This window comes from Odontesthes bonariensis, chromosome 11 (assembly GCF_027942865.1).
Source record: "Odontesthes bonariensis isolate fOdoBon6 chromosome 11, fOdoBon6.hap1, whole genome shotgun sequence".
In the NCBI taxonomy this organism is placed as follows: Eukaryota; Metazoa; Chordata; class Actinopteri; order Atheriniformes; family Atherinopsidae; genus Odontesthes; species Odontesthes bonariensis.
This window is the reverse complement of record NC_134516.1, coordinates 35,907,398-36,046,741: the sequence shown is the minus strand read 5'-3', so window position 1 is coordinate 36,046,741 and position 139,344 is coordinate 35,907,398. Positions and strand designations below refer to the sequence as shown.

At 42.6% G+C, this 139,344-nt stretch overlaps 1 protein-coding gene and 1 long non-coding RNA gene across 2 annotated transcripts; both read right to left on the bottom strand.

Annotated features, from left to right (window-relative positions):
- Window positions 1-26,401: 26,401 nt before the first annotated feature.
- anos1a (anosmin 1a) lies at window positions 26,402-120,610 on the bottom strand. Its single transcript, XM_075477034.1, has 14 exons — window positions 120,425-120,610; window positions 102,485-102,532; window positions 80,522-80,587; window positions 75,352-75,574; window positions 70,097-70,281; window positions 69,882-70,011; window positions 69,583-69,788; window positions 67,321-67,447; window positions 54,841-54,948; window positions 52,804-52,892; window positions 52,500-52,671; window positions 50,914-51,140; window positions 50,233-50,368; window positions 26,402-27,264 (listed from the first exon to the last, which is right to left on the bottom strand). Exons 1-14 carry the CDS (start codon window positions 120,608-120,610, stop codon window positions 26,402-26,404), a joined length of 2,766 nt encoding a protein of 921 aa, XP_075333149.1.
- On the bottom strand, window positions 95,502-96,425 carry LOC142391445 (uncharacterized). The gene is made up of 3 exons (XR_012770570.1): window positions 96,096-96,425; window positions 95,873-95,934; window positions 95,502-95,780 (listed from the first exon to the last, which is right to left on the bottom strand). It is a non-coding gene; the product is annotated as an uncharacterized LOC142391445 (long non-coding RNA).
- Window positions 120,611-139,344: the final 18,734 nt, after the last annotated feature.

The window sequence follows — 139,344 nt, the reverse complement described above, 5'->3', positions numbered from 1 at the left end:
AAAAATATAATAAGCAAATTAGATTTACAACTAGAACCAAAAAACAAAAACTAACTTTACAAATAGCTCCTACAACAAAATAAAGAGTTTGGGTGAGCAACCTTTGTCATTTGTCAGCTGACCATCTTTGCTCCAAGTGTTCAGAACCCGTGACACAGCTACAAAACAGACAACATCCAAAAGCGTCTGTAATGTTCAGAGATCTTCCTGATGTTTGTAACTTCTGTTCATTTTCTGGATCATATTTGTCTTTTTTTTTTGCCTCTTTTGTCATTTGGTTATACTATGGGTCATTCTGTGTTCAAGTGGAATCATTTTGCATCATTTTTGAGATATTTTGTTTGTCTAAAAAGATTTTCCATCTACTTCACGTCTCTTTTGAGATGTTTTGAGTGTGATATATATACGGTAAGATGAGAGTCTTCTGTGGCCCAGCCAGAGTTTGGCTCATTTAAGTGCTTGACCTTACTTGTCATCATTAAGAGCTGTCATCCACTCACTGGCACCCAATCAAATGTTATATAAACGGGTTCTACAGAAGGTGAAAAGGTAATATAAATGAGTTACAAAACAAAATGCATATTTCCACAGGTTTTGCATGCCAAAAAGGAGATCGTTGGCTGTGTTCGAAACCGCCTACTTCTCCTACTTCTCCTACTACTCCCACTACTCCTACAAACTTTAACTTTTTTTTAAGTTCCCGGATGCATACTAGATTCTCCGAAATGTTGGGTATGCATCATGAGGTCACTACTCATACTCAAACTACTTAAGATGCAACGTAACGTGACGTCGCCGATTGTCATTTCCTGTCAAAACGGCAATTTCAAGCTAGCTACAACGAGGGTAGGTTCACTTCCTGTTTTCAAAACAAAAGCATTAATTGTAAAAGGCAACGGGTATTTTATTTTGTGAAAATAACCGGAAGTGCGTTGCTCACTACGGCTAGCTTTAGCAGCGCCGAATTCGTGGGAACAAACTTGTAAATAGCCGGTATTTTGTCAGATTTTCAACACGTTGGGGATCTAAACGACTACTTTCTCCCCTGAAAATGTTTCAAATGTTGCTAAAGTTTACAGAAGGTAGAGCTTAAGCGAAATCAGCTTCAGGCCGGCTGATTTTGGCTGGGGCAGGAGCAAAATGCATTGTGGGTAAACGCTCTGCATACTGTCTGATCGATGAGTATGCAGTATGGAAGTATGTAGTATGTAGTAGGTGGTTTCGAACACAGCCACTGACTCGGTTTAGATAAAAACAGAACAGAAACATTTCAGTTCAATCACGAGGAACTATCATGAAGCACAAAAACGAGGCATTGACGACTCACATCCTTGCAGATTTCACTTCTTAAAACTCTAGACTCTGGACTATCTGATGAATGAAAGTCTTTTCTCCTTTGGAGTCCTCTTCAAATTCTGTGTCACAATTAATCCTCTCTTACAAAACGACTTGTGAGCTCGCCACACAGAGCTTCCGCAGGTTAGGCTCAGGAAAATCTGTAGACCAAGGCACGAAACGCAGCATGAACAGAGCCGACCAGAACTGGTTGACACTCAGTGAAACACCACAAGCTCTGAGCTGCTTTGCTTTAATTGGGGAGAACTCAACGGGAGCAACTAAAGTTGGAGGAATCACTAATGGATGAGCAGTGACGGTTTTAAGCATCACACTGTTTGGATCTGAGATGAAAAATGACTAATACAGAACGGCGTTGTTCTCTAATCAATATCTCCAAGTCAGTCTTCTATAAATAATCATTCTAAACTAAACTAAATGGTGGAAGTACCTCTGAAGAAAGCACTGAACAGAGATCATTCCTCTTTTGTTTCCTATATTACTAAATTATCATTATCTCTACAATGTGCTTTTGCATAGAGATTTTTGGTGTATTTCTTCTGTCTTTAATTAGAAAAGCGCTTCTTGTCTGATCACCCTCATTATCCTAATGCAGATGAAGTCCAAGAAGGTCAATTTGAGGGCTTCAGCAGTGTCACCAGCAGGGGGCAGTGTTGCTGAGCGATCCCAAAGGGCGTTTAGAGCATCGTGGGGTCAGGATGCAAAGCTGTGCTGAAGAACAGACATAATCCCTGACCGATGGGCAGCTGTCCACGGATGCGGCTCTTCTTGGACTCGGCTGCTTCAGAAATATTTTCTCACATTTTCTCACGAGTTTAAAATCATGTTACGCCTCTTTCGTGTTGTTAAAACGTACAAAAACATCAGCAACGAGACGAGTAAGAGCTTTGTGTATGGTCAAATATTATATGTTACAAATGTTACATGCTGTTGTCTGCTGCCAGTGAAACACTGACTGAGTCAAAAAAAACAACAACAACAAACAGTAATATTTATAGTATTGTAATATAAGAATGTTAGATTCGGTTCTTTTAGTAGGAAGCTCAAGAACGGACCGGAGTAATTCAAGTGAAAATGAAGTGTTTTTTTGTAGTCACACGTCAAAGCATATCAGCGCTGGGCTCAGTGGAAAAGAGTTCCCGCAGGAAGTCTGTCAGACTGCGCCATGATTTCCGGGTATCATGTTTATTTATAGTCTCATAGGTTGGACTCACATTCGACCGAGTATGATTGGACATGAGTAGGTTCAACATGCTTCGTCATATTCTCTGGATCAGCCCAAAACAATGTGTGTGTGTGAATCTGCCCTCGCTTTCCCAGGCTTTCCTAATTGTTTTGTCTTTCTACTCCTGGATCACTTTAGGTCATATGGAAAAGTACTGAGACTTATTTCATTCATAATGTCTAAGAACAAAGCCAATTTTAACAAGAACAAGAACCAAACCCAGTCATTTATTATGGCCAACATGTTTCCCCTCCAACTGCATTTAAATTCTAAAGCACATTTTCCACGAGTTTATGAACTCATAAATTCAAAAAGCCATGCAAGTTAGATGGGAAATATTTCAGTAATTAATCCATCATTACTGCTGTAGATGTTTTTCTATTAATGTTTATTGCTGGTGAACTCTTCCCAGTTAGAGTATTAAGTTAAATTGAATTTGAAGTTAAAAGCGCTTCAACACTAAATTCCACATTTACCCACACAGCACATCTTAGTCTAGACCAGGGCTATAAGGGGGTCAGTAAGGAGGAGGTAATGACAAATCTCAAGCCAATACAAATATAATGAAATAACGTGTGATGTTTATTTATCATTTCCCCTCTTCGTATTTTTGTAAAACTCATTTCAAAACTTTTAAATGAACTGAGGTAGTTGCAATGCTCTGACTCCTGAAATAACCCAGGCATTAAAACAAAAAGATGAAAAAGTTTTCTCTTTTGAAATGAAATAAACACATCTGACATAAGAACACCGAAAAGTGCGTTAAAAACTTCTATTTATTTAGAGAAGCAATGCTGTTCAAAACGACGCGCTGCCTTGTGGGTTGGTTGTGTGTTGCTAGGCTACGTGGAGTGTTGCATTCACTATCTGATCTACTGTAGGAATTCTGAGCTCCTTGTCGCGGACTGTGTTTTTCATGGTTTTTCTCTGCATTTTTGGCTGAACCACAAGTTGGGCCACTCGGGTATCGCTTCTGGGCCGCATGTGGCCCGCGGGCCGCCATTTGAATGGTCTAGACTATGGCTGTGTTCTAAACCGCATACTTCCATACTGCATACTGCATACTCATTCGATCAGACAGTATGCAGAGCGTTTACCCACAATGCATTTCGCTCCTACCCGAGCCGAAATCAGCCGGCCTGAAGCTGATTTTGCTTAAGCTATAAACTCTGTAAATATACAACTTTAGCAACATTTGAAACATTTTCAGGCGAGAAAGTAGTCGTTTAGATCCCCAACGTGTTGAAAACCTGACAAAATACCGGCTATTTACAATTTTGTTCCAACGAATTCGGCGCTACTAAAGCTAGCCGCAGTGAGCAACGCACTTCCAGTTATTTTCACAAAATAAAATACCCGTTGCCTTTTATCATAGGGAAAGCCATTACGATACAATTGGTGCTTTTGTTTTTCACAAAATGAACCTACCCTCGTTGTAGCTAGCTTGAAACTGCCGTTTTGACAGCAAATGACGATCGGCGACCTCAAGTTACGTTGCATCTTGGGTAGTTTGAGTATGACAAGTAACCACATGATGCATACTCAACATTTCGGCGAATCTAGTATGCATTCGGGAACTTGAAAAAAGTTAAAGTTAGTAGGAGTAGTGGGAGTAGTAGGAGAAGTAGGCGGTTTCGAACACAGCCTTGTTGTCCTTCAGCGTTTGATGTGTCACAGTCTCATAATTCTCACCTGCGCAACTGCGTTAACAGCGAAAAATGGGTTCTCTGAGGACTTTTTTTTTTTTTTTAATAATTTTTTTAGGAATAGAGTTTTCCTCTGTATTATGAAATGAGTACATACAAGGTACTGATATAGTAAATTAAAAATATATATATTTTTGTGTAGTTGTATATAGCAATAATAACATATAGTTGTCACAAAATCCCACGGCACACCAGGATTTGGACTTGGACACCCTATGATCGCGGTCTTCATGCAATATATTGGTATCGGTTCATGGTATCGGTTAACTTTAACAAGTACGAGTATATTAGAAAAGTATTGGCCCCATACCCGATACCAGTATCGGTATCGGTGCATCCCTAGTTTTCAGTCATGCAAAGGAGCAGTGTGCGAGTTAGATGTTACAAAGAAACGCCAACACAAAGCAGAGATTTAATAAGGCGGAAGGATCTTTTCTTCCTTCTTCTCCACGCTGGTTTCTTCCTCTGACTGTGACCACGGCCGGGTTATTTGCATTTAATTCTGCTTTATGCCGGCGTGTTGGTGTTGACTGCACATATCACAGGAGGCAGCCGGTGTCAGATTAATGAGCAGGTTGTGTGGGGCTGGCATTTTGACCAGCTCATCATGTTTGTTTCATTTGACTGTGAAAGGACACTCAAAGGTTAAAAGCTTTCACTTAGAGGCCCGGCTCCTCTGCCAGCACTGATGAACTCAGCCTCCTCTGTCAGTTTCTCTCTCAGCTTTACAGATACGGCGGAAGTCCGGCAACATTAGGGCTGCTGTGAGGCATTATCCAACAGGAGAGAGCGGCAGTGGCATCACAGACACAGTGTGGCAGAGACGTTAATTAAAGAGTGATGAACACTGCATCCGTCTGGCTTTTCCTTCAAGATGTTTCAGCTGATGGTCTAAAGATGTACGGCAACATAAGACTGTGTGACACCCACAAATGTTTGGTCACAATTGTTCGAGTTTCTATGCAAAATGCCAGATTTAAATGTGTGTTTTATATGGGTTTTTAGTAGAGTGTGTTTCCAAACTCCACCATAAGGGGGAGTATCGTCAAAAGTGGCGACAAAACAGGTTGTTAGTGTATGTTAATTTATCACAATATATGCGGAAGGACTTACAAAACCTTTTTGGTGTTGTTGGAATAAAGTTGAGATAGAAGATAGAGTGTAGGAGAACTTTAAGGGACACAGCATTAGAATTTTCTTTACTGTGGGAAACAGTAAAAGAAAATGGCGGCCGTGCTGCCGATATTGGCCGTGTTTGAAACCACATACTACATACTTGCCAACTGCATACTGCATACTTATCGATCAGACAGTATGCAAAGCATTTACCCACAATGCCCGAGCCGAAATCAGCCGGCCTGAAGCTGATTTCGCTTATGCTCTAAACTCTGTAAACTTTAGCAACATTTGAAACATTTTCAGGCGAGAAAGTAGTCGTTTAGATTCCCAACGTGTTGAAAATCTGACAAAATGCCGGCTATTTACAATTTTGTTCCCACGAATTCGGGGCCACTAAAGCTAGCCGTAGCGAGCAACGCACTTCCGGTTATTTCACAAAATAAAATACCTGTTGCCTTTTATCATAGGGAAAGTCATCACGATACAATTGGTGCTTTTGTTTTGAAAACAGGAAGTGAACCTTCCCTCGTAGCTAGTTTTTTTATTTAGTTTTTTTCTATTTAAACATGTCACATTGATAGAACAATGACATACTCAAAAGTAAACAGTATTTGTTTTTTTTTAATTCACATATTCACACCTCATATAGTACAAATTGAAAGAAAATAAATTATTGTAGTGTGGGCTATCTCTTATAGAAAAATAAACATTGAAAGATCTTAGATGCACAAGATAAAAAAAAGGGATAATAAAAAATAAAAAACAAGGAGAAAAGAAAAGGTAAGTCCATTCTAAACAGTTACACGGGGTTAGGACAGGTTAAGATTGGCTATGAGTATGTATAATTAATCTGCATGGGGATTATTTATATGTTTCTCGCTGTAGCCAGCTTGAAACTGACGTTTTGACAGGAAATGATGATCGGCGACGTCACGTTACGTTGCATCTTGGGTAGTTTGAGTATGGGTAGTAACCTCATGATGCATACCCAACATTTAGGCGAATCTAGTATGCATCCGGGAACTTCTCGCTGACTCAAACGTGCATACTAACTCAAAAAGTTAGTAGGAGTAGTAGGAGAAGTATGCGGTTTCGAACACAGCCATTGTCATTTGGTTGCATAGAGCTCCTGAGCATTTCTATTTCATTTCATTAATTTGATTTATTATAAAATCTTTAATTCATTGTATGTTGTTGAGAAGGTAAAAACGTTAAATCTTATATTGTTGTATAGTTAAAAGACTGATGTTTGTTACTGGGAAGTCTGCATCATTAGGTAAAAAGGCTGTAAAAGTGTCCAGGCATACAGTTGAATAAGAAAGCTATGTTGAGCAACCTGTAGAAACAGTGCTGTAGCACTGGTGGAATATCTTTTGTTTCGTTTACAATAACCTAACAGTAATATGTCTGTTAATTTGTGAAGTTGTGTATTGGTGGATATTATGTTTAATATTGTAAAAAGAAATATTAAAAGCCTGTTATTAAAGACAGAGGACTGCCTGTGGAACAAACACAACTGACGGCTCTTGTCTGTACTTTTCCTGTATAAAGCGTACAAAACAGGTAATAACGGAACAAGAAAATAAAAAGAGAAAATCTACAAATAATGACAGACAGACAGAGCTAACTCATTCAGAGGAGTAAGTCTTCAGTGATGTATGATAGAACAGAAAAGAGCAAAATGTTCAGCTGCACATCAGGGGGGTAGTTACCGCTGGGGATCCAGCAGGAACTTGATTAGTTATTAGGAAATATTAATTGCCCAGGGACAGTTATTAATATTCAGTAAAATGATTAATTACCTACAGGGCATCACTGACGAAAGTCAGAAACTAACTAACAAACTAAAACCCATCATCAGTGTAATGTTGGTCTGTAGGTGTGGATCTGGGACAGAAAGGACACTCTGAGCAGATCTGGAGACTATGAATCCGAGCACTGACATTCACAGCCAGCAGTTCTCACAGTTCTCACAGACCACAAACAACTTCTCCTTTAAGTTGGTCCAAATTGAGACTATCCAAGATGTTCCCAGATGTCGGTCCCAAATGTCAAAGTCCAAATTCTTCATTAACCCATATGTTCTAGACGTGTCCCAGCCATTAAAAGTTCTGGAGAAGTGTATTTCGGACCCTCTCACTGACCCTAGACACTGCCATAGAACCTGATCCACTTTGGCCCTTTTTGGTGTTATGAAAGAGGGGGGACCGCCTAAAACCAGCAGTGCTGCCCTATCGTTTGCACTTCTGGCCCGCAGGTCAATTTTGCTCAGGTGGAAAGGAGCTCCCCTTCCCACACACTCCCAAAGGTTAGAGGACCTCGTGTCTTGCCTAAAGCTAGAAAAGATACGATACTCTATTCGTAAGTCAGAACAAAAGTTTTATAGGATATGGGGACTTGGTAGGCTTCTTGCCTATTTTCAAAGACCTGATGTAATAATTGACCCCTGGTAGATCCAACGCTGCCCTTGACGTTTCAGTACTTATCAAGACGCACAGACCAGGCTACCAAAAATAGAACTGTGGTGCCTTATAGCAGCTGCCTTGCTGTGTTCTTGTAGTGTGTGTTTATGCCACTCTTCAGTCTTTTGTGTACTAGTACTGTATTACTTACATATATACACACATGTGTATTATACTTTTCTGTTTGTTTGTTTATTTATTTGCTTGTTTGTCTGTTTGTTTGTTTTTTGCGTGGGGGAGGGCTGGGTTTAAATACGCAACATTGTTCCTACTGTAGTAAATAGGAGGGAAGGTCGCCGAGCCGATGTAGAGATGAGTGGTGAAGAACTCTGCTGACACGGACTTAGTCGAACATAGAAATCTTTATTTCTGTCATCAGGTCCGTCTCGAATTTACAGAAAAGATGCATCAATCTGGATAAATGTGTGTCTCAATTAGCCGCTGGCACACTCTGCCTTTTCAGGGGGGGGACATGCTTTTAAAGGGAGCATTTCAAGGCTAGTGTCTTGTCCAGGCATCTAGCCAAGAGATAGTGTATACATACGGTATAGCTTTGGAATGCCTTTTCCTTCAAATCTTTCCGTATTAGGTTCTGCTAACTGCTTACTTGAAACCTATGTACTCCGTGACTGGTACGGGGACGCGCCCAGCAGTTATGTACTCAATGACCTCCCAGAGGCCTTTTTCTCCATTTTATCCACTGAGCCTCGGACACCTCACTACCTTTAAAGACTATCCTGTACATCTGTCAATACCTGCTTAAAAAACGATAAAAAGACTTTGAAAAGAAAGAAGAGACCACTGGCCAAAAGCACAACTACATTACAGCCGTGCATCCTGCATGGCTCATCTGAAGGCAGAGGCAGACATTAATTATACCAGTGTAGAACTTGATGTGTATTAGTCCTAATAATGTGAAGCTCTGCGACGTGAGCCGGCTCTGACACAAACCTCACCAGTTTGGCCAAAGTGAGGCCGAATGAGGTGGATAGTTAGTAATTCACAGGCCTTTCGGAGAACACAGAATTAGCATTTTGCAGCAGCTGTCTCTTCCCTCCTGACAGTTCTGATGCACTCGGTGTAGCTGCAGAATTCAACTCATTGTGACAGCGTGTCAGGTTCCTACTTCATCTGCAGGGAGGGATTTAAATTGGATCATTCGCTGTCCCTGTTTAATGCTGTGCTCACACTTTGGATTTATTACGTTCATCTACGTATTTACACATATACTGTAACTGAAAGAAGGAAATTCTTAGCTTTTGTCTGTGTAAAGACCTTTTTTTTTAGTTGTAGGTGTCCTTAAAGGGAGGATAGCATACATTTGGTTACTGTGCATGACAACATATTACACAGAAACTAAGGTACATCACAACTTTTAAACCTGGATTCTGCATAAGCTGCTCAGATCAGTGTAAAATACACAATGACATGAAATGTAATGATAATATTCCATCTTCTGCACATGTGTTGTTTGCTTGTTTGTTTTCATCATAGTCTGAAAGGCTTTTCCAGAGACAAGTGTATTTTTTAAACCGGGAGTTATCAGATTCATCTAGTAGAAAAGAACAAATCGTGCCTACTTTTCCGAAACATTGTATTATCCTGGAGCTCTTTGCTCTCCTAATGTTGGATAATTCAGCGGATCCAAGAGACTGGAAACCATGTTGGATCAATCCTAAAGATAAATCAACGCTTTTGTCTGTATCTTCATAGGATTAAAACACAGAACCACGGGGTGTTATTTTCAGTCAATCTTACAGTGCATGTGATCGGCCTCTGTGGACGAGCTCCAACTGCTTTACACATCAGCTAACACAGAGGATGGGACGTGAGGTGCTGAGTGCCACTTTAACTTGTGTGTTTCCTCACATCTTAAATGTAAATGTACTTTATTTATACAGCCCTTTACAGACAATCCTTACGGTGTACCAAAGTGCTTTACAGTAGGTAATAAATAAAGAGAAGAAGAACTAAAACCTAGAGCTGAGCGAGTTAACTCGTTATTATCGCGTTAACTCGTTAATTATTTAACGTCAATAAATATTTATCGCGCATTTATGCAGGTTTGTTTTTTTTAAATTACAAAAAAAATTACAAACATTTTTTGGGGGGCTTTTGTGCCTTTAATGGATAGTTCAGAGAGACAGGAAGCAGAGAGAGGGGGAACTACAGACAGCACAGGGCCGTCCGATGCAGTACTCGAACCGGGGCCAGCTGCAGCGAGGACTATAGCCTCTGTACATGGGGCGCCTGCTCAACCCACTACGCCACGGACCACCCCTGTTTTATTATTTATTTTATTATTGTAAAAGTCTGTTGCTCACAGGCTTTTATTTTGTAAAAGTCTGTTGCCGTCTGCTGTGGAACCAGAAAAGAAAGTAATCGGCGGATCCACCAAACGTGGAGAAGGGTACGGAACTTTTACTCGGCCATTTTCATTTTAAAGTTCTTCCAGACGGCGGAGTCGACAGAACCAAAGTCATCTGTAAACACAGCCAAGTTGAATTGTCTTCTCAGCATAGTAGTTCCAGTCTAAAATATCACTTAAAGGCAAAACACACAACTGATAGCAGCAAGTCATTCAAGGAAACAGACAGTGGAGCAAGGCTTCTACATAAAAACTACAGAAAGATGCTGATGTTAAAAGTGTGTTTGCACAACAAATGTTATGGTACTTTCATTCATATGGCAGCACATTTAAAATAAAGCTAAATGCTAAAAGCTATACACTACTTTTGGATTCATTTTTGGAATTTGCGTACAAATGCGATTAATCGTGATTAATCAGGGAAATTATGTGATTAATTAGATTAAAGATTTGAATCGTTGCCCAGCCCTAGTGAAAACAAATAAAAACAATAAAAGAACAGTGAAAGCAATAAAATACAACAAAATCGAATAAGACAAAATAAGACAAAAGTGTCATCATACTACTGGGTAATAAAAGCCATCCTAAATAAGTAGGTTTTTAGCCTGGATTTGAAGAGGCCCGTGTCAGAAATAAGACGCAGCTGGACGGGGGGCTTATTCCAGAGCCTGGGGGCAGCTTTGGGAAAAGGCTCGGTCACCCCAGGGTTTGTATTCTGACCTGGGCACTTCCAGCAGAAACTGATCTGTTGGCCTCAGAGCTCTACCAGGATTGTGTACTGTTAAACGCTCAGATAAATACGATGGGGCGAGGCCGTTAAGAGCTTTAAAAACAAACATTAAAAGTTTAAAATCAGTTCTATAAAGGACAGGAAGCCAATGGAGGGAGTTAAGAACAGGAGTGATGTGCACACGTCTGTTGGTGATGGTTAAAAGATGGGCAGCAGCGTTCTGCACCAGCTGAAGGCGGCTGAGAGAAGACTGGGAGACGCCAACATAAAGAGCATTGCAATAGTCTGACCTTGAACTCATTAGGGCATGAGTGGCTTTCTCAAGGTCATGACAACTTAAAACACATTTTAACTTTGGCCAGGAGACGCAACTGGAAAAAACTAGTCCTGACGACATTGTTCATTTGTTTGTCCAACCTCAGATCAAAGGTCAAAGGTCACTCCCAGATTTCTGACGGTTGAACTAAGCTTTGAAGACTAGGTGCCAAAGCCAGCCGTCACAGTGTCCCCAAACACAATGCATTCAATTCTGTCATCATTTAAATGAAGAAAATTTTGGGCCAACCACTGCTTAATATCAGCAATACAATTAAACGAAGAACATTGTGCACTGTTACTATTTGGCTTCAATGGTAGATACATTTGTAAATCGTCTGCATAACAGTGGAAAGAAAGGTTGTGCCTGGCTATAATTGACCCGAGTGGTAGAAGAGAAGAGGATAGGGCCAAGAATAGATCCTTGAGGGACTCCACAGAAGAGAGGAGCACTGGAAGAGGAAAGGTCACCAACCATAACGGAGAAGGTTTTACTGGACTAGTAAAACGCAAACCACTTCAATGCAGTGCCTTGGATGCCAACATCTTAGGGACTTATGTGCAATGATGAAGAGCTCGAGAGCAAACAAGGACATAAACCTTCATTCGTCTCTTTTGCAGGACGCATACTGGTTAGAAACGGTTCGAGGTTTGTAATTTAGCGAAGATCGACTCAATAATTTGGTGATTTTACGTATTTCAAAACAGAATTTAAAAACCCAGAAATGCAGTGGAATCGGTGTCCATCTCCAAATGAATGAAGCAAGAAAACCAAGCCCAGGGTGAAGAGCTGCTTTCTGCACCCGCAGATTAGTCCATGATACCGAACGGCCAAAAGCTGCACGTCCTGAGGCCCGCAGAACTTTTTTGTCTTTGTCATCCCAGCTCTGAGCGAATGCAGCTCCCCATCTGGATCACCTGAAGGACATGCAAATCACCAGCAGAGGTTTGTCCTGCTGTCACTGAGTGATTTATTGATGAGGAGGGAAAGCAGAGTGACAGAGGTCGACATCCGTTCACAGCGTGTTACCTTTATCCAGTTACAGCTGCTGCCCATGCCTCTGGTTTCCATCACGGTTCTGTCTCTGCGGTGTAATTAAGCCTGTGCGTGTGCTGTTGGAGGGTGAGTCACTCCTCTATCTGACGCGGGATCTCCGTCTCTTTTCAGGACAGATAGCACAGTTTATCGTCACTGACAACAACTGGAGTGAACGACTGGAACGCATCCTGTAACAGATGATCTGTTCTATCTGAGACGCCCGTTAGCTGAATACCCAGAACGGTGTGAATTCAAGAACGTTTGGCAAGCATTTAAAGGTCGATAAATGAATTTCCAAGATAAAAAAATGAGGTGTCGGTTGTAGTGGTGAGTCGCTTATTGACTCTCTAGTGCCCCCTACGATACTTAAAAAACCCTGACGACCTGGTACGTATGTAAAGGGTATCGTGTGTGGGCGGATCTAAATGGCTCAGTGGCGCCCCCTAGAAATTTTCAAAATAATAACGAGTTAACGGTGTCCAACAAGTACCCCAACGTGCGCACAGGCTCGTTCCTTGCAGCTTTCATTTCTTCATTGTTCTTTCAGTTTCCATCTCATACAAGGCCAGCTTCCAGTTGTGTATTTTTGGGACTGTGAGAAAACACCTAAAAGGGATGATGGGGATCAAACAGGAGCTGTCCTATTGACAAGTGTCCAGAGACAGTTAATCATATTCAGTATGAACGAAACTAAATCCCAGTATCAGTCTCACGATATGATCTATCCGTGTCACCTCGGACAGAATGACACTTACATAACAGATCAGGAGGCTGTTACGGCCCGTGGCCTTGTATGTTTCTTTTTCCTGTAGAAGTGTAGGTTCCTGCCTGCTGTCTCCACGGAGGGAACTGGATGCAGCTCTACTCCTGGCACATCCTGGTTGAGGCTTACTCCTGCTCTGATTGGTTTTATTTCTATTTTTATCTTTATTTTTTTAATATTCTTTAACATTACCCCCCCCCCCCCACCAGCTGAGCTGGGTCGTAACAGAGGCTAAGAACCCGAGCACTGACCTAAGCAACCGGCAGATCTCACAGTGAAACATGCACAATGACCATTTAAAAGAATACAGCTGAATGATTTTTAAAGTTGGAAACAATTAGATTAAACAGAGGCTGTGATCACGTGATGGTGAGGGCACAAGATGGTGGCCATAAACATGTGCTCAGTAAGTTCACAGTCCTTTTACAGACAGCCGTTCCACTTCCTATTCGCCCAATTATAAAAAATTTGGCTGCAGTTCAGTTGATTTTGTCTGGGGGTGCTGGCGAGCGAGTGCAGATTGATCATTGGCCATAGGGCTGGCGCTAATAACTCAAAAAATGTCCCCGCTAGCGGCTGAAACCTGAAAATATTACTCTGATTTCTGACAGAGGGATGTGAATTTATATCGAAAGTACAATAACCTGGGAGTTATAGCTTTCTGTTTTCTTACAGGTCTGGCATTTGCGAGTCAGTCTCCGCTAGCATCTAGCTAACGGAATCTGAAGAACGCACGGCTGATTACGACCGGCTGCTTTACGGCACTCGTCCACTGTGCCAGAGTGCTAACCTGGTGCTGCTAACAACAACCAAAGCTAAACCAGAGGCTAGTCAGAGAGTATGTAAAAGGGCTGTGCTGAAATCTGTAACTATTTGAGCTAACCCCTCTCTGCTAGCTCAGTGCTAGGACTGACCATGCCGTAAAGTGATGCCACATAGGTGACGTCACTCGGGATGCAATACTGACAATAAATGTGTATTTTAAACAAATCTAGTGAGTCTAAAAAAAAATCAAACCAAGTGCCGTTTTAAAGGATAATTTATCCTGCCTTTAGGAAAATTAAAATAAAAAAATATAAAAAATTATATCCAAAGCAATGGCTGCATCTAAGGTGGATCTCATAGTATCACCAGAGAGTTCTGCCTGCTATGCACTGCTTCGTTGGCGCCCCTAGAGTGCAGTACCACCTGGAAAAAGCCGCCAACTTTCCCTCTCCTCATAATAGAGACTCTCTGGTAAGTTGTTGTTAGCCCGATTCTTTCATTGGAAGCCCAAGAACAAGCCGCAGAAATGTTCAGTTCACAGACAAAGGCCCTCATTTATCAAGCCGTCGTAGAAAGCATTGTTGATATGAGCGGAGAACTCGTCGTACGCAGAGGTTCAAGTGAGATTTACAGAACATGCGTACCACACCAATCCCATCGTAAGATCGAGCTAGCTGTTGATAAATCCGGCGGCTGAAATCCATCGTAATGATCCTAACCACGCCTTCTACAAAAGGCCGCACCTCTAGAATTTGCGACATGGATAGACGAAAGGCGGCAAAGAAACGCTGTCAACAGCGTTGACAGCTGGGACGGCTGTCAACAGCGTTGGTGATGTAAATCGCAGACCGGACGAGTTAGGCTATGTATTTTCCCCTACTGTGATGGTCAATAAAATGTGATAAACTCCAGATTAAATGAAATCTAAAATTGAACGATGTTTTACTTTTTCTCCAATAAGATCAGGAAGAAGTGGTCCGATATGAAATTTGCCACCAAAGAAGGTCGCACAGCTCTCCGACGTAGCATGTCACAAACAGGGGGGGGGGGGGGGGAGAGAGAGAGCTCCGATCCAGGTTTGGATTTGAGTGCCTTGGAGGAGAGGGTGGCTGGCCTGATCGGAGCTACGTCTTTTTTCCTTGAATAACAGAATGCTTACCAAAAGTCAGAATCGCTGAATCAGTTCCTCTCTCCTCCTGAGCGCTCTTGGCTGTGCAGGCTGGTGGAAAGAATCTCTGGGTATGGGGTCCTCTGGATGTACATCTGGAAATGGCTCTCCGCATGCAATAATAATATTGCATACCTTATCGGGCGTATATAAGGGTTCCCCCCGCAGCCGAGAGACAGATCCACCTGCCCTTTAGGAGCCCTGTACACCTCTCCACAGTGGCAAGCCTACTATGCGCAGTGTTAAAGCGCCTCTCCTGTATGGCTAATAAGCCATTCATCATTTTCCCGAAAGAAATCCTGCCGGTCCCGGAACACTCTCTCGCGCCTGATTCGCGCGTTCAGGTCCTCTAACAAAGCCAGATCTGCCATCGTTTCGCCATTACCGCGCCGCTAGAATCACCTCTTAAATAGGCGGTTGAATAATGAGCCATCACTCTTCCAATTACGGAGTTGTACTTGTTTAATTTTTTTATTTATTTAATTTGCGTTTATGTTTATATTTATGTTGAAATCAAATAAAACATGGGCCTTCTTTGAAGTGATAAGTCTGTAATTTTAACCAAGGGATTTGTTGCCGCAAGTCAAAATGGAAAAGTGCGTACACGGCTTCAGACCTGTCGTGGCGATTTCATCTTTCATGCGCTCACAATGGATTTGATAAATGCCAACCTTTGCGCAGAAAAGAACGTACACACGACCTACGCATGTTTTTCGTCTTACGCAAGTTTGATAAATGAGGGCCAAAGTGTTTAGTAGTGGTGTAGTGACTATTTATCTATGAAAATAATAGAAAAAAACTTTTGACTTAAGGGTGACCAAACTAAAAATAGTCACTTGACGCACTTCAGGATTTCTGGTTTACGCAGTACAAAAAGGTCCAAAATGTCAAAATGTAGTTCATCATGGATTTATTCCAAGTTTTCAGGCAAAAGCAAACATGACAAGCTTCCCAGGATCCCTTCCTGCCTCTCCTGCTCTGATTCCTGCACTTTCTGCCTGTTTGCCTCACCTGTTCACTGGCTGGGTGACTGACGACTGGTAAAAAACCATGTGACCACCCAAGTGCGTCCAGAGCTCCCTAAAACCCAAGAATTTCTGTGTGAAACACCCATTTCCCAAACAAAAGAAATTAATTAAATTGATTACAAACCAATTTATCCTAAACAACTAAAATTAAACAAAAATACTAATTATCAACCAAAAAATAAGCAAATAATATAAAATAAATCTAAATTCTAAGACTTAACTAAAAATAGAGAAATAGCTCCTACAAGTGGTCACAGGTAGAGTATGGCAGCGCTGGACTGCAGGGCCTCCGTCTGAACGAGCCCTGATCCCTTGAAATGGTTCACATCTATCTTCTTCACCTTCATCTGACCCAGTTATTCAGTCCAGTTACGACATCTTAAAGTCTTAAAATATGACAGAATGTATGCAGAGCGGGATGCTCGTATCCGTGGGCCCAGTTCTGGTCAACACAGACTTCAAGTGTGTGTGTGTGACTTAAGTTTAACATGCCAGGTTAAACAAAAGGAGGATGATAAGTTTATGTATGTATTTTAATGTTTTATTTATCTTATTTAGGTTGGAGTACTGCAGCACTTTGTTTCAGCTGCAGCTGGTGTGAAAGCGCTTTATAAATAAAGCTGATGGTGATGAAAACTAACATCAATGCTACAACAAATCAAGCTAACTGTTTAAACAGGTTCGAAACCGCATACTACATACTTCCATACTACATACTTCCATACTGCATACTCATCGATCAGACAGTATGCAGAGCGCTTACCCACAATGCATTTCTCTCCTGCCCGAGCCAAAATCAGCCGGCCTGAAGCTGATTTCATTTAAGCTCTAAACTCTGTAAACTTTAGCAACATTTGAAACTATTGTGGAGAAAATGAGTCGAATCACGCGTTGGTCAGCCGTCCATTGGGGAGTTTATTGAACAAACTGTCACAGCAAATATGCATACAGAATGTACAAAATGTCCGACGAGCTCATCTTGTGACACCCTTTCATACCGTTTTATCATAACAAGTGTACGTGGCCCTCTCTGGAGGCGCCTAGCTTTCGCAGTTTATCATAAACACGCTCATTCTAACTATCAACAATATTCATATGAACCAGTCAACAAGGCACAGGATGTAACTAGGCCAGAAGTCATGAGAATGTCATGACATCCTTCTCCCACATAGTCCCCCCTGAAATCACTTATCAGTGATTTAATAAAGAAATAATCTAAAATGAAAGAAAATCATCCCACATAGTTAATTAAGAATTAATTAACATAATCAACACTAAATCATCCTAATAACTCTACAATATCAATCAACGGGACCATTTGTGAATAAATGAAAACGATTATATATACGTACCCGTATCACATAAAATAATTAAATGATTAAATTAAACGATATATTCAACAACACTACAAGTTTTACATTGCCATCACACTTGTCCACTGTTTGTAGTGCATAGGTGCGAAAAACCCACCGGCTGCTACTTTCGTAACTCATGTTCTTATCTTGGGAAAACTCACCTACGGCCCCACCCCACTTGGCGACCAACCACTTTACCAAAGGTCGCACTCCGAACAGTTGACCGACACAACTGGCAATGCACATATTAGTGATCAGTTCTGATTGATAATACACAGACTGAATACACCACCATCAAATCAGTAAATCACAGATTTGTACCAAGTACAATACACAAAATTATTGATTATCACCCAACAATAGTAATAAAATGCAATGTAATGCAGCTTTCCAGCCCCGTCCCATCTCCCGTACTCTGGTGTCGTCTGCTCCTGGCCGAACATCCGTCCGGCTGGGTCTGGAACTGCTAAGCTAACTCTAGGAGGAGGGGTCGCCAGTACGTCACTCCCAATCAAAGAGATCTTCAGCATCTCTTCTCCCTGTCAGACTATACTTGGTTCCACACTCGAGGAAAGAATCTTGTGAACCGTCCGTTGGTAACCTTCATTCGTTGACCCGCTCTTCCATGCGTTGGTCCTCAGACCTGGTCTCGCATGGTCATCTGCCTCCAGATTCCCTCCACTGTTCGTTTGAACATCACTTGCAGCAAACGCCTTCTCAGAATGGGTATAATGCAACACACCAATAGGGAAACCATCCTCACTATCAACATTATTGCTATTCCCACTTTAACTGTCATCGCTCCCCCTTCTCCCAAAATCCCAAACAGACCAGTTCACCTCCACCAGCCTCACACGTCAGCTCCTCCCTCCGTTCTCTGAACTTCTTCACGGCTGTTGTAAACGTTCTATCAGCTGCAGTGTTCCCGGGTATAAATGTACAACATTTTCCCCAACCATCTGGCAAACACTATTTTCCCTTCTAATATCCATTCTAAACCTTGCCTGTTCTACCAAGCCATCATACTCGTCTCATGTAGTTGTTCTCCAAAGCCTGCAAACCCTTCACTCGTGTAGTCACGAATCCAATGTTGGTTGTATTATATGTAATTAATCCACTCACCATTTTGTTAAATATGATCCACGGCAAAATAGACTCAAATCCAGCTGCAATCTCCCTGCGTGCTCTGAACTCGAAAGGAATCCCTCTCGGCTGCCCTATTGCATCCAAGTAAACGTGCTTATCCCTGATGTAGCCATCACTAGACCTTTTAACTCTCCCTTTTTCCACATCCAAACCTCGCATCTCGTTTACCTTGTCATACACTAACACAACCGATGGCTTCCTCCTCACCAGTGCCCAAAGACCTATCCACCTGTAGGGTAACACATTTAACAAAACATCCTCTCCACACCTCCAGTAACTCTCAGCTACCGGGTGTGCCTGATCCCCAAAAAGATATAGTGTTAAAATGATCATTTCTATATTTCCACATTATTGATCCAAATAAATAAATCCTAATACATATTGGTTTTATTTAACAGTAGTATTACCTACGTGAGTTCCAAAAGCATTCAAACTCACCATCGTAATCTGCTCTATAATCAGTGGGAGGCCCATCCTGTGATGTACTATGATTAAATTCCGCACAAGAAGACTCCAATTTGTGGCCCTTCCTTATTTTGAAAACAATTATGTAATTTATTTGGCCCAAACATCGATCTGCAATTAATCCCACACCTAGGAAACAATAACCATTTATCCTCTGCCGATGTGAACCCATCTTTCCTGCATTCCCGTTGCTGGACCACTGCACAGTCCCTGAAGATGTGTGGCTCTGGAACAACAACAGGCAACGCTCCTGGAGCGTCTGCGCATATGAGACACTCCGTCGCTGTCAGTTCTCTCGTAATGTACCATGCCCAACTATACCACATATCATGTGCTGCCTTAAACCCTCTTCCACAGTTACACTGTTTTCCTGACTCTACCTGTGCATGTACACTCCGTCTGTTCTTGGGTTAACATGATTATTCTATCCTGTAGTGCTAATGGTATCAAATCCCCCTAGACTTCCACGAGAAATCTTTCTATTCTTACAACCATTGTGAACAACTTCTTCTGACCCGATCTGACATGATCTTACCAGATTGCCCCTTTGTTGTGGCGTCCAGAGGCGGTGATTTCGTCTCCTCCTCCGGACCCATGATCCACACTTCCTCACATCGTTTATTCCCATGAACTTAAATTCAAGCTTAGCAGATACCTCTTCACGACCAGCTCTAGTGTGTATTGCTGGCAAAGTTTGTGGCGTGGCATGGTCTGAGTGGGTGTGTATTGTTGCATCATACTCATTTGACCCAGGCTGGCTACTTCCCCTGCGGGGTGGCTTCCTCACGGGACCCTTCCAGCCTCTCCTGTTTGCGGGATCCCGTCCAACATCTCCAGGCTTCGTTCTCCTGAGCCCATGCTGTCGGCCAACACCCACACCTGGATGCTCACAGTGTCAGAAATCTTAACCTCTTCCTTTCGTTCATCCTTTCCCTCGGACTCGACTCCGACTGTTTCTTTAGCCCGAACCTTAGTGCAGTGATTCAAATGGTACCATGTGTTGCTACCTTCCATTTGAACTGCTGTTGACGTTACTCGCACCATTGTGTACGGTCCTTTCCGTCTTGGCTCAAGCCACTTCCTTCGGAACACTTTGATGTGCACCTGGTCGCCTGGCACCACTGGTCTCTCAACCAACTGTTCGAGACCTGAGTCTCTGGTCTCCTCTTGTAGATAGATTGTTCTGTGGATTGCAGTTAATTGCTTCATATAAGCTGTCCACTCTGTTTGCACCTGCTCAAGTGGGGGCCCTTTAAAGGGACCTCTCAACTGAGGTGCCGGCATGGGTCGACCCGTTAGCATTTAATGCGGTGTTAGGGCGTGACTCTATGAGTCTGCATACGAAAGCTCATTAGTGCAAGCAGCAAAGCATCTAGTTAGTTTAGTTGAAGCACAGATTCAATTCAATTTCACTTTCCAGGTTCCTTTGATCCTCTCAACCATCCTTTGACTCTGTGGATGATAAACGGCCCCACAGCGCTGCTTGATTCGCAGCTGCTGCAGAATGCCTCTTGCACTTTTCTAAACAAACACTTAACCATTATTTGAACTAATCTCTGATGGAATGACAAACAGATGAATCAATTCTCTTACCAAAAAAATTTTACGACTATTTATCCAATATGTATGACCAATATCCTTGTGGTGGCGTGACATCTGGCTCCAGTAACACCATTGGTGCCAAGACAGCAAGCTGGCACTTTGATGCTACTTTCGCTGCCTCATCAGCCGCGTTATTACCTTTATTGACCATTTCTTTACCTTTACGATTATTTGACACTTTAACCCTGCCAATTTTCAATTTTTATGACTGCAATCCGCTCCTTCATTTGGACCTCCTGTCGCACTGGACTTCCGTCTGACCTCCTGAACCCTCTCTGTTTCAAAACTGCTTCAAACAAATAGCAAATATCATGAGCATATGCAGAATCTGTGTACACATTCGTAACCTTACCTTACACCAGTAGACATGCTTCCGTTAGTGCCTTCAGTTCAGCCAACTGTGCCGAACATGGCTGTTCACACTTCTCAGCTTTCACCGTCACAAAGTTTTCCACCTTCCTGTTTCACAACTGCAAAACCTGCATGATTACCCAAATGGTCTCACCCCATGAACCATACACAACATAAGTGACGTCAGCCTGCACAAGTGAAGTTGCTTCTAAGTCAGGTCTCAGTTTAATGTATCTCACAGCTTCTGACACACGCTCATGTGGTTCTCCTTCAAACTCACGTGGAATGACATCCGCAGATCCCGATGTAGTACCCTGCTGTATTCACATCTGGACGTGTCAAAAGATGCACAACCTGCAAACATCCTGTCCGAGTCACAACATACCTTCTCTGATTTATTAGTTCTGAAATCTTATGGTTTTTATTGGAGACATATAAGAAAAATGGCTTCTCATAGACTTGTGTTGGCCGTTTTGGATAACTTTTGCTAATTTCGTTTCAAATTTTCAAAGGCTAACTTAGCCTCGGTTGTCCTCTCCAGTTGTGCTTTAAACCTTTGATCTTTGGATTTTTCATGATTCCTTCCAGAGGAAGCGCATTTTATTGCATAATCCTCCCAAAAGAAGATCATACTTGTTGTATTTTAATTTTATTTATTTATTCATTAGTTATTTATTTATTTATTTTGGACATGGCACTTTTCTTACTCCCTCCAAGTGGGATGGAGAGATATCAGTAATTCCCTATGGGCTAAATAGATACTCTAATTTAGGCTATCAATGCTAAAATTTAAATTAGAAACTTTGTTCCGTTTAAATTTTAGAACTTCGTAATAGTGGCACATTTAAATTTTAAATTCAGAAACTTTGTTTTGTTTTGTCCTAGTAACAGTGACCTATTTACATTTAAGTTTTAGAAACTTAGTCATAGTTTTGTAATAGTAACATATTTAAATTCAAGTTTTAGAAACTTAGTAATCGTGACACATTTAACTTAAAAACTTTGTTTTGTTTTGTAATAATGACACACCTGAGGGCGGTTTTTAAACCCTTTTGAGTACGTCTGATGTAAGTGTACTTCTTACCTCTATATGTCAATGTAAACCAATACTGGGATTCCTCTGCCAGAGGAACGCCTTGGACCTGCCGGGTCACTTGCTCCGCCCCGCAGGGACTGGCCACGGTCCTGCCGAACACTCGGGTTTCTCGGTGCCCTCGGACAGCTGTAAACAAAGTGTCCCCTCTCGCCACAGGCCCAACATGCCCCCGAGGACCTTCGTCCTCCAGGTGCACCTCTTCTTGACCTTTGACAGGGTCGACGATGGACTTGCCCCTGTGATGGCTGTTCAGCGGCCCCGGCTGTCATGGCCTCACATCGTACTTCTTGCTTCGCTTGCAGTTCTTCTAACTGCAACCGTGCAAGTTCCCTTTGCATCTCCTTCTCCTGCTCCTTCCGTTTCAGTTCTTTTCTGTATTTGTCTACTGCATGCACCACGTGGTCTCGGAATTGTCCATGATACATTGAATTCAACCCCACCACATCCTCCAGCCTCCCCTGAACTGGGGCAGGCAGAGCCTCTTTGATGGAAACTCTGAACAATGTCACCCAAGCTGGGCTCTTTTCAATTTCTCCCTCAGACCCTTGTCTCCATTTCTTCAATTGTTGTGCAATGTACACAACCGGACTCTCTGTTTCTGACAGTGGCTCCCCCTTTAATGCTTTGAGGTCCACTCCCACAGGAAACTCAGCTCGTAACGCTCTCCAGAGTGCAGCTCGATATGCATTAAAGTCAGTTCCATCAGCTCGGTGGCTTAACATCCAGTCACTCTCACTGTGTCTCAAAATGCCCTCCATGGTAGAAGTTCCAAAACACAGTGCCCACACTGCCTTAATGTGTCCCACAGACAACAGTTTATTCACAGTCTCTTGTTCAAACGCTCTTATCCATTTGCTTGCACCTGTGTGAATGTCCGGCAATCGAGCAACCAGCCCCCCTAGGTCGAGCGTCTGCCACGGCACATACTGTCCCTGCGTCATTTCTATCGAACTCGGTGCTGACGCTGTTGGACTCTTGTGTTCTTCAGAAGATGCCTTTTGAACTGGAGGTGCCAGTTCTGGTGATTTTTGGTATTGTGGGAGCTGTCCCCTTGCCTGATCTGAATTACAGACGGCGTCTGGCTCAGGAGCTCCATGACTGCTTGATGTCGCTATTTGTGGTTCTGGACGTTCATGAGATATTTTATGATTTTTTATTTCAGAATCTCCTTGTATGTTTACTGCTCCTGGCAGTGTTGGATATAGCTCTGCATTTTCAAAGAAATGTAAAACTGTTAATTCAAGCTCTCTCTTTTCCTGTCTCTTTTTGCTTTTGTCCTTTGGTTTGTAAGCTTTAATCCTTTGTTCCATAATCTTACAGGTAGTTACATTGAAAGTGCAACCTTTTGGCCAGGGTGAGACATTTTTTGTTCGTTTTTCCCATTTTAGAGATATCTTTTTAATAGCTTTGGAATGTTCAGGATGTTTGGCGCTGATGATTATTGTTGGTGTTACATCCATTGTTTCACCTAGTTAGTTCCCTTCTATTGACTTTTGACTTTTTCTTTACTTATTTATTTTCTAAATTTTCCTTATTTATTATTCTTATTCCCCCTTTTTTTTTATAAACAACTCTTGAAAGTCAATTTAAATTAAACTAACTCTAATCAATGCTAATTTATGCTCGGCTAAATTTAGCTTAGATGCAGCTAATTATTGGATTGGATATTGTCAATGCTAATGTTATAGCCTATGTTAGCTTTGAAAGCTTGTGCTCTAGGTTGTTTTTTTAAAATTAAACCAATGTTAATTCAATGTTAGGCTAATTTAGCTTTTTGACTTCTAGTTCGGAGTTCGGTTACTATTATTGCTAATGTTAATGTTTGCTAACCAATGCCAATTGATATTAGCTTCCTAGCTGTTGCTAATAAATGCTAACCTGTTGCTAATTAAGATTTAAACCAATATTTGCCTTGTTGCTATTGCTAATCAATGCTAATTGTATTTCTGATCAATGCTAATTATGGCTAACGAAATGCTACCAAATGCTAATAATGCTAACCAATGCTAACTATTGCTAATCAATGCTAATTATTGCTAATCAATACTAGCTTCCTTGTTGACCAATGCTAATTGAATGCTAATTATGCTATTCAATGCTAATTATGCTATTCAATGCTAGTGATTGCTAATCAATGCTAGTTATTGCTAATCAATACTATTGATTGCTAACCAACGCTAATCAATGCTAAACAATGCTAGTTATTGCTAATCAATACTAATTATTGCTAATCAATACTAGCTTCCTTGTTATCCCATGCTAATCACTGCTAAACAATGCTAGTTATTGCTAATCAATACTAATTATTGCTAATCAATACTAGCTGTATTACTAATGCTACCCAATGTTAATTTATTGCTAATCGAAAGCTCAGTTAATGCTTTCTCTGTTTGAAGTGACTCAGGCTAAAGGCGTTGCCCCCCCCCCCCCCCCCCCCTTTTGCTCACATCCGGATGCTTCCGATCCAAACCATACACAATGTCTCTCAACCAATCCAGATGATACAATGCACGTCACAGCTACGTCAATTCTGACCAATGACATGAAAATATTTTTTTGACCAATGAAAACTGAACACACCTCTAACTCTACCTCCAATGAAACACCTTATTCCAGCAAACTATCAATGCAGCAACTATAACAATGAAGCAAATATAACCATGAAGCAAATCCGAGTGTAAATTAAAATACTACGAATACTCAAAAGTCAAGGGATGATATGAGTTGGGTCAGAACCTTGATTTATCACACAAAATAACTTTTTCTTTTCTTCTTTTTTAGATTCACATAAAACAGCAGGATTTCACACACGTTGACAGACAAACAGAGACCGGTCACACACACTCACACCAAGTCAGTCCATCAAAGTTTTGTGTCAGTCACCGTTCAAATCTTCACAGTTTTAAATTATCAATTTCTTTCATTTAGACTTTTAATTTTTCAGGAGATGTTGGTGTCGGCAATATATGGAATACAAAATGTGTTTTCCCTACAAGCCTTGTGATATGGTTTCTTGACCAATGCAACAAATGCTGACGTGTACTTATCAGCTTCGCTGTGACCTCTTAATAATAATCTCCTGTGGTCAATTCAATATAAACACAAGAAACTTGTGCTAAAGAAAATAAAAAATAAAATAAAATAAAATAAAGGACCAGACTCAGTGAATAATTCCCTACACTCCGTATGATATAGATCAATGAGCAGTGCTGACCAACATATCATTGGGGTCATCAGGTGGGAACCTCCTTTCATCAGTGTTTCGTCAAGTTGGGCCCACGACACCTCCAGGAGGCTAGACAATGACCACTGGCGTCCCAGAGTCACCCCCCTAATGCCAGCCAACACTGCCCCTCACACCACAACAACCATAATCTACCTCAGCCTCTCACCAACTGCACACCAGTTACAGCGGGGTGGGGATGCAAACCCTGGTTCGGGTAGGGGAAGAAATAAAAGAGGTAAGAAAAGCAGGAATGGGATTCAAACCCTGGTTCGGGTAGGGGTAATGAAAGCATAGAGGGTGCCAGAGGTGGAGGCAGGACAAGACACACTAGCAGATTCAGCAGACAAACTCACCTAAATAGTCCTATAATCACTAAAATACCAGCAAAAACAAAGCCATACAACTCACTCACCAACTGCACACCAGTCACAGCGGGGTGGGGATGCAAACCCTGGTTCGGGTAGGGGAAGAAATAAAAGAGGTAAGAAAAGCAGGAATGGGATTCAAACCCTGGTTCGGGTAGGGGTAATGAAAATATAGAGCTGTGGTCGGCAAATAGGGGCCCGCGGGCCAATTTTGGCCCGCCATCAATTCTATCTGGCCCGCAAGATGACGTTGATTTACTGTTTAAAAAATGTGATTTAAAAAAATGTCAAACCCCATGTTTAAAAAAAAAAGGCCTACAACAATTCCATCAATTTCGTAACATTTATTGAGGTATAGACGATAAGTAACGTGACAAAAGCAATAGGTGGAACATCCTTGCAGACAGTTATCCTTGACGCACAGGTCGGAACGGTAATTGGAACGCGAGTGTGCGTAATCGTGGCCGATATGCAAAAACCAAAAGTGTCCTGTCTCCCTCTTGCGACAGACAAGGTAAAAAAAAATAGCCTCATTAAATTAATAACATAACAAAGTCTGCTCAAATATGAAATGGTCTAATTTAAAAAAAAAGAAAGAACAGACGAATACACATTTGCGCTGGGAGACGGATCTGCGCTGCTCCTGAATAAAGACAGAAAAAAGAGGAAATACAACGTCAATAAGATCAAACAATATCACTATGCATAGGCCTATTTTTTTTAAAAAGACTTTATAAAGGCCAGTACTCAATTAGTGGGAAAAGTGACTCCTCCCTCCGGTCACAATTTTGTGGATGTCGGGCGACAGGGATGTCACTTTTATCCTCAAGCAGTTCTCTAGGTTTGTATTGGTCAGACGGTTCCTCTCATGAGTTTTGATTGCATTCATTGACGAAAAGCTTGACTCACACGTGTAGGTAGATGGAAACATCGTCAACACATAAATGGCAAGTTTCTTAATCCCTGTGTACTCCTCTGAGCATCCGATCCAGAAATCCTCCACGGAATGCGCACTAAATGCATCACGGACGAGGGAGCTTGTCTGGAAATCAATGGGCTCCAACTGAAACGTTGCCTCGTCTAACGAGCTCATGGTTTTTTTCGCCAGTGCAGAGAATTCCTCGCTTCGGATGGAGAATGGGTCGCGGACAAAGCCAACAATTTCCTTTGGGACGCAGTGGTGTTGGAACCGTGACTGAAAGTTGGCCCGTAGCTTTTCGATGAATTCAGTCATTATTCCTGTCACTCGCCCCCCTCCCAGTGATTTTAATGTTGCAAAATGCAAGAGCCTTCCACTTGACAGATCAGACTGGAACAACTCCAGCTTCCTTGTAAACGCATCCATCTTTTCGATCAGGTCCACAATGGTTTTCCCTCTCCCTTGTAGCTGCAGGTTCAGCTGGTTCAGCTGGCCAAAAATATCGGTTAAAAACGCGATGTTTGGGATGGACATTTCATCTTCCAGAAAAGCCAGGTGGTCGTCTGAAGCGCGCATCTTGCTCATTCGCAGGAAAGCTTTAACTTGCTCTAGTAGCGCACAGAAGCGCTCCAGTGCCTTTCCTTTGCTTAACCAGCGCACATCATTGTGAAGCAGCAGATCCTCGTAGCAGGCCTCTGACTCAGTAACAAGTTGGCGGAAAAGACGGTGCTGAGTGCTTGATGCACCCCGGACAAAATTAATGACTCGCATCACTTTATCCATAACACTCTTCAGCTCGCCACTGAGTCTGGCGCACAGCACACTCTGGTGAATTAGGCAATGTAATGCGTGCATTTGGGGCGCTATCTCCTTCACTCGGGCCACCAGACCTCTGTGGCAACCAACCATGGCAGGTGCACCATCTGTCACGATCAGGTTTACTTTATCAAATGGTAGTGCATGTAGTTTAAACAATTCCTCCACTTTGGCAAACATAACATCCCCAGTGGTGTTTCCCTCTAATGGAATTAGAGCCAACAACTCCTCCCTGAACTCCTTTCCATCAAAATAACGCACGTAGACACACATCTGACTAATATCAGTGTTGTCTGTACTCTCATCAATGGCAACTGAAAACTAGTTGGCCTGACTCAGGCCACTCATAGTTGATGCGCGCACATCGTCAGATAGGCTCTCTATGCGTCGGGAAGCTGACCTCGCCGAGAGCGGCATTTGTTTCACTGAGGCAATCACCCCATCCATCGACTTATCAGTAGCCAGCTCCTCCAAAACAGCCACCATCACTTCCTTAAAAACCTCTTAAAGTTAAATAATGTTTATTTTAAAATAATAATTAATAATATAAAATAATATAAATAATATACCCCAAATTACAAAAGCCATGGCCCGCGATGCCAATGTCCGAAAAAAATTTGGCCCGGGTCCAAACTTAATTGCCGACCCCTGATATAGAGGGTGCCAGAGGTGGAGGAAGGACAAGACACACTAGCAGATTCAGCAGACAAACTCACCTAAACAATCCTATAATTACTAACAATGCCAGCAAAAACAAATCCATACAACTCACTCCAAGCCAACTCACCCAAAATGGCCGCCTGGTTTCAAAAGGATCACATGTGCCAAACCCTCCACTTAAATAGCTTTAACTTCTTCTTTGCTTTTTCAAAAGTCTGTTTACCCTAAGTGCCCCCCCTGCTGTGGTCAATACATAAACGAATTTGAATTTTCTTCTCAAAATGTCTTTATACTGAGGTCTCGGATAACTCCAAAGAGTTCTAAGCAGATATATAAAATGATAGAAACATATATACTTAAAATGTGCTCCTCATAGAACTGGATTTTTTCATTTCAGAGTTTTTTTGAAAGTCTTATTGATTCAACCGTCAAACTTTAATGTTCGCCAGTCAATCAATTATCAGTATTCGTTTTACTCCTTGACTAGTGAAAATGATTTTCACGTATGTTTAATGAGTCTAGTGTACCCCGTACTCCCGTCAGTATTCCTCCCCCCAATGCATTGAAGGATGGCTGATAGTTGCAAGAGGTACTATTGACGATTGCTCAACAAACTGCCCGCTTCTTTAAAGCTATTAATTAATCCAGTTTGAATTCACCCGATTCACAATTTGCCGGAGCCGGCGACTAGCCCTTCTTAATTACCACAAAAAATACAACACAAGCCAGACCAATTGACCACAGCTGTCTGCTTTACAACTCTCACAAGCTGCTGTTCACCCAATTTTATCTTTATCTTTAATTCAAACATTTGGCTCCCCTTGGCCCACAATTTCAACAATTACAATTTCAGCAGCCCCCCTGCGCAGAGGAAAGCAATGGAAGTGCTTACCGAATGCAAAATCCGTACTCTCTCCTGTGTTCTTTTAAATTTGGGGAAGCCGGAAAAAGCCGTCAGCTGTGCTCCACTAACAGAGATCAGCTGCGTAATGGTAGGAAAAAAATCCAATCTGCCGGCTTGTTACAGCTGATGTCGGTTGTCGGGGCACAGAGGACATGCTCCGCCGGGATCCAGATGCAAACTCTCACGAATTCGGGGTCACCATTATGTTGTGGAGAAAATGAGTCGAATCACGCGTTGGTCAGCCGTCCATTGGGGAGTTTATTGAACAAACTGTCACAGCAAATATGCATTCAGAATGTACAAAATGTCCGACGAGCTCATCTTGTGACACCCTTTTATACCGTTTTATCATAACAAGTGTACGTGGCCCTCTCTGGAGGCGCCTAGCTTTCGCAGTTTATCATAAACACGCTCATTCTAACTATCAACAATATTCATATGAACCAGTCAACAAGGCACAGGATGTAACTAGGCCAGAAGTCATGACATCCTTCTCCCACAAAACATTTTCAGGCGAGAAAGTAGTCGTTTAGATCCCCAACGTGTTCTGACAAAAAAAATCTGACAAAATACCGGCTATTTACAATTTTGTTCCCACGAATTTGGCACTACTAAAGCTAGCCGTAGTGAGCAACACACTTCCGGTTATTTTCACAAAATAAAACACCCGTTGCCTTTTATCACAGGGAAAGCAATTATGATACAATTGGTGCTTTTGTTTTGAAAACAGGAAGTGAACCTAGCCTCGTTGTAGCTAGCTTGAAGCTGCCGTTTTGACAGGAAATGACGATCGGCGATGTCACGTTACGTTGCATCTTGGGTAGTTTGAGTATGAGTAGTAACCTCATGATGCATACTCAACATTTCGGAGAATCTAGTATGCATCCAGGAACTTCTCGCTAACTCAAACTCGCATACTAACTCAAAAAGTTTGTATGAATAGTAGGAGAAGTATGTGGTTTCGAACACAGCCACTATCACAACAAAACCATAGAAGAAACGCTAAATTCAACAAACATTCAGTGGAAAGAAAGAACAAAGATTAGCATGTCGCGCTGATGCTAATGTTAATGCACAGAGTGTTCTGTTGTTATAACGGCCACTGGAAACTGTTTAGTCCTCAGAGAAAGAGGGTTGGTGACGGTTACAGTTATATCATGGACTTTCATAGTAAATTCCAGTCCTCAAATAAATGGTTTCAGGTTGTAAGGGGCCCCAACAATGCTAATCATTCAGCTCTGAGGTTGCTGGGAGCAATCCCCAATCATTGAACCTGTTGCCAATTAACCTGAGGAGTTGTAACATGTTCTTCCAGCACAGAAACGTTTCATCGCTTCATGAACAATCGAGCTACATCTGCGGATGTCAGTCATTCTGTGGCTCCAAACGTTTTCCACTGAGAATCAGCACGATCGTTTCCAGACATTTCAATCTTAATCTTGGGTACCCCTAGATTAGTTTTGTACACCTCGTACCTCCAAACAGTTTGCTGTTACTGTAGATCAGAAGGATGGCAAGCTTTCTCTGAGGAAGTCTCCGCCTGAGAAAGAGAGGAACTGGCTAAAATGTCTTCTCATTGGTCGAATTTATGGAGGTTTACCAGCGGCGGCAGGGAATTGATGACTGACTGGTGAATGTGCACTACGACTACAAGCAACATATAAACAAGAAAACACTTTGAGCAACACGCTATGTTTTCAATAATGAGATTAAATATGAGATCCACTGATACTTGTTTATGTTTCTGTTTCTGCATTTAGCAGACGCTTTTATCCAAAATGACTTACAAATGAGGATATAACATTACAGCTAACATCAAAGCTAACAATTGTCATGTCTTTGTACGTCATGTACGTTTTTTAGTTTCTAAGTTCTTAGTTTTTCTGTTTTAGTTTCCTCATGTCTTAGTTTTGTTAACTTTTAGGTTCAGGTCTTGTATTTAGTTTTGCTATGCTATGCCACTTTTTTCCTCAGTCTTTCTCCTGCCCTGCCATCAGCTTCACTTCCTTCACCTGTGTTTTCCCCCTCAGCTGCACTCCCTCACCAATCACTCACTCAGTATTTAGTTTCCAGGTTTCCTCATTCACTTTGCCAAATCCTCACCCGTCACTGTCACAGTAAGTAGCCAAGCCAAGCCAAGCCAAGCCAAGCCAAGCCTTTTGTTTTGCCCTAGTCTTGTTTTGTTTTGCCCTATTCTTGTTTTGTTTTGCCCTAGTCTTGTTTTTTTTTTTTTGCCCTAGTCTTGTTTAGCCCTAGTTTTGTTTTGCCCTAGTCTGGTTTTGTTTTGCCCTATTCTTGTTTTTTTTTTGCCCTAGTCTTTTTTTTTTGCCCTTGTTTTTTTTTTGCCCTAGGGGGTATTCCTAGAAGCTGGCTTAGCGGAAAGCCTGGCTTATTTCGCTACTTCTGGCTAAATTTAGCGAGAGTTCCGTTCCATAAAGGTGGCTCATTTGAACGCCCGCTGAGTAACCATGGTAATTTATGCTGCTGAACTAGCCTGGTCCTGGGCAGGCTAAAGTTGAAGCTTAGCTTAGCTGCAACTCAAAAAATGTCCGACCGGCTGGAAAAGACTCCCGAAAGAAATGTTCACCAAGAATTCTGTGCTCCCGCAACTCATGTCTTGTCTAAAAAACTAAACAAAAACTGTGGTTATCAAATCACCACTTTCACTGTCTCGAAAAATCAATCAGTCGGTGCCAGTGCAACTAAAGAAACGCAACTATACACACGTATTGAACATGAAATTAAATGAGAGAGAACATGGTATTCATTAAAACTAATCAATACCTAACAAATATCCGATCTACACCCACATAGGACCCAACTTAGAAAAATGGGGGACAGGTAATAATGTTAATGATACAAATTATTGAAAGCTCCTTTCAAAACAGTCAAGGACACTGTACAAACAAGATATTAGATAAAACGCAGGAATTAAAACATCTCCCTCAGGCTTCCCTAATGTTATCGGTGCACTACACTGTACCCATGTACGCGTCCAAGGCATGGCAATTTGTAGAGCACAATTCCTACACAAGGCAATTCAAAGTGCTTTACAGCTACATAAAATCACAAGAAAGGCAATAAAATCATTCCAAAAAAAAACAAATCATTAATTAATTCGTTTAAAAGTGAAGAGTGCAGAAAAAAATACTTTCAGGTGTCATATGCACATCTAAATAGAACTTTCAGTCTTGATTTAAACATTGTCACATTGTCCAGGCCCCTGCTGGACCTGTGGAGGCTGACGAGTAAACCCAAAATTTTTCCATATCCTATCACAGGTACACTTGGGGATAATTGTCCATAGACTCTGAACTGGATTTCTCATTTTGAAAAATACCACATCAACCCCTTTGAGTAATGCTGAGCAATGTTACATTTATGCCCTGTGAAACCTCATCATTGACTCCTTTCCTCCGAGCATACAGATGATCTGTGATGGAGGTCATTTCATTTCCAACATTTTGAGGCTATATGGTCGGGATCAGTTCATGATTCTAGGATCTTCCGAGCATCCTCACTGGCACAGAGGTTTGCACAAGGCACAAGAATTTTACTTACCCGAAGGAGTGTACTTTTGAAGTAAGGTGTAGCATAGGCAGAATTTTGGTGATCTAATGAGAGGTCAGGTGTAGAGGTCATCTTAAGGAATTTAAAGTGCTTGTCATACTTTATTATAGATAGCCATATAAGGTACATATTGCATCAAATTGCCAAGTCTTAACACATGTATATCCATCCAACGTTTCTCTTATTCTGCAGGAGAGTTCAATGGTGTCCTGCTTGGGGACAGAGGCTATGCATGCTGGCCGCACCTCCTCACGCCATATCCTGATCTAGGAACATGCATATGCACATGCACATGCACATGCACATGCACACGCACATGCACATGCACATACTACAACAAGGGCACGGATAGAAATGACCTTTGGCCAAATTAAATACAGGTTCATTGCTTAAAGTTCTCAGGCACCATGGCTGACTTCTGACAGAGCCATCTTAAATTAATAGTATACTTCATATTTGATACATTTTGTCTTGTGGACAACTTTTCTTTTCTTCGTTGAGTCCCCCAAAAAGAGCATTAAACATCTGCAGCTCATCCAGAACGCTGCTGCTGGAGTTTTAACCCAGACTAAGAGATCTGAACACATCACACCAGTTTTAAAATCTTTACTCTGGCTTCCAGTCAGTCACAGAATAGATTTTAAAAGCCTGCTGATGGTTTACAAATCCCAGAACGGTTTAGGCCCAAAATACATCTGTGATATGTTCAGAGAATATAAACCAATCAGAGCTCTTAGATCCAAGGACTCAGGTCAGCTGGTCCAGTCCAGAGTCCAGACTAAACATGGAGAAGCAGCATTTAGCTGTTATGCTGCAAACAAGTGGAACAAACTGCCAGTGGAGATTACTGTAAACTTTCACAAAATGGAGACATTTTTAAATCCAGGTTAAAAACATTTCTGTTCTCATGTGTCTATGCAGGATATCTGCATGGTATCTTTGAACTTATCTGGACTGTTGCTTGTTTTTACATTAATTTAGATTATTTTATTTATTTCGCTTTATATTCTTTTTTGTCTTCCACTCCCTGCTGCAATGCTTTTATTTTATGTAAAGCACTTTGAATTGTTTGTACATGAAATGTGCTATACAAGTAAATTTGATTTGATTTGATCTAATGCCTGAAAGGACTCAGTTTCTCCTGACACAGTGAGGGACCTATACAGGGACACATATTTCCTTTGATCCTTATTGTTGTGACCTTTGAGTTAGAACTTCTTTTCATAATTTAGCATTGACACAGTAGCAGTGTAAGTCAGAGCAAGTGTAAGAAGGCTAAATGGACAGAGATGATTTATAACTTTCCACACGTTAGGTCATGGCACCCCACTGTGAATATAAATGTAAAAAACACATTTCTAACACGTTGCATGAACCGTACAATAATGACAACTTTGAGTTCAAGTTGTGTTCAATTGTTTAATTATTATTTCGTGTTTCTCAAGCTGTGGAGAGAAAACAGAATTAAATACAGTTCACAACACGAAATTCTCCTTTATCTGAATTTATACTAACATCCATCTCCAGTTTCATAATCTCTAGCTTGATCTTTTTTATTTTCAGTTTCTTGTATTCCATATCTAGTTTGCTGCTCTCTTTATTGGACAAACACATTTCTTCAAAGGCTACTTACCACTCTGAAATATGTTCCTGTACTTTACCTTCACCTGCTGACAGGTACGCTTTTGGCTGTTAAGATGGCTCCTGTTGAGATGTAACAGTGAAAAATTAATATGTGGGTCACACACACAGGATAATATAGTCACAAAGTATGATGATGCGTGTCGATTATTGGGTTATTAATAAAGTAAGCAGGGCCAGTATATGTGTGCTGTACATCTCATACAGAGACAATTCAGCATGCTTTATGTAAACAAATTATAACACAAAGAGGAGAGCATAAATACATGAGGACAGTGAAATAAATGTCTAACAATTGAAACTTTCATAACTTACGCATTTAGTCCGTCTGCAGTTGTTTGCCATGCCGTTTCTTCGCTTTATTGTTCGCAGCTGTATTACCATTTCTGGTGATGACACTTTTAAAATCCTCATACAGCTCCATCAGCATTATTAGTTCAGCTGCCGAAAAAATAACAGCGCTTGTCTCGCTCTCATTTTCAGTCAGATCTCCGTTTTTCCACCATCCACTCGTCAGGGCTTCTCACGTTCCTCGTGCACTCGCAGTTAGCTAGGCTATGTAAGCCTCGCTTGGATTAGCTTCACCGAGATGCAGCTAAAATGTCTTTGAGGAACGACTTGAGGCTTAAATGGGAGATGGCGCTAGTTCAAGCGACGCTTACCGGCTATAGCCTGGCTTACTTTAGCTACCTTCTAGGAATACCCCCCTAGTCTTGTTTAGCCCTAGTTTTGTTTTGTTTTGCCCTAGTCTTGTTTTTTTTTTGCCCTAGTCTTGTTTAGCCCTAGTTTTGTTTTGCCCTAGTCTTGTTTTGTTTTGCCCTAGTCTTGTTTTGTTTTGCACTAGTCTTGTTTTGCCCTAGTCATGTTTTGCCCTAGTCATGTTTTGTTTTGCCCTAGTCTTGTTTTGCCCTAGTTTTGTTTTGCCCTAGTCTTGTTTTGTTTTGCCCTAGTTTTGTTTTGCCCTAGTCTTGTTTTGTTTTGCACTAGTCATGTTTTGCCCTAGTCATGTTTTGTTTTGTCACCGTTTAATTTTGTTATCCGGCGGGGTGACTTGTTGGAGCCATAATCGGATCCTGAACGTCAGAGTGAGCGCGATGAACCGTCACACTGAAGATTACAGCCTCTGGGTGGTAAATATAACTAACTTTGTGTTTCTGAGCCGTTTTGGAAACAACAAATGGATCGGTTTCAGTTTCAGTCTTATGTATAAACTTATTAACATAAATTAGCTTCCTTAGCTGCCTTTTCACTCACTCAGTGTATCAATGATGTTCGAACCTTAATGTTGACACAACGCAGACATTTGAAACAGTTGTGGATGTGAATTGTGGTTCAGACTTGTGCCCTTTTAGTGTTGGAATAGCCTCAACTTTCAGCTTAATTCTCCCTGCAAAGCCGGCATCGTACAGGTTATGTTTCATAAAAATGGCATCCGTGAAGGGTAGTGCATAAATTCAGTGGTCAGTCAAGAAAAACAGACCACATCCACCACCAAGAGATGTCTAGTTCTTCAGAGGAAGCTGCAAAGGGTTGACTTGTCCTCACGCCCAAAAATAAATGTTGTTGGCACAACATGTACCTTTTTATCGCTGCAGATAAGCCAGAGAGCATAGAAAAACATCCAATGGGACTTTTAAAGCTTTTCTTTACATCATTTAAAGCTTGCACGTACATCAAACCATTGTCAGTCCAAAATAATGATTAGAGCTTCGGTTTTATTCATAGAGCATAAATTTACAAGGGAAAAACCCTACTCACATGGTCATTTACACAAAGAGAAATAAGCTGTGAAACCCTTTGAATCAGTACTTGTTGACTGTAGGAAAAAAGAATCTCCCTTTTAGCAGGAAGAAAGTTTATGCTGCACCAGACTCTCTATCTTAACCCGTTGGTGTTGAAAGAAGCTAAAAGCATGCTTGCACCCTAGCATGATTGCACATGTTTAACTGTTAGCATTCATTGACCTCAGTGGGCACTGTAAAACAAAAACTCATACTGTATGTCAAATAAGTAGATCATTTAAAATCTGGGAAGCTACTTTCTGGCTGCCACGCTAAACAGACATGGCTTGGCCCACCACACACTGAGTTTAGGGGAGCATATCTGAGGTATTTTCTGTTAAAACTGAGGTTCTGAAGAAGTGCACAAACATGGATTTTCATGTAAAATCTGTTACTTAAAGAACAAAATTTAAAAAAGACAATATAACGTTGTCATGGTTTGATCTTGGAAACTCTAACTATGAATAAAATCAACAAGTCTTCACGTGCCATGTGTTCATTTGACCAAAATACGACTCAGCTTTATACTGTAAAGCAGACTTTTCCGGGCCAAGGCCCCCCAAACAGCATTAGCTTCTGGCTGAGGACCCTGTTAGCAAACCCACCGATATTACAACGAAATATGTAAAGAAACATCAACCTGTGGCATTCTCATGATTGAATGAAATAAACCCGAAAACAGGGGCACCATCCTTCTATAGAAGGAAATAAATCCATTAATCTTAATCAGTCTCACGGTGCTACTTCATGAGTTTGTGTTTGAGTTGACCGAAACTTCATAAAGAAGCATTCAACAACGACTTGTTAACTATATGAACTATTCGTTGAAAGATGTAACCACCAACATGAACCTTAAGGTCCAAACAGGAGAAATTATTTGACTATGTTTGGTGGTATATGGAACACTTTATGGTTTTGGAGGGGGGCAAGAGAATGGAAAAATGTACCGGAATTTCTAAAATTGAGTCTTAATTTTATTCAGTATTTACAGTTAAAGGATAATAAGACGCTGTGACGCTTTGCGGTAAGACGTGTTGCATCACTTCCTGTTACCTTGCTCGTGCACTGTGGAATTTCTTGCTCCGCTTGGAGTACTGATAATCACTTTATTTCGATCTATAACTTACACAATTTTGCATAGTTAAACTCTATAGCTTACCGTTCTGTTCTAACACACTCCTACAGATCTTTAATCTTTATTCTCACTTTTTAGCGGTGTGTCTGGTTCTCTAGCGTAGCATGGCTACCGGTTCTCTTCCTCCTTCTCCTGCTTTCACCTGCTCCGTGTGTCAGATGTTTAGTTACTCCTCTGCCTCCTTTAGCGATAATGGTACATGTAACAAATGTAGTCTTTTTGTAGTTTTGGAGGCGAGGTTATCTGAATTGGAAGCTCGGCTCTGCACTGTTGAAAATCAACCAATAGCGAGCCAGGCCCCTTTTGCCAGTGTGGAGCCACCTAGCGTAGCTAGCTCCATTAGCCGCCCCCAGGCAGAACCCGAGCAGCCGGGATTACATCGTGGCTGGGTGACTGTCAGGAAGAGGCATAGCTCTAAAGTCAAGCCCGTTGTTCACCATCGACCTGTCCACGCTTCTAACAGATTTTCCCCACTCAGCGACACACCCGCTGAGGACAAAACCCTGGTAATTGGCAGCTCTATAGTCAGAAACGTGGCATTAGAGGCACCAGCGGCCATAGTCAAATGCATTCCAGGGGCCAGAGCGGGCGACATAGAATCCTATTTAAAACTGCTGGCTAAGGATAAACGTAAATATGGTAAAATAGTTATTCACGTCGGCGTTAATGACACCCGGTTACGCCAATCGGAGGTCACTAAAATTAATGTTGCATCGGTGTGTAATTTTGCCAAAACAATGTCGGACTCCGTAGTTTTCTCTGGACCCCTGCCAAATCTGACCAGTGATGACATGTTTAGCCGCATGTCGTCTTACAATCGCTGGTTGTCTAGATGGTGTCCAGCAAACAACGTGGGCTACATAGATAATTGGCAATCTTTCTGGAGAAAACCTGGTCTGATGAGGAGAGATGGCATCCATCCCACTTTGGAAGGAGCAGCTCTCATTTCTAGAAATATGGATGAATTTATTTGCCACCCTAAAACATGACAACCCAGGGCTCAGACCAGGATGCAGAGTTGTAGTCTTACACACTTCTCTGCAGCTTCCCACCTACTGCTACCCACCCAATCAATTAACACAAAAGGAGCAAATCCTCTTGTGCAAAAAGAAATTATTAAAACAAAAACTTTAACTGAACAAAAACATCAAACTATTAAATGTGGTTTGCTGAATATCAGATCTCTCCTTTCGAAGTCTCTGTTAGTGAATGAGTTGATTTGTGATCATCATATTGATATATTTAGTCTTACAGAAACCTGGCTGAAACAGGAGGATCATGTTAGCATTAATGAAGCAACTCCCTCTGACTGTTTAAATGTTCACATTCCTGGAACCACAGGCAGAGGAGGAGGAGTGGCAGCTATTTTCAGATCAGGGTTACTCATCAGTCCCAGACCCAAGATTAGTTTGAGCTCTTTTGAATATCTGATTCTCAGTTTTTCCCACGCAAAGTGGAAATCCCAGAAACCTCTTGTGTTTGTTGTTGTGTATCGTCCACCTGGCCCTTATTCTGAGTTTCTGTCTGAATTTTCAGAGTTTTTATCCCAGTTAGTGCTGAGTACAGATAAAGTCATTGTAGTGGGTGACTTTAATATTCATGTAGATGTTGAAAATGACTGCCTGAATATGAACTTTAATTCTATATTAGACTCTATTGGATTTTCTCAGAGTGTTCACGGACCGACTCACTGCCTTAATCACACCCTTGATCTTGTTCTGACTTATGGCATTGAGAGTGAACAGTTAACAGTGTTCCCTCATAACCCTGTCTTATCTGACCATTTTCTGATAACCTTTGAGTTTACATTACTTGACTATACAGTTTCTGAGAAGAAATTTACATATAGAAGGTGTCTATCAGAGGATGCTGTAACCAGATTTAAAGAATTAATTCCATCATCCTTTTCTTCACTGCCATGTGCAGATATGACAGAGGACGACTACATAAACTTTACTCCAGCAGCATTTGACTCTCTTGTTGACAGCACTATAGTTTCAATGCGTACAGCACTGGACAATGTTGCCCCTCTGAAAAGGAAGGTAATCAGTCAGAAGAGGTTGGCTCCTTGGTATAATTCACAGCTGCGTGCTTTAAAGCAGACTGCAAGAAAGCTGGAGAGACAGTGGCGTTCCTCTAATTTAGAAGAGTCTCAGTTAGTCTGGAAAGATAGTTTAACAATGTATAAGAAAGCCCTTCGTAAAGCTAGAACTGCTTATTATTCATCATTGATAGAAGAGAATAAGAATAATCCCAGGTTTCTTTTCAGCACTGTAGCCAGTCTGACTAAGAGTCCGAGCTCTGCTGAGCCAGTTATTCCTTTAACTCTCAGCAGTGATGATTTCATGAGCTTCTTTATTAATAAAATTGTTTCTATCAGAGAGAAGATTGATGGAGTCCTTCCCACTATTATTAGTGATGTATCATCAAGTACAGCAGCTTTAGAAGTATCTTTAGAACCTGATTTGTATTTAGACGGCTTCTGCCCAGTTGATCTCTCTGAACTAACAACAGCAATAGTCTCTTCTAAACCATCAACTTGTGTTTTAGACCCAATCCCAACCAGACTGTTCAAGGAGGTTTTCCCATTAATTGACACTTCCATATTGGATTTGATCAATCTGTCTTTGTTGACAGGATATGTACCTCAGACTTTTAAGGTTGCTGTAATTAAACCTTTACTTAAAAAACCTACTCTTGATTCAGAAGTGTTGGCTCATTATAGACCTATATCCAATCTCCCTTTTATGTCTAAAGTTCTTGAAAAAATAGTTGCAGCTCAGCTTTGTGATCATTTACACAGAAATAATTTGTTTGAAGAGTTTCAGTCAGGATTCAGAGTGCATCATAGCACAGAAACAGCACTGCTGAAAGTTACCAATGATCTCCTCTTAGCCTCTGATAGCGGACTTGTGTCTGTGCTTGTCCTGTTGGATCTCAGTGCTGCATTTGATACGGTCGATCACAGTATCTTATTACACAGACTTGAACATGTTATTGGGATTAAAGGAACTGCATTAGGCTGGTTTAAATCATATTTATCTGATAGATTTCAGTTTGTTCTTGTAAATGAAGAATCTTCCTCACACACCAGAGTAAGTCATGGAGTTCCCCAGGGTTCTGTGCTTGGACCGATTCTTTTTACTTTATACATGCTTCCATTAGGTAACATTATTAGACAGCATGGCATAAATTTCCATTGCTATGCTGATGATACTCAGCTGTACTTATCTATAAAACCAGATGAAACCAATAGGTTGGTCAGACTACAAGCATGTCTTAAAGACATAAAGACCTGGATGACTCAGAACTGTCTGCTGCTAAATTCAGACAAAACTGAAGTCGTTATCTTTGGACCTGAGCGTTTCAGGGAGAAATTGTCTAGCTATATAGTTACTCTAGATGGTATTTCCTTGGCTTCTAGTTCTACAGTGAGGAACCTTGGAGTTATTTTTGACCAGAACTTATCATTTGACTCGCATATAAAACAGGTTTCTAGGACTGCCTTCTTTCACCTTCGTAATATTGTTAAAATCAGGAACATCTTGTCTCAGAGTGATGCAGAAAAACTAATTCATGCATTTGTTACTTCAAGATTGGACTACTGTAATTCTTTATTATTGGGCTGTCCTACATATTCTCTGAAAAGCCTTCAGTTGATCCAAAATGCTGCAGCCAGAGTTTTGACGAGAACTAACAGGAGAGATCATATTTCTCCAGTTTTAGCTTCTCTTCATTGGCTCCCTGTTAAATTCAGAATAGAATTTAAGATTCTTCTCCTCACATATAAAGCTCTTAATGACCGAGCTCCATCATATCTTAAAGATCTCATTGTAAGATATTTTCCTAACAGAGCACTTCGTTCCCAAACTGCAGGTTTACTTGAGGTTCCCAGAGTTTCTAAAAGTAGAATGGGAGGCAGAGCCTTCAGTTATCAGGCCCCTCAATTGTGGAATAAGCTGCCAGTAAATGTCCGGGAAGCAGACACCCTTTCCACTTTTAAGACCAGGCTTAAAACTTTCCTTTTTGATAAAGCTTATAGTTAGGGATGGCTCAGGTGATCCTGAAACATCCCATAGTTAAGCTGCTATAGGCCTAGACTGCTGGGGGGCCTCATCTGACACACCTTTCCTCACTTTACTCTCTTTATGTATATGTGATATTATTGTGGTCATTAACTCGTGTTTCCCTGTTCCAACAGATATCCTTTGAATGGTGTTACAGTGCCGCCGTCGCGGTGGCCCCCTGCCCCCTTCCCCCCCCCCCTTTTTCTGTCTTCTCAAACCCCAGCTGGTCGAGGCGGATGGCCACCCTTCCTGAGTCTGGTTCTGCCAGAGGTTTCTTCCTGTTAAAAGGGAGTCGTTTCTCTCCACAGTCGCCTCAGGCACGCCGCTCAGGCCGGGAGATTGGACCGAAAAACAAAAAGTTTTCAGTGCAATCTGTTGGTTTTCTTAGCTAGGAAATTGTTTTTGAATTGGCTCTATATGAACGAATTGGATTATTTTATGAATTATGATTATTATTAATTAATTGAATTCCAATTGGCTTGAATTGGACTTACTATCTAAGTGCCTTGAGATGACATTTGTTGTATTTGGCGCTATATAAATAAAAATGAATTGAATTGAATTGAATAATAACTTTGGAGTAATTTCTGATTTTTAATAATGAATTCTCTTGACACCACCGAACCGTCTGAAAATGAGAAGAAGATGGCAGACCGGTTGGCACTTAGTCTAGTTAGTCAGCCGCGAACACACCGGTTACATGCCGCCATTCTGACATCCCAACATGGGGGTCAAATTGTTGGAATGGCGACACTTAATTTTCTATCAAACGTCCCGTCATTCCAACACTTTTTTCCTCCTGTGGTCGGAATGGCGGGACGTTTTATTTTTCATAAACATCCCGCCTTTCCCACAATTCGTTTAATAGCCTATTAAAGCCTTTTTTTTTTTTTTTAAGAGGAACTCGACAACCTCTCAAACCAACTATAATAAATTATTATCAGAACCCCCTTAAATTTCAAATATCTGAATACAGGTATTAATGTAAATCGGGCGAGTCTGAAACTGTTAGATTAAAGGATAAGACCGGTTTTTTGACATTGGGCCCTTGATTTCACATTATAACATGATGTTCTACTCACCCCTGCTTGTTGTTGGTCATTTGGAGCTGTTCCGAAGATATTCGCGAGGCGTCTGGCTGCTCTCTTGAGATATTCGGCCATGAAACGGTTTCCTATGGGCAAGCTTATACAGGCACAAACTATGCTGTTTATAATTTATTAATTACTCTACACTAGCACTGATAACGTGGAGGTGCGTCGCTTACTTAAAAAAATCCGGGTTACTAATTTTGAATTTTAGCCGAATGAATAAATAGGCAGCAGGTCTGTGGGCTGTCTGTGGCAGTAGCACGACGATGACGTCAGTTACACCCACTTTACGACGAAAAAAATCAAAATTACAATAACCCGGATTTTTTTAAGTAAGCGACGCACCTCCACGTTATCAGTGCTAGTGTACAGTAATTAATAAATTATAAACAGCATAGTTTGTGCCTGTATAAGCTTGCCCATAGGAAACCGTTTCATGGCCGAATATCTCAAGAGAGCAGCCAGACGCCTCTCGAATATCTTCGGAACAGCTCCAAATGACCAACAACAAGCAGGGGTGAGTAGAACATCATGTTATAATGTGAAATCAAGGGCCCAATGTCAAAAAACCGATCTTATCCTTTAAGCAGAAATGCAGTATCAGTGACCTGTCACAGCAGCCAGCTGGACATTAATAACTGCAATTACAGACATCAATGACAGCGCTCCAGTTACATACCTGAAATCACTGACTAATTCAGCGGGAACATGTCACCTGGTACAGAGGTGGGCATCATTAACATGCAGAGAATAACTGAGATGTCCGTGCATGCGCAAAAAGTTGGTTCCTTCTATTCTAATCTACTATTCTCTGGATTTTTACTTTTTTTCTTTTGGATTTTTATCAACATTATGGAGGTGCAACAAGGGGCATCGGAGTGTCTTATTGAAAACCACCACGGTCTGCTTCCCGTTCAAGGCGTGTCCTCCTTCGGATGCTGAGACTTTGTGTTTTTAATTACACTTTTAAAGACTGTATCACATCTGTACACGTCTTCAAACAAGTAAAATGCATGAACAGAAAGAAGGGACTCACCTGTTGAGTAAAGCACATTTCCTTATATGGAAAGCCTTGTTGGAATGGTGGGACATTTGCATGTAGGAATGGTGGGATGTTGGAATGGTGGGACGTTTGCATGTTGAAATGGTGGGATGTTGAAATGGTGGGACGTTTGCATGTCGGAATGGTGGGATGTTGAAATGGTGGGACGTTTGCATGTCGGAATGGTGGGACGTTTGCATGTCGGAATGGTGGGACGTTTGCATGTAGGAATGGTGGGATGTTGAAATGGTGGGACGTTTGCATGTAGGAATGGTGGGACGTTGAAATGGTGGGACGTTTGCATGTCGGAATGGTGGGACGTTTGCATGTCGGAATGGTGGGACGTTTGCATGTAGGAATGGTGGGATGTTGAAATGGTGGGACGTTTGCATGTAGTCAGTTACCGTAGTGACAGACTCGCTGAACCTAACCTGGTCGGGACCAGGTTTTATTCAAGAAACCTCGAGTTTCTTTCTGTCTCCGCCCTCTTTCAGCCACACACGACATTTGATTTCCTCATTCATTCAGTCAGCAGAGCGAGTTCTTCTACTTCTAGAAGTCCATTAGGCACAGTAGGAGGCGACTTTTTTCACGAACATGTCCTTCTGACAACGATCCCGTGGATGAAGGTGCAGCAATATTGCGCAGAGAAATAAATATTCGTCGGAGATGGTTATGAGACCGCGCATAGATTTTTACATTTACAGAAAATTATCTTTTTGAGCGGCACCATCAGAATTTTGTTGGGACAAAAGAAAAAAAAGACATAAAAGACAAATAAATATTTGTATGAATAGGCTTAAAAAAGATATCTATAGGCCTATTATATTTTATAAAGGCACTCGTGTCTTGGGGGTGGATTCCCTCCAGGGATTCCTTCAGCCACTGGCCTTCCGTTAGAGGTGGCGGTGCTGGGCACCACCCGTTTTACGGGCATCTGCCTTCTTTCTGTTGGCTCAGTAGAAGTCTGTGTTAGTTTAAATAGGCTTAATTATTTAACAGAACATGATATAGATGAGAAGACATAGTTTATGTGTATGAAAACAGCATTATATTGGGAATAAAATAACTGCACAGTCAAATAGCCACTTAATATTTACTTTACAGTGTAAAACATGATCAAAATGAGGTACCTCCATGCCGAGTGCGCTTCTCCCACGCGAGATTGCACCTAAATGAAATAAATGAATGGGATACCATTCAAGCAGTTTTCCCCTGTAATATTATTGTGATTGCAAAGGACTATATTTAAACTTACACTTTTGTAGCTGCAGCTGTGTTGCACTTATTTCTAAAAACGTATTGAAACTCGCCGTATGAGCGCATTAAGATTTCCAATTCGAGGTTGGTGAAAAACGTAGCCCCTCTTCTTCCCCGTTGCCATGGTGACTCGTCGAATCGGGGCTCCATTGATGCTGGCTTTTTAAAGTTGTGGCGCACACGCAAAACTCAAGGTGAACCTACTAAGAGTTGATTAACCTCACTCAAATCAGCGTTTCTGGAACCGAAAACTCAGGGTTTTCTATCTCAGAGTAGATCAACTCAGAGGTCAGGAATAGACTCAGAGTTGGTTGAACCTGCTTTGTGAAACGGACCCCAGGTCATGGCCTTCGGTGTCCAAGTGGGCCTCTCTCAGTAGTCAGCTGGTTGTGGATGATATTCCATAGACTTTCAAGGTGCCTGGGAAGTTGTGTTAGGTCTCTCTCCTCCACCGGGGGCTTCTCATTGCCAAGGAGATGGAAGGTTGAGACTTCACCATCAAAAATAACACAACTGTAGATGTTCACCTGAGTGTTGGAGTTGGTTGGTCAAATAACTGACTCTGATGAACTTCCATCCACAAAAATCTGAACAAAGAGTTGACAAGCTTACTCTGGCTGTCTTTAATCTTGAATTCCTCTCTAATTCAGATGGATGTCTGTAAAGTTACGACACATGAATAAAGAACCAAACAATGATATCTTCCTGTGTTTAACAATGGAGCACAAAAAGCAGCAACGGGGAACATCGGCAAACAGTTGAGTGACTTCATATAAATGTCTAATTACTTATTTTAGGTTTCCCTACTGTTACAGACCACAAGATGGCAACGTGGCTCCATTGGAAAACTTGTCATTTTCCTAACTAATGATTTCTTCCGTGCCCTGTGATGGACTGGTGGCCTGTCCAGGGTGCCTCTAGCCCTATGACTGCTTGCATAGGCTCCAGACCCCCCGCGACCCGACCGACGGATTCAGCGGGTATAGAAAATGGATGGATAGATGATTTCTTCCTTATCATACTAAGCTCTATGTTGCTTGAGATGTCAATGAAAACCTTAAAGAGCCTGTACAAAGGTATAAAATCCATTTAACATGGTTTTAATTATACAACTGAGAGTGAATCTGAAGACAATAGTTGGTAGAGGTGTGAGAGGTCTGTTTCTTGTCCTGTTAGATAAAAGGTGGATTTACATGTCCAGATAAGAAATATTTGGTCTGGATTCTCCCTCCATTTGATCATAAAAAGGTTTCATTTTTTTGCACACAGGAAGCTTTCAACTAGCTGATTACCAGCTAGTTTAAAGCTGGGATTTAATTGAATGTATTTAATGTCCTTCAGATAAGTTATGGCACAGGTTTGGTGGGAGAGAGTCCCTCAAATCATCTCTAAAGGACAAGTGTTGTGTAAATAATGGATAGTTTCTGTCTCTTTCTGGGATGGAAATCCCCCATCTGTGTCTTTGGAACAACATTACCATACAGTACTCTGTGCAGAGAGCTACAGGTGTGTTCATGGTCGAAGTCATATATATTTGAATATATATATATATATATATTGACATTTATATTCATTTATTTATTATGTTAGTTAAGGTGACAGGCGTGTGATGCTTAGGCGGTTGCCAAGTGCTGGACATACCTGGTGCCAGCAAAGTTAGTTAGCTAGTTAGCCAGCTAGCAGGAAAATATTTGCTAGCACCGCTAGCTGCTTTCAGTGTGGAGAAACTGACTTCAGTAGGTGAGCCAACAGGAACGTACAAAGTTTCACTTAAAAACCTTCATGGTTCCATATTCACGTTCTTCCCCGTCTCAGTCAACAAAGTCCGCCAACCTAGTTGAAATGTGGACCACGGATGTAGATTACGTGTCCGACGAAAGGCCGCTCAAATGTGGGGCGGGGCGGGGCTTTGATGTCATGCTCCGAATGCAGAGAAGGTTTCCAGATTCACTGATGTCACTCAGCTACATTTTACTAGGAAGTATCAACTAATTAAGGAACTAATTGGATCGAATGATTCAATTTACCTTCAAAACTGAGGACACATAATAACAAACAACTAAACGCACTGAATTCGTATTTTTTTTGTAGAATTTATATAGATAATTGAAATAATAATTACAGGGCCAAAAAAGTATTTTTTTTCAGTGTACCACCCAAAGATTAGGTTCCACATTAAATCCACAGTTGAGTTCACTACAAAGTTTTCAATGTATTTTCTTACTTTTATTCCTGCAATAACTAATAGATTTGTTTTTTGATGGGCACTGTCTTAACAACATTCACAATCACCAAAGAAATTGCATTCCTGTTTAAATAGGATAATACTGGCATTTATTCTGCTGACGTAAGAACATGACTTATGTTCCAGATTCACAGATTAACACTGAATAATAAATTGATGGCAGATAAGAACACAACAAAAGAAGACAAACATTTATTGACTGTGTGTAAGTGTGTGTCCATTTCTGTCTCCGTGCAGCTGTGTTTGCTGTATGCTATATGTTTTGTTTGAGGTACTTTTAAAGTTGAAAAGCCAGACTCACACAGGTAGGTTGTTGCAAATGGAAAGAGACATTTAAGAGCCCCCTCAGCCAAGATGGGATACTCTGTTTTTACATGGAGCCAGTAGTTAGACAGGGAAAGAGCCTTAAATTTCAGTTTTAAATCCCCTGAGTTTGTCATCTAAATCAGCTCTTCTTGTGACTTTAAGACCAGGCTAGAACCGACACCTGGGGCAAAGGGGTCCCAGACCCAGTTTAAATGGGTGTGTTCAAGGTTCGGGAAATAGTCTCTGAAATATCCCTGGTAGATGGAACCCAAATCATCCCATGAAAGCAGCTCCTGGTGAAGCAGTGGGAACATGTCTCCTTGTGGGGCTTGTTTGACCACAGCATGATCTTTCTGGAAAAAGCATGCGCTTTGTCTTGCATCTGCAGTATGTGTGTGTCTCACCCTTACATACTCTGATTCAGTGCATTTAGAAGCTGGAAAATGCCTGACATGTATGCAAGTTTGCGAATCCAAGCTGCGTTGGCTCTCGCCTGCTCCAAACGTTGAGCAGATACGTCCTGAGCCATGTCACCAATTCATTGGCTTATGGAGTTGTCAGAGAGTGGGACAGCTTCAAAAATAACTCCAAGGTTTCTCACTGTAGAACTAGAAGCCAAGGAAATGCCATCTAGAGTAACTATATAACCAGAAAGTTTCTCCCTGAAGCGCTCAGGTCCAAAGATAACGACTTCAGTTTGTCTGAATTTAGAAGCCAAAAGTTCTGAGTCATCCAGGTCTTTATGTCTTTAAGACATGCTTGTAGTCTGACCAACCTATTGGGTTCATCTGGTTTTATAGAGAAGTACAGCTGAGTATCATCAGCATAGCAATGGAAATTTATGTCATGCTGTCTAATAATGTTACCTAATGGAAGCATCTATAAAGTGAAAAGAATCGGTCCAAGCACAGAACCCTGAGGAACTCCATGACTTACTCTGGTGTGTGAGGAAGATTCTTCATTTACAAGAACAAACTGAAATCTATCAGATAAATATGACTTAAACCAGCCTAATGCAGTTCCTTTAATCCCAATAACATGTTCAAGTTTCTTTAATAAGATACTGTGATCGACCGTATCAAATGCAGCACTGAGATCCAACAGGACAAGCACAGACACAAGTCCGCTATCAGAGGCTAAGAGGAGATCATTGGTAACTTTCAGCAGTGCTGTTTCTGTGCTACAATGCACTCTGAATCCTGACTGAAACTCTTCAAACAGATTATTTCTGTGGAAATGATCACAAAGTCAATTTTTTTCAACAACTTTTTCTCACAAAGACAGAGTGGATATACTTAGATAATTAGCTAACAGTGCTGGATCATGAGTATTTTTTAATAAACGTTTGGTTACAGCAGCCCTAGGAGTCAGTAGCCCATAGCCTGTAAACATAGATTGATGGTCACGTCTAATACTGAAGTGTTGATTAAGGGAAAAAACAACTTGAACAGTCTGGTCTGGTCTAGAATACAAGTTGATGGAGGTTTGCAGGTCTGACTACAACAACTATGTCAGAATTCACATTTATCTTTTTTTAGCAGCTAATAGGGATTTTTTTCAGGGATTGTATATAGTTCCACCGATATCCTCAGATAAATCCAATGCATGCACATCAGGATGCTCCGAACCAAACTGTAATGAAAATAATTCACGATATTTCGGTACAAAGTTTACTTTATTGGATCGAGTCCATCACTAGGGACTGCAGGGTTTAAATCAGTCAACATCAAATAGAAAGGTATAGGCTTCTAAAACCGGACTCTAATGCTCGGTCTGGTCTGGTGGCTTCGGCTGGAGTGAGCACTCCTGGTATATATCCAATAACACTGGTATACCCTTGCTGACATCTCAAAGTTCGGCGCATGTTCTGACGTTAGAACAGGGAAATGGATGTTCAATGCTAAAACGCTTTGTTTTCTAGTCTAAACGAGTTGGTAAAAATCTTCACCTATGAACCCGTTACAGAAAGTTTGGTTAAAGTGACCAAAACTGTGTGACATGAACTGTATTTTCAGTTGAAGAACATTTTGTACTTAGAGGTTTACAGAAGGTAGAACACACAGACAGTGAAGAAATGTTATATCTCCAGTCCAGACACAATTCCACCACAGCTAACAGACCAATGGTATATACAGAACTCTACACAGTATAGAGAAGCTCGTATCATTTAGGGAACAGCAAATGTCATGTGTGAATTGGTAGCAGGTAAAGATTTTTAGGGTTTCAAAATGCAGCAGACAACACACATCTATGTATTTGCATGCAATTCCATCAAAATGACTGAGTAATGCTAAAGAAAGGAGTTTGGGATCAACCAGGACTTCCTTAGCACAGAATGAATTAAGTCAGAAACTGAAGCTTGCACTATGAGGGTGACCGGGTTCCCTCAAAATAAATAAAACTTTTAATAGCCATTTTCCCTCAATTCTACCAGAGAAATGAAGTATGAAGTCCATAAATCTTTTGTTCTACAGGATGTGCTCAGAAATCTGTGACACTTATCAAGCCAGTGCTGAAACTGTATTCCAGTTTACTTTTTATAAAGTTTAGCCATTAAACACAATGGTATCCACATGATTTTATGATGCACTGCTTAACAAATGACTCAGTGTTGGACTAACTGTGCCAAATCTAACCTTTTGGCTCACACTGTAAAATAAAGAGTGGACGCCAATCAAGGATGCCAGTCTTGTTATTGGTGGTTGCAATGACATAAGCTTCAATAATGAAAGCCCCAAATTTTGGAAGAGGGTATTGCAGACAAAGATGTTTGCTTGTTGCTGGATCTTGTCGGTGAATCCAGTGAAGTTCTCTTTCCCGGTCATTGCTTCATGGATTCTTGATCATGGTGAGTTTGGGAGGCTTGGTTCATACAGGCTGCAGGGTTTTCCTCCATGATGCTTCTTAGGTCAAATGCCTGAATCGGGGGGGGGTTCATTAGTTAGAAGTTCATCTTCCATATCTTCTGAAAGTAAAGAAGCTGTATTTCACATTCTTAATGCAAAACAGGATCACATAAGTCAAGCTTTGTCCTATGACAGAGGACAGTTCAATTCTTCCACAGACACTCTCCCATCTTGAAATCTTGACTATGCTTGTAGATTCATTCGGAAGGTTTAATAGATCATTTTCATTTACCTCTTACCTTGTTTTTTTGTGCTTTCAGGAGTCTGGAAGGTCCTGCTGGCTGTAGGACCCTCACCCTCTGCTGTGATGGCACAGACCTCCAGCCGGTACACGCTGGCAGGGTGTAGGCCTGACACCAGCAGAACATTACCATCCTGAAAGTGTGGAAATAGTGAAGACTGAATAGCACTGAAGCAGCAGGCTAAAAAGGGTTTGAAAATGGCGGAAACTGAACACGAGCAAGGGTCCCTTACGTTGGTAAGTCCATCATAAGGCTAACACAGAGAGCTTAATGCTTTGACACACCAACGGCCGATTTTGAAGATCCAAAATATATATGTCCCCATGATAAGTGCTCTTATATAAGTCTAAATGACCTGCAATTAAGTTTGAGGAATATGTAACCTCTAGTAATCATAAGAGCAATTGTGTGTGAAATTTAATCCATCAAGATAAAGTTCATGTAGTAGAATGAATTCAAGCCCCAAGAATTATCATTTTCTAAATGAAACCAAGTGGTTTATATTCCTAATCCTAAACAATTCGTGTTATTTCCTAAACCCAACCAGGAAGTGACAAAATATTGTTGTAAAGTCATATTTCCCTCCTGCCACAGGACACCATTATGGGTTGCATTTAAGGGTATGAGCAAACCCAGCTTGAGATTTCTATTCTACATTTTTTAAATGAGTTCACTGACCGGGGGCAGGATCTGGGACTGGGAGATGAGGCTGTGAGGCCGCTTGTTACTGTTGTGGTGGTTTGATAGGACGACCTCCACCCAGGTCACCTGGTAACCAGTCATCTGCTGGTGGGGCTGGGTCATGGATAAATCCCAGCTGAAAATGGCTGACACGTTGCCCCCCCGAACGTCAAAGGATGCTGTGAGGTTGACCGCCTTCGCCGAGACTATCTGAGCGGACACAACTGAAAGAAGTGCAGTTAATGGTGAGCAATTCTTCTTGCTGTCATCATTCCAAAATTGTTTTCATGGAGAATCAACATCTTTCCCTTGTGTTTGTATTTCTATGGTCATTCTTCTCCTCTAGGTACGAATTTGAAGTTTTAATTTCCTCCGTATGTATTTTAAAGTGTAGGTGAAAAGACAAGTTTGGTAGTGTGTAGCGATATATGGTATATAGTAGGGCTGAGCAATTATATCGATACTGTGATATATATCGATATTTTGGGAGTATCGATTATTTAAAATAATTTTTTATTTTATTTTTATTTTTTAAAGCAAACGTTACAATTAGTGAAAACACAGAACATTAAGGTAATACAATACAATGCCAGGGAGTCACATTATACAAAACAGTGATAAATTAGTTGATAAAAATGTTGTATAAAGTGCACAGCTCTCACGTTTGTGACATGTTTGTTTGTTTCTGTTTGTCTGGCGGTGTTGTCCTTCCGGTTCAAAGGTCGGACCACCAGTCCAATCAGCGACAATTCATGTCAAATCACACTGTCGCTTTTTTCCCCAAAAAAAATGATGTAAGTGTATCGCATCGAATCGTATCGTTGGCTGAATATCGAATCGAATCGTATCGTTGGCTGAATATCGAATAGTATCGAATCGTATCGTTGGCTGTATATCGTGTATCGTATTGAATCGAATCGAATTGAATTGTATCGAATCTAATCGTATCGAATCATATCGTTGGCTGAATATCGTGTATCGTATCGTGAAATTAGTGTATCGCTACAGCCCTAGTATATAGTGACCCTAAGAATGAGGTCATGGATTCAAGTGGATGAAATGAGTTTCCTTCAGAGGGGGGCGGGGCTCAGCCTTAGAGATAGGGGGAGGAGCTCCACCATCCGGAGGGAGCTGGGAGTAGAGCTGCTGCTCCTCCACATAGAAAGGAGTCAGCTGAGGTGGTTCATCTGGTTAGGATGCCTCCTGGGAGGATGCCCCTTTGAAAGTTTTTTGGGCACCTCCAGCTGGGAGGAGGTGGGATTATATATCTCGTATGTTCTGGGAACACCTCGGGATCCCCTAGGACGAGCTGAAAAGTGTCACTGGGGAGAGGGATGCCTCGTTTTCGCTCCTCAACCTGTTGGCGCCGCAACTCGACTTTGGATAAGTGTAAGGTGATGAATGGACGGATGAACTGACAACATTCTTATCCCTGTGCTGCGTAAACTAGGTCAAAGTGGCAACATCTCCAACAAATAACAGCAGAAGTGGAATAGCTAGAGATGACTGTATGTGACATCACTTTGACTGAAAGCTAAATTCTCATACGTTGCGTTTCAAAGACCAGGAGACATGCTTCCCACCTGTTTCTCTAGGACAGGTGAGGGGTTTGGGGCTTTTAGCCTGAATGGTGGCACAAGAAGGAGTGAAGAAGCTGGTGCTTTCTGCCAGAGGACGACTCTTCTTGCTGACCGGCTGCAGTAGGACTTTGTACTTACAGGAGAAGAGCAAGCCCTGCAGGCTGATGAAGTTCTCCTAAAACAGACAGAAAATGTTACGAAGTCCAATTCTTAAGTCAAGATAACTGCAAATCCTTTCTTACTACAAACAAAATAACATTTGTTAACATTTGCAAAGCGGGGATGATGTTTTGCTCGAAGAGATTACCCGTGTTCTAGTCTTCTCCACGGCTTTGGTCTGGTTGTGTCCACAATGTTCTGGTCCCCACTGGACTCTGTAGAATTTAACTGAAGGATCTACAAATCAAGAGATTGCAAGACTGTCTCATTACGAACAGGTACCGGCAGCCGGTCAAAGTGAAATGTATCTCTCTTCTTCCACAGAAGCAGTAATTATTGCCGTGTCCCAGGCAGTCCCAGGTATTTAACTTGCAGCTCTATCAAAAGACATTTTCATTTGCCAGACAAATCTCCAAAGCAATTCCCAGCGTAGCTGCTTTGAGCGTATGATTCGGCTTAACTGACAGTTGCTATTACAAAAGCCTCCCGCAGCATGAGATGACTCTTCAATCTGTCTGAATGTAACCGACACCAGCTAAAGATTAAAGTTTTGTGTGGGAGCACACCACTCATCCCTTCACCCTTCGGTCATGTGTGACATGTCTTTTTAGTAGGGCTGGGCAACGATTAAAATTTTTAATCTAATTAATCACATGATTTCCATGATTAATCACGATTAATCGTATTTGTATGCAAAATCCAAAAATGAATTCAAAAGTAGTGTATAGCTTTTAGCATTTAGTTTTATTTTAAATGTGCTGCCATATGAATGAAAGTGCCATAACATTTGTTGTGCAAACACACTTTTAACATCAGCATCTTTCTGTAGTTTTTATGTAGAAGCCTCGCTCCACTGTCTGTTTCCTTGAATGACTTGCTGCTATCAGTTGTGTGTTTTGCCTTTAAAGCTGCAGTCTGCAGGATTTGTTGTTGTCATACGTAAAGTCCTAATTTTTGGCATTTTAAGAGTTTACATGATCTATCAGAATGCTTGAAGTTGAAAACGGTGACCTCTGTAGTCGCAAAATGCAAGAAATGCTTATTTTTTAACCGAAAAATAAAAAGTTATTCAACTTCCTAGCCGCCCCATCAAAACACATGAGAACTCGTGCACGTCTACGTGCACGCCAGATGCGCGTACACGACTCCTCTTTCATCAACTCACCTGTCATTTGCGATCATGGAAGACACAGTAAGTAGACTAGCCCGTAATGAAGTTCAATAGTCTAGATAAATAAGCGTGGGGACGAGCCTACCTTGTATCGCGCGTGCACAATCGGTGATTGACAGGCAGCAGAGCCCAGCTCGTAACTTGATTGGTTACCTTTTACCGGTCCGGTCTGCAATTTTGTAAACAAACCTGCTGGCTTTGGAGGGACCTAGCGGGACATATAGGGGACCAAGAGAACTCGTTTTTTTTTTTGTATTGTTGTATTTAATGTACTACTTTCAGAATCCCTGGACAGTTCCAGGCATTATGCTTGAAAAAGAGTTGCAGACTGCAGCTTTAAGTGATATTTTAGACTGGAACTACTACGCTGAGAAGACAATTCAACTTGGCAGTGTTTACAGATGACTTTGGTTCTGTCGACTCTGCCGTCTGGAAGAACTTTAAAATAAAAATGGCCGAGTAAAAGTTCCGTACCCTTCTCCATGTTTGGTGGATCCGCCGATTACTTTCTTTTCCGGTTCCACAGCAGACAGCAACAGACTTTTACAAAATAAAAGCCTGTGAGCAACAGACTTTTACAATAATAAAATAAATAATAAAACAGGGGTGGTCCGTGGCATAGTGGGTTGAGAAGGCGCCAAATGTACAAGAGGCTATAGCCCTGTGCTGCATGTTGTTCCCCCTCTCTCTGCCCCCTGCTTTATGTCTCTCTGAACTTTCCTATCCATTTAAGGCACAAAAGCCCCCCCCCCCCCCCATTGATTTAAAAAAATGTTTTTAATAATTATTTTTTTTAAAACTGCGTAAACTGATAAGATATTTATCGGCGTTAAATAATTCAATCGATAATAACGAGTTAACTCGTCCAGCCCTACTTTTTAGTTATTCTTATTAGTTGTGCGCTCTTGTGAAAATGCATTATTTTGCACTGTGTCAGAAGACTGGGTATCTATGCATCTATCTCCCAGAAATGCATTTCTTATGAGTCGCGTGTCATGCTCTTCCTCTGCATACCTGTGCTGCTCTGCCAGTAAACATGAACCCGGAGCTGTCCATCCTGGTAAAATGGTGTCCCGACATCCAGAACGTCACCAGTAGGACTTTTTGGAGCAGCATCGGTGGCTTGAAAACACACAAAGCATCATTTTGACACACTGTGTAAGCAACTTGCAGCGTGTAAAAGCAGATTTCCCAACATGCTTTCTCTTTCTTGGTGCCAGAAGAAATGCTTAATTCTGCGAAAAAGGAAATATGCTTTACAATACCAAGTATTTCGCTCTGTTTGTATGTTGTATCATTGATCAACACGACTTGCATATGAATCCATACTGCCTGGTCAATATCTTGCATGAGACTGAGACCCATAACTGGGTATGATTGGAAGGTTTGGCACATCTTAGATGGCTCCGGTTCCAAAAAGCTTTGGTTTCCAGTGGTATTTAGCAATCTTTGAGTCATATTTGTCGGGCTAAGGCCTGGGCACTCAACTAAAAAACATCCCAAGTGAATGTGAATGAATATTAATGTGAATATTTTCTCACGAATGTCTTGAGTGTTGCTTTAAAAGTTTGCTTAAGGGTCATAGTGAAACCTTCCACCCAGGGGCGAGGCTAGGGTATTTTTAGTGGTGCCAAGGCACCACCGTGAGATAGCTCGGCACCCCCCGGCTCAGCACATTTTTAAAATATTAAATTATGCAAAAAACTTGCTCTGCCCCTGCGCAATACTTTGGTGCGACTGGCCAATCTGGCAACCTTGTGTGTCTGGCAACCCTGCTTCAAAACGAGGCTTGTGACCAGTCCACTTATCAACTACATCTGTTCTGATTGGTTGGCAGTGGGCCCTTCTTAATCCACACAGAAAGAGACCTTATTTATTTATTTAATTTATTTATTTTTGTGTGTTTTATTTATTTATTTATTTTCAAAAGGCATTCTTAATATTATTAGCCTTGGGTGATTACAAAGTGTTTTTTTTTTTTTTTTTGCTCAAGGATGCATTATTTTAGTGACCATTTTATTTATTTTCTAGCATTTGTTTTTGTTTTAACTCTTTACTCCCAAAATAAATGTTGAGTTGACTGTTATCCCTGTCAAGCGTCAGTCTTTTGAAATGAAGAGGTCATAATTGAATGTTGTAGGGGAAAACACTACTCAAAGCAAAACTAACACGGCTCCAAAATTTATAAATGTACTAGTTTGCCTCAATTAGTGAGAAATAATGTGCCTCTGTGAGCACTGGGGGCTGGGCACCCCTAAAGACCAGATCCTAAAATCGCCCCTGCTTCCACTAAAGTCTCAAATGTCTAAAATCCTTTGGAATATCCTGAATAATCTCTGTACTTGGTGCCACCTTTATTTCCTCGAAAACTGATCAATTTGACGATGACATCCCCACAGCATGATGCTGCCACCACCTGCTTGGTGTTCTCAGGGTAAAAGATTTGTGCCACTACTGCCATTTTAATTGAGGACCTAAAGGTTAATCTCACTTTTGAGTCTCCTGCAATATGTAATCAACTCCAAATATACTTTCCTTTGTGTCCAAAAGGACCATTTTTACTGAAAGATCTAATCTCTGCCTTGTAACTGTGCAGCCTCTTTATTACCTTTCTGATTTAAGCCGTTGCTCCCTGAAATGTGGGTTTTGGGGGTCGGCCCTATCCAGTTTTATTCATATAGAGCCAAATCACAACAACTGTCATCTCAAGGCAAGAGAGGGGCCTGATAACTGAAGGCTCTGCGTCCATTTCTGCTTTTAGAAACTCTGGGAACCACAAGTAAACCTGCAACGTATTTACATGGACAAACTGAAATCCGTTGGATGAATATTGTTTGTTGTTCGTTTCTCTTATTAAATGAAGACGCACACACAGTACTGCCTTTGTGTCATTTTACCGGTAACTTCAGACAATTGTTTACATCCTGGTGCACCCCTTAAATCCCACCGGGTAAAAACACATACATTGTAACATCTCCCCTTTTTAATTTCTTAAACAGCTGCCCAAACACAAAATCAGTCAACAAAGGGCTTATGCAGTACGAACAGCACAACAGGAAATTGAAACACATTGGTGTGAGGTATGCTGGCAGTGTTCGAATTATCCACCGGGCTTCGGGGGGGTCGGACTTTTTGCGGATCAATTGATGACGTCACCCCCCCCCCCCCAAAAAAATATCATGATAATATCATGATATGCAAACACAACAATACGTTATCATTTGCAAACTCCCTGCTAGAGCCTCATATGAATCAAGTGACCACATTCGCGGGAAGATCACATCAAAGCACTCGGCTCCGTAAACTCCGTGTTGCCAGATTGGGCTGTTTTGGATGACCGTCTGCGGGTAAAAATGGGTATTGGGCGAGTTTTTCTGTATCTGTATATGGCTCTGTGGCCCTAGAAATAAATAGAATTCAGTTTAGACTGGTTTAGTTTAGATTTAGTGCCTCCAGGCGGGGTTTGAGCATGTTTGGAAATCATCTGGCAACCCTGCAAAATCCGCGCTGCGCAGGTGAATTCAGCTCAAATCTGCACGCAGCATTGTCAAGTTCAACCACCTAGCCAAAGTTTGTCTCACACACGTTGCTGCAGCAGGACGTTGCTAACTTTCCAGTTAGCAACAAGCACAGCAGCAGAACCAACACATGCAGAATAATACATAAATATTAAACCTAGCAACGACCCAACTTCAAACAGCTGTATGGCTTACCAAAAGCCCACTAGCAAACTAGTAACTAGCCTACATTATGTAGTGCCCATAAGACGCAATCAAGAAATGTCAATCAGCAAAGTGAACCCAATGACGCATACAGAATCAAGCTGTAAATTATCAGACTACAACTGCCAAATTCAACATAGCTTGTAATGTCCGCTGTAAACAGTGTGCGCTTTTCTTGAGATTGAAAAGTGCTATCAGACAGCCCCGTGGTGCTAGTAGTCATGGTATACTGCTAGCTGCTACATGAAATGGCTTCAAACACAGTCAAAATTATGATTAATCCTTTATTTGTCACGGCGGACATATGGTAAGGAATCCCATTTTTCCTACCTCTTTGTGGGCATGCTATCCTTTTTGCCTCCTTGCTAGACACAGCTATCCTTGCTTCTTGCTTGGTGGAGTCACACTATCCATTTGCCTTCTTCTAACTTAGTTAAATGATATTATTCCAATTGTGCTTTAAACACATGATAAGCCTTGTACTTTATTTTCTGACATCAAGTATGTTGGTTGGTGTATTCTGGATTAGAGCAGTCCGCCTCTGTCTTTGAACTGAGACTACTTGTGCATGTTGACTTGATGGAATTCCTCTGATGTTGTCCTAGGCTAACTTTTTTCTCATGGGAGAAAGGGAAGGGCGGTCACCTGTCTTGAGTGTTTGTAAGTTCAGTGCTTTAAAGTTGAAATAATATTAGTCTGATTTGTTAGTTTCATTTAACAAATCACGGGAAACCTCCACCTTGACACCTTAAATCCACGCGCTCGCATCTCAAACATCATTTTAATGGGCATCAAAACCATGCATCTCAGTGCTGCCGATGTTTTGGACTATGCGCGAGCTGCCTGCGAACATGCGAAACGCCCGCTGGTGGTACAGTCCATTGAAGGGGTGTTCCAAAACGCATTTTATTTGGTTATTCATAGTACACACTGAAAAATACTAAGTAACAAGACATTTTCAACACCTGATTTTAATAATAGATCAATTTTTTCAGTACCCCCCAAAAGTGTAATTTAGTCCCATTTGGGGGGTATCAAGTCTCAATCGGGGGGGTCAGACCCCCCGGTACCCCCCGTAATTCGAACACTGTGTGCTGGCCTCCTAACAACTCTGCCGCATCTGGTGGTGACACCAGCCTGCGTCATCTGAGGCTCTGGCAAAGCTGGTGAGCAGGGTTGTGGAGTGACGTGGTCACCTCCACCGGAAGTTGTGGTGGGCAGGCTCCCCCTGTTTGTCTCTGCTGTTGGTGACACCCCTGGTGATGGTCTTAGGTGTCTACGGTTGCATCTCAGCACAGTCCCATTCTCCAGTTTGACAGCATAGGACCTGTCCTGGTCCTGTCGCACCACAGATGCAGGTGCCCAGCATGTATGTCCGGCCACTTGTGACTGCACTCGCACCCTCCATTCAGCAGTGGCCTCAGTGACTTTGCCCCTCTGTTGTAGTAGCGAGCCTGCCTGAGCTGGTTTTCCCGTACAGCTGAGTCAGTGTCCACTACAGCAGGCTTCAGTAGACTCTCACACATTGGTAGCAATGTCTTTGTTCGACGGCCTTTTAGCAGTCTTGACAGCAGACTTTGCTTTCCCATTGCTTTGAGGATAGGTTGGTGACGATGTTACGTGTTCAAATTCCCAGGACTGGCTAAATCTTTTAAATTCTTGTGAGCTATACTGTGGGCCATTGTCAGAGAACACCACATCAGGCACACCATGGTGGGCGAAATGTGCTTTAAGTTTACGGATAACCGTGATAGACCTGGTATCAGGAAGATAATCAACCTCCCAAAAATTGGAGAAATAGTCCACAGTCACTAAGTAGTATTTGTTATTGAAGGTAAAGATATCTGTGCCCACTTTTGCCCATGGTCTTAGCGGGAAGTCATGGCTCTGTAATGGTTCCTTCTGTTGCCGTGTATCTACTTTTCTGCAAACTTTGCACTTTCCAATGTATGTCTTTAGCTGTTCATGCATACCCGACCAGTACACACATTCTCTTGCTCTCCTCAGGCAGTTTTCTATCCCTAAATGTGACGCATGAATCTTTTCTTAGAGCAGTTGGGATAACAGCCCTCTCTCCCCTAGAGATGACATCGTTCTGCACGCTTAGCTCATCCCGCATAGAAAAATACGGCCTCACCTCGACCTCAACCTGTCCTTTATCTTCTGGCCATCCCCGCAGTATCCTTCATTTCAGCACCTGGAGGGTCTGGTCCCGTACTGTCTCACTTTGGATTCTCTGCTGTGTAGCATGCTCTCAGGGAGAGAGAGAGAACGGAGATGTTTACTTAAAAAAACCATCCTTTCCGACATCAAGAGACATTCCCTTTTTTTACGACCCTTTTAACGGATTAGCTCAAAGGAGATAACGGAGCCAGATGTGAGTTGGCCAACTGGGGTTCATTGTTTGAGTTGCTCTCCCCCACTCCAGCTACGCATAATAAATTATGCAAACCGACACCTTCTGATAAGAAAAACCAGCAACATCTACCTCCCTTTCTCTCACTCAATCCCAGGAATGCGCCGATCCGCTATTTTCAGAAAGTGAAAATAGACCACAAACCTCACTTTTCCTGGACTAAAAGTGTGAAAATCGTTACTGGACAAATCCACAGGTCATTTTAAGACTTTCCATATTTTTCTACGAGGGTTATTCGAAAAGTTATAAAACATTATTTTTATAGAAATTCTCCGGTGGAGCCACAGCGCCACCCAGAGGACATGGATGACGGACACTTTTCACCATGTCAGCCTAATAACCAGGGACACTTAAACTATGGATGTTTTAATGTTCTCATTATGTGCAATGCATAACCCAATGGTGTTAATTCTACAGGTATTAATCAAAAGAGCTGTAGTTACTCTCATTAACAAGGTTCCCCAAATGTTGTCATACCATTTTTATCCTGATAAAATGAAGTATTGTATGCTGATAACTGTTCCATGCTCATATTTGTGTTTATGCTGATCTCATGCAAACATTATCAATTGCTATGAACCGTGTACCTTTTTAAATCAATGCAATATGGGTTAAATGCGGCTATTAGGAAAAAGTAGTGATTCTTCCCTTTTGTCTCATGAATTCAGCAGTTCCCTCCTCCCTTTTTACCTTTGGGTCAAAAGCCAGCTGAACGCTGATTGGACGAAAGCTGACACGTGACCTCAGCCTTAAATGCAGAGGCGCGCATGAAATCGCTCTCTTGTCTTCAAACCCGCAGCTCCCAACCATCTCTCTCTGTTTTACTCCGTAACCATTACTTCCCATTTTTTTAGACTTTTTTTAAGTCTGGTTCCGATACCCGCGAGTTTGGCGAAGCTAACGGCCCGAGCTCAATCACTCTACACCCAGGAAGGAACAAAGGAAGAGTCGACTCGACGTCACTTCGCTGGTCACCAAGGAAACATGGCTCCAGCAACGATGCTCAGCAGGACAATCACGCGATCTTCTACCCCTACCACCAAGTAAGGCGCTGAAATTCAAATCTTTCAAGAAGCCGGAGAAACGGGATCCGTTCTCTGAAGAGTGGTAAATGTGCAGGAATCCTGAAGAGTGTATAAGCCAGATTAACTAGCCGGTTGGGATCCAGACTTTAACATATTAGCCCCAGGTTACTACTCATCCCTTTTCGTTAAGTTAAACTGCTTTTTCCTTCCCTCTGTATGCCCGTCTAAATACTGCAAATAATTCTAAATTCTGTCTCTTATCAACTGCTCATACAATTATACCTGTGGAATGTTGAATAAATATGTGTAAGTAACTCATCAGAGCGTCACGGACAGTTATTAAGCCGGTTGTCACTTCAATCAGAACTTATTTTCAGTGAGAGTGCTCATTTTATTGTCTTAACAGTTTTCCTCTTTGGACTGTAACTTAAAACAAGTTAAAACAACATAAGAGGTGGTGTCCCGTATTAATTAATAAAGTGCTTAGTGCTACAGCTGTCTCTCCTCTGAACAGCCGCCTCATATTACAGTGGAAACCGCTTATAGTGATCACGTTGGTCCAGAGCCAATTTGAACACTATAAGCGGTTGATTACTAAAACCGAATTTGTATTACAGTACAGGTATTTCATATATTTTTTCATGCAGTATATCATCTAAATGCCATTTGTATCGTTTTTCAATGAGAAAAATTAAATGAAACGGATAGCTTCAGCATTTACTGAATTTTATTATCATGCAAGTTTAATTACAGTACTGCGCAGTGCGCAGACATACTGTAGGCTAACTCAAATACAGTACGTAACTTATTCTCTGCTGTGCCGCCGGTGCATTTTTTTTCTTACAAGTCAGAAAAAAAAGTTTGAATTCAATCCGCCTTTCAGCACCCCTGCTCGGATCTATGCTCCTCCGTGCCGGTGTTCTGTCGATTTGTGCTACTTGGCGTGAAAACGAAACTTAGAAAATCGGCTCGGCGCATGCGCAAAACCACGAAGTAGCAATTCTCGACAAGTAGGAGAAATCGAATGAACACCGGCCTCCCATCTTACAAGAACCAGCCTGGAGCTTCCAGCGGTCACACGCGCATTCAATCCGCTCTCCAGCACCCATCCTCGGACACATGCTCCTCCATGACTTCCTTTTTCCAGCCATGATTTGCGCGCTTGCTGCCCGGTGTCAACTCGTTACGTTAGCTAGCGAGGCAGAAGCAGACGTCCAGAAAGGAATCAAGGGAGTAAAAAATAAAATAGCTACACGTAGTTTTAAAATTATTTTTGTACATGTTTACATTCATAAAATGGCCAAAAATGAACATTATAAGCGGATTTCTTGATCACTATAAACGAATTATTTAAACAGCATTTGTATAGAAACGATTCCGTCCCAAGCCTTTTGATCTATATAAGCGGTTGATTACTATATCCGTGACCACTATAAGCGGTTTCCACTGTAACAGTTTCAACTTCCGCTTCAACTGACCCCTCAGCTGCACATTCAGGTAGATAGTGTATCTGCTACAAGCATCAATCTGCCTGGGAACAGAGTTATTAATTTGAGTTATTAATGTCGAACAGAGTTATTAATTTGTCTAATGTTTCCTCTCGTTGCTCCTCTGGTTTAAGTTTAGTCCACAATGTTTTCCCCAATTCTCTGCCGGTTTCTCCTATGAAGTATTTGAACACTTTTACGTTTGTCTTGTCGTCAGAATCTGCTAACGTTATGTCCACATACAGTGAAAACTCCTCTTTCCACGTCTTCCATGTTTTCGGCAGGCAGGTGGAGTTCCAATCCAATGTGGCAGGAGGTTTCAAACCGAATACATCCATCGTCCTATTTCGTTGTATCACGCTGTCTTCAGCTTCCTCCTTCACCTCCACTTCTTCATCTGACATTTGTTTGCGTTGTTGAGTTCGAATTTACCGCTGCCACCATGTTTGTTGTTCGTTTCTCTTATTAAATGAAGACGCACACACAGTACTGCCTTTGTGTCATTTTACCGGTAACTTCAGACAATTGTTTACATCCTGGTGCACCCCTTAAATCCCACCGAGTAAAAACACATACATTGTAACTAGGGATGCACCGAAATGAAAATGCTTGGCCAAAACCGAAAACCGAAAATGAGAAAACCGAATGCAATTCAAAGAATAAATAAATCACGATATTATGAAAATATTTATTTAACACTGACATTACAACAATGCACAATATAAAATAAAATGTTTAACTTGACCACACTCATGAGTACATTAAATAATAATGTACAGGCCTGTAACTGACTGGCTTACTGAAAGATTGTAAAATTAATTATGTTCTCTCATAAAAACACAAAGTGCATTTAAGTCAAGTGCAGTTTCTTCTATTGCTTTTGTCATATTTCTTGCATTGTCACTGACTATGGCATGGACTTTAGATCGATCGATATGCCAGGTGTCGAACATATTGGCGAATGCATCAGAAATGGCTGCTGCTGTATGTGACCCTCTAAAGTCTAATGAATTGAGCAGAATCTTTTGCAGCTTGAAATCTGTGTCGATCCACTGTGCAGTTAGACTGAGCATACTCGTGATGCTGACGTCTGAGCTCCATATGTCGGATTGTGAAACTGATTGCTGAAATATCAGATGCTATAAGCTCATGGACGTGAGTTGCAACAACATTGAACAGCTCAGGTAAACATACGTCTGAGAAATGTCGTCTGCTCGGTATGGCATAACGGGGCTCAATGTGCTCTATCAGCCTACGAAATCCCACGTCCTCTACGACAGAGAACGGCTGATCATCTAACGCAATGAATTCCATAATTTTTTTGTGTAATGCCCTTTGCCTTGGCACCATCACTGGAAAACGTTTTTGCCTTTTCAAAAACGTCCGCCACAGACGGAGTCGGCGTGCTCGGATTGACTTTCCTTTTCTGTGCCGCGTTCTTCTCATATTCTGAATGGCGATCGGGATGTTTAGATTTGAGGTGATAAATTAAACCCGACGTGGAGAAACTCTTTGAAGATGTACCCCCTCTAGAAATTTCAGCTTTACATGATTTGCAAATTGCTATCTGTTGGTCTTTCTCAGATACACTGAAGTACGTCCACACCGCAGACATGTTGGCCCGAGTGCTGTTCGCGGTTTTTGCTTGTGTCATCACAACATTCTGTTTCGGCCTAGTTGTTTCGGTGCTAAAAGTCTTTCGGCCGAAAATTTTCGGTGGCCGAATTTTCGGTGCATCCGTAATTGTAACAAATGTGCCTTAAACCGGCCTGATGCAGTTCCTTTAATCTCAATAACATGTTAACCCTCTGTCATAGAATGCTACGAAGTCCTGGATCAAGAGCAGTTTTTTTTAAGTAAAGGTTTAATTACAGAAATCTCAGACTTGGAAAGGAGAGATCTAGAGGTAACAGGAGGTGTGAAGCTGCAGAGAAGTGTGCAAGACTACAACTCTGCCTCCTGGTCTCAACCCTGGGTCGTCATGTTTTTGGATGACTAATAAATTCGTCCATATTTCTAGAAATGAGAGCCGCTCCTTCCAAAGTGGGATGGATGCCGTCTCTCCTCATCAGACCAGGTTTTCTCCAGAAAGATTGCCAATCATCAGAGATGGGGACTCGAGTCGACTCGAGTCGCTGTTTTGATGACTTCTGACTTGACTTGAGAAAAAATAAAAGACTTGAGACTCGACTCGGACTTGGAAGTTAAAGACTCGGCACTTGACTTGAGACACGATGACTTGAATGAATGACTTCAGTGTTATTCAGTTCATGTTTTCAGTTTGAATATAAAATTAATAAATTGATTTAAAAAATAATATGGATTACCCAGTAGGAGCGCAGGCTGAGAATGGCGTCATGATTGGATCCCTACCCTGTCAATCAGCCATGCCCTCTCTACATACCTTACGTGTTTATTGGAGAGAATAAACTCATATCAGATATGCATCAACATGTCAGGCATGACATGGGGTGGACAGGTTGGACACATTGGCCAATGATGTTTACTGACAGTTACTTATATCTTGTCTTTTCACTTTATTAAGATCAGATTCTGCAGGTAAAATTGCAATAATAAGGTGACTTAACTTGACCTATTACAGGACTTGACTTGACTTACCCAAGAAACAATTACTTGGGACTTACTTGAGTCTTGAAAGCTAAGACTTGAGACTTGCACACGTGTGACTTGGTCCCATCTCTGCCAATTACCTTTGTAGCCCACGTTGTTTGCTGGACACCATCTAGACAACCAGCAGTTGAAGGACGACATGCGGCTAAACATGTCATCACTGGTCAGATTTGGCATAATCCCCAAAGAGAATCTATACTGCTGCAGTATTAATTATTATTAAAGTTATGCTGTTGCTATAGACAGATAATAAACCAAAATATAAATCAGCTGTAGAAAGTTAAGGTGTAGCAGAGAGGAAGGTGTGGTAGAAACCTTTAAAGGTCTCCATCAGTGGGTCGGGGTGTTGTTTCTGTAGCTTAGCAACAACTCAGCTGATGATGTCACTCACAGCGTCAGCAGGTAACTCAGGTGAACTCTCTCAGTGGACAACATGGACAGAAGCTCACAGCCAGCAGATCAACACCTTCCTGATATTCCTGCTGTCATCAGGGCTCATAGCTCATCCATTTTATCCGCCATTGATCTCACATTTCCCATAATGATCAGGGGATTAAATGATTGAAACTTTTTCCTCCCTTTTCCCCATTTTATTTCTGCTCTGCATCCTAGATGTACACCTACAACCAATGTTCCCTCTAAGCTGCGCGTCTGTGCAATCGCGCACTGCTCGCACATTCTCAGCGCACAAGAAAATCTATGCAGCGCATAAAATGAAATTCACCATAAACGGATTAATTAATATCTAATACTAGACCTAATGTAATCTAATTAATTAGACCAATAATGTGTTTTTCTGTACCATTTTTCAATGTAACGCAGTGAGTGACAGGTGTTCAGCCAATGATACGATACGGTTTACTTACGCAATGCAGCCAATCATAGCATTGATAGTGCTTGCATATGTGTCCTGCCCATACGCGCCGTGCAGGTTAGCTAGCTAACAACAGTGCGGTGGAGTTAGGAGTTAAGGGACGCAACCCCTTATCATGGCGAAACGAACGGGCAGCGCCAGCGACACATCCACTCACCAAGCCAAAGTAAAAAAGAAATGCGGTTATTTTAGGATGGAATGGCTGTCTGAGTATGTGCAAACAGAAGAACAAGCGGTGAAACTGGGTGAGATTTTTTCTTTTTCGAGTAAGAAAGGTCTACTTTGCAAAACATGCAGGCTGCATGCAGGCAGCAAGCATGACTCTCACATATAACATACTACACATCTCATGAACAACAAGATTCATGAACAAGATGAAGATTTTTGTCTTTTTCATTTTAAGTGGGCCAAATCGCTTATTTTAAAAGTAAACTAAATTGCTGCTGTGATTTGATTCTCTTAATAAGCCATGTAACTTGCTATGATCCAAGGTTTTGAACAGGTGTGATACTGGTGTGTGGCCACAGCGTGCACATCTGATGTTGCTCACAGTGGTCCTCAGTGGGCTCAGAGAGCTTGTGTGTATGCCCAGACACATGAAAAATTAGAGGGAACATTCCCTACAACTCTGATTTGGGGTCTTACTCCAGGCATTACTCGGACTTTGGAAAGCTCAGTTAGCTGCAGTTTAACAACGTTTTCGTTACCACGGTTGTCAAAACAAATTAAAAAAATTGCCAGAGTTAGCAGCAGAAGTCCTTTCTGCAGCACAGCATCCAAACCGACACAGAAAATTGTCTTAGAAATCTGTATTTTTATTTCAGTAGAAATGTCCCAAGCTGCTGCTGTAGCAGGCTGCTGCTTGTAGGGCGGCGCCATTCTGGAAACCTTTTATGATACTTTACATTTTATAATAGATTTACTGGTTCTCCATGGGACACCTTGAGTTTCAAGGAATCTTTATCTTTATATCTTACATTATCAAACAACATATCCCCCTGACATGTTTTAACAGCTCATTTGTCTTCACCGCAGATAGACTTGATTTAGCTTAATTTTACCTCTTCAGCTAAATTTAGAGATTTTAAAGTTCCATTTTTTTAAATTTAAAAAAATTATTTTCTCTCAGGCTGGGGAGAAGGCAAAAGAAAACAGCTACAGTAATAGCTCCTGCTTGCTGAAGTATGTAGAGGTCGAATGTGAAGGAAACTTTATGATAGCATTCCTTGGACATTTTTTTTGCTTTGCTGCACACACAAAGACATTTTCCCCTCATTCACAACAAGGTTGTAAAGTTAAAATGCCAAAGCATCATGTCTGACTTTGCAATTAGACCTACGGGGCCGTGTGGTGAAATGGAAGACGGCTCGAGGGCCTTTCAGCTGACTTTGTCCCCAGTAGGACACGGCTTGGACCTCCACACTGTAGCCCCGGTTGGGTCGCATGTCCTCCAGCTCCACCTGATTCTGCACACACAGAAACACAGAAACCAAGTCGTCTTTTCGATGTCATACAGTGAAACTGCAGAGTCATTTCTGCATATGGGCTGCTGGGCAGAATAACACAGTTCGTTGAGCAGAGATACAACCTGAAGAGTTCCTTTCACATGTAATCTTTGGGGAGCTGTTTCTGTATAAAAAAAAACACTGCTTATGTCAGACAAGCCTCGTGGTTGTTTTGTTTCCTGTCAAATTCCTGTAAGACGACTATAAGGAAGGTATTACATGTTAATAACTGACCGATGGGGATTTGAACAAGCGGTGAAGTATTTGTCTGCGTTTATTTAAAACATTACAACAATACATGCCCAGTAATATTGTTGTAATGTTTTAAATACTTGAACGCAGTTTTTCTAGAGAAGATAATTGTTTTGTATATGTGATTATCGTCCATTGACTCTTTTGGGCTTTCACATGCGCGAGCGTACAACTAACCGGTGAGTTACATGCTGTTTATAAAGTTGTTTTATAACGTCCACATGCCAGTAATGTGAGAACCATGCATATGGTTTTGATGGTAAGGCTTGTGACTTTATTGTCGGATGGTTTATAAAGTGGTGTGACGTTTCTGCAGTGTGCAAGTTGTTGTTTTACGTGGAAGGTTTAGCTCTTGCCCCTAGCCACCACGTATTAGCCTCGCATGACAGGCTGAGCGAACAGCGCTATCTCCACACAGGGAGCGCAGATTTGCACCTGTCTGTGTCCTCCTATCAGTATTTGACAACCTCTAGCAATGGAAATGCGCTTCAAATGCCCCGGAGTTCTCCTTTAAGGCGAGACACTACAAGGTGAATAGGGTGATATTTTAAAATAATAGATATCACCATGAAACTTCCTCAGTTGATTACCTATACAAGTATGAAAAAAAATGTATTCCAAGTTTTAGAAATTTGTATGTTTGATTATGCAAATTAGGCATTATCTCATTAAATATGCGCACATTTGCGTATATTTCCGAAAGTTAGATCTGAACATATGATAAAGCCAGGTGCAAAATTCTTTTTTCATTTTGTTTACACACAAAATGAAAAGAAAATTACTGAGGGGTTTCAGGATATCTGCTTTCATTTCCTAGGAAATCAAAATATACTGTCCATAGCCTAAAAAACATAGATTTTCGCCATATTTCAAGTTATTTCAAGAGCACCAAAGTACAGTGGCTTGCAAAAGTGTTCAGCCCCCTTTTCTCTGAGTGCAACCAGCTGCCGGATGAAGGCAGCTGGTTGAGTCCACCTGTGTGTAATCTAATCTCAGTGCAAATACAGCTGCTCTGTGACGGCCTCAGGGGTTTGTTAAGAGAATACTGGGGAGCAAACAGTATCATGAAGTCCAAGGAACACACCAGGGACAAAGATGTGGAGAAGTTTAAAGGGTTAGGCTATAAAAGGATTTCCCAAGCTTTGAACATCTCATGGAGCACTGTTCAATCCATCCTACCAAGACACGGCCATCCACCTAAACTTACAGGCCGAGCAAGGAGATGCAGCCAAGAGGCCCAATGGTGACTCTGGACGAACGGCAGAGATCCACAGCTCAGGTGGGGGAATCTGTCCTCAGGACAACTATAGATGGTCAGAGCTGATGGGACGATGGATGGAGCCAAATACAGGGCAATCTGGGAGGAAAACCTGTTGGAGTCTGCAGAAGACTTGAGACTGGGGCGGAGGTTCGCCCTCCGGCAGGACAACGACGCTGAACATAAAGCCAGGGCTACAGTGGAATGGTTTCAAACAAACCATATTTATGTGTTAGAATGGCCCATTTACAGTCCAGAGATCTGAAAACTGCCGTTCACAAACGCTCTCCATCGAATCTGACTGAGCTTGAGCTGTTTTGCAAAGAAGAAACATTTCAGTCTCCAGATGTGCAAAGCTGGTAGAGACATACCCCAAAACAGTTGACTCGCACAAAGTATTGACTCAGGGGGGCTGAATACTTCTTTTATATGTAAAAAAAAAAAGGTTAAATCATGTATAATTCTCTTTGTACCTCACAGTTGTTCCACTTTGTGTTGGTCTATCACATAAAATTCCAATAAAACGTATTTATGTTTGTGGCCGTAACGTGACAAAACGAATACTGTGTGTTGTAACATTCTTCACCTCTCTGACCGTCTTCCTCCTTCTGGCCGTGGATGAAGCGAAGGGATGTCCATCTGCGGTCCAGCTCCAGCCGACCTTGTAGTGGTGGATGGGAACATCCGGGTCAGCAGGAACACTCCAGCTGATCCTGGCTGACACTACCCTGCCGGGGCCGAAGCTCATATCAGCCACTCTCAGCTCAGTGGGAGCTGGAGGGTTGGAGGGGTCTGAGAAGAGAAGGTGGACGGCGAGGCAAAAGGTGTCACTAAGCACTGACAGGTATCCCACACATGCACAAACACGCTGGATGCCCGTCTGACCTCTGCTGGAGAGGATGTGTCTGCTGGGCGTGGTGAAACCTCTGGTACCGTGGATGTTGACAGCAGCCACTCTGAACTGGTACCAGCGACCGGGCCGGATGTCGGACAGCCTCACTCCCTGCTTTGTGGTCTACATGATGAATGTAAAACAGACAGCCACTGTCTTTTTATCTCCACATCTTTGAAAACACCTAGAACAGCGGCAGAGGACTAACCTGTGCAACCACCTGCCAAGAGGTGGCAGCGTCCTCACTGGGCTGGATGCCGAAGTTCCACCTCCTCTGCAGGATCCAGACCACTGGTTCGGCTGAGATGTTGAAGCGTGAGGACCAGCGCACCTCCAGCTCACCAGAGGAGTCTTCCTCAAAGTCCAGCTCCTTCCTGGGCTTCAGAGGAGCACCTACACCAGGACAACCAGGAAAATACATCTGAAGCAGTGTTTCTCAGAGTCTAATTATCCTCCAGAAAACATCTGTTACGATGCATAACCATGGCAACAGGAGAGTTCTTCTGTCAGGATCTGTATTCTTGGTTATATTTTGTACTTGGTTATTGGTGTCTTTATTCAGTACTTTGTGTTTTCTGTATTTAGATTTAGGCCCCGTTTACACGATAGGAAGACGCAGATATTTTTCTGCGGTTTGGCCTCTCATTTACACCAAAACCCCGTTTTTATCACAGAAAACGATTATTTCTAAAACCTCCAGCCAAAGTGGAGATTTCTGATAACGCCGGTAATGTGTTGCCGTGTCAACTGGGAGAAACGGCATTTTAGGCTCTTAAATGTCACATTATGCGCCAGAAAATGCAAACGTCATGCGAGCGCCTTATGTTTACAGTTTCTTTGGCTACTGATCAGGATTATCATGGATGATGTTAAAGTTCTACTAATTTTTACGTTTGTGGCCTTATTGCATTTCCCACCCCAAACCTGCTCGCACAGTTCAAAATAGAGGAGCACCACTCTTCCGTGGCCGCTCCTGCATCCAGTATCCACTGACTGTCTATATTTCCCTCTTATTGCCTTCAGTTTTGTTGTGATATTTGCTCGCGTTATCTCCTCCTTCACATGAGGAAAGTCCTCGATTCTGAGGATTTTTATTGGCTTGCATGGCTTTATTCCTTTCCCTACACTCCCGCCAATAGGTTTGGCATAGTTATTATGGCGCTTGACGGCGTATTTATGCGGGTTGATGTAAATGACAAGTATTTTGAAAACGATGTTGTGTGCAAGATGTCATTATTGAAAACGGAGGGGGGGAAATATTCGTTTCTCTAAATACCCGGCTATGTGTAAATGTGGCCTTAGTCTTTGTTTCATTTTAGTTCTGTTAATTCGGTATTCAGTTATGTTTTATTTTCTCCTTGTGTATTCCCTTGGTGTGCTCTCTCTCTCCTCAGTCTCTCTCTCTCCTGCCCTTTGCTCTCATTCACTCACCTGCAACCCGTTTCCAATCAACCACCAGTTCCTACTCCAGTAATCACCTCCCCATTATATATGTCTGTCTTGTCCAACCACTCCTTGCCGGATCCTCTTCATTTCCTTCTCAACTTTGTTCTTTAGTCTTGTCATGTCCCCTGGTCTTGTTTTGTCCCCCTGGTCTGTTATTTCTAGTCCGCCTTCCTCGTCTGTCCTTTTGGTAGTATTTTGTTGTTTTCCAGTTTCATGTCCAGTTTAGTTTTTGATATTCCAGCTTTGCTGCGCTTTTGGTTTATATTCCTTTGTCAAATAAACCCTTTAACTTTATTTTGCCTCCCATCGTGTCTGCACCTGGGTCCTCCCCGAAACACATCATGACATCTTCACCTGTTGGAGCAGCTAACTGAGCTTTGTAAAGGCCAAGTAATGCCTGGAATAAGACCCCAAATTAAGATGAGTTGAAGAGGAGACGTCTTAGGATGCTGAGCAGGAACCAAAGGGAGAAGGAAGTTTAAACCATTTATTCTCTTGATCATCATGGGAAATGTGAGATCACTGGTGGATAAAATGGATGAGCTATGAGCCCTGATGAAGAGCAGGAATGTCAGGAGACCTGGCTGCAGGAACAGCTCTAACAGCTCTCTGCTCAGCTTTAAGACTATCCGGGCAGACAGAGACTGCAGACAGAGCGGTAACAGGAAAGGAGGAGGATCACAGAGCTGATTAACAACAGATGGTGTAATCCTGGACCTGGCTGCAGGAACAGCTCTAACAGCTCTCTGCTCAGCTTTAAGACTATCCGGGCAGACAGAGACTGCAGACGGTAACACTAAAGGAGGAGGATCACAGAGCTGGTTAACAACCAGACCTGTTTTTCCTGTTTTGCTGAAAAGTGATATATAAATAAATTTCACTTCACTTCATTTCCTCAGCTTTTTGTGATCCCTTCTATACAGACAAACTCCACCTGACTCCGATTTGTAACATAACACATTTTAATGTAACTGAAAAAGTGTATCCAATAAAAAGTGGCCCCAAAGTCAGAAGATGTCATTTTAACAGGAGGATGTTTTCACATTAATGCTTCATTTAGGATTTCAGTTGCTTTTTTATCATTATCTTTTTTACGATGCACCAAACGTTTGAACAGTTAGCTTCACATATATTGATGCTATGTATCACCTATGCTACCTGGGGCCACTGCCCTGCATGTTTTTATGTTTTCGTGCTGTGATGTACCTCATTTAAATTAAATTTACTGTTCTCAACAGCTTGCCCTCACCTTCTGCACTAACCTGGTAATTGACCTTTTAGTTTGAGCCTGGTGTGTCTAGGCGGGGCAGCATGCAGGTCAGCGGCCCCTGAGCACCAGAGTTGAGGAACACTTTACCATACCATAAGACTGGTATGGGACTGGCACAGAAAGGGGAAAACTATTGTCCTTAGATATTGATTTTTTTTATCTTATTCCCAGCACAGATTGGTCCATATCATCTGAACTGAGAGTCTTAAAGCCTGGGCTGGTATCAAGGACACTGCACCTAGCTGGTCTTACTCCTACCTTTTACACAGAACCCATACTGTCACCATAAGTAAATACACATCCCATACAGCTCATATTACCTGAGGTGTACCGCAAGGCTCTATTTTAGGTCAGATTGTATTCTCTGTTTATGGCTGTGTTCAAAACCGTATACTACATACTACATACTTGCAAACTGCATACTTCCATTCTGCATACTGCATACTCATCGATCAGACTTTATGCAGAGCGTTTACCCACAATGCATTTCGCTCCTGCCCAAGCCGAAATTAAGCTCTAAACTCTGTAAACTTTAGCAACATTTGAAACATTTTCAGGCGAGAAAGTAGTCGTTTAGATCCCCAACGTGTTGTATCGTAATGGCTTTCCCTATGATAAAAGGCACAAGGTATTTTTTTTTTGTGAAAATAACCGGAATTGCGTTGCTCACCCTTAGTAGTGCCGAATTCGTCGGAACAAAATTGTAAATAGCCGGTATTTTGTCAGATTTTCAACACGTTGGGGTGACGGCCCACTTTACGACTACTTTCTCGCCGGAAGTGAACCTACCCTCGTTTTAGCCAGCTTGAATTTGCCGTTTTGACAGGAAATGACGATCGGCGACGCCACGTTACGTTGCATCTTGGGTAGTTTGAGTATGAGTAGTAACCTCATGATGCATACCCAACATTTCGGCGAATCTAGTATGCATCCGAGAACTTCTCGCATACTAAGTAGGAGTAGTAGGAGAAGTATGCAGTTTCGAACACAGCCTATGTTTCCCCGAGGCGGAGTCATCATGCATCACAACACGCAGCTATACCTTCAGCTGAGACCTGATGACCAAAGAAGTCCAGCTCCTGTAGTTTGCAGTTATCCACACATTTATCTTCTAGCCAAGATTACTGTAACTCACTCAGGGATTTCCTGCTCCAGCTGGACCAGAAAGCAGCAGCTCGGCTTCTTCCTGATTCTAACAGACATCCCATAGACCCTAGTCCTGGCTGCCCTGCACTGCTTCCCTGTACGCAGAATTCTCTCATCGGTTTTAAAGCTCTTATGGTTCTGACCACCAGCTATATATCAGAGATGTTGACCCCATACGGTCCACCTCGCAGTCGTTAGTCGGGGCTTAGATCTAGAGGTTAGCCGGGCCTTTGCTATCAGGGCCCCTCGGCTTTGGAACAACCTGCCTGAGGAAAGTCTTTTAAATCACTTCTTAAAACCCATTTTTATAGACTGGCATCCCAATGACCTTTATTTATTCGGGACCAAGCAGTGAAACTGCAAGGACCCTATTGTTTCTGTATGAGTTATTCTTCTTTTTCCGTCTTCCGTCTTCTTATTCTTTGCAAAAGGTACTCGAAAACTCATGAAATTTTGCAGGCACCACCTGCCAGTCGACAACATGAAAAAATCTGGATATTATTTTTTTGGGAGTCACTCATTGACTCTGTAGCGCCCCCTACGATACTTAAAAATGGTCCCCGCATTGGGGTTAGTTTCACGTGGGATGACAAAATTCGGTACACTCATTCATCATGCCCAGACACACAAAAAAGTCTCTTGTCGCCATGGTCCCACGTTCACAGGAAGGCGGCCATTTTGAATGGAAGGTGTGTTTTGGTGCCATTTTTGGCCAATTCCACGCCTTGCATATGATTGAACTTGTCCTACATATTTAATGCTACAGACTTCAAACTTGGCCAGGTTACTCTTAAGACATGGGGGGAAAAAATCATGGAGAAACCTCAAAGTTCGATGACTCGCCATCACTCACCACAAAAAATGAAGTTGCTTATAACTCCCAAATACATTATCCAATCTGTCCCAAACTTCATACGGTGAATGCTGGACCCAGCCTGAACGCGTACATATTATTATAGTGCCATCCACCTATAGCGCCACCTGCTGGTGGTTGGAAACGTCTTTTTTCCCCCACACCTCGCATTTGATCGAACTCCTCCTACAGATTTAATGGTAACAGTTCCAAACTTGGCCAGGTTACTCTTAAGACATGGGGGAAAGGATCATGGAGAAACCTTTCCAAACTCTGAACGGTGTGGGCGTGGCCAGGCGGTGAAAATCGTGTGATGGCGTTTGTGGTTTGAAAGCCTTATCATCATCGCAAGGTCATGAAACTTGGCACATATGTCCACCCTGACGACCTCGTACGTATGTGGGCGGAGCAAAATGGCTCAGTGGCGCCCCCTAGAAATTTTCAAAAACTGTTCCGCATTGGGGTTATTATGTGCTCGTACGTACGCAGAAGGTATCGTGCGTGTGGGCGGAGCTGCGCGACTACGCCCTCCAGCAAATGCCCCAACGTGCGCACAGGCTCTCTCCCGCTCAAGGCTGCTTGTTTTTGAAATTTTCAAATTTTCTTCCCATTAATGTTGTCCTTTTATTCCTCGCTGTTTGGTTCTCATCTTACCCTGAACTGGTAATGGTTTGGCTCACAGTTTCCTCCACCTGGTCTGTCACTGCGCCTTTTAAACTCTGTTTCGGTCCCTATTGACTGAACTTACCCTTGTAAAGGTCTTTGGGAGACTGGCAGGTGTGTCCACAGCCGTTCGAGCAGCATTTCTTCTGGGCAGAACATTCTCTGTCACGGTCACAGCTCTCCACACAGGCGGCTGCAAAGCCACCGGCTCTCTCTGGAGGCGGACAGCCGCCCTGTTTCACTGGGAGCACCGACCGAAGGAACTCACAGCTGGTCACACACTCCCAGTGCTTCTTGGGAAACACCCGCTTGAAGAGACAGATTAGATTAGAGTTCATGATGTTCTTTTTTAATCCCAAAAACGTTACTAATATCAACATGTAATGTTCCTCTGAATGGAAATAATCCCATTTGCACCCAGATGGAATCTCTTAAGCGTTGCCTTCACTATTTAGCCTCCCTTCCCCCTTTGTTACTCTAAGTCTAAAGCCTCCCAACTATCAGTGTTGTTTTACTCAGCATTCAGAAGACTCATTGTTTAATTATGAACACTTTTCAGTTAGTTACGGATTATCGATGTGGTGAGCGCTCACATTGCATGTGTATTACAGAAAATAACCAACAAACTGACAGCAGTAGAGACTCTCACTAAGCTGCAGAACACATAAAGTGGATATTAGGGACCTTTAGTGTGAGAACACAGCTATAACCAATTCTACACCCTTTTCTCTCCGCATAGACCTCGGCTTGTTACAACCAAAAAGGTAAGTTTGAATTTAATCAGGGCTTGTGTTCTAAATGCATCATGCTTCTTTAGATGAAGTTGGTAAAACAGTGGGATGAAAAGTGGTTGCTGCACATCCACAGTCTTTAGCTAACTCTGCTGGAACATTAGCCTCAGATAGAGTTTATCCACTGATAGAGTTTATTGATGCTGGGAACCCTGCTGTGCTGCTGCTTCTGGATCTCACAGCGGCCTTTGATACAGTAGACCATGCAGTCCTTGTATCCCACCTTGCCCAGTATGTAGGCATCCGTGGCACCGCTCTCCAATGGTTTAGGTCATATCTGGCAGGCAGGAGTTTTGCTGTCATGATTGGTGACCTCTGTTCCTCAGACTCACCCTTGTCCTGTGGGGTACCACAGGGTTCTATTCTCGGCCCTATTCTATTTTCTTTATATTTGCTATCCCTGGGATCACTAATCGAAAAACACGACCTGTCCTTCCACTTTTATGCTGACGACCTTCAGTTATACTTGCTAATGCGACCAAATGATGACACTGCTTTCTCCAAGCTTCTGGACTGCATCTCAGACATAAAGCAGTGGCTTGCACAGAACTTTTTACTCTTGAATGACGACAAGACTGAATGTATTTTATTTGGTACTTCAGTGATGTTAAATGCTTTTACTTTAAATTCTGGTTCTCTGGCCCCGCATTTTAAATCTCACGTGAAAAATCTTGGTGTTACATTTGATAGTGGGCTGAAGTTTGACAGACAGATCAGCTCAGTCGTCAGCACAAGCTTCTTCCAGCTCCGCCTGTTGGCCAAAGTGAAGCCCTTCCTCAGTCGGCAGGACCTTGAAAAGGCAATCCATGCTTTTATCAGCTCCAGACTGGATTACTGCAACGCTCTCTATGTTGGCCTCAGTCAGACCTCTCTGTCACGTTTTCAACTTGTGCAGAACGCTGCTGCCCGATTTTTAACAAACACTTCTAGGCGCAAACACATTACTCCTGTGCTATCGTCTCTCCATTGGCTTCCGGTACGATTCAGAATCGATTTTAAACTCCCGTTGTTTGTTTTTAACGCCACTAATGGCTTGGCACCTTCTTATCTGTCGGACATTTTAACTTTTCGCAACTGCGGTAGAACCCTGCGCTCTTCGGGTCAGCTTCTTTTAGAGGTCCCAAGGTCGAGATCTAAACAGTGGGGTGATCGTTCCTTTGCCATTGCTGCTCCTAGACTGTGGAACAAACTGCCCCCTGATATCCGCACCATCACTGATCTCGGCCTTTTTAAATCGAAGCTTAAGACCCACCTTTTTAGACTGGCGTTCAAACTCTGATTAGGGCCACTATGCATCCATTCTATCCGCTCTTTTTTAATTATCTTAATTTTATACAAATTTTATTCAATTAATTTTATTGCACTTGTGGAAGGCGTTTAATGCCCTGCAGCACTTTTAACACTTTTAGCACTTTTACCATTTCTGAATCGTGTTTTATGTTTTGTTTTATGTATTGTTGTTTTTATCCTGTTGTAAAGCACTTTGAGTACCAGTTGGCTATTGTAAAGGGCTATATAAATAAAGTTTGATTGATTGATTGATTGATTGATCCACTGGGCTCTGATATCCTCTGAGGCTGCTGCTGGATGGAAGATGCATGCTCCTCAGTGCAGCTGACAGCAGAACATTTCCACCAGAAGCTGGCTTCATCCGTCCAGCAGGGTGGATGTTAGTGGGCGGGTCTTAGCAGAGGAGGCGGAGTCAACTTAAGGAGAAGTAAGTACTCAAGTAAAAGTACTGTTACTTCAGAATAATATGACTGAAGTAAAAGTAAAAAGTAGTCATCCAAATAATTACTTGATTAAGAGTAAAAAAGTGCTTGATGAAAAAAACTACTCAAGTACTGAGTAACTGTTGAGTAACGTCTGATTTATTTGTTAACACAAGGATTCAATCAGACAGACAAAAATACTAAATAATCATCTTCAGGCAAATTAGAGTTCTTCCAATTGATAAAATGAATTAAAATGAATTAATTAATTACAAAATAGCTTAAATTAAGATAATCCAGGTAAATTCAAGAACTTCAATAAAAAATAAAAGAGACTTAGGAAATGTTTAAAACATATGTAACCCATATGTAACCTAAAAAACAAACATTCACCTATCCATGGGGGAAAAAAACTAATTTAGGAAATTTACCGCTACATGTTTCCTCAAGTTAGATGTTGAGTTTCTGCTGAAATGTGCGTTTGTTTTGGTTGACACAGAAGACACATAATGTAGCTGCTGTTTGGCACTCTTTGTAAGGTAAACATGCTTTCAGTATGAGGCTTCGTCTGTGTCTTCATTTCCGACCGTTAATTCTGACATTTTTTTATCTGTTTCTTTGTTTGTTTGCTACGACTGCTAATGCTAAAGCTAAACCGTCCCGCAGCTGAGATTGAGTATTTTGGCGGAAGTCTCTCTCTCTGTTAGAATGAAACATTAAAATGAGGCGTACGCGGGGGAATAAAAATAATGAGGCGTAGAATACCAAATAGGTAAGAAGAAAAGTAACCAGCTTATTGTAGCCTAATGTAGCGGAGTAAGAGGACAGTTTCTGCTGCACACATCTACTCAAGTAAAAGTAAAAAAGTATAGAGATTTAAAACTACTCCGAGAAGTATAATTTTTTCAAAAACTTGCTCAAGTAAATGTAACTGGTTACTACCCACCTCTGGTTAAATGTACATTATAAATAACAATAAAAGATATAATAACACGGGGCCAGGAGCAGCACTACACACCAAGCCTCTACCACTGCCAAGCTGGAGCGTCGACAGCTTGGCAGAGTCCTGTTTCGACCTTTTCATTGTTGCATTTACCTGCTGTTTTGTTGCTGTTGTACACATTTCAAACTAAGCTTAAGGTTAAATGTAAAAGATTAAATGGGTAAAGTTATTCTGGTTAGGCCAACATCCTAAAACTCACCCTGTTGGACAAGGTTTTGCATAAAAACATCATTTTCCTGGTTTACTGGCTGCTGAGTCCTGTCTCCTCAGCCAAATACCAAAAAATGTTGGAGAAACAAACCAAGATTGTGTCCTCATTTGCAAGAGTACAGTTTTATGTTACATAAGGTTTTTTCAGTGTGACTGGGCTGAAGTCAGGGGCGGTTCTAGGGGCAGGGCCACAGGGGCATTGGCCCCAGCTGAAATCTGATTGGCCCCCTGACATGCCCCTGTCCTGTCACTCATGTGTCTTTTGTCCGGTTCAGTTCCCGTCACAAAAACCAAAGAATAATGCTGTTTTAGAGGAGTGAAATGTACAGTAGTCACCCACATGCAACTTTGTGTATGTTTGTGGGAGAGATGATGTGTCACTTTACCATCATTAAAATTGCACTAACGAAGCTGCACTGTTGTTGCTCTGTATATTGGTTACTGTGTATTGTTGTACACACCTTGTACATTTTATATACATATATTTTTATTCTTTATTTTTTATCATTATATCCTATGTTACATGTTTGCATCTTACGCCGCAGCAAATTCCTAGTTAGTGAACACTGTTCACTAACAATGGCAATAAAACGAATTCTGATTCTGATTCTGATTTTGAACTGACAGTATTTGTGAAAAAGTAAAAAGGTTTTAAAAAATGAAATAAAGTGCTGGATTTTCTCACATGCTGTGTGTGTTTGAGAGCATTTTGTCTATGTACAGTAAAAATGCATGTAAAATTGGTTAGGATTTTTTTTTTTTTTAATTACGTGTTTAATTAAGTGTTTGGACATGGTGTGACTGGTGAAATATATATATACAGTACCTTACTAAAACAGGGAATTGTGTGCAAGGGTGTTGGACAAATTCTTGGCCCCTCTATGAACACTGTGGCCCCTTAATGGCCCCTTACTCAGAAATATCCTAGATCCGCCACTGGCTGAAGCATGATGTATTATTAACTTCACTTCTTTTACAGAATTAAGGCTTTCTTGCTTTGGTTACTGGATGCAAATGTACAGTATGTTACTGTAATATATGTGAATCATCCTTGCAGAATATGAACAGATATGATATCTGACACATTAACGATGACTGAAACCTCTGTTGGCGCTGAATTCATTGCAGAGATGTTGTTTTAAGTTACTTGAATGTGATTCTGTCAGATGAGGTTATAGAATCAGGATTTTATTAGAGCAGAGCGACAGTCTGGAAAGGCTTTAAGTGACCGTGAGGTGCCACGTATGGGCCCTAATGGGCTGATTTTCACTCCCAGTTTCTGACTAAAGAAGCTTCAATGGGAATTCAGCTGTATCAATATACACTTGTGATAAAAATGTGCAAAAAGATGAAATCTCGTCCGATTTTGGATTTGAAAGTCCAAGTTTTTTCAGACTAACACCAGAATCCATTTTTTCTTGAGTCATATAAACACACTTATTGAGAAATGCTCATGTTCTTAATAACCTGGCCCACAGAAAGTGCTCACAGAAGGCAGAACACACAGTTCATGGCGACTGATTGTGTGTCACGGTTTACCTCACACAGCTCTCTGCAGTTGTTTTTCTTCTTCAACCTCCAGGAGTCTTTGCACGGCTCCAGGCACTGTGAAAGTGAAAGCAGGGATTGTAAATATGATCAACAACTAAAAGTGAAAGGAAACATTCTGATAATCAGTATTTACAGCTTCCCTTACCACTGAAAGTGTCTCAGAATGTAATCCAATCAGCATCTCTATTAAAACTATTACTCCTAAATGGTAGAAGGAATTATTCCGACGGTGAGTTTCATCATCAAACAGGAAAGATTAGCTATTCCTTTAGATTATCTAGTGCTGTTGAAGGAAGCTTTAATGCCAGCAGTCTGTCTCTTAATGCAGATTAGAAGCGGTTGGCGAGCAGGGAGGAGTCTAAACCATTTGAGGAGTTGGTTACTTCCTCCATCAGGATGGACGATTGGTTTTGTGAGAGAGCAGTTTACCAAAGGAACCCAAACTCGCAGCAGATGTTTCGGCAGAACAGAATTCTAACTCGGATACTGTCATGTCCATGGGGGTTTTCCCCATGTTTTGAGTTCTTAGTTTTGTGTTTTATCATGTTTTAGTTTATTTCATGCCTTAGTTTTCTTAGTTCAGGTTTTGTATTTAGTTTTGCCCTTGTTTTCCCCACAGTTTCTGGTTCCTGAGTCCCCATGTTCAGGACATTAGTTCATTGTTCACCTGTCGATTTTTCTCAGCTGCATCCAGTCATTCAATCAAGCCACGCCACGCCACGCCACGCCACACCACCTCACGCCACGCCACCTCACGCGAAGCCCAGCCAAGTTAAGTGCTTTCATTCAGAAAATGGCGCCAAGCGATTGTGAGGTCTGACTTTTTCTGGATAAACGATTTTGTGATGCAAATGTATTACTCTGTTGACCGCATATTGTTTTGAGAAGCAAGACGCTTTATTTTTGTGGCCCCAGCCAACTAGCCGGACTACCTTTCGTCAACGCCAAAACTCAGCTGGAACTCGGCTCACAGGACGCAGCAGGGGGTAAGTCAATGTTCATAAATGATATTGCTAATATGGGATGTCATACAGCTTCATGTCAAAAGAGGCGAACTATCCCTTTAAGGCAATTTGCCCGAGTTATTTAGGGGTAAAACGTGCTAGAAACGGGAGAAACGGGCCGAGCTCGTTTAGGTCAAGCGCTTGTTAACGAGAGTTTGTGCGGTTTATACACTTGAAAACCACGGGTTCATTTTGTATCTTTCCTGTTAAAATGTATTTTGTTGAGATGTGAACAAAACTGTGTATGTAAAGAAATGTGGTGATTAGATAAACTGAAATGGCTTAAAGAGAACACATTTCACTGAGGTTGTGGAATAGTTGAATGTAAGTGATGTGAACAAAGAACCTGCCGAATTGTATAGTGAAGACTCATGTTTACTGTTTACATAGCTTTTATTTTGTGTAAAATAAATCAGACTCGGACACATTCTGGAGGAAAACAGAGACGCATCGTGTCTTCATTACTCCGCTCTTCACCTGCTTTTACAGGTAACATATTTGCCATCGCGGTCCCCATCCTCGGGACCCATAACAATTACATCCTTCATCTAATTTACAGTTCGGTAGAATTCCAATTTCACGTGCACGCCGTACCTTTTAAATGGAAACCTTTGATAGAGAACATTTAATGGGAGAAGGGCTGTGTATTCGTGCATGAAGGTTTATTCTTCTGCAGTGGTTCGTTCACAGACCTTTTGAGGTTGGTACCCAGTAGAAGATGCTGCCTGTTAACAGTGAAGAACTTCAGTGAAATTCACTTCACCAAATCATCTGAACCGATAATTGTTATGAATTATATTCATTACTCAGGACATTAGCTCTCCCTCACTTCAAAGTGTGCGTGTTTTACTGAAGGCAATCTTTTTGGCTGTTGACTGTGCTCTGTGCAGGTTTTGATGGGAACAGGTTGATGCTTGTGTGCTCGTGATTCTGCAAACAAAAAGTAAAAAGTTAATGGACATCTTCCTGTTTTCTCTGGCTGTTTCTGGAGCATGTCAAATGTTAACAGCATGGCCCTCTATAATATGAAACTCAATCCTCTGCTGGTAAACGGAGGCCACCCGGGGGAGCCAGTCAACGCTGATTGTAATTTCATGCTGTCATGAGAAACAGTGGGGAGAAGAATGATGTACAATAGCATCACAAGGACAAGAGTAAGTCGCAGAAGCACTTTAAATGCTTGGGAAACTTGTGCTTACTTTGGTTTGTGGAAACTATGTCTGCGTCTGGAGCTTGGGTTGATTCTGTTGTTGTTTACTTCACTTGCCGACTAAACGTTACACAAAACTAATTCAATTCAATTCAATAAAACTTTATTAATACCCAAAGGGAAATTATTTAGCTAACGAAATAAAATATAAACCAGCTGACAAACATGTAGAAAGTTGAAGTGTAGCAGAGAGGAAGGTGTGGTAGAAACTTTCAGAAGTCTCCATCAGTGGGTTGGGGTGTTGTTTCTGTAGCTTAGCAACTACTGAGCTGATGATGTCACACACAGCGTCAGCAGGTAACTCAGGTGAACTTTCTCAGTAGACAACATGGACAGAAGCTCACAGCCTCAGTGACATGTCCAGGATTACAGCATCTGTTGTTAACCAGCTCTGTGATCCTCCTCCTTTCCTGTTACCGCTCTGTCTGCAGTCTCTGTTTGCCCGGATAGTCTTAAAGCTGAGCAGAGAGCTGTTAGAGCTGTTCCTGCAGCCAGGTGTCTTCCTGATATTCCTGCTGTGTCCTCATCAGGGCTCCAAGCTCATCCAATTTATCCACCAGTGATCTCAGACTTTTCCATGATGATTAAGGGATGAAATGGCTTTTTTCTCCATTTTGTTCCTGCTCTGCATCCTAGATATCTCCTCTTCATCTAATCTTGATTTGGGTTCTTATGCCGGGCATTATATGGGTTTTGGAAAGCTGATTTAGCTACTCCAACAGGTTAACAACTTTCCTGTACCACAGTTAATTCATAGCCTTGATCACAGCTGTCATTTGGATTCTTTACGATTCCTCCCAGAGAGAGATTTTGAGTTGTAAGTTTCACATCTTAGTTTGGTTAATCTCGTTAATGATTTCACAGCCTTTTGTTTCCTCCGTGTGGAGCGATTCTTTGTTTGCATAACTTTTCTTCCTCTTCCATGTTTGGAAGACGTGCATGGGATCATTTCAAAGCCTGCATTGATTTCTCTGTCTCTGATGTTTGACCCTGTTCCCTTCAATAAAGATTGTTTATTGAAGAACCAGAATCCCTGCATCTGCATACTAGGTTCCAGCCTGGTCCTGACAAGTTTAATAATGTGCTTCAGTGGTTACCAAGTACTGCCAGTGTACAAGGGCAGGGATGGAGTCGAATTGTGTCGATTAGTCCTAAAATAGGCCATGTTGCTATCCACTGTTATAATAATTGTATTAAAGCAATGACACACACTAGCTTGACCCTATTCAAACATCAAAAGACAGCAGCACAGGCACTTTATCAGAATCAGAATCAGAATCGCTTTTTATTGCCAGGTATGTGGACACACACGAGGAATTTGACTCCGGTTACACCTCACTCTCTTTAGTGCAACAATTACAAAAAAATAGACAAAAAAATAGACATAGAACAAGATTAAATCAGAAGTGCAAATTGGTGCATGGTGCAAGGATGAAACACTGAAGTCCGGTTTTAGCTGTTTAACACAGAGACAGCCTGAGGGAAGAAACTGTTCCTGTGTCTTGTTGTTTTGGCGTACAGAGTTCTGTAGCGCCTTGCAGAAGGGAGGAGTTTAAACAGTTTGTGTCCAGGGTGTGATGGGTCTGTAGAGATGTAACCTGCCCGTTTCCTGAGTCTGGACAGGTACAGATCCTGGATGGAGGGCAGGCTGACACCAATAATCTTCTCTGCAGACCTTATTGTCCGTTGCAGTCTGTTTTTTTCCTGTTTGGTGGTTGATCCGAACCAAACGGTGATGGATGAACAGAGAACAGACTGAACAATGGCGGTGTAAAACTGGATCAGCAGCTCCTTAGGTAGGTTGAGCTTCCTGAGCTGCCGCAGGAAGTACAACCTCTGCTGTGCCTTTTTGCTGGTAGTGACTGTGTTGGTCTCCCACTTCAGGTCCTGAGAGATTGTGGGGCCCAGAAACCTGAAGGATTCCACAGCAGACACTGCGTTGTTGGTGATGGTGATGGGTGGCTTCTCCTAAAGTCCACTGTCATCTCCACTGTTTTTAGCGTGTTCAGCTCCAGATTGTTCTGACCACACCAGCAGACCAGCCATTCAACCTCCCGTCTGTATGCAGACTCATCACCGTCCCGGATGAGGCCGATGACTGTTGTGTCATCTGCAAACTTCAGGAGTTTAACAGACGGGTCTCTTGAGGTGCAGTCGTTGGTGTAAAGGGAGAAGAGCAGTGGGGAGAGTACACACCCCTGGGGGGCACCTGTGCTGATGGTCCGGGTGCTGGATGTGATGCTCCTCAGCCTCACCTGCTGCTTCCTGTCAGTCAGGAAGTTTGTAATCCACTGACAGGTGGAGGAGGGCACAGTGAGCTGGGTGAGTTTGTTGCGGAGGATGGCTGCGACGATGGTGTTGAACGCCGAACTGAAGTCGACAAACAGGATCCTGGCGTACGTCCCTGCAGAGTCGAGGTGTTGCAGGATGTAGTGCAGTCCCATGTTAACGGCATCATCCGCTGACCTGTTCGCTCGGTAGGCGAACTGCAGGGGGTCCAGCAGGGGGTCTGTAATGTCCTTCAGGTACCCCAACACCAGTCTCTCGAAGGACTTCATGACTACAGATGTGAGGGCAACAGGCCTGTAGTCGTTCAGTCCTGTGATGGTGGGTTTCTTGGGGACCGGGATTATTGTGGAGAGTTTGAAGCATGAGGGGACTTCGCACAGCTCCAGGGATCTGTTGAAGATCAGGGTGAAGATGGGGGCCAGTTGGTCAGCGCAGACCTTCAGGCAGGAAGGTGACACACCGTCTGGGCCGGGTGCCTTCCTGATCTTTTGTCTGTGAAAGACTGACAGAACATCCTCTTCACAGATCGTGAGTGCTGGTGGGGGGTCAGAGGGGAGAGGTGGTAGAGTGGCAGGTGATGTCAATGGGGGGGGGGAGGTGGAGAGGTGTGAATGTGTCAAACCTGCAGTAGAACACATTCAGCTCGTCAGCCAGTTGATGATTCGCTGCAGTGTTTGGGAATGGTCTCCTGTAGTTGGTGATGGACTGCAGACCTCTCCACACTGACGCTGGATCGTTGGCTGAAAGGCTGTTTTTAATCTTTTCAGCGTAGCTCCTCTTGGCTGCTTTCACCTCCATTGTCAGCGTGTTTCTGGCCTGGTTGTACAGGACTCTGTCCCCACTTCTGTAGGCCTCCTCCTTGGCCTGACGAAGTTGCCTGAGTTTTGCAGTGAACCAGGGTTTGTTGTTGCTGTATGTGCGGAAGGTTTTGGTGGGCACACACATGTCCTCACAAAAGCTGATGTAAGATGTCACGGTATCAGTCAGTTCATGCAGGTCTGAGGCTGCAGTCTCAAAAACACTCCAATCAGTGCAGTCAAAGCAGGCTTGTAATTCCATTTTGGCGTTGTTGGTCCATCTCCTCACCGTCTTGACCACAGGCTTAGCAGATTTCAGCTTCTGCCTGTAGGTCGGGATAAGATGAACCATGCAGTGGTCAGAGAGTCCCAGGGCTGCACGGGAGACAGAGTTATATGAGTTCTTAAAAACAGTGTAACAGTGGTCCAGAGTGTTTGTGTCCCTGGTGGGACACTTAATATGCTGTTTATATTTTGGCAGTTCGTGGCTGAGGTTTGCTCTGTTAAAGTCCCCCAAAACAATGAGCAGAGAGTCCGGGTGTTTTTTCTCCACGTTATTAATCTGGTCGGCCAGGTGTTGTAACGCCTCAGTAACACAGGCCTGAGGAGGGATGTAGACTCCGACCAGAACAAACGAGGAAAACTCCCGCGGCGAATAGAACGGTTTACAGTTGATGAAGAGTGTTTCTAGTTGAGCACTGCATGATTTGTTTAGGACTGTGACATCAGTACACCAACCTTCGTTAATGTAAAAGCAGATTCCACCTCCCCTCGTTTTCCCCGTAAGCTCCGTTATCCGGTCCGCTCGGTGCAGGTGAAATCCAGGCAGGTAGAGAGCAGTGTCCGGGATGTGCTCACCGAGCCAGGTTTCGGTGAAGCACAAGGCAGCACATCTGTTGAAGTCCGTGTTGGTTGTATTGAGGAGCTGCAGTTCGTCCACCTTGTTCGCCAGAGAGCGGACGTTGGCCAGGTGAATAGACGGGAGCGCAGTGCGAAACCCCCGCTGCTGCAATCTGACAAGTGCGCCGGCTCGCTTCCCCCGATGTGTCCGGCGTCTCCAGCGGAGACCACAGAGAGCTGCTGCTCCTCCAATGAGTAGTTCTGTTAAGTTTTCCGGATCGATGAGAACCGAAGAAAAAACTTTGCTGGTGGTTATACCAATGTTTAGGAGTTCTTCTCTGGAGTAAGTGACCAGAGAAGGAGCACAGAAAACACGACAAATGCACAAAAACGTAAAAAACACGAGAGAGCGAAGTACCGAGGCAGCCATCCGCGGCGCCGTCTCCATGGATTTCTGGATTTTGGACTCTATTTATGAATAGATATAAGATGGAAATAAAATAGAGAAGGTTAGCTACCCTAAAGCTGATACACAGACTGCTTTAATACAATGTAGATGCAACAGTTATCAAGATACATTTTTGCAGGATGGTCACTTTCAGGACGACTTTTGTATTAACTGGGAGAATACAATTGATATAGTTATGTCTGACATGTGTAACTGTGGCAGTGTGGCAGCTATGCAGAAAATAAAAAAGTATAAAGCAAGAAATATAATCAGAACAGAGAGGTTTCAAATCGCCATGCAGATTCATCTGGCTTAGCTGAAAACTATGCATCCATCCATTTTCTATACCCGCTTAATCCAATTTAGGGTCGCAGGGGGCTGGAGCCTATCCCAACTGTCATTGGGCGAGAGGCGGGGTGCACCCTGGACACGCCCACACTCACTCCTAAGGTCAATTTAGAATCAGCCGTTAGCCTAAAATGGATTTTTTTAGCCGGAGTACCTGGAGAGAACCCCCGCATACACAGGGAGAACCCTCTAGCTGTGAGGCGATGGTGCTGACCATCACACCACCATGTAGCCCTTTTATTGAAAACTAGGGCAAATCATTTTCACTTTAATGCATGACCTAAATCGCTGGTTGGAATTTAGAAATATAACTAGGGCTGGGCGATAACTCGTTATTATAGCGTTAACTCGTTATTATCGCGTTAACTCGTTAATTATTTAACGCTGATAAATACTTTATTGGACATTAATGCCGGCTTTTATTATTGTAAAATTCTGTTGCTGTCTGCTGCGGAACCGGAAAAGAAAGACCGTTACAGGTGCTCCTCGGTCTGTGTATGAAGCTCACGGAGCTAACCAGCGCTACTTCCTGTTTTACTTGTTTTACTTATTTAAAAAGAAATTTAAAAAGAAATTCCTGCATTTACAGCCAAGTTGAATTGTCTTCTCAGCGTAGTAGTTCCAGCCTAAAATATCACTTAAAGGCAAAACACACAACTGATAGCAGCAAGTCATTCAAGGAAACAGACAGTGGAGCGAGGCTTCTACATAAAAACTACAGAAAGATGCTGATGTTAAAAGTGTGTTTGCACAACAAATCTTATGGCACTTTCATTCATATGGCAGCACATTTAAAATAAAACTAAATGCTAAAAGCTAAAAGCTATACACTACTTTTGAATTCATTTTTTGATTTTGCATACAAATGCGATGAATCGCGATTAATCAGGGTAATCATGTGATTAATTAGATTAAAAATTGCAATCTAATCGCTGTCAGTTTCCCAAAACCTAAAGTGGTTGGGATGATCTGGAGACGCCATTAGTTTGTCTCCGATATGTCTCATTAGATGCCTCACACCATTAATAAACTCCCAAAGCTGAGCAATGACAGGGGAAGTTTCGTTACACCCAATTGAAGTGGTGGTCAGTTGTATGCACAACCTTTGCCATACAACATGCTTCTGTGTGATTGTCTCGCTTTAAATAGGATGCATTGTAGTTCTTAGCTATGCATGATTGTGCTTTGTTGCTGTAAAGTCAACATTACATCAGAGCCCACAATGTTAACCACTACAGGGTAAGAATAGAAACAGGGAAGGAAAAGTTGTTTTCGCATCACCTACCGAGCACACGTGGACTACATGTCTCGTTGCTATGCAATGAAGAACGTCTCGAAGCATGCCTGATAGCCCTTTTCCAGCCCTGCCATCTCCAATCTCCCCTTCTTGATCTCCACAAGTGGGCTTTCCCACTAATCCAGAGTGACGTTCCCACTCTCATGCCTTTCCCTCTGTGCCTCAGTGTCATTTAGTTTTCTGCTCCATTTCATCCTCATATCAAGCATTCTCCTTCACGACAGTGGAAAAAGGCTGACGGGAGGGAGCTTTGTGATGAAGTTGAGAGAGATCTGAGGAAAGCACCAAAGCCTCCACTGCCGGCAAAGACAAAAAAGATATTTATGTCTTGGCTGACGAACATATTAATATATATATATGTAGATATGGAGTCCAGACTGCCATGATTGAAGTCACCGCTTATTGCCGCAAAGTCCTCGGGGTGCTGCATCTGTATCCTGGTAATAAAAGCAGGCATTGTTTCACCAATCGCCCAGTCACCCCCATTGACACTTGATGTCAGTGGGGAAGGACTTTTAAGATTTCCAATCAAAAGACTGCAGAAATCTGCTTTGGTCAGACCCCAGAACTACTGAGAAAGACAAGTATGGTTTGAGTAAAAACAGTAATAATCTAAAGCACAATTCTACCCTCTGTTCCAAGCTTCTCTTTCAGTTTCTGGATTACCACAAAGATGTTTCATGGATGTCTCTCTCAAGTGGTTCTTTTCTCTTTTCATCCCCATTTTCTCTCACCACAGCTGGTCAAACCCCTAACCCTAACCCGATGTCCAACCAAGTCTGGATCTACTATAGATTTTTAATCCAGTTCAACGGGAGATTCTTTTTCTTCATTGATACCAAGTGCTCATTCAAAGGGAAATCGGTCTGTTTCAAGAGCTCTGAGATAAGTTGGCACCATACTATAAACGCTGAATCAATCAAAGTGAAGCATCCCCAGCTTGCTGTTGTAGAACATTTGGCAACAGTTTGTTTCAGACGCTGACAGACTTCTGCTTTATTAGACTATCTTGCATTCAGACCATCTTGTGTGTTAAAAAAGTATGCTACTTGGTACTCGCTCCCATACCATTGGTCCAGACAAAGCATAAGTTGGAAGTTAAATGTTTTTTTTTACCTAGATATAGTGTAATGAACAGGGGCGGTTTGTCCATAAGGGCGATTGGGCGACGCAGCATCAAAGGGAAAATATTGTTTTTTTTCTGTCATATTTTTCCACAGCGTTACGGTGGTTGTGACAGTTTCAGCTGCTCTGTTTGTCAGCGTCCAATCAGCGTAAGGCCCGGGCTCCATGAGGTACCGCCCCTTTGTCACTGTCCAATCAGCGTAAGGCCGTTCTCGACGAGGTACCGCCCCTTTGTGCTCCATGAGGTACCACCCCTTTGTCACTGTCCAATCAGCGTAAGGCCGCGCTCCATGAGGTACCACCCCTTTGTCACTGTCCAATTAGCGTAAGGCCGTGCTCCATGAGGTACCGCCCCTTTGTCACTGTCCAATCAGCGTAAGGCTGTGCTCCATGAGGGGCCGCCCCTCTGTCACTGTGCAATCAGCGTAAGGCCGGGCTCCATGAGGTACCGCCCCTTTGTCACAGTCCAATCAGCGTAAGGCAATGCTCCATGAGGTACCGCCCCTTTGTCACTGTCCAATCAGCGTAAGGCTGGGCTCCATGAGGTACCGCCCCTTTGTCACTGTCCAATCAGCGTAAGGCCGGGCTCCATGAGGTACCACCCCTTTGTCACTGTCCAATCAGCGTAAGGCCATGCTCCATGAGGTACCGCCCCTTTGTGGCGATTTCGGTCAGGTTGAAAATCGCCCCAACTGCTCCCATTGACTCCAATGTAAAATCAGTTTTTTTCAAATTTCTGGCGTTACAATACATTTCCCAAACATTCTCTGGCTTTCAGTCAAACATGACAGGGCAGTAGGGAGGGCTGAGGTCCACTGGTGACTGCCAAGAGTTACTGAAAGAGGATCGTTACACCACATTTGATGCCAACTGTGAAGGATACAAGTTCGAACAGACATCAGTTGTAGTGTTGGAGCATGATGTCTCTCCATGGTCACAGTGCTATGGTGCCATCTCAAGCCATTTCATAAGAGCTGCAGGGTGGGATCGTCTTCCCGATCAACTCTGGCACATGGCAATATGCCGAGAGGAAATATGCATAGAGAGATTAACATGCCAGCAGTAACACTAGAGTCTGTGAGAGTGGCACGATCTCAAGTCAAAGCTATAGGCCTTCTCCCAGCAGCAAGCTTATAATTCAATTCAATTCAATTAATTTTTATTTATATAGCGCCAAATACAACAAATGTCATCCCAAGGCACTTAGATAATAAATTCGAATTCAAGCCAATTGGAATTCACTTAATTGTAATCATAATTATTCATAAGTAATCCAATTTGTTCATGTAGAGCCAATTCAAAAACAATTTCCTAGCTAAGGAAACCAACAGATTGCACTGAAACTCAGGAAATCAGACCTCTCTGGTCAAAAGGTGAGCCACAAGCGGGTAAATCTAACCTAATCTAATCCAAAGTCATGTTTATATATGCAATTTAGGAATTAGGCAGTGAAAAATGTGCTGTTTCCCTACATTTCCCATACAGGAGTCTGAACTGGAAAAGCCAAGCTTTTTGTGGCGGAACTAATTTGGAATCTAATTTAATGTGATTATGATTGTATTCCAATGATTTTGATTGGACTGACACCATTTACAGACACAACATCTGATGTAATTAATTAGGGAACATGACAAGGAGCAGGGGAAAGCATTTTAAACAAACATCAAAGTCTTCCTTATCTCTCCCGTGTTATCTGCATCTTCCTGCGTGGCAACATCTATGAAGCTCTTCTTCCAAGGTGCATGCCCTGATCGTCCAAACCCAGACAATTAGAATTCTGTCAATTCTTGCCACCCCATTGCAGGTCTTATTACTCAAACACAGCCAGAAAAAGCTCTGCCTCCTGTGCTTTCAATGTAACTTGTCAAACAAACGTCTTGTAAACCGTCTCCTCCCCTGCTGGTCCTGTTTCAGCACATATCACTCCTTATGTTCCACTCTTCCAACTCTATCTGGTCTACAGTTTAATTTTCTCTACAACAGCCCGAATGCTTTGAACAGTTTGCCTCAGCTGTTTAAACTTACCCGTCTGCACCAAGTCATCCTCATCACCAGAGGGACGTGAAGACAGCTTATGACTCACGCTCCCAATAGCATTTTGCTGTGGCTGGACTTATGACAGTTATTATTAGGGCTGGGCAAAGATTAAAATTTTTAATCTAATTAATCACATGATTTCCCTGATTAATCACATTTAATCGCATTTGTACGCAAAATCCCAAAATGAATTTAAAAGTAGTGTATAGCCTTTTGCATTTAGTTTTATTTGAAATGTGCTGCCATATGAATGAAAGGACATTTGTTGTGCAAACACACTTTTAACATCAGCACCTTTCTGTAGTTTTTATGTAGAAGCCTCGCTCCACTGTCTGTTTCCTTGAATGACTTGCTGCTATCAGTTGTGTGTTTTGCCTTTAAGTGATATTTTAGGCTGGAACTACTACGCTGAGAAGACAATTCAACTTGGCAGTGTTTACAGATGACTTTGGTTCTGTCGACTCCGCCGTCTGGAAGAACTTTAAAATGCAAATGGCCGAGTAAAAGTTCCGTACCCTTCTTCATGATTACTTTCTTTTCTGGTTCTGCAGCAGACAGCAACAGACTTTTAGAAAATAAAAGCCTGTGAGCAACAGACTTTTACAATAATAAAATAAATATGGCCCTGTGCTGCGTGTTGTTCCCCCTCTCTCTGCCCCCTGCTTCCTGTCTCTCTGAGCTTTCATATCCATTAAAGGCACAAAAGCCTTTAATGGCCTTCAAAGTTAAAAAAAAAAAAAAGTTTAAAAAAAAAAATTGTTTTTGAAATATGTGCTTTTATGTTGAAACAAGTGAAACAGGAAGTAGCGCCGGTTAGCTCCGTGAGCGTCACACAGAGACCGAGGAGCACCTGTAACGGTGATGTTACCTGCTAGTTTATCTTTATTTTATTACTCCATGCTTTGTGGTGTTTGCTGTAATTCAATTCAATTCATTTTTATTTATATAGCGCCAAATACAACAAATGTTATCTCAAAGAACTTAGATAATAAAGTCCAATTCAAGCCAATTGGAATTCAATTAATTGTAATCATAATTATTCATGAAATAATATGTGTGAATGTGATGCATTCAACAGACATTTACAATAATAAAACCTGCGTTAATGGGCGATAAAATATTTACCGGCGTTAAATAATTAACAAGTAATCGTGATTAATCAGGGAGATCATGTGATTAATTAGATTAAAAATTTTTGTTTCATCTTTGCCCAGCCTTACTAAAAACATAAGGAATCAGAAGTTCCATCCTTCACAACCTGCCTGTATGTTATATTGCCTTCCTCCTTTATGTTTTAGCCTGTTAACTGCTGTAATGTAGAGGATGTCAAAGAATTACGAGCCGTTACAAGCTGTGAAATGAGTGCTTTATTGTTGCAAATGTATTTCAATCTTTATGGTCATTAGATTGCAAAAATAATAAGACAAAATGCAGCAAACACAATTCTGGAGGGTTCATTTGCAATCAATTGATAAAGTCAACATGGGGGCAGGGGGCTTATGGGACGGAGGTCTTGCTTCTGATGAACCCAGACTGCTTTTCCTCATCTGAGCTACAGCTGATGAAGCTCGGTTAAGCTCTGAAAACCCTTGGTTTGGTTCTTTTTAACTGAATTTAACGAACTTTTGTTGTCCATCATTAAACTGGAATAGGTGATAATACTGGGAGGCTGATGATGCTTCCTGTCCTGCGGCTGCTGATCTCATCTCTATCACAGAGTCTTTTGACTTTAAGCAACATGCTTCAGGCCCCACTTATTTTATGATGTTTGTGTGGAGGATGTGCATGTGAGGGACCATAGCTGTATATTTATACCTCCTAACTAATGATTCAGAGGTGAATTATAAACCAAGCTGCTGCTGGAAGCTTCTCTGTCTTGTTTGAAGCTAACGTGGCCCACAGTAATGGTGATAGATTTGTTTTATCCTTTAATAATGGATGTAAATCTGTTTTAGACTCAGGGGCACCTCTGAAACAAACCCAAGATAAATGAAAATATTGATGATTTTAGGAGAAATTGTTTCTGGAAGCTCGATGTTCACAGGTTACATCTTAAAGAATCCATTTCTTCTCTAAGTGACATGTTGAAAAATGCCAGAACACACAGAAGTATTTATTTATTCATTAGTGTCTTTGACTCTGTTGGCCCCAGTATAAATAATTCATACATCTCTTCATAAAGCCCATCTATCTATCAGGCTGTTCAGAATGCTGCAGCAAGACTTTTACCTGGCACCAGCAGAAGGTCCAGTTTTGACTTCTCTTCATTGGTTGCCAGTAAACTGGTTCAGAGCGCGTGGAGATCGGGCCTTTCGGGCTGTGGAATTCTGTTCGGCTGTTTTTATGCTGCACAGACCCCGTTAACTCTTAAAAAGCAGCTAAACACACGTCTATACAGACCAGCTTTTAACTAACCCGGGGTTTACGTTGCATTCTGTTACGTTTCATATTGTTAATACACTTTTATCTCTGAAGCACTTTGTGATCTGTGAAACAGGCTACATAAATCCATTTTCACTTATGAGGCCACGTGATGACATCACTACGTGCAGGCCTCTTCGATTCGACACACTACATGAAAAGTGGGATTTTCGTCCCTGTAAACGCCCGAAAATCTCCCTAATTTTCGGCAGTTAACGACAATTTACAGGCTGCGAACGTGGCGTTTGTCGGTGCCACAAATTGTCGGGAACGAACCATGCTCACGGCTCTAATTAGCATATGAATGCAGAAACCGTGCGCCTGGCACTGAATGTCCTTACTCAGGATTGGATGAAACCACTACTTTTCAAACAAGTAAAATCACTTGTGATTGGTTGGCAGAGCTACCAGTAGGCAGGCTCAAATGTAAACCCCAATAATAAATTATATTTATTATTATAATATATATATTTATTATATTATTATTATATATTTATTATTTAATTTATATGCTATTATGCTGTATATCATTGTTCTCTTATGTAGGCTACTACACGACATGATTGAATTTATTGAGGCAAGGAATATTTACCAGAAACATGTTTATGCAAAGAAAGAGCTTTATTTAAAAAAAAAAAAAAACACACACACAGGAGATCTGCCCACACAACATGTATGGGTAGCTGACACAGTCAAAAAAGAGTACCCAAAATCCTGGCTACAACTGTGTGAACTGCCGCTCTGCAGCCTCGGAGCAGTAGGTGGCGTTCTGTGCGAGGGCTGGCCGTGTTGCAGACGCTTATGGTGGGTCGCTCTGTACTTCAGAGTCCCCTCCAATCGCGACTGCAACGTAGTACAGAGTTCGGAGAGGTCCTGGCTACGGAAGGAGGGAGAACGAACTATCCATCCAGACACCCCGCCAACAGTGCCGTCTTCCTCGTCGGACATCAGGTCTACTGTAGCGGACTTCCAGAGTTCCTCCTCGGCCGCTACTAGCACACTGTGTCTCGCTTCCAACAGCTGTAAAAAACAAATAAATAAAGGCAATAAGCACTGTGCTATGCACTGCGTATGGACACAACACATATATAAATGCATCTGAAAAATAGTCAACAAAAAAGTCTTACCCTCTTTCTTCTCGACCTACTCCGAGCTGAAATCTTCGCAGCTTCCGCCTGCTCTGCAAGTCTGGCTGGTTATATCGGAAACTCCGGCGTATGCTTTCATAGTACGTCTTACAGGCCGCTGGAAAACAATTAAAATAGAGTGAAATTAATAAAAATCAAACGTAAGTCACAGTAACATCAAGCAAGGAAGGAGAACCAGTAAAAAAAAAAAAAAGAAGTTACTTACACACAATTTCGTCATTATCAGCATCGTGTAAATCTGGACAAAAAAGAGGTGACGGCCTCGTTGTGAGGAGAGTTTAGCCTGTGAAAACAAATTATACAGTTAAGATCGGTATCTATTAACGTGTCCATTTCCTTTTACAGAAGAATGAAAGCATATTATTTCAATCTTACCCTTGCTCCGGATCGTAGCGCCTAGTATTGGTCTCCGAGTTGTGAAGTCGGCGTACGGCTTCCTGTAAATTACAAGACAAAAAATACACTTTAATAAAGAAACTTACACTGCTTCTGTTGTTCTTTTGCAAGGCTACTAGGCTACTTTTAGCTTGGGCTACCAACAAAGGCATGGTTTTATAGTACGTTTAGCTTAGCTAGCAGTCATCAAACATATTCTTACCGCAATCTTAGGATTGTGCACCCGTCTTCTTTTCTTGGAGTTAGCCTCTGGACAGCAACCTGGAGTTAACGGCACTGAACTGCTCGTTCATGCCAGTAGCAACCCGACTCAACTGACGAGACAGTCCGCTGATGGCAACCAACAGTTTCTTGTGGTCGGTCTGCGGACTGGCTGGAAGTTGGTCGCGTTCAACCAGAGGAGTTGAGGCGGGAGAGCTAAATGCGAGACGCCGTCCAGCCATTGTAGCAAAAATCCTTACTAGTGTGTAGACAAGGCAGCAAAACCACAGGAACTGGAGATGAAGGTCTGAGAGCTAGCTAGGTACGATAATGTTTGTGTATATGCTAGTCGTGCAAGTAGCCGTGGTCATGACCTCTCACATGATGAGGAGTAGAAGGCTCGTCGGGCTCCTCCAATCACATGCAAGGTTATTTTTATACGGAAGGACTTGCGAGACAAGCTCGCCCTGGCTCGCGTCTATGATATAAAAAAGGTGTGCCTGTGAAACTCTTGTTTGTTGAAAGATGGAAGTCCCAAGACGGAAGGAAAGACCTCGGCGCTTCTGTGAACATTGCAACTATGAACTCTCTCATTCATAGTATTATGACCACAGAAGGCACTATTTCAAAAATGGAGTTTGGGAGAGAAAATCCAAAGGCTTAATATTGTGGATGTTAATACATCCACTGTGCATTTAAGTAAGACCAAAGAAAAGGTCACTGTAGTCATGCCACTATGCACAGTGGTTGAGCTCTAGGATGACAGGGACAACAAGAAAGCAGACATTTCCAGCTGCACTCCCCCTCCAGGCAATTGCATTCCCACCCATAGCGTCTTATTCTTATGTGTAGCCTTAATTCTATTCTTACTGTTCTGTATTTTTTATTCTTTTTTATGTTATTGTTGAGTGTTGTACTTTGAGAGCAAAGATTAACCAGAGTCAAATTCCTTGTTTGTTTAAGCCAACCTGGCCAAAAATGCTAATTCTGATTCTGATTTTGTGTATCTTTTTTTACATAACATTTGCCATTGCTAATGACATACACAGTAGTTAATCTAGCATACTTTCATTAAATAAATCTATTCAAGCTAAAATGTAAGAGTCTATAATTAGGCTATACTTAGCCTGATCTATTTGTACCAGAGATTTTACCTTTTAGAAAAATCTCACCTGGGATATAACTCCCCCTGCAACCCTGATTTGCATTTGTATAGCCTCCCCTAGAATTAGGAGCAGGGGGGCATAGGGGGATGACTGCCAAGCCAGGCCCACGTCAATTTCCGGCAAATTCACGGCAGTTTTCTGCATTGCCTGCAAATTGTCGTAAACAGCCGTAAACCTGAAATTTCACGACAATCTACAGTGCCGCATACTGACGAAAATCCCACTTTTCATGCAGTGACAACCTTTAGTGAACATTGGATTCTGAACACATGTTTTTCTTTTATTTCTTCCTTTTGATACCAGGCGGCCATTTTAGGTGAGTTGGCCTGTTTTTGGGCTTTGTTTTTGCTGGCATTGTTAGTGATTGTAGGACTGTTTAGGTGAGTTTGTCTGCTGAATCGGCTAGTGTGTCTTGTCCTGCCTCCACCTTTGGCACCCTCTATACTTTCATTACCCCCTACCCGAACCAGGGTTTGTATCCCATTCCTACTTATCTTTACCTCTTCTATTTCTACCCCCTACCCGAACCAGGGTTTGTATCCCATTCCTACTTATCTTTACCTCTTCTATTTCTACCCCCTACCCGAACCAGGGTTTGAATCCCATTCCTACTTATCTTTACCTTCTCCATTTCTACCCCCTTCCCGAACCAGGGTTTGTGGAAAAAAAGATGGTTGTTGTGGTGTGAGGAGCAGTGTTGGCTGCCATTAGGGGGGTGACTCTGGGACGCCAGTGGTCATTGTCTAGCCTCCTGGAGGTGTCGTGGGCCCAACTAGTCGAAACACTGATGAAAGGAGGTTCCCACCTGATGACCCCAATGCCATGTTGGTCAGCACTGCTCACTGATCTATATTAGTGAGCAGTTCTAGAATGCGCTGCTGAGGGTGGCAGCACGTTGGAGTAGCTCTGTACCTCACGTTGAGATTTTTCTTTTTTCTAAATTTCATTCCTGTTATTTCTTGGAAGAAATTGCATTTTTTGGACAACTGTTCCTTCCTGCCTTGGATGCTGTGCAGCTGGATTGATTTTTCCCAATACTTTTGTATATTTTACTCTTTTGTTATGATGCATAACCATAGCAACAAGGTGGTTTACAACAGGGAGCAGCTGATTAACATTGGAAAAGCAGAAAAAAATCGACAACTGAAGCCAGAAATCCCACTGGAATTGAAAAGGAGGCGTCATGGATGCAGAGCAGGAGCAAAGAGGAGAGAAAGAAAGAAGTTCAAACCATCTCTGCCATCCGTCATCATGGGCAATGTAAGATCGTTAGCTAACAAGTTGGATGAACTTCTAGCCTTGACAAGGACTCAGCAAGAATATCGGGAATGTAGCATTATGTGTTTTACTGAGACATGGCTGCAGGATCATATCCCCGACTCCAGCGTCTCTCTGCCGGGCTTCCTGACTGTACGAGCAGATCGAGATTTAAAGAGTAGCAGGAAAAGGAAAGGGGGTGGATTGGCAGTGCTTGTCAACAACAGATGGTGTCACCCAGGACATGTTACCGTGAAGAGTCGTCTCTGCAGTCCGGACATTGAACTATTGGCAGTAAGTTTTCGTCCATATTATTTGCCAAGAGAGTTCACCAGTGTTGTTTTGGTGGCTGTTTACATTCCACCCTCAGCTGTTGCCGACACTGCATGTGATGTCATCAGTTCCGTTGTTGCTAAGATACAGACACAACACCCCAATTCTTTTGTGGCAATATCTGGTGATTTTAATCATGCCTCACTCTCTGCTACACTGCCAACTTTTCAACAGTTTGTCAGCTGCTCTACCAGAGAAAACAAGACATTGGATTTGTTTTACACAAATGTCAAGGATTCATACATTTCCAAATCAAGACCTCCCCTGGGTAAATCAGATCACAACCTTGTTTTTCTCTGTTCAGCATATAAACCCCTTGTTCAGAGACTACCTGTCACAAAAAGGACTGTTAGAAAGTGGTCACAGGAAGCTGAAGAAGCCTAACAGGGTTGTTTTGATGCAACCGATTGGATTTCTCTTTGTAAGCCACATGGAGAGGACATTAATGCCATGACTGAGTGTGTGACTGACTACATAAACTTCTGTGTGGACAACACCATCCCCACCAGAACAGTGAGATGCTTCCCTAATAACAAACCCTGGATCACCAGTGAGCTAAAGGAACTATTGAACAAGAAAAAAAGAGCCTTTAGGGAGCGAGACAGGGAGTTACTGAGGAGTATACAGAAGCAGCTCAAAGTCAAGATCAGAGAGAGCAAGGAGGTGTATAGAAAGAAGCTTGAGAGTAAACTGCAGAGGAACAATATCAGAGATGTGTGGTCAGGAATGAAGAAGATCACAGGCCTCAAGCAGAGGGAGGATCGGATGGATGGAAGTCTGGACAGAGCAAATGAGCTGAACACATTCTTCAACAGGTTCAGTTCAGGAACAAGCTCACCATCCTCCCCTCCTGTTCCCAGCCAAAGAGACATCCCACCCTCCTCTGACCCACAGCTTTCCTGTAACATCTCCACCTCCACCTCAGTCATGGATTCTTCTGCTTCCACTAGTTTGTCTTCAACCAAATCAGGAGATGCTGCTGGTCCTTTGCCTCCCCCTCCCACTTTTCTGTTTCTAGAAGTCAGGTGAAGAGGCAGCTGGAGAGACTGAACCGGAACAAGGCTGCAGGTCCAGATGGTGTCAGCCCCCGAGTCCTGAAGGCCTGTGCAGAGCAGCTCTGTGGGATTCTGCAACACCTTTTCAACCTTAGCTTGACCCAAGAGAAGGTACCACTGTTGTGGAAGACATCCTGTCTGGTTCCGGTACCAAAGAAAACTCATCCTTCAGTCATCAATGACTACAGACCTGTTGCCCTGACATCCCACATCAGGAAGGTCCTGGAGAGACTCCTGTTGACCCACCTGTGTAAGCAAACCAGCACATATCAGGACCCCCTGCAGTTTGCTTATCGCCATGGAGTTGGAGTTGAAGACGCTATCATACACCTGCTTCAACAAACCCACTGTCATCTGGACAAAGCAGGCAGCACTGTGAGGATCATGTTCTTTGATTTCTCCAGTGCATTTAACACAATTCAGCCTGATCTGCTTCGTCTGAAACTCCAGAAGACTCAGGTGGAGGCCTCAACAATCACCTGGATTAATGACTACCTGACAAACAGACCACAGTTTGTCAGACTAAAGAATTGTGTGTCTAACCAGGGGATCAGCAGCACAGGAGCACCACAGGGGACTGTACTCTCACCATTCCTTTTCACTCTGTACACTTCAGACTTCCAGTACAAGTCAGACTCCTGTCATCTCCAGAAATATTCAGATGACCGCTTTGTGGCATGGTGTGGGAACAATCATCTCATCTTGAATGTTAACAAAACAAAGGAGATGATTGTAGATTTCAGGAGAAACAGGGTCAGATCAAACCCTGTTTCCATCATGGGAGAAGAAGTGGAGGTGGTTGAGGAATATAAATACCTTGGTGTTCATGTGGACAACAGACTGGACTGGAGACACAACAGTGAAGCCATCTACAAGAAAGGACAGAGCAGACTGTACTTCTTGAGGAAGCTAAGGTCCTTCAAGGTTTGCAACAAGATGTTGCAGATATTCTACAAGTCTGTTGTTGAGAGCGTCATTTCCTCTTGCGTCATCTGTTGGGGCAGCAGCATCAGAACCAGGGACCTAAAAAGACTCAACAACCTGATAAGGAAGGCTGGTTCTGTTCTGGGGACGACTGTGGAACCTCTGGAGACAATAATGCAATGAAGGATTTTGCATAAAATCAAGAGAATTATGGACAACCCTGAACATCTTCTCCATGAGACTGTTATCGGAAAACAGAGTCTCTTCAGTCAAAGGCTTCTTCAGTTTGGATGCAAAACGGACCGCTACAGGAAATCATTCCTGCCCACAGCCATCAGCATCTATAATAACTCCTTGATTTAATTTACATCAACATTTAATTTCCCTCTGGGATAAATAAAGTATTTTTGAATTTTTTTTTAATTATAGGGATTATAGGGAATTATTCACTGAGTCTGGTCCATTTTTTCTTTAGCACAAGTTTCTTGTGTTTACCTTAAATTTGCGATCCTTTTCTGAGCTCATGAACACAACTATGAGCAAAGCCGTTCCAACTTCTGATCTTTTTCATGTTTTTCCGTCATTTTATCCACATAAAAACAATAGAAAATCAGTAAAATGGACGTCAGTAAGAATCAGTAAAACATCTGTCCATCAGATGTGGATTCTTCAGTGTTTGAGTGGCCAAGAACTGGGGTTCATCTCTGTTAGTTTCATCTGTTCGGAGTTCAGAGTCCAGAAATAATCTGTCTCCTCGATAGCCAACAGTCCTCATTATTACCGGCATCATTCAGTCCCATCTACATCCATCCCCCCCCCCCCACTATCGTTACCATCCCATCAACCTCTGCAACCGACCATTAATTTTAGTTTAATCTTTGAGATAACACTTCAAATTCAAATGGAAATACACCTTTATATCACTTCAAATAGTACATCTTCTGCAGTGAGCAGAGACACAATTTGATATATTATGTGTTCTTTTTTCAGCGTGGTGGCGATTAAGAGGTTAAAGGTGCCGACAAAAAAGAAGAATATCCTGCCCACAGAGGACCAGAGCTGTCCCAGCCTTATGCAGAGACTTTTACTACATCATTGTCTTCGGTGCTGTTCTGCCTGAGGGCAAAGAGATCAGAGCACATTCAGAACTGCTCCTCAGCATTGTCCCTTGTGCACAGAGATGCTCTGGATTTATTAATCCTGTCAGGATATTACTAATGCACACACAGTTGTTCAGAGAGTGCTGAACTCCTCCCTGAGATGCTCTTTCATGCCGCCGTATATATTCTTACAAGCATCTAAATGTTTTGGGAGCAGGTTGTAGTTTCACTCCGAACGGCATATCATGGAAATGTTCTTCTGTTGTTGGGAGCATCTATTGCCTGAAGTCACCAGCACCACCAGCTGCTTACCTCACCTGGAAGGGCGGTGTGGAACAGTCGCTCAGTTTCCCAAAAGGGAACTGAGTCAGTAACTGAATCTAAGACCAGAGCCTTTCTCATACAGCTCAATAAAAGTGTCAAATTGTTAAAAAAAAGAGGATGATATGTCACCTTTAACTTGGAATATTGCTTTGTTCCATTTAAGTAATAAAAGAAGCAGAATTGCCGCTGTCCTTTAGAAAAAGACGAGAAAAGAAATGGCAGGTTACGTACCTTGGAGCACTGCTTATCCTTCTGACACCAATCCAAGGATCCGGTGCTCTGAAGAGGAGAAAAAACAGATAAATGAATAAAATACAGAGGAATATCATTTAAAGGCATGGTTGGTAATCCTGTTCAGAAACACATTTTGTAATACTGGGTGAAATGGTCCGTCTGTCCTGAGAGAAATCTATACAAGATGTATTTAGAAAAAGGGACGAAAATAATCAGACCTCTGTGGCAGCTGCAGGACTGAGAAAAAGCTGACCAATCCGAGATCAGCGTCCCGCTGATCTCGGATTGGAGCGCCTACAAAAACCAATCAGATGCCTCTGCTTTCTGCCTACGCCCCCCTCTGTCGGCTCCCTGCTCCGTGTGCGCATGCGGTTCTACCGGCTTTGGATGACGCACTGACGGAATGGGGAGGGGGGGGTGGAGCTTAGAGGAGGGGACACTTTCGAATCTTGCTAGCTCTCTTGCTAGCTCTCTAGGATTACCTACCATAGCTTTAATGCTCTAATTATGGCTTAGTGCTGTGACAGTTCAGAGGGAGCAGTGTAATTACAGTTTGTAATGACGCCATAACACATAGTTTACATTTTCCATTTCTGTTTGAGGACCATTTCATGTGCAAGCTGAAAGCCATTGATAACGATCAAATGATCTGGACGTATTCATCGCTGTCACAGGGACAAATGCTGCTGTTTGATCCTGAACTCTGACAGTGAGCTTCGAATGTAGATGACATGTCTATGACCCAAGTTTAGCTACTTCGTTCAGATCATCAAAGGATTCAATAAAGACAAAAACATGTCTTAATATGATCTGTTTGTGGTTCTCCGGACCAATCAGTTGGATCCTGTGAGGTGAACCTTTCCCAGGAAACAGCCTGTATTTTACTCCTCCTGTTTCAGAAATGGAAAGCCATTGATCCTGACCTCAGTGATGACGTGTTGCAGTGACACGCTTCCCCAATCAGAGAGAATAGGTAGGTGTGGTGGTACAGTCATGTGAAAAAGAAGACACACTTTCTGCCTGTTCTCAGGTTTCATGAATAAGGACTTTGAAAAAGTGGATCCCACCAGGTCTTAGGATGAAATGAGTATGACCTCATAATACACCAAGTCATGTATATCACAGATACTAAGTGTTCGAAACCGCATACTACATACTACATACTCATCGATCAGACAGTATGCAGAGCGTTTACCCACAATGCATTTCGCTCCTGCCCGAGCCGAAATCAGCCGGCCTGAAGCTGATTTCGCTTAAGCTCTAAACTCTGTAAACTTTAGCAACATTTGAAACATTTTCAGGTGAGAAAGTAGTCGTTTAGATCCCCAATGTGTTGAAAACCTGTCAAAATACCGGGTATTCACAATTTTGTTACCACAAATTCGGCGCTACTAAAGCTAGCCGTAGTGAGCAACGCACTTCTGGTTATTTTCACAAAATAAAATACCCGTTGCCTTTTATCATAGGGAAAGCTATTACGGTACAATTGGTGCTTTTGTTTTGAAAACAGGAAGTGAACCTACCCTCGTTGTAGCTAGCTTGAAACTGCCGTTTTGACAGCAAATGACGATCGGCGACGTCATGTTACGTTGCATCTTGGGTAGTTTGAGTATGAGTAGTAACCTCATGATGCATACCCAACATTTAGGAGAATCTAGTATGCATCTGGGAATTTCTCGCTTAATCAAACTAGCATACTGACTCAAAAAGTTAGTAGGAGTAGTAGGAGTAGTAGGAGTAGTATGCGGTTTCGAACACAGCCTGAATGTAAAAGCAGTGTGTGAAAAAAGTAAACCGCATGAGTCAGCAGATTCTGAACTTTCTGCTTCTAAATTCAGACAAAACTGAAGTCGTTATCTTTGGACCTGAGCGCTTCAGGGACAAACTTTCTGGTTATATAGTTCCTGTAGATGGTATTTCCTCGGCTTCTGGTCCTACAGTGAGGAACCTTGGAGTTATTTCTGACCAGGATCTGTGTCACAGCCACTGCTGCTACTCCAGGGCCAGCTTAAGTGTTTCTTTTCTTTTCCTGGTTTTTCCTTCCACCAGCAGGAGGGGATGCCATGCTGCCCTGACACACCAGTTTTCTATTGTTTGTTAATTATTCTTCCTTCTATAAATATTTGGTTGCTTCCCCTTTTCTTTGCCAGATTGTTTTTGCATTAACTGCATTATCCTGGTCTTTCAGAGTTATCGTCTTGTTTCATGTTTCTGGAAGTTTGGAATATTGGATTACGTCATCCTAAAATAAATATACTTTGGATTACCATCTACTTCACCTGTCTCTGTGTATCCGCTCCGGGGTCTACACTTCTCATCAAATCGTGACAGAACAATCTGGCCATTATGGACTGGCTGCTCGTGATACAAAGTCTGTGCATCAGGCATTGGCGGCTCAGGGCGCCTTATTGAGACAGCATGCCCAGGACCTCAGGGGCATAATGGATACGCTGGAGACTCTGAGTTCCAACGTCGCTGTTGTCTCTCTGAGGCTGGAACAAGGGCATCTTCAACCTGATCCATTCCCAGTAGCTGGTCCACCGGCGCCTTCACCTCCTCTCCGTGAGCCCCATCTCCCGACGCCAGAACGCTACGCCGGGGATGTCGGAGCCTGTGGACCTTTTCTGCTCCAGTGTGCTCTGGTTTTTGAGCTGCAACCCCTGATGTATCAGTCCGACAGCGCCAAGGTGGCGTACATCACCAGTCTCCTCACCGGACAGGCCGCGCAGTGGGCGTTGGCTATGTGGGAGGGCAACTCCCACATTTTGTCCGCTCAGCGGTTCTGGTGGCCCACACTAGGCCGTGACACCAAAGAGTTTGTGGCAGCCTGTTCCATCTGTGCCCGAGGTAAAGCCTCTCACCAACGACCTGCTGGTTTACTAAATCCTCTTCCTATCCCCACTAGACCATGGTCCCACATCGCACTAGATTTCATCACTGGATTACCTCTGTCAGCAGGTAACACCACCATCCTGACTATTATTGACCGTTTTTCTAAGGCTGTGCACTTTGTTCCTTTAACCAAGCTCCCTTCTGCTCTTGAAACGGCTGAATTACTGGTTCAACATGTCTTTCGTCTCCACGGCATTCCAATGGAGATGGTATCAGATCGGGGGCCTCAGTTCTCCTCCCAAGTCTTTTTGTGGTGAGTTGGGGGCGAGGGTGAGTCTATCATCCGGGTACCATCCTCAGACCAACGGCCAGACGGAGCGAGCCAACCAGGACCTGGAGGCTGCACTGAGATGTGTGTGTGCTCGTAACCCATCCTCCTGGAGTATTCAGTTACCGTGGGTGGATTACGCCCATAATTCTCTCTCCACATCTGCCACTGGTATGTCACCTTTCATGGTTATGTTTGGTTTTCAACCCCCATTATTCCCTTCCCAGGAGGATGAGGTCGCCGTCCCCTCGGTTCAGGAACACTTGCGACGGGTTCGCAGAGTGTGGCTGGAGGCCCGGGCCGCTTTAACTAGGTCCGCTGCCAGGAACCGCGGCCTGGCTGACCGCCGGTGTTCTCCCACACCCAATTATCAGCCTGGACAGATGGTGTTGTTATCTACCAAGGATCTGCCACTGCAGGTAGATTCCCGTAAGCTGGCCCCCCGTTATATTGGACCTTTTCAGGTGGTCAAGGTTATTAACCCCACTGTGGTTCGCCTTAAACTCCCCAACTCCCTTAAAGTTCACCCCACTTTTCATGTCTCACTGTTAAAGCCAGTTTCCTCCTGCCGAGCCCCCTCCTCCCCCCCTGGTTGTGATGGCCACCCTGCATTCGCTGTCAATCGGATTTTGGATGTGCGTCGACGTGGCAGAGGTTTTTGTTTTCTGGTGGACTGGGAGGGTTATGGGCCAGAGGAATGCTCTTGGGTTCCCCAACGGTTCATTCTTGCCCCTTCCCTTATTTCCGATTTCTACAGGGCCCACCCTAACAAACCCGGCGCACCGCCAGGAGGCGGTTGTCGGAGGAGGGGTACTGTCACAGCCACTGCTGCTACTCCAGGGCCAGCTTAAGTGTTTCTTTTCTTTTCCTGGTTTTTCCTTCCACCAGCAGGAGGGGATGCCATGCTGCCCTGACACACCAGTTTTCTATTGTTTGTTAATTATTCTTCCTTCTATAAATATTTGGTTGCTTCCCCTTTTCTTTGCCAGATTGTTTTTGCATTAACTGCATTATCCTGGTCTTTCAGAGTTATCGTCTTGTTTCATGTTTCTGGAAGTTTGGAATATTGGATTACGTCATCCTAAAATAAATATACTTTGGATTACCATCTACTTCACCTGTCTCTGTGTATCCGCTCCGGGGTCCACACTTCTCATCAAATCGTGAATATCTGTCCTCTGACTCGTGTATAAAACAGGTTTCTTGGACTGACTTCTTTCACTTTGGTAATATTGTTAAAATCAGGAACATCCTGTCTCAGAATGATGCAGAAAAACTGCTCATCCTCATCCAAAACATTCAAATGCTTCTCCTTTCCTGTGCTGATCTGTCAGTAAGTCTGACATCAAGTCATGTGGAACTCAGAGGATTGTTTGAGTTTGCTCTGGTGGCTTCATCTCTGAAGCACATCCAGTTCCACACACTGTTCTCTGAATGTGTTGGAGCTGTCCGGTCCAGTTGAAGATCCCCCATTATTACCAACTCACAGGCGGCACAAAGTTACTCATTTAGAGCCGCTGCGTGGCCTTATAACCCTTCCCAGATTGATGGGCAGCAACAGCTGCTTCTCTGAGATCATTGCTGTTTCCTTTCCTCCTTGGCATCGTGTTAACACACATGTCCTTGTACCTGAGCACCTTCAGAGGAATGTGTTTTTTCTTTGTTAAGCCACTTAACTCTGACCTGTGAACCATTCAGGCAGGAAAAAGGCTCCTAACTCAAGGGATGAACCAGTGTTGTGTCCACACAGAACAGACAACTTAGCAAAGAAGCCATTTTAAACTGGATCTTTAGGCACTTTGTTCCCAGCAGCCTGTCACAGAGACACATCATTTGTTCCCATCTCTTTAGCTGCATCTGTGAAAAACAGCAAAGATAACACAGTCTGACAGACAGAAAACAGGATTTCTGCAGCAACAAGGTGATTCCCAAAGAGCTGTGAGTTGAAAACTTGGCATATCTCAGCATTGTGTGCAGTGTGTCCTTAAAACATTTGAGGAAACTGGACAAGTGGAGGACAAAAGAAGAAGTGTCAGGCCTAAAGAACTATCTACAGCAGATGAACAGGATCTGAAAGTGATGTCCTTAAGAAAGAGGAAAAAATCCAGCAAAGACCTGACACAGGAGCTGAGAGATGCATCTGGACCATCAGCTGATCCATCTGCTTTTGGCCCAAGCCTCATCAGAAATGGGCTCCATGGAAGGGTGGCTGTCAAGAAGCCGTTCTTAAGGAAGGGAAACAGGGAGAAAAGGCTGAGCTGTGCCAAAGGACACAAGAAGTGGACTGAAAATCAGTGGCAGCAGGTCTGATGGAGGGATGAATCCTCCCCAGAGCCCGGAGTTCAACATTACTGAAGCAGTGTGGGATCATGTTGGCAGAGAACGGAACAAAAGGCAGCCCACATCCAAAGAAGAGCTTTGGGATGTCCTTCAAGAAGCCTGGAGAACTATTCCTGAAGACTCCTTAAAGAAAGGACAGAAAGCTAGTCTGAGAGGGTTCAGGCTGTGTTGGAGGAGAAAGAAGCTCAGAGCAGAAATTCACTTTAAAGGGACACTGTGTAATTTCTTCCCCCATCTAGTGGTGCAATTTTATTTTGCAAAGTCGAATGAATTTGCTCTCTAGCGCCTCGCGTTTTCAAATGTGCGTTGCAACTTGTTGAACTACGGCAGGCGGTATTCTAGAATGCGCCGCTGAGGGTGGCAGCTCGTTGGAGTAGCTCTGTACCTCACATTGAGATTTTTTCTTTTTTCTAAATTTCATTCCTGTTTTTTCTTGGAAGAAATTGCAACTGTTCCTTCCTACCTTGGATGCTGTGCAGCTGGATTGATTTTTCCAAATACTTTTGTATATTTTGCTCTTTTGTTATGATGCATAACCACAGCAACAAGGTGGTTTACATCAGGGAGCAGCTGATTAACATTGGAAAAGCAGAAATAATTCGACAACTGAAGCCAGAAATCCCACTGGAATTGAAAAGGAGGCGTCGTGGATGCAGAGCAGGAGCAAAGAGGAGAGAAAGAAAGAAGAAGTTCAAACCATCTCTGCCATCCGTCATCATGGGAAATGTAAGATCATTAGCTAACAAGTTGGATGAACTTCTAGCCTTGACAAGGACTCAGCAAGAATATTGGGAATGTAGCATTATGTGTTTTACTGAGACATGGCTGCAGGATCATATCCCCGACTCCAGCGTCTCTCTGCCGGGCTTCCTGACTGTACGAGCAGATCGAGATTTAAAGAGTAGCAGGAAAAGGAAAGGGGGTGGATTGGCAGTGCTTGTCAACAACAGATGGTGTCACACAGGACATGTTACTGTGAAGAGTCGTCTCTGCAGTCCTGACATTGAACTATTGGCAGTAAGTTTTCGTCCATATTATTTGCCAAGAGAGTTCACCAGTGTTGTTTTGGTGGCTGTTTACATTCCACCCTCAGCTGTTGCCGACACTGCATGTGATGTCATCAGTTCCGTTGTTGCTAAGATACAGACACAACACCCCAATTCTTTTGTGGCAATATCTGGTGATTTTAATCATGCCTCATTCTCTGCTACACTGCCAACTTTTCAACAGTTTGTCAGCTGCTCTACCAAAGAAAACAAGACATTGGATTTGTTTTACACAAATGTCAAGGATTCATACATTTCCAAATCAAGACCTCCCCTGGGTAAATCAGATCACAACCTTGTTTTTCTCTGTTCAGCATATAAACCCCTTGTCCAGAGACTACCTGTCACAAAAAGGACTGTTAGAAAGTGGTCACATGAAGCTGAAGAAGCCTAACAGGGTTGTTTTGATGCAACCGATTGGATTTCTCTTTGTAAGCCACATGGAGAGGACATTAATGCCATGACTGAGTGTGTGACTGACTATATAAACTTCTGTGTGGACAACACCATCCCCACCAGAACAGTGAGATGCTTCCCTAATAACAAACCCTGGATCACCAGTGAGCTAAAGGAACTATTGAACAAGAGAAAAAGAGCCTTTAGGGAGCGAGACAGGGAGTTACTGAGGAGTATACAGAAGCAGCTCAAAGTCAAGATCAGAGAGAGCAAGGAGGTGTATAGAAAGAAGCTTGAGAGTAAACTGCAGAGGAACAATATCAGAGATGTGTGGTCAGGAATGAAGAAGATCACAGGCCTCAAGCAGAGGGAGGATCGGATGGATGGAAGTCTGGACAGAGCAAATGAGCTGAACACATTCTTCAACAGGTTCAGTTCAGGAACAAGCTCACCATCCTCCCCTCCTGTTCCCAGCCAAAGAGACATCCCACCCTCCTCTGACCCACAGCTTTCCTGTAACATCTCCATCTCCACCTCAGTCATGGATTCTTCTGCTTCCACTAGTTTGTCTTCAACCCAATCAGGAGATGCTGCTGTCCCCTTTGCCTCCCCCTTCCACTTTTCTGTTTCTAGAAGTCAGGTGAAGAGGCAGTTGGAGAGACTGAACCGGAACAAGGCTGCAGGTCCAGATGGTGTCAGCCCCCGAGTCCTGAAGGCCTGTGCAGAGCAGCTCTGTGGGATTCTGCAACACCTTTTCAACCTTAGCTTGACCCAAGAGAAGGTACCACTGTTGTGGAAGACATCCTGTCTGGTTCCGGTACCAAAGAAAACTCACCCTTCAGACATCAATGACTACAGACCTGTTGCCCTGACATCCCACATCATGAAGGTCCTGGAGAGACTCCTGTTGACCCACCTGTGTAAGCAAAACAGCACATATCAGGACCCCCTGCAGTTTGCTTATCGCCATGGAGTTGGAGTTGGAGTTGAAGACGCTATCATACACCTGCTTCAACAAACCCACCACAAAGCAGGTAGCACTGTGAGGATCATGTTCTTTGGTTTCTCCAGTGCATTTAACACAATTCAGCCTGATCTGCTTCGTCTGAAACTCCAGAAGACTCAGGTGGAGGCCTCAACAATCACCTGGATTAATGACTACCTGACAAACAGACCACAGTTTGTCAGACTGAAGAATTGTGTGTCTAACCAGGTGATCAGCAGCACAGGAGCGCCACAGGGGACTGTACTCTCACCATTCCTTTTCACTCTGTACACTTCAGACTTCCAGTACAAGTCAGACTCCTGTCATCTACAGAAATATTCAGATGACTCTGCAGTTGTCGGGTGTATCAGAGATGGACAAGAAGCTGAGTACAGAGAGCTGGTGGACCGCTTTGTGGCATGGTGTGGGAACAATCATCTCATCTTGAATGTTAACAAAACAAAGGAGATGATTGTAGATTTCAGGAGAAACAGGGTCAGATCGAAACCCCGTTTCCATCATGGGAGAAGAAGTGGAGGTGGTTGAGGAATATAAATACCTTGGTGTTCATGTGGACAACAGACTGGACTGGAGACACAACAGTGAAGCAATCTACAAGAAAGGACAGCGCAGACTGTACTTCTTGAGGAAGCTAAGGTCCTTCAAGGTTTGCAACAAGATGTTGCAGATATTCTGCAAGTCTGTTGTTGAGAGCGTCATTTCCTCTTGCGTCATCTGTTGGGGCAGCAGCATCAGAACCAGGGACCTAAAAAGACTCAACAACCTGATAAAGAAGGCTGGTTCTGTTCTGGGGACGACTGTGGAACCTCTGGAGACAATAATGCAAAGAAGGATTTTGCATAAAATCAAGAGAATTATGGACAACCCTGAACATCCTCTCCATGAGACTGTTATCGGAAAACAGAGTCTCTTCAGTCAAAGGCTTCTTCAGTTTGGATGCAAAACTGACCGCTACAGGAAATCTTTCCTGCCCACAGCCATCAGCATCTATAATAACTTCTTGATTTAATTGAGCTACATCAACATTTAATTTCCCTCTGGGATAAATAAAGTATTTTTGAATTGAATTGAATTGAATTGAATTGAATTGAATGTGTCAAGATTCAAGGAGCTCACGTTGCCTTTTCAATTCTCTTTTTGGCTTTTTTGGCGACGAGGATCCCTTCTCCTGTGGCGTGGCATAACTATGGTCTTCCATTGCGAACTAAAGTGCAGGCCATTCAGGCTGGTTTATACCAGAGAATGTCTAATGGCGTAGACGGGCTCTGTTTTTACCTGCGTGCAAACGTGACGTCAAAATGGGGAAAGCGCGATTCGAAGTGCTTTATATCCCTCTCGGCACTTCGTCGTTTTTCATAGCCTGGAAGGACATGGCAGCCTCCATAGAGCTTGCCCGCTCTATGTAGATACAGACAAGTTATTCTTCACTCAAGAGGATAAGTGAGATTGTTGACAGAGATAATTTTACACCAATGAGGACTAATTTAAGAATGAATATGTTGATTTGAGCTAATAAATGACTTAGTATATTACACAGTGTCCCTTTAAAGCTGCTCAGAACTGAACCAACTCTGCTACGGCCTCAGATTCTGGGTTTAGATTCATGGACAAACTGCTTTCGCCTTTTAGAGGGAACAATTGTGTTGTATAAAATGCTGCATTTACAGTTCTAATAGTATGTTTCAGTAAATACCTCTGTCTATTTGGCATTTTCCTGTCAACATATGTTGAAATGAACAGAACAAGCAGAGAGACTGAATGTGTTGGGGACTACCTTCAGCTGCTGAACATTTTGGTGTTCCAGCGATCAGATGAATGCCCTGTTGTTGCCTGCTTTGTTGCTTTTTCCTTTGTTTGGCCTTTGGTAATACACCAGTGGTTATTTCTTTGTTTAATTCACCACCAGAAGCCCACTTAGATGGTTTTGCAGATATCTTTCACATAAAACGACTCTCTTTCGGACCAATCTGAGATAGATAACAGCCAAAGTATGGTTCACAGTGACTGAAGAAAGCTGCTGATCTGCAATTCCAACCGGCTGCAGCCGTTTGCATGAAATAGAATAAAAATACATTTAGAAGAAACTCTGGTTATCTCATGGAGTTGTCACCACAGATGGAGACTGTAACGCTGAAGCAGCAGGAGCTTCTTCGTCCCTCTAAACTTCGTATCACATCAGTGATCCTCTCACACTCCTGCTACTAATCAGCTCACTTCTTCACACTGCGGCTTCCAGACAGCATTTGCTCACCAAAGTCTTAAAAATGCGTTGGGGACTGACTAACTGGCTATTTATCTCTTCATATTGTCATGTATTTCCTTCAAAATGTTGTTCGTCAGGTGTAAATGTAGTCAAAGGCTGTGTTCGAAACCGCATACTACATACTTGCAAACTGCATACTTCCATACTACATACTACATGCTACATACTACATACTACATAGGACAAAGATGGCGGCACACAGAGTTGCAGCGGCCCGGAGCTCCCAACGCTGGCATATGTTTTTGTTTATTTTGGTAGCACTTAGTATTATTTCAACAAGTTTTCAAACACTGACAGTGAAATACAGCCGAAATGAACTTTTAGAGCTCAACGACGCAGCATTTCGCCAACTCCCAGCGGATTTCGCCATCCCTGCCGAGATCACCAGATGACCATCCAGCACTCCCGGGTCCGATAAGCGGAGGAGGAGACGCTGTGAGCGGTGGCAGAAGAGGGGAAAACACGGAGGAGTGTGGGCTAGGCTCAAGGCTCACCCATTCAAACCCCCGCTTCCTACCATCTTCCTCTCGAATGCCCGTTCGATCCACAACAAGATGGACGAGATCCGACTGGAACTAGCCTCAGAAAAACGGATTAACAACTGCTGTAGCTTAATTTTTACGGAAACCTGGCTGGATAACACGACCCCGGCCTCGGCCATCGAGCTAACCGGACGCACTGCCTACCGAGCGGACAGAACAGCTGACTCGGGTAAGAAGCTGGGAGGAGGTCTGTGTATCTATACCAATGACTTGTGGTGTACAAATGTCACAGATGTTGGCAAAAATTGTTGCCCCGACGTAGAAGTTTTGCTGCTCCAATGTAGACCGTTTCATTTACCATGAGAATTTTCTGCTGTTTACATCTGTGCTGTTTACATCCCACCCGACGCCAATGCTAAGCTAGCTCTAGCTAGGCTACAGGACATTGTAAACAAAAGCCTGGTGGCACATCCAGACAGTATCTTTATTGCGGCGGGGGATTTTAATCACGCCGATTTAAAGGCTGTACTTCACTCTTTCCATCGCAATGTGAAATGTGCTACTTGAGGGAGGAACACACTTGATCAAGTTTACACCAACATAGCCAAGGCCTACAGAACCCAAGCGTACCCCCACCTGGGTCTTTCTGATCATGTTTCGCTCCCCCTGCACCCTTGGTACACCCCCAAAATCAGAACTAGTAGGCCTGAAGTCAGGTCTGTCAGGATTTGGCCTGTGGACGCCATCCCTAGGCTCCTGGACTGTTTTAGCTCCACAGACTGGGACATTTTCAGTGGTCAGGGAGTGCAGACACGTAGGTCCCTGAATACATTTTTAGTCACAGTCCTTGACTACATAACCTTCTGTGTGGACATTGTTACATCCTGGAAGCAGATCCGTGTCTTCCCAAACGTCAAGCCTTGGATGACACCAAAGCTACAATCACTATTACAAGCCAGAAATGCAGCGTACAGAACCGGTGACACCAATGCATACAGCGCAGCAAGATCAGCGCTGAAGCACGGGATCAGATCTGCCAAGCTAGCATACAAAACCCGCATTGAAGCACAGTTCAGCAGCGCGTCATGCCCCCGGCAGCTGTGGGAGGGCGTCAGGGTGATTACGGACTACAAGGGAAGAACAGCCCCCCCTGTCAACGGCACCGCCGCTCTAGCGGAGGAATTAAACATCTTTTATGCACGGTTTGACAGGGACAACAAGGACCTGGTGTCGCCCCCCCTCCCACCTGACGGCTCCATCTTAGTCCTGTCCACTCATGAGGTCAGACTCAGCCTACACAACATCAATGCCAGAAAGGCGGCGGGCCCAGATGGGGTCCAGGGACAGGTGCTCAAAGACTGTGCAGCTGAGCTAGCTCCAGTCTTTACCACCATCTTCAACCTGTCTCTGGCCTCATCCTGGGTCCCAGCATGTCTCAAGGCAGCAACAATAGTCCCGGTTCCTAAGAAACCAAATGCTGCAGGTCTGAACGACTACAGGCCTGTGGCACTCACCCCTATCATTGCAAAATGCTTTGAGAGACTCGTCATTAAATACATTAAAGCCTCCATACCGCCATCATTAGATCATAATCAGTTTGCTTACCGGAAGAACAGGTCGACAGAGGATGCCATTGCCATTGTGTTTCATACTCTATTAGAACATCTCGAGCACAAGAACACATATGGAAGATTCCTTTTTCTCGACTTTAGCTCAGCATTTAACACCATACTGCCAAACAGGCTACACAGTAAACTGCACACACTTGGTCCGAACACTACACTATGCAACTGGATTCTGGACTTTTTAACACACCGTACACAGCATGTAAGGATTGGCAAGCACATTTCCCGCACCCTGCCCATGAACACCGGGGCCCCCCAGGGGTGTGTGCTCAGTCCACTTTTCTACACACTTTTCACTCATGACTGCTGCTCCCTCTCACCATCAAACCTCATTGTTAAATTTGCAGATGATACAACAGTACTTGGTCTCATCACTGGGAACGACGAGACCTCATACAGGAGGGAGGTGGAGAGTCTGGTGGAGTGGTGTGGTGACCAAAACCTTGATCTGAACACCACCAAGACCAAGGAGATGGTCATAGACTTTCGTAGGGCCAGACACCCCCCACATGCTCCACTCGTAATCGGAGGGGAGGAGGTGGAGAGGGTGTCTAATTTTAAGTTCCTGGGCGTGACTGTATCTGACAACCTGTCCTGGGGGATCAACATCACCTCTGCCGTGAGTAAAGCACAACAACGCCTCTTTTACCTCAGGAAACTAAAGTGGGCAAAACTCCCTCAAGGACTAATGGTTAACTTCTACCACTGCGCAGTAGAGAGTGTGCTCACCTACGGGCTACTGGTGTAGTTCTCCAGCTGCACCAGAGCAGACAAGGAGGCACTCCACAGAGTGGTCAAGGCTGCGGGGAGGATCATTGGGAAGAGCCTCCCGGAGATCTCTGCAGTCTTCACCTCCCGCTGCCTACGCCGGGTGAACAACATCTTAGTGGACCAGTTCCACCCAGCACACCATCTTTTCCAGCGACTGCCCTCTGGCAGAAGATTCCGGTCCATCCGCTCTAGGACCAGCAGACTGACCAACAGTCTGTATCCACAGGCTGTCAGACTGCTGAACAAACAACCTGCCCCTCCCCACTTCCAACTCCCCTCGGTAACACAACTCCACCATAACCACCATTAATAACTGTTAACTGGACTGCATTGCTGCATTGTACACTACTTACCATCTACCGCAGACAGCAGCCCCCTGCCCCGCCCCACTTCCAACCCCCCTCGGTAACATATCTCCACCATAATCATAACCATCATTAATAATAATTGTGAACCGGACTGCATTGTTACACTGTACACTACCTACCATCTATTGCAGACAACAAGCCCCCCCCCCCAACGACAAACCTCATATTCAACTGCACTAGCACTATTGCACTTTGGGTAATGTTATTTAATGTGATTTATATTATTTGTTATCATTTCTTTTCATATTGGGTGGGGTATTTATTTATACTTGAATGCCAGTGGTGATGGTGATGCTACAAACAAATTTCGTTGTAAACTCTGTTTTAACAATGACAATAAATAATATATCTATCTATCTATCTATCTACTTCCATACTGCATACTCATCGATAAGACAGTATGCAGAGTGTTTACCCACAATGCATTTCGCTCCTGCCCGAGCCGAAATCAGCCAGCCTGAAGCTGATTTTACTTAAGCTCTAAACTCTGTAAACTTTAGCAACATTTGAAACATTTTCAGGCGAGAAAGTAGTCGTTTAGATCCCCAACGTATTGAAAACCTGACAAAATACCGGCTATTTACAATTTTGTTCCCACGAATTCGGCGCTACTAAAGCTAGCCGCAGTGAGCAACGCACTTCCGGTTATTTTCACAAAATAAAATACCCGTTGCCTTTTATCACAGGGAAAGCCATTACGATACAATTGGTGCTTTTGTTTTGAAAACAGTGAACCTACCCTCGTTGTAGCTAGCTTGAAACTGCCGTTTTGACAGGAAATGACGATCGCCGACGTCATGTTACGTTGCATCTTGGGTAGTTTGAGTATGAGTAGTAACCTCATGATGCATACCCAATATTACGGAGAATCTAGTATGCATCCGGGAACTTCTCGATTACTCAAACTCGCATACTTACTCAAAAAGTTAGTATGAGTAGTAGGAGAAGTATGCAGTTTCGAACACAGCCCTTGACAAAACCAATTCCTGGGAGTTTCCTTTTCCAACACACTGAACTGGTGATGCACCAATGCACACAGCTGCAGTGAGCTGGGCTGGGAATGTTCACAACATTGAAAAGCACTCAGAGTTTAGCTTTAGCACAAATGTATGTGGTGATACTGTAAATTTAGTATCACTCCTACTGCCTGCTGCGGCTCCACCGAAGCGTGGAGTGATCTGTGCACCTTAATTAGTCTTGACAAAGCTCAGCCCTCCCTTCGATGACCCCCAACCACAGAGGACACAGTTTAACTCAGCTCACCATCAGTCGTGCTCTATTTATTTATTGACAGATCAAGTCAATGTTTGAAAGACCACACAAGGTCTGACTGGTGTTACTGTATGTTAAAATCATTTCCAGCTAAGTGTTTCATTCTTTTTTTTTCCTAAACATATATTTATCGGTTTTTCATGTTAATATAACAACATCCAACAATTTAATCATCCAAAACATATGGCAGTAAAGAAAATAATAATTAAATGATTAAAAAAGATACAATAAACCGCGGTAATTAGTCAGCAAATTACTGTGCAATGAATATGAAATAATAATAATAAAAATAAACAAGTAATTAAACACGTATATAAATAAAAATAATAATAATAATTATAAAAAATCAAAATGTAGGTTACAGCTTGCACTCCCAACAACAAATTAAATCATTTTCATTATCTCATTCTCCCTCCCTCAACAGTTCCAGAAATATCCTCCAAGTATCATGAAATTCAGAAGCCCTCTTTCTTTATTTTAATCTTTCTTTCTTTAATTTATTTAATTGTACAGGAGAGATATACGTTCGCATTATCCAATTAAATTGTATCATTCTCAATCGAGTTTTGATGGTTTGAGTGTGTATTTTTAAACATATTTCACTCCATTCGATGAGTGTAATATCTTCTTGTAGGTCTCGTATCCATTGCTGTCTCTTACTATCAGAGGTTTTTAAGTGTTTGTTTCTTAAAAGTGTTCCTAGCAGTAGCTGTGGAATGATAACATAGACTTACAGTGTACAAAACTACATTTATTGTATCATAAACAACACATTAATAGTTTGAAAATTGATTGAAATAAGAGCGTGAGGAACATGTCCAACAAAGAGGCAGAAAGCCTTGCTTTCATAATTTAACCAAAGGCAGAGATAACAAACTGCATAAAAAACTCAAACAGAAATCAGGGAGGGACGAGCTGACGAACAGAGAAACCACATATGTGCCAAAGGACCAACGAGTGGCCAGAGAGCTACAAGTGCTGGGAGCATTGGTGAGTCGAGTGACAACAGGTGAGGGATTACCAGGAAACAGGTGTGCATGAGACGGGGGTCAAACCCAGAAAACTAAGGACATCGAGGGGTGATGACGAGAAACAAGAATCCAACAAGAAATGGGACGCTGAAAATATCGCCCCAGAAGCAGATTTCAGGTTAAAAAAAGGTTTGTGTAGTAAATCCCGGTAAATCAGCGGGACGATGACAAACTTCACAAGCGAGGAGCAACTTCCACCGAATTTGGTGAGATCCTTATTTATCTACCCGTTTGCAAGAAGGACAATGGAGGAGAAAATCCGGATTAAGGAGCTGGGACTCGACAAGCCCGACCTTATGATCAACCAGTAGACCAAGGAGAAAAATAGAGTACAGTCTGCAAGTTTTTGCAGGAGTTTGAGCGCAAGTCGTGGCTGACAGGCTGTGGAATAGCCAATGCACTTTTCTGTTTTCCCTGCATTCTTTTTAAAAGTGACAAATGTGAATTAACGTGGACACAGTCAGGACAAACCGAACTGAAGCACCTCTCCGAACGCATCAAAAAGCACGAACAATCAAGAGTTCATATGGAAAACTGCGTCATCCAGCTGTGTTTATATGTGGTGTTTGTAATGTGAGTTGACCAGATAAAAAAACAAACTGTGACAGATGACTTTCTACTTCTTAATTTACCCATTGAACGGGTCACTTCAGTCATCATCGCTACTGTTGCCCCCCCTGAGAAATTTGCAGGAGTTTGCTGGACTAAACCACAGCAAAGACTCAGAAACCAACACACCAAATCACCTGAACCACGATATTTCCCGAAATATGATGACACTGTGTTCCTAAAAGGTTAATGAGAAAGGGTTTCACAGTTCAGTAACCAGTAAAACACTGTCATTAGCTCACTTCTCTTAAAGCAGGAGTGTCCACATGTGGTCCTGGAGGGCCGCTGTCCTGCAGGTTTGAGATGTTTCCCTGCTTCAGCACACTTTAGGTCCACTTTCAGCCCACTTTGGACTTAAATGCTGGGCACTGGCTCCAGAAGGTGAGCTGGTGCTTCAGAGGTACAGTTTAGTGAGCTTAATGTGAGCTTTGTGGGCTTTTTGGTTCAGTGAAGAGGAATACATGCAGTCACAAAGACGTGGAGGAATCTGCATTCACAATATAATCTGTATAACAAGCTGTCAGTCAGCTTTAGGCTGTTTGTCGACCTTTTACAGAAACTGGCTGACTATCACCAAAGTTATTAGTACTATCGCTCCTGTTACCATGGTGAATACCACCATTTCTTAACAAGAAAGGACTCAAAGAGGTGTTTTCATGTAGTGATGTTAAAGCTTCGGATCATTGATCATCTCATTTGAGCCTCTGGGTGTAGCTGTACCTCACATAAACATTAGGGCTGGGCGAGTTAACTCGTTAATTATTTAATGCCGATAAATATTTGATTGTGTATTAATGCAGTTTTTTTAAAATTATTATTATTATTTGGGGTTTTTGTGCTTTTAATGGATAGGAAAGTTCAGAGGGACAGAAAGCAGGGGGAAGAGAGAGGGGGAACGACACGCAGCAGAGGGCCGTCCGATGCGGGACTCGAACCGAGGCCAGCTGCAGCGAGGACTATAGCCTCTGTACATTGTACTGTACATGTTACACACATATGGCAGCACATTTAAAATAAAGCTAAATGCTAAAAGCTATACACTACTTTTGGATTCATTTTTGGATTTTGCGTATAAATGCGATTAATCGTGATTAATCAGGGAAATCATATGATTAATTAAAAGTTTTAATCATTGTCCAGCCCTAATAAACATGCATTACTGTCTCATTATTATTATTATTATTATTATTCATGAACCAACCATGAGAAGCCCACCTAAATCCCGCTATAATCCCACTGTTTGTATATTTAAAGGGGACTTTATACCGTGAAATGTTGTTTTCCACATCCTTAAACATATTACTGTCAGTTTGATTCAAAGTCACCACTGATTTACCTTAACTTCATCAAAGCATGATGGTCAGATCACTCAGATCTCACCTGATAAACTCCCATCGCATCATATCTGCTCTCCACATGCTGACAGAAAGCAGACACCACGCTGTAACTAATTACTATTCCGCTATTTTTAAACGGAGTTTTTATGGAGATTAGGAGAAGTTTGGCGTAAAAATGCAAACTCCTGATTGAGGAACTTATTTACTGCGGTGACCGTGAGGCGTCCTTACCTGCGGAGGCGTGGAGCGCGCCTCTGCGCTGTGCAAGCTGAGGCAGCGCGACGCACAGCGCGCCCTGGAAACACCTTTCGACCAGGACTCATCCCCATCAGCGTCAGGGGTCTGTCCTCTGGCGCAGACCCCGGTGCTGTAGAGGCAAATAATCCACGTAAAAACACCGATGCTCGTGGTCAGCATCTTTCTTCCTGGGATGAGGAGAAAAGCTGATGTAGTGCCGAGAGATGCTGTGGAGAGTAAACTGTTGGAAGTGACGCCAAACTGCACGGCAACAGCCTGAGGAGGAGCTGCCAGCCAGAAAGCTGTATGTGCAGATATACGTTACTGACGATGTGCTGGAATAAAATAACCAATTAACCACAGAAAAGAACATTTCCGATTATAATCCAGCTCAATTAAATTAGCCTAAATCTCCTATAATGCCAATGTATGAAGAGTAGCTTAGCTAATAAAACCAAAAAATTGCATTTAATCTAATTTAGTGAAAGACTTTAGATTTGTAATATTTTAAAGATTTTAATAATCAAGAGAGTAAAAATGTTCTGGTTGTTTTGGCAGGCTCCTTGGTTTGAACGCTGGGTTGCAGAGACCACCACGGGTTTTATTAACGAGTTTCCCTTTTTTAGCTGAGATGGTGTGAATCCAAATGAAACGTTAGATGGTGAAATGGTTAAAGGGATAGTTCGCCTCTTTTGACATGAAGCTGTATGACATCCCATGTTAGTAATATCATTTATGAACATTTTCTTACCCCCGCTGCGTCCTGTGAGCCGAGTTCCAGCCTCGTTTTGGCATAAAAGTTTTGACGAAAGTAGTCCGGCTAGTTGCCTGGGGTTTAAAAAATAAAGCATTTTGCTTCTCAAAACAATATGCGTTCAAAAGAGTAATACATTTGCATCACAAAATCGTTCTCCAGGAAACATGTTCCTGGCCTCGTTAAGTGCTTTTCAATCGATTATCCTATTGAATTTTGGGCTTTTGCAAGGCCCAAAATTCCTAAGACCGGACCTTGAAGACAAGGTCCTGTTTAAAACAAAATAAATAAAATAAAATAAAATAAATAGAGTCTGGCAACAGAGTAGTATGTGTGTCTAATGCCTTCGGCATTGGCACCCATAATAAAATGAGAAGAAAATGTCTTTTCTGATCTGTAGACAGGTTGAAAGTGAGCTCCAGCACTGTTACAAAGTATTTCCTCTGTTTTAACGGTTAAAATCCCTCCTTCCTGTTTTCAGTGCACATATTTGGGTGTGTGGAGTCAGCGCCGACTCAAAGGTCAGAAAAAACACAACACAATCTTTTTGTTTTGGGCCCTCTAAGTTTGAACGTATACTGATCAGATTTACAGTGTAAACTTACGTCACATATCAAGTTAACTCCACCTCCTCTGCTTAGCTTTAAAAGCTTAGTCCTGCCAGCTGGCATTCAACCTCCTATACTGATGAAATCAGCCCGACATAGAACTGTTCTGTTGTCAGCTACCCCCTAACCCCAGAGGCTATAAGAAGCCAGTGGAAAGTCTCATTATTAACCAGAGTGCTGCAGAAAGGTTTGACCATAATTTAGTTTTGGGAATGCTGACTCTTGTGTTCATTTTTTTTAATTAACAGGTGTTTGTCTATCTTAGATTTGGACATATAACCATGAAAAATGTAAATACCATAGTCTCTCCTGCCCCTGTTCTTAAAAACAGCAACTTCAAAACAGCATCCATCTCCCCCACACACTTTGCACACACAGAGAAAAAGGGTGATCATTTCTGTACTCAAAAGGTACATTAATCCGAAAAGTACCCTGGAAGGTACAGAAATGGTCCTTGAGGTAATAACTGTGGACCTTTGTTTAATTTTAACGGTACAAATTCATGGCTGATAGCAAAAGGTGCATAGGTGTACTTTTAGCAAACTTAAGCTACAATCAAATGGTGCAGCAACTCAGTGCTCACCAAATCTCAATTTAAATATATAGTTGTATTGTTGGTAATGGTAACAGCGTTGTAATAGGGAAACAGTAACTTACTGATTACTCTATACTGAAAAAAGTAGCGCTGTTAGTAACGCCGTTATTCCACCCTCCTGTCATTACTTCAACGAACCAACAGAGGTCGGGGTCACAAAATCCTCGCCCTCTGGAGTGGATTCCTACAATGCATTAGAAGTTCAGACGGCGGATATATCGACCACTACTCCTTTATCGTGCTTGTCCACAGATGAGCTTATTAAAAAAATAACTGAAGCCGGAATACAAATGAATGATGAAGAGGCAAGGAAATTTAAGGGTAAGTAACATTCCTGTTCACACTACTGTAGGTAATTTACTTTAACTAGCCTAATTCAGGCAATATACGTTAATGTGAGCTAACTGCTAACATTAACTGCTATTTCTCGTACATCTGTACTCTCAGCTAAAATGAAACCACCCTCTTGACATCCTTCCAACTTTACTGTCTATTGAAGCCCTCGATTAAATGACCCCTTGTACTGTATCGACTCTTGTAAATCCGTCTCTTTCAATTGGCTCTGTTACCAACTGTTTTAAACCAGTACAGGATGCCTCTCAGCCAGTCGGCCCATTCCAAACCATCCTTCATGTAGAAGATCTTTGATTGTGACGACCGCACCTGCAGCCACACAGCTGGGTCTGTAACTCTTTAAAATAATGAGTTATTTTCATATGTTGTGATACATTATTCTTTACATATATTTATTGCACATTTAAATTTGAGATGCACAAGTTCTCTTTGTAGCGCGCACATTTAGTTGACTTTTGTATTTTCTTAATGTTTTTTTTCTTTTATCTGTGCTGGGGAGGCTGTTAGGCAGCTGACCTCTGGGATAAGAGGCTTTCTGGAGCAGCAGCATGAAGCGCTGATCGGGCCATACCATGAACTGCTGATTTCTGAATTATTTACTGATTATTTACATCTTGTTTGATAAGAATCAACACCTCCAAATCCGAGACTATGGTCCTCAGCCGGAAATGGGTTGAATGCACCTCTCCGGGTCGGGAATGAGATCCTCCCCCAAGTGGGGAGTTCAAGTATCTCAGGGTCTTCGGTCAGTTTGATTTTGTTATACAGTTAGTTTGGAGTTAGTTTGTTGGTTGAGTAGTTGTCGTAAACATAGGCAGGGTTGACGACGACGATGCATTTTCAAGTAGAGCACGTTCAACAAGACGCAAGCAACACAAATTAGATAGTCACTTGTGAGACTCTTATTTTACACACATAAAGACAGTACATGGTACCAGGATTATTGAACTCACGATAAGGACATACTACGACGATGGAGGGGATAAAACCGCCTGGAATCTGCAGCTGGATGGGAACGTGGATGAAAACCGGTGGTCCTTCAAGCAACATTTTCTTCTCTACCTCACGGCAATTGGCACCTCGTCAAACTCTGGAGACCGTGGCTGGCCCGCAGGCTTTTGAGATGTTTAACACATTCATGTTCACGGATGATGGGGATAAAGAGGATCTGGACACGGTGCTTGAACTTTTTCGATGACCACTGCACATCCCGGAAACATGAAGTCTATTGGCGCTTTTCCACCAGCTCGCTTCGGCTCGGCTATTGCGTGTTTCCACTAGCACGCAGTACCTGCAACCGGGTAGATTTTCCGAATCACCTCAGCCCTGGTTCCAAGCGGCCGAAGCGTTACTAAAACGTGACGTCAGCCGACTGCCTTCCACTGATTGGCCGATGAGTGTCGTCACTTTTCAATACTGTTTTGTCTGGCGGAGTCTTCTCTGGCTGTCTTCTCTTGCCTTCTGTGAGACAAAAAGCCACAGGATGAGCAGCAACACGAGCGCCTCCATGTCCTCCATGCTATTCTCCTCGCATGTTGTTGTTGTTGTTCTGGTTGTGCAGCCGTGTTACGACGACCCCGCCCATGTCGAGGAGGCATGAAGTGAAACTCGGTTGTAATGGAAACACAACCAAACCGAGCCGTGCCGAGCCGTAACGAGCTAGTGGAAAAGTGCCATATGAGAGCTGTGTGAGTCCTTTGGTGCTTTTCTAACTGGCTTCAGGACCAAAGCACAAACATGCAACTCTGGAGAACTTAAAGGTGATAGAGAATGGTTGAATGGGGCATTAATCCTTGTTCTGTGATGTGATATGTAGCCCAAAATAAATTGGTTGGGTCTGTAATGGCTCAGAACCTCCCTAAAAGGCTCTCTGAAACAGCTGTTACTATGCTGGGTTTTCCGTCGTTTCAGAGCTTATCTGGCAACCTCATTATGAAATGCAGGTTGCCGTTGCTTGATTGGCTGCCCTTGCTCTCACTGAAAACAGAGCTATAGAGTAATACACCGACTGAAAAGAAAGCTCATCAGAATCAGAATACGTTTAATTGCCATTGTTAGTGAACAGTGTTCACTAACTAGGAATTTGCTGCGGCGTAATGTTCAAACATGTAACACAGGATAAAAAATAAAGAATAAAAATATATGAATACAAAATGTACAAGGTGTGTACAACAATACACAGTATCCAATATACAGAGCAACAACAGTGCAGCTTCATTAGTGCAATTTTAATGATGGTAAAGTGACTGGGGCAGGTTATGAGGTGATTATGAAGTGTTCATAAGTCCAACTGCAAAGGGGAAAAACTGTTTTTGTGACGGGAGGTTCTGGTCCGAATGGACCGAAGCCTCCTGCCCGAGGGGAGTGGTGCAAATAGAGAAGGGTCAGCTGTGATCCGACCTGCTCGCCCCATAGTCCTGGAGACGTGCAGCTGATCACCGGAGCGAGACACTGACTGGTCTGTCTCTGTCCCTGTCGGAACTGACCATGAGCTGCTCGGAACGGAGCTTTGTGAAACTGTAGTCCGTGAAATGCGCGGCGCAAAGGAAAAGTCAGCGGTTGGGGATGCTGTTAAAAATAAATAAAAGCCATTGATCGCGAACATTGCTTTCCGGGGGAAGAATATGTAACGATCGTAGTCCGCTTTCACAGCCTTGGAAGGCACACCTTTTCCTGCTTCTCGCCGAAGGGGCGTGTCTGAAACGGGGTGGCTGTGGACTTGGGTGCGGGGGGGGGGCGATTGCTGAAAAAGTGACGTCACTTTTTCACAAAAATGGGCTTGTAACTCTTATGGGGGATACTCAAAAAAGGGGAGAACTTGAAACAGAGGTTCTGACACTTGCTGGCACTTCATGTGTACTCTCCACAGCGGGGAGACTCAGAACTAACACCAAAAACGGGAAAAAGACGATTTTGATTCTCTATCCCCTTTAAGGACTCTATGATACGTGATAGATAGATAGATAGATAGATAGATACTTTATTCATCCCAATTTGGGAAATTATTGTGTTGCAGCAGCATACAGTATACATATATGTAAACAATTAAAGTAAAAACAAGCAAATAGAATAGAATAAAATAAAAATAGTGAATAAACATTAGCTATATACAAATCTACAGTATGAAGAGTTTTGTCAAGTCGTGTTTTTTCGTCCAATAAGCGTGATTGGTCACTTCAGAGAAGGCGTCTCCACTGCTCCAGAGTCCAGTGGCGGTGTGCTTTACATCACTGCATCCGACTCTTTGTATTGCACTTGGTGATGTATGGCTTGGATGCAGTTGCCATGGAAACGCATTCCATGAAGCTCTCTACGCGCTGTTCTTGAGCTAATCTTGAGACTCAGATCTGACTTTCAGCAGCCACATCAAAGCTGTCACCAAGGCAGCTTTTTACCACCTCAGAAACATCAACAGAATTAAAGGTTTCCTCTCCCAAAAAGACCAGGAGAAACTCATCCATGCATTCATATCCAGTAGAGTCCATCACTGTAATGCTCTTTTAACTGGACTTCCCAAAAAGAGCATTAAACATCTGCAGCTCATCCAGAACGCTGCTGCTGGAGTTTTAACCCGGACTAAGAGATCTGAACACATCACAGCAGCTTTAAAATCTTTACACTGGCTTCCAGTCAGTCACAGAATAGATTTTAAAAGCCTGCTGATGGTTTACAAATCCCAGAACGGCTTAGAACCAAAATACATCTGTGATATGTCCAGAGAATATAAAGCCAGCAGAGCTCTTAGATCCAAGGACTCAGGTCAGCTGGTCCAGTCCAGAGTCCAGACTAAACATGGAGAAGCAGCATTTAGCTGTTATGCTACAAACAAGTGGAACAAACTGCCAGTGGAGATTAAACTTTCACCAAATATAGACATTTTTAAATCCAGGTTAAAAACATTTCTGTTCTCATGTGTCTATGCATGACATCTGCATGATATCTTTTAATTTATCTGGACTGTTGCTTGTTTTTAATAGTTTTTATTTAATTTAGATTATTTAATTTATTTATTTTTATAGTCATAGTCATAGTCATTTATTTATAGAGCACAGTTAAATCAACCTCAGTCGACCAAAGTGCTCCATGGGTGGAGAGCCTGGACTGAGGTCCTGCCAGGAGCAGCTGGTTTGACCACCGAAGTGCCCGAGCAGAACTGTGGAGCTGTAGCAGCTCTGATAAATAAGGTGGTGCCAAACCATTTACACGTTTAAAAAGCAATTAATAAACCTTGAACTGAATCCTAAAATGAACAGGCAGAAAAGTGTAAAAGAGGCAAGGAATTACAATAATCTAAACGTGATGTACTGTAGTTAAAGTGTGAATCAATGTTTTTAAGGCGAGACACGGCAGGCAAAAACAGTGATTTTCAATATGTGTTATTTCAAAACATAAATAAAAATGTTTATTTCATCACATTTTGTTTAATCGCGGCAGTACGTTTTGCCCAAATTTACCAAAATGAATTCCCCTATTTAAATCTTTAAATGCTGTTTTCTCAAAATCAGTTTTTTGTATTTTTCCAGTATCAATATCTCAGTCTATGGAGCACCTACTAACACCAAACTTTCCAGTTATATACTTAGCAGTATTCTGAAGAGATTTACAGAAGGATTTGTTGATAAATCATTCCTGGCCTGATTTATGTGACATTATAATAAAAAAATATGGCGAAATTGATGTTTTTTAGGCTATGGACAGTATATTTTGAAATCCTAGGAAATGAAAGCAGATATCCTGAAATCCCTCTGTTTATTTCTTTTCATTTTGTGTGTAAAAAAAATGAAAAAAGAATTTTGCACCTGGCTTTATCATATGTTCAGATCTATCTTCTGGAAATATATGCAAATGTGCGCATATTTAATGAGATAATGCCTCATTTGCATAATTAAACATACACATTTCTAAAACTTGTAATACATTTTTTTTTCATACTTGTATAAGTAATCGACTGAGGAAGTTTCATGGTGATATCTATTATTTTAAAATATTACCCTATTCACCTGTAGTGTCTCGGCGACAGTCGAGAGAAGCTTGTCTTGACTACATGGGATATCTGTTTATCAAACCTAAAGTTACCTAAAGTTTATGTTCTTTTATGCTGCCAAAAGAGTGTTGGCCATTTGATTCCTGGCCTCCCTGGGTCGCATGTCGAAGTGTCCTTGGGCAAGGCACTGAAAGCTACATCGTCACTGGTGAATCCATCGGGACCGTGAATGTTTGAAATAGAGAATTAAAGCGCTGTAACACTGAATAAACTAAGGCGTGCTGTAAGTCTGAATGGGGCTTGTAGTCTATTCAGCTACAGTATAGTCCATTTCCTGCCAAACTAATTTGGATAAATGTGTCCTGGACTACCTATAAAAGTTGCTGGTGCCCTTTTTGGTGCGATCTGAAGGTATCGTCACTCTTTGAATCATAAAAGCGATAAATGCGTGTTTGTTTTATTTCTATCTTGTCATCATTGGCCTGTGGAAACTGTATCTCGTGCTGCCAGTAGGCCCCTGCAGTTCATGTTAGAGAGCAGGGATAAACCACTGATACAGTCTTCAAACTCTCAGTAATCCACATTGAAGGTTCTGTAATAAACTCTACGACAGCTTATGAAGACTTTCAGGATGTGAAATTATTCAGAATATTCTAAGAAATATTCCTCCCCTGCTACAAGGTAGCAATCGCTGGATTTACAGGAAGTAAATCCTTAGTGTTTAATCACTAGAGATCGCTTTGCAAAGATCAATATCACATAATATCAATAAAAAATATCAATATCAATCAATGTTTCTACTAATCTGTCAATGATTCATGGGCAGGTCTGATGTGATCCAACTTGGACAGAAGTAACTCAGACATAAATCCTGCAATTAAATCATAAAAACTGCTGAAAGTGACACCTGATAGAGGGATGCGTGCAGCCAACTCGTGTTGAGATTAGTCGGATACACATGTGGCCATTAGAGCCAGCTTGTTTACCCGGTTTCCCCTGAGATTATAGCGATAAGGGGGCGTAAAGGGGTCATGGGGCCATTGAAAATGAATAATTACAGTAACTATCATTGGAAGCATGTGAAGTCAATTAAACACCCTCTGCAACACTGGTCTTATCAATTCAATGTTAATGGTGAGACGTTGCATATTAAACCTTTTCTTCTGGACAGACTAATGTGCAATAACCTTTAGATGCTTAATGGTCTCACAAATAACAAAAAAACAGGCCATCAGTTCAAACGGCCTGCCAGGAAAATGCACATATCTCTCTTTAAATTGATAAATGTATTGTTTTTGCATATGTTCCTCTCAGTAGGGGAATCCGAAAATGACCAAACATACCATAAAAAGAGATTAGCATCACCATTTCGTTTCATAATGGAAAGATGAAAGACATCAAGGATTTCTAAATGTTATTCACTTTAATGGTTCGACTTTTGTAAAACACTCAGAAGCAGCAGTGGCCAGAGGACATCGTTGTCCAAAGCGCTCTGCTGCCATCCGGTGGTCTTCGGCAGGACTGACCCCGACGGCTTTCACTTTGGCTTGGGACACAGAACAAGACCGCAATGGACAACATTCACCTTCAAAACTTCGTTCCCACAAATCACAGACTTTGACTTGAAGGGGAACAGGAACAGGGAGCCAGCAGAGAGGCCTACTGCGTGGCTGCAGGCTTAGTTGCAGAGGTCAGTGCTGCAGCATTGTGCGAATGCACCAGGAGTTCCGATGAAACCCTGACACACTGCCATGTTCATGCACTGACGGAACGAACGGTCTGGAAGGACAAAGCACAAAGGCATTTCATCAGAATGTGGGCGTGTCACAATGCGTTAACATCGTCCACTTTAGATATCAAAGCTGGCTTTTTCAGGCCTCATCAAACATGTGGACAGGTTTCTCCTGCAGTCATAAATATTCCTGTTTAAGCTCATCATTCTGTGCTGCTGGTTAATCTTTGTTTGTATGTAATGTTTATTTCAACGACATTTTGTAACTGACAAAAGAGAACCTACACATGAATTATGTAACCAAGGCTGTCGTTCATTTGGAAACGACAGCCTGGGAGCTTGCGAACACAACTTTGTTCCCTTTTCTTACACAGGCTGTGTTCGAAACCGCATACCTCTTCTACTACTCCAACTAACTTTTTGAGTTAGTATGCGAGTTTGAGTGAGCGAGAAGTTCCCGGATGCATACTAGATTCTCCGAAATGTTGGGTATGCATCATGAGGTTACTACTCAAACTACCCAAGATGCAACGTAACGTGACGTCGTCGATCGTCATTTCCTGTCAAAACGGCAGTTTCAAGCTAGCTCCAACGAGGGTAGGTTCACTTCCTGTTTTCAAAACAAAAGCACCAATTGTATCGTAATGGCTTTCCCTATGATAAAAGGCAACGGGTATTTTATTTTGTGAAAATAACAGGAAGTGCGTTGCTCACTGCGGCTAGCTTTAGTAGCCCCAAATTTGTGGGAACAAAATTGTAAATAGCCGGTATTTTGTCAGATTTTCAACACGTTGGGGATCTAAACGACCACTTTCTCACCTGAAAATGTTTCAAATGTTGCTAAAGTTTACAGAGTTTAGAGCTTAAGCGAAATCAGCTTCAGGCCGGCTGATTTCGGCTCGGGCAGGAGCGAAATGCATTGTGGGTAAACGCTCTGCATGCTGTCTGATTGTAGTATGCAGTATGCAGTATGCAGTATGCAGTATGGAAGTATGCAGTATGCAGTATGGAAGTATGTAGTATGTAGTATGGAAGTATGCAGTATGCAGTATGGAAGTATCTAATATGTAGTATGTAGTATGCAGTATGCAGAATGCAGTATGGAAGTATGCAGTATGGAAGTATGTAGTATGTAGTATGCAGTATGCAGTATGCAGTATGGAAGTATGCAGTATGGAAGTATCTAGTATGTAGTATGTAGTACGTAGTATGTAGTATGCGGTTTCGAACACAGCCATAGATTCCCGTTTTGGATGAACACAAGCCCATGTGCACGGCGCTAATGGCTAATCAGTTCCCTCCATGGAGGACTTACTGATTGGGCCTTGCAGTATGACAGCGGCACACGCGTTAGCTGATCCCGTACAGGTCTGAATGCTGGTGGGGACGCAGAGGTTAGTGTCGCTTGAGAAACAGAAGTTACATCTCAGCGCCTCTCCTAGAAACACATGAGACAGAGAACAAAGTGAAGGAAGACCAAATACAACTAGCATGGGCGTTCCTGCCAAACAGCAGTGTGAATTGTGATGCTGGATGAAGTTTAAAAGGCTTTATGTTGGCGACAAAAGACAAATATTGGACATTAGAATGAATGCATGCAGCAGAAGGTCCAAGCTTCAGCTGAGGAGGAGCACCTGAGGAGCCATTTGCACGACCAGGTGAGTTACACAGCAGCTCTGAGAAGGGATTCACTCTGAAGATGTTCTCCTTTTTTTACTGTTTCACGTAAGGAAAATCTGCTTCTCAACAGCAGAAGCATCCAGGACATGTTGCAGTGAAAGTCTAATGTTTAAACATCATAACTCACTCCTGTAGGTGTATCTCAATGATGATTCCCATCATGCATTGCTTCTGAGGCACTAAACCTACAGGAACACTCGCCTAAAAGTCTCCACCCACACATCCAATCATTTTAATGTTGTAAAGAAAATAGAAAAAATGTTTTAACATTACGTTTCAAAATAAAATTGTGGGTGAAATAGCTTTTTCAACACGTAGAAGGCGGGATTTAAACCGCAGACTAAAGGGCGGATTATAGTTCTGCGTCTATCGTCTTGACGGGTGTTGCTTTGCTCTGGTCGCGAACCACTTTTCATGTTATGGTTCTGCAACCTTGGTCTGGAATTTCTCGGGACGCACAGCAGTTTCCCCTCGCGAGAATTTCGGTGTGCGGTGACGAGAACTTCGGCGGCGCCGGCGGAAGTGTTTATCTTTCAAAAAAAAACAAAGTATGCAAGATATGGATCTGGAGTTGCTCGACATCGAAGAAGAACAGCTTCTTTTATTGGAGTTGGCGAAAATGCAAAGGAGGAAGCCACACAGACAACCGGAAAGGCACACCGAGGACCAATCACAGCCACAGTCTGCGCACTTCCGTTGGTGGTCTGCGTGCGTCTGTCGCGTAGTCAGGATTTCTCTGAGGTGCACGACAACGCGCGCAGAGCCTCTGCGTGGGGGAGTGATCAAGATTTTGACGCTCGCAGAGGCTATGCGTCCGAGCGTCAGAGGCTTTGCGTCTGAAGCATAAATCAGCCTTTAGACCACACGAGAGATCTGCCCAGCCAGGTGAGCTGCAGAGCTCCTGCAGGACGACTCGCTCTGAACTTTGTCTGCATTCATTTTACAGCTTCACAACAAGAATAACACCACTTTCAGCAAGTAAAATCATTTAGAAATAAACATAGTGATTGCATTGCAGCTGTGTTACTCACTAAGAACAATCCACCATCATCCAGTCAGCTTTACAGCTTTAAAGAAAACTGTTTTTTAAAACTTTAATGTTTTCTAAATGTTCTAAGAAGTAATCACTTTAAATCAAAGTGCTAAATATTTTCTCATTTTCGGTAGCGAAACAGTAAAACGATTGGACAGTTTAACTTGGTTAAAAAGCACATAAAGTTCTTATGTTCTTAACTGAACATAAAGTTTTGTTGCATCCTTCCACTGCTTCACGATGGCACCAACAGCTTAGCAATGGAAACACTCTAACTGTACCTGGTCCTTAAGTCCTGCTGCAACAATCAGTGGGGTCACATGGCACTGAAAGGATCGGATAATTGGCTAAATTACAATCAGAGTTATTAAATTCATGTAGACACCTTAATCTGACTAAGAATTGGATCGGATCGGATTAAGACCCCGAGATAAGTGGGTTGAAAGTCACTCTAAACCTGCTTGTAGACGCTGAAGCACGTGGTGAATCAGACTTTGCGTTCTGCGCATGCTCCAGAAGTTTTCCCGGGGTCGTGACCCGGAAGTCAAAGGAGACGATATTCCTGTTGTTGTCGCCATCAAAAAGAAAGAAACAACATGATGGAGAATGCTCCGTTGGGCATCGCGTTTGTGCAACAAGCAGTTCATCACATACCAAATGTAGAGGGATGTAGCTTCATCTGGCTCTGCGTTCTCCATCTTTCTCCAATGCCTGAGTTTGTTGTTGTTGTTGGTGGTGGTGAAGAGGTCAACAAGAAGTGGCTCTATTAGCAATAGTTGGAATGGGTACAGCGCCACCTATCATACCGGGGTATGACACGCTTTGTGCCTATGATTTGATTCATTCACCGCCATATATCCAAGGAGAATTACCCTTGCTCAGCTCATTCTTATTGTAATTTAGACAATAATCTGATCCTTTCAGTGCCATGTGACCCCACTGAGAGTTTAGTGAAAAAGCACTTCAGCAGAATGCTGCATAAACCAGGGTGAAATGGAATGAGTCTTCAGTCAGAAAAGCGTGCAGCAGTCAGGTCGACATGGGAAATCACACACCAGATTCTAACAGAGGCTCATGTTTATTCATGTCAAATTTGAGATCAATAATGAGGATTCTGCCTGGGTTATAACCAGAGCTGGGTAGTAACGAGTTACATTTACTTGAGTAAGTTTTTGAAAACATTATACTTCTCGGAGTAGTTTTAAATCACTATACTTTTTATTTTTACTTGAATAGATTTGTGCAGCAGAAACTGTCCTCTTACTCCGCTACATTAGGCTACAATGAGCTCGTTACTTTTCTTCTTCCCTCTTTGGTATTCTACGCCTCATTATTTTTATCCCCCCGCGTACGCCTCATTTTAATGTTTTATTCTGACAGAGAGAGAGACTTTAGCCAAAGGCTCTACCACCTGACTGTGTTCCACCAATCAGATGCAGCCGTGCAGTCTGGTCACGTGACCATACTTAATCTCAGCGGCGGGACGGGTTAGCTTTACAGTTTACAGTCGTAGCAAACAAACAAAGAAACAGATTAAAAATTTCAGAATCAACGGTGCGAAATGAAGACGCAGACGAGGCCTCATACTGAAAGCATGTTTACCTTACAAAGAGTGCCAAACAGCAGCTACATTATGTGTCTTCTGTGTCAACCAAAACAAACGCACATTTCAGCAGAAAGTTTCCTAAACTCGTTTTTTTCCCCCATGGATAGGTGAATGTTTGTTTTTTAGGTTAAACATTTCCTAAGTCTCTTTTATTTTTTATTGAAGTTCTTGAATTTACCTGGATTATTTTAATTTAAAGGGATAGTTCGGGATATTTGACATGAATCTGTATGGCATCACCATAACCAGTGTCGTGCATTCAAACTGACTTACCCCCGACAGTGTCCTGTGAGCCGAGTTCTTGTCCAGTGTTGGTCAAGGCGAAAGTAGTCCGGCTTGTTTGCTGGGGTCAAGAAATTAGCGCGTTTTTCTTCCCAAAACAGTACGTGTGCTAAAGAGTGATTTATTTCATCACAAAAACCGAAGCCGGCAAAAGTCACTCCTCGTTATCACTTGGGCCCTATACTGTCTCTCATTGTGTATCAGTGCGCACGTCATTCTGACCGCGAGCTGTGCGCACGAGTTCACTTTGTTTACTGCTCGGGAAGATGTCTGACAACGAGAGCGACGAGGAACATATTGACTTCCGTTCAGAGCCAAGGGGGTATCTTTATGAACCCGTTTATACTGAGGAGGAAGTTCGCCAAATGGACTTAGATCGGGCAGAAAGAGAGAGGGTGGACAGAGAAGTGATGGAAACAGAAGCTGGAGCCACTGCTGGAGCTGCGATACCCAGGGTGGCCGACAAATCCTGGTGCACTTGTTTGAAGTGCGAAGTAATGCAGACAGAGGTGGAATGTTACTGCTGCCACGAGTGGGATTTAGTTATGCCCCAGATACAAAACCTTAAATGAGGATGTCGGCGGCCGCGGGACAGCTGCTGCCTGCATCACAAATAGCGGTGACTTCCCTGCACTCCTGAATGCAGGCGTCTGAGAACTTTTTTCCATGTTCCCAAGATCAACTGGAAGAGGCGTCCCAGACCAGCTGGACCCGATGGCCAGTTGTCTGCAGAGTAAGTGTTGAGCACTGCCAAAGAACAGAAAGACTCGTGCGCACAGCTCGCGGTCAGAATGACGTGCGCACTGATACACAATGAGAGACAGTATAGGGCCCAAGTGATAACGAGGAGTGACTTTTGCCGGCTTCGGTTTTTGTGATGAAATAAATCACTCTTTAGCACACATACTGTTTTGGGAAGAAAAACGCGCTAATTTCTTGACCCCAGCAAACAAGCCGGACTACTTTCGCCTTGACCAACACTGGACAAAAACTCGGCTCACAGGACACTGTCGGGGGTAAGTCAGTTTGAATGCACGACACTGGTTATGGTGATGCCATACAGATTCATGTCAAATATCCCGAACTATCCCTTTAAGCTATTTTGTAATTAATTACTACTCTACCCACCTCTGGTTATAACACGAAAGCTGCAGGGGCCCTGGCTCATGGTGCAACCATTTTACAGCGATGCTCTTCTGAAAATACTAAAGAACTCAGAAGCTAACACAAAAGGCATAGCATCCGTCTCCCGTCTCTACTGTCAGACTCCTCACAGCCCCATGATCCACCCAGATGATGGTGACCTTTTCCAACAAGCAGAGGGCGCCTGCTGCAGTAGCCACCTCCACGATTCACGGGGAGCCAGTGGAGCCGGTTGAGGAATAAAATTCTCCTCCAACTCTGAGAAGATCCTCAGGAAAAGCCAGCAGAGACAGCACCTCCTAAGGAAGCTGGAGTAAGACGGGACATTCTCATTCACATGCTCTGTTTCCAATGTTTGCCCCCATCAGGCTGCCGGCTTCGCTGCCCCGTCTGCAGAACTCAGAGGGGAAAATCACCTTTGAGCCCAAAGAAACCATAAGAGATACAGGAAATATACAGGAAGTGCTGCATCCAGCAGTCACACCATAAAGCAGAAACGGTCTGTACACCACAGCTTCTTCTTTTAGCACGGCAACATGTAGCAGAGTTTCCTTTTACAGCAGAAACGGGCTGTGGTGTGTTGAATAAATCAACCCATTCATACTCATTGGATAGTTTCACATATTCAGCTTAACTTCAGCTTCACTTCTGACACAGACGACGAGGACGTGAAACAGGCGTCATGTGAGCGGTTTGAACATGTACCTCGGTGCAGAGTCAGCATGAGAAGGACGGCACAGACTGCAGATTTCATTTTGTCTTTGGGCTGGGGTCCAGAGAGCTGTGAGAAATACAGGAATTATGGCAAAGTTTGACAGATTCTGTTCTCATCATAACTTTACAACCTCGATTTCAAACAGATATAATCTATTTATGCCATGTTAAATAAAGTAATCTTATCTGTTGCTCGTACTCCTTCTAAAATACTCCAATCCTACATTACGTTATGTATCCATATGCAGTCCAGAGCAGGATCTCCTGTTATCAGAACGTTACAAATGCATCCTCCACAGAGGCTTTTGCTTGGAACTGTTATTAATTCTTACCACAATCAGAAAAAACGGTAAACCTGCTTAAATAGACCGAATCAAACAAAAGAACAGCATATTGAATAGTTTGCAACCACAGCCGGTCTTCTACCTGCAAAAGAAGAGGAGGAGCTGTTCCTTTGTGCTCAGACGCTCAGTTTGAAGCTTGTTTTCAGGAGAGAAGTGTTGGCTTTACAGTCTGTTCTCATTTTATCAGTGTTGCATCAGCCACAGATGCCCACCCATCGTGTGTGTGCTGACAGACTGGGACTGGTCACCGATTGCTGCAAAATGGAATTACCAGTTGCTCTCAAAAAGAGGAACTGAGGATTTATTTTTTATGCAATAAAAAGACAAAGAACGGATGTTTTTCTCCCTACGGAAAGCTTCAGCTGGGGTGGGGTGGGGGGTCGTACTGAGGCTCAGGCTCCTTATGAAACTAAAAAACAGTAAAACAGAGAGAAACATGAGAGATGATACTGATTGTGCTCGCAGCTCCCAGTCCAGGGGCCTTATGTACAAAGACTTGTGTGGATTTCCTACTGAAACAGGGCGCACGCTCAAACCCAAATGACCTCCAACGTCGGATGTACGAATCTGTGCGCACGCATCAATCAAAGCACATTTCGTTTGTACATCCCAATCAACGTGGAATTGAGCGCACATGTCGGAGCACCCGACTCCTCCCTGTCCACGCCCCTACTTAAATACGCAAATAATATTTAAATGAGCCCTGCACCTGCAATTCCCCTCTCTGCACTCATAAAATAAAGAAAAAAGAATGAATAAGACGGGAAAAAATGAGAACTTTACGGAAAGCGAGATATTGGTGCTACTTTCTGAAGTGGAGGGCCGAAAAAATGTGTTCTTTGGCATGCTGTCCTCCGGCATAAGCAGCAAACTAAGAGGAGTGGGTGGGAGAGCCTGAGGCTGTCAATGCTGTGGGGTCAGAGAAGTGCACACAAGCAGAGGTGAAGAAGAAGTGGTCCGACATTAAGGTGGTGGTGAAGAAGAAGTGGTCCCACATTAAGGTGGATGTAAGAGCCATAAGCCAGAAAATATAGAATGTGGAAAAAATATGTACAATTTATAGTTGCAGTTTATATTTTATTTAATTCTTATTTCATGTCATTGTGTAATTACTAATTTCAAGAAAATGATTATTGATATAAAAAATGTTGGATGACGCTCCCTTAGAGTGACGTAACTGAGAACGTGCAGCCAGTTTATTCAGAGCTGCGTTAGGCACGGGAGCATATAGTTTTCTTACCGTGCGGCAAGTGATTTTGTAACCTTTTTATTTTCTAAGTAAAGACACCTAAACCTTCAGAACTTGTCATGTCGTGCGCATGAAGAAATTACTGTGTCTGCAGCTCTAAGTGGTATTTGGAAATTCAAGAAAGAAAGTGCCACTACAGTTAGTAAGAAAACTGCTCACGGATGGACCAAGAGTGACTGAAAACCGAACTTTTGGATGCTAATAAGGAGCCAACTAGCAGTTAACACCTCTGAACGGTGTGTCAGATTGGAGCATCATTCTGGAGAGGATTTACTCAAAGCAAACGAGGTGGTAAGCCTTCTGAATTAACATATGAAAAAGGACAGTCTCTGGAAATATGAGAGGACGAATTGCCATTAAAGAGATCGTTTGCTAGATGGAAGGAATCCACAAACTGTGCTAGTTTGAAGCTAAATTAAGCCAAGAAGCTACTGCTAGCTAGCTACTGAATGACTTGCTGTTCGAGCTAAGAAGCTAATGCTAGTCAGCTACTCAGTGACTTGCAGATCCATGCTAACTTGTTAATTGAAGCCCGAAACCGATTACTGAAAGCTCCGTGTGTTTTTGGAAATTGTAAAGCATTTATTGGATGAAGAAAAGTGTTAGTGGAATACTTTTGATTCATATGCACACAGTTTGCACACAGCTTTATTGAGAAAAGAAATATGGCGGATGGTGAAGTTGAAACAGTTGGCACTGAAGAAATAGCCACCAAACGGAAAGTCAAGTTAACTGAGAAGGCAATTGAGGACAAACTGCACAGGCTACTTGGCACCAGGAGAGGATTTCTAGCTCGACTCACAACTTTAAGGAGGGAAGTTACCAATTTAATCACATTATCTGATAATTTGCCAACAGTGAAAGAGATAATGCAGGAAGAATTTAATCCAGTTCTCCAAGATTTTATTGCCATCACTGAACAATTAGGAGATCTTTTACCTGAAGATGAGAAAGAGGCAGATATTAACAACTGGTTTGAGCCTAAAATGATTGATATCAGACAGTTTACTGAAGAAACTGAAAAATGGATGGAGCAGGAGACATTGAGCTTACAACAAATAAACCAAGAATCACAAGCTGAAGAAGAGATAAACCCTGATGATAGTGTGTCACAAGTGAGCCATAAGTCCAATAAGCTAGATAGCAAGAAGGGCTCACACGCTGGACACTCAACTGTCGTGTCTTCTCGTGCATCAGTTCGTGCTATTGAAGAAGCCAAGCTCTCTGGTCTAGTGGAACGTACCGCTATTTTGGAAAGGAAACAAGAGTTAGACATGGAGGAAGCGCGTATCAAAGCGGCTAAAGAGAAGTTGGAACTAGATGCAGCTATTGCAGAAAAAAGAGCTAAAGTCAGAATACTGAAACAGTATGAGAAATCAGAGGATGGCATGAGCAGCTACATGCGTTTTCATACAACAGGTGGCGCAAGAGTGAAGGAAGAGGAAAACCCCGTCCCTCTCTCCCAGAGCAGGCCTTCTTACAGAAGCCAGGCATCACTCAGGCCATTGCAAGATGTAAGACGTCAGGTTGCTACAGTAAACACTGCAGTGCAACAGCATGATGGAAGCATGAGTGGGCTTCTGAAAGTAATGGAAAACCAAAATGTTATTACAGAGATGCTTGTTAAGCAACAACAGTATGCTCAGCTTCCTGAGAAAGAGGTGGCAGTGTTCAAGGGTGATCCACTTACCTATAGATCGTTCATTAGAGCTTTTGAACGAGCCATTGAACAGAAGACGGACAGTGAACAAGACAAGTTGTATTACTTACAACAGTTTACTGCAGGAGAACCACAGGAGCTTGTTCGAAGCTGCGAACACATGCCATCACACAAGG

What these genes read in the sequence shown, in the direction of transcription:
- anos1a (XM_075477034.1), bottom strand. Translation starts at nt 120,610, where the DNA reads ATGCTGACCACGAGCATCGGTGTTTTTACGTGGATTATTTGCCTCTAC. An exon ending in GGAGGAAGACGGTCAGAGAG is followed by an intron (nt 67,448 to 69,582) that starts GTGAAGAATGTT and finishes CTGTGTGTGCAG; the next exon opens with AATCAGGTGGAGCTGGAGGA. An exon ending in CACCTGTCCTAGAGAAACAG is followed by an intron (nt 51,141 to 52,499) that starts GTGGGAAGCATG and finishes CACTTCTTTCAG; the next exon opens with TTGTGTCCGCTCAGATAGTC.